Consider the following 142780-nt stretch of genomic DNA (forward strand, 5'->3'; position numbering starts at 1 on the left):
ACTCATTTATTTTGAAACAAATCCTAGACACCATGTTATTTTATCCATGAATATTTCTGCATATATTTCTAAAAGATAACAAGAATAACAATACCATATTATACCTAAAAAAACAATTATTCCAAATATATATTTTATATATTCCAAATATGTTATTTTAAATATCCAGTTACTGCTCAGTTTTCCCTGATTACAGTATGTTAGTTTGAACTAGGATCCACATTAGGCCCATTCGTTGCAAATGATTACAAGTCATTTGTCATTCTTTTTTTAAACAGCTCTATTGAGATATAATTCATACATCACACAGTTAACCCAAAGTATACAATTAAAAAATACAATTAAACTTCTTCTATTATCTTCACAGGGTTGTACAACCATCGCTCTAGTTTTAGAACATTTTGTTTCTCCGACAAGGAACCCCGTCCCCATAAGCTGTCACTCCCCATTCCCCTCCAACCATCCCTTCACCCCCAGCCCCTCGCAACCACTAATGTACTTTTGGTCCATAGACCTATTGTGGGTATTTCATATGAATGGAATCATACAACATGTGGTGTTTTTGTGACTGCCTTCTTTTATTTAGCAGTACACTTTCAAAGTTTACCCCTGTTGTCAGTACTCCATTTCTTTTTGGTGCTGAATAATGTATGTGTATGCCACATTTATCACTTTATGAAATTTGGGTGGTTTCTACTTTGGAGCTATTATGAATAGTGCCGCCATAAATACTTGTGTATACATCCTAAGTCTCTAGTAACCTATAGGATTCCCTGTTTTTAATCTTTTCTCTGAAATATATTCAATTATTCAATTAGGACACTGGTTTATTTGTCTTGTAGAGTTTCCACAGTCTGATCTTGTTCCTGCTGTGTCACTTAATATTTTCCTATGCCTTTATATTTCCTTTGCATTAACATCTAGATCTAAAGGTTCGGTCAGATACAGGTTTAAATCTTGTTGGCAGGAATGCTTGTGTTCTTTTACCAGGAGGCTGATAACGTGTGTCTTTTTTTGATGTTAGCAGACATTAATATCATTGCCTAGCTTTATTAATTCACTAGAGATTTCAAACCTGGTGGCTATTTTTCAGTAAATATGAAATCTTTCTTGCATTATAATTTCAAGTTCATTTTTTGCTAGTATGTAGGGAAGTGATTTCTGTGTGCAGAGTTTATTTCCTCCACAGACATGCACTAGCATCTGGAGATCACTCTAGGTGATGGAGATAACCAGGCTCTGTCCTGGAAGAAGTGGGGCTGGCCTGGGAAAGTTGGTATAAACATTTTAAGGATGTCATTTTTAAAGATGAGGAAGAGGGCTTCCCCCCTCCCTCTCTAAAGCAGAACAGCAGGGCAGTTCCGAGGACAAAAACAAGCCCTCCACAGAGAGATCATGTGGGTTGGCAGCAGGACTGAGAAAGGATAAGGTGGCTTTCTCCCTGGGCTGTGTTTCCTCAGCTCTGAGCTGCCGCTCTTTGCCCCATAAAGGGACCAGGAGAGATCCTCAATTCAGAACAATGAAATCCAAAACCGCTGAGGAAAGTTCAAGGAGACTAACAAAAGCCCTTCCAAAGGTACTTAGCTACAGTCACTGGTGGGCACAAGCTGCCCCTCCCATTGGAGACAGTGTCATTTTTCCTGTTTGCTAAATGCCACACTGTGGCTAGACCAACAGGTCAGCCCACCCAGCCTGCAGGTTTTTTGTTTTTTTGTTTTTTGTTTTTTTAACGTTTATTTATTTTTGAGACAGAGAGAGACAAAGCATGCACGGGGGAGGGTCAGAGAGAGGGAGACACAGAATCTGAAACAGGCTCCAGGCTCTGAGCTGTCAGCACAGAGCCCGACGCGGGGCTCGAACTCATGGACCGCGAGATCATGACCTGAGCCAAAGTTGGCTGCTTAACCGACTGAGCCACCCAGGCGCCCCTGCAGGTTTTTAACAGGAGCAGTGGGAGAATTTTTTCAACGTTTTCTGCCCTTTTTTTGCCTATCAAAAGGGAGCCAGAGAAGAACTGTAAAGTAGTATTATCAATAGTCTCAGTGCATCTGCCACCAAACTGCCAGGGTTAAGGCGATATCCACTATGTTTCTCCATTGTGAAGTTACCATTTTCCCCCTTGCAACATCAGCTCAGCCTGGGTTCCTCACAGCGTCAGGAAAACTTCTGCAGGCACCCTCCAGCAACCAGTCCACTTAGCTCTGTTGAGTGGCCAGTCAGTGAGCACTCTGAGCTGGCAAACCGGCAGACCCGCATGTGGCATGTGGGCGTCGCAACACTCGGGACCTTCAGAGGCACTGCCATCTGCTCCCACTGCATGGGACTGTGACCAGTAGCGTGAACAAAAGGGCCACTAGCAGCAGTAAATCCCACTGTAAGAACAGCGTGTGCAATGCTCTGGGGGAAGAGAGAGGTGAGGCAGGGCTACCAGAGGAGCTCTCAGGGGTCTTCCCACCCTCCACACCCAGCCTGAGCTGAGCAGCTGGCAAGCCAGGAGCATTTGGATGTTTGGAGAGACAGGAAGAGACGGTCGGGAGGCCAGGCAAGTTCAACAGTGACAGGGGGGCATGGAGTGGGGGTGAAAAGTGCAGCCAAAAAGACCGACAGCCAACCCAGCTGGAAGCACGTCAGGTGGGCCAGTCTCAGCCACTTCTATTCAGAAGCCATAAGATTTCAAGCCACATAGAAAGATCCCCAAATGGACAAACATACAGACCCTTGGATAGACAGACAGACTTCTAGATGGACAAAATCCCAGGGAGACAAACAGACTCCAGAGGGACAGACAGCCAGACAAATGGACATATTCTTGAACAAACGGGAAGACACCCAGCCAGACATCCAGAAAGACCTGTGGTCAGACACATGGACACCCCCAGCTCCAGCCATTTGGAAGATGACCACAGCCAACCGAAAGAAAATATCCCTCAAGGACAGACACCTTCCCCACAAACGGACAAACAGACACTACCCCAGCAGAGAGATACCCACCTACCCAATCAACTAGCCAGCCAAACCTCAGCTTTAGCTTCTACAGTCTTAAGTTCTGCCGGTAAAGACAGACTCCAGCCTATGAAAAAGCCAGGCCCTCAGCAGGATAAAAGATACATCCCCACCAAGCCAGCTGGATGGACAGACAACTGTCAAGTCAGGTAGACAGACAGATACACCCCCGCACACATGCTGGACAAACAGACCCTCAGTCACTAGTCAGACAGAAGATCTCCAGCTAGCCAGACCCCAGCTTCTGGGTCAGCCTCCCTGCCTCCCAGTCACCATCATAGATGATATGGATGGCCCAATGACCCCTCAGTGTTGCACCTACTCCTCAGGTACCACCAGTTTCCAGTGACCTTTGACCTCCAATGATATCCACTAACACCACGGTCCACAAAAGACCCTTCATGATCCCACAGTGACTCTTCCTCGTTTACTCTGGTATACACTAGTCCCTAATAACTACCATTAGCATCCATGAGTACTCGGGGATTCAAGAGTGTCCATGAGTCCTCCATTGAACATCCATATATTCTCAAAGTTCCTGATACTTCTGTGTCCCACTTCCCTGAGTCTCCAAAAACCAATAACTGTCCAGGAAATCTCAGTGATTTCGTTGGCATTCACTGTTGTGCCCTGAGTAGGAGCCCTCAGTGACCTTCCCTCTTTTGACCTCTCAGTTACTTAAACTACCACTCCCAATCCCAACAGCCCCTCAGCTACTTTCACTGTGTCTCACTGACCTCCAACGACTGCTAGTAACATCCACTGACAATGCCCCATGAACACCCAAGGAACTCTCAACTGACTTCCAATTAATTCACTATCAATGCCCATCCTCAGTGATCACTACTGACCATCTTTGAAGTCTTAGAGATGAAACTGATAAATACTGAGTCCACAGTAATCCCTCAATAAATGAAACATCCCCACTGATCATCCACTTTGACTTCTGTCACTTAAACCTGGGTTAGCAAACCACAGCCCGAGGCTACACACACACACACACACACACACACACACACACAAGAATGTTTTGTGACATATGAAAACTACATGAAATTAAAAGTTCAGTGTCCGCAAATAGTTTTATTGACACATAGACACACTCATTCCTTTACATGTTGCCTATGGCTTTCACACTGCCATGGTGGAGTTGGTAGCTAGAACAAGACCAGAGCCAGCAAAACCAAAGACCAAAAAGACTTTTAAAAAAGTATGCCCATCCCTAACATAAACAACACTCTAATAATCCCCTAATGAATTAAATCCACAACTTGAACCAATGACCCTGTCAACCCCTCAATGACTTAAAGACCTCACCCTATCCGTTACCCTTTGAGAGCTTGATGACCTCAGTCTGGACTCCTGAGATACCCCCTCCAGTGACACCCCCAGAAATTCCTTCCATGACCTTGGTGAAGGGTGGGCTAACTCATCTACCCAGGCGGGACCCCTAGGCCCCTCTCTGCTTTCTCCAGCCTCCCCTTGGTGACCCGGGGAACTGGGTCACCAAGTTGTCCTTTGGCCTTTTCCTGCCTATTTTCTGAAGGTGAGGCAAAACGGAGAAGCTCTTTGAAAGCGTTGAGAACATCTCCCCTCCCTCCCCCTCCAACCCACTTCTATGTGGTCAGTTCTGTTTCCCGGCAGGTTTATGCGGGTTGAGATCCTTGAATTAAGACTGGTTGTTTGCTTCCCCAGCTCCTCTTAGCCTGACCCAGAAAACGGAACCTCAGGAAATACGGAGATACAGAAGCATCCACTTCCATTAGGTCTTTCTCACAGCACGGGTGCACAGGTGTCACCCATCCCCCCCACCCCCACCCCCGCAACCTCCTGCGACCTCTCTCGGGCCCCGCCAGAGCGCACGGGCGAAGAACACCCCCAACCCAGGGTCCTCGAGGCAAGAGTGGCAGCTCGATCTCGGCGACCGTGTCCACTCACAACTGCAGCACCACTCCGGCTCGGAGCCCAGTCTATGTCTCAGGGAGACCCGACGGGGGAGGCCAGGCGAGAACGAATGGCCGTCTACCGAACGCGGGCACCCGGAAGGTTGGCCCCGGGCTTCCAAGCAAGAGGAAGCGTCCGCGGGATTGTGCGGTGTCACCCGACGTGCCCCGCGCGCAGACCAAGCGAGGCGCGGGCGCCGGACTCGGTCCCGCCGCACAGCCGCAGGCGACCCGCCGCGCTGGCTGCTACGGGTCCCGGGGCCTGCGGGCGCTACCAGGGCGAGCTCCGGGACGCCTTGGCCGAGGGGCGCGCCCTGCTGGCTGTCGCGCGATTCCATTGGGTCGCAAGGCCGGAGGCGGGGCCTCCGCCGCCAGCCGCGCCTCCAGCATGCTGGCTACTGGCTACTGGCTCGGGGCTCAGTCCTCGGACACGACGTAGCTAGCCCGCGGCTTCTGAGCCGCGGGTGGGACGTGGCGCGGAGCGAAGCGTCCGGGAGCAGCTGGAGGCGGGCTGCCGGGAGGGGGTGGCCCTTGCCGGCGAGCTCAGCGTGAGCGGGCGAGAGCGGACCGCCAGACGGTGCGCTTCGGCTCCTAGTCCTGGACTGTCTGGAGGTCTGCCCTCCTTCCGTCTCTCCCTCTGTCGGCGTCCGGGGCTGTCTCCCGGCCTCGAGGTAAGTTGTTCTCTCCCCAGCACGGCTCTGTCACTCTCTCCCCTGTCTCTGTCTTCGCCCTCCGCCTGCAGGGCCCCAGAAGGCGAATCCACTAACTGCCTGGCTGGACCGCGCCCATCCCAGCCCTGGCTCTCCTGACCGCGTCTCGCTCCGGAACCGCGCACAGCCGTGGCTTCCGTGACCTCGTCCCGCTCCAGAACCGCGTACGGCCCTGGCTCTCATGACCAGGTCCCGCTCCGGAACCGCGCACACCCCTTCCTCCCGTGACGGCGTCCGACTCTGGAACCGCGCACACGCCTGGCTCTCATGACCTCGTCCGGCTCCGGAACCGCGCACACCGCTGGCTCCCGAGACCTCGTCCCACTCCGGAACCGCGCACACCCCTGCCTCCCATGACCGCATCCCGCTCCGGAACCGCCCACACTCCTGGCTCTCGTCACAGCGTCCCGCTTCTGAACCGCGCACGCCCCTGGCTCTCGTGACAGCGTCCCGCTCCGGAACCGCGCACACTCCGGGCTCCCGTGACCTCGTCCCACTGCCGGGCTGGGCAGCAGCAGAAGACGGCGCAGCAAGGGCAGGCAGGCGCAGGCTCAAGCTGGAAGCTGATCACCAGGGCCTCTCTGGGAAGGAAACGGCTGGGGGAAGAGCGCAGAGGCCCCGCTGAGGCGGGTGTGGTCGCTGCGCTCGGATAGACGCTGTGGCCTCGGGTGCTTCACGTGGCCCCTCTGGCGTTGGTTTCTCCTCGGGTGAAATGCGGCCCTTGCCGACTAAAGGGGCGTGAGGAACTGGTGTAGGTTAAAAGAGCGCCTAGCACATCTTGAGCGCTCACTTTGTAGGCGTCTTTGTCACTGGTTATAAACACTCTCAACGTTACAGGGGGGAGGTGCAAGCCGTGCGTAGGGAACGGTAATGCAGCATCGTAGGCATTTGGTAGGTGTTACTTATCATCTTCTGATTATGAGTAGCTGAGGAGGATAGTAATACAGTCGCCACTAATAACAATCTAACAGTAACAAGGTATCTGTAATATTTTGTTACATAAGTAATGTTATACGTTATAATTCGTATACAGTGTATATTGTTATATGTATCATATATCATGCTTGTTAAATACATACTACGTTACAGTTATTGTTTGCAATACAATACAATTGGGTGTATAGGGTAGATGCAGAGAGGTCTGAATGCCGCCCTCACTGTGCCGCTTCCGGGGGTGGGGGGGGGGGGGGGGTAGGGGACTTTTGCCAAGTCACTCAACCATGTGGTGGTGCCTCAGCTTTCTTACCTACGCGGTGGATACCTACGTATCCACTTGGGGAAGACCTGGCGATGACTCAATGCCGTTGGCACAGAGAAGGCGCGTGGCCACTACCATTAGCCCTGTACCGTGCTTTCCGGAAAAGTCTGCATTCGCCTCTCACAGGCCACGTGCTTTGTGTCCCTACAAGCCACTCTGTGCCCTAGGACTTTGATCTGGTTCCTCTTTTCCTTCTCCCTCCCCTGGTCTGCTTGGTGTGCCTCCCAACCAGGACATCCAGGCCTGCTTAGCCACATGGAAGACTGAGCCTGTGCACTCCACCCAGGCTGGCAGTCGGCCAGGGAATGTGAGGAAAAACCACCACAAAGATGTGCTTCCATGTAAGTCGGGGCTTTCAGGAGTAGATGGGGCTCTGCACCCACCCCTCACCGCAGCACAGTCCAGTCCACCCCAGTTTGCTCCCAGAGCACTCCCTCCCAGGTCCTTGCCAATCCTTGCAGTGGCTGCCTTTCTTTCTTTTGTTCTTTTAAGTTTATTTTTATTTATTTTGAGAGAGACAGTGTGAGCAGGGGAGAGGCAGAGAGAGAGAGAGAGGGAGAGAGAGAAAATCCCAAGCAGGCTCCATGCTGCCACCTGTGGGAGCCCCACTCCAGGCTCCACTGGAATTCACCAACTCTGAGACCATGACCTGAGCTGAAACCAAGAGCGGGAGGCATAATGAACTGAATCACCCAGGCACTCCCGTGGCTGCCTTTCTCCTGAGCAGCTCATGAGTGTACCTAGGTGGACCCCTGCTGCGTGTGCAACATTCCTGCTGGCTTTCATCCAGGAGGCTGTCAGGGGCTTGGTGCCTTTTCTCATCTCTCCCACTGGCGGATGATCAGGCACCAGTGGTCCTGTCCCTGCTCCAGGAGGAGGGACACGGCCACTACATCAATGGCAACTTCATCCAAGTCAGGCTGGGAGTCAGGGACAGGGTGGACATGGTGGGGGTGACAACAGGATCTGGGTGGTGAACTTAGCCTTTATCAGGGAGCAGACGGAAGCCGGGCCTATATTACCACACAGGGACCCCTGCCTCACCCCTTGCTAGACTTCTGGCGCCTGGTCTGGGAGTTTGGGTTCAAGGTTAGCTTTGGGGGGGCGGGGGGAGCTAACATTCTGAGTCCTCCCTTGGCCTTGTTTTTCCTGTCCCCAATCATTCCTCTCTCCCCTTATCTTTCGTGTCTCCGTGATCCTAAAGGCATGTCGAGAAATGGAGAATGGGCAGGTAGGTGTTCTCAGCTCTCTAGGATGCATTTCCTTGTGCAGGGAGAAGGTGAGAGAAATCTTGCTAGCACCTCCCTAATGCTAGTACTGAAAGGCCCAGTTCTTGGAGTGACTCCACTATTGCTCTTTAATTTTTTTGTTGCTGTCTTTCGTCTTATTCATGGTGCTTATCCCTGCAGTGTTCACAACCCCTCTACTGCTGGGCTTCCCACCCCAAATCTGCACCATAGACCATCAGGTCCTATACTCTGGCTTCCCTGGTACAGCTCTGATGTCTTTTTGCCTCTCCTTCCTTCACTCTGCTCTAGCCAGTTTGGCCTTTGCTGTTCCTCAGATGTGTCAGGGATGGCTCTGCCTCAGAGCCTGTGCCTTGGCTGTTCCCTCTGCCTGGAACATTCAAGGCTACTTCCTCCATGAGACCTTCCTGGATCTTACATCATTTAAAACTCCCAGAACTCCCACTCTCCTTCCCTGTCCTATTTTCCTTTTTGCCTCACAGTTCTTCCCACTTCTAGCATACAAGGTCATCTACACAATGTTTATTCTCCATCTTCCTGATAAGAAGGAAAGTCCAGGAGGGCAGGGATCTTTATTTTGCCTGTTAGCATAAATTAGTTCCTCAGTAAACATATATCAGCATCGAAGGCACATGATTCTGCATTCTGGCCTGCATGGACAGGGTTGTGGGGTGGGTAAGTACTGCCCCGGGCGAATGGCTGATCATGGAGTATGCACAATCTGTAGTGACGTCCATTTTTCATTCCTGACTTTGGTAATTTGTGGTCGGTGTCTGCCACTCCTTAAGTCAGTCTGGCTAGAGTGAAGATGAGCAAACTTTAGCTGTTGTAGTAGGTCTGTCTTGCAGCCTTTTTCTTTTTTTTTCTTGTAAATAAAATGTGTTAGAATATAGCCATACTCATATGTTTATATATCATGTGTACCTGCTTTCATACTACAATGGCAGATTTCAGTAGTTTCAAGATGGGTAGATTGAATGGCTCACAAAGTGTAAAGTAGTTATGTATTATCTGGGCCTTTATAGGAAATGTTAGCCATCTCTGGGCCAGAGGTTTATCAGCTGTTTTAATTTTTTTTCAAAGAAGCAGCTTTGGGTTTTACTCATTTTCTTTATTTTTTTCATTTCCTATTTCATTAATATCTTCTCTTCTTCATTTTTCCTTCCTAAAGGTTATTTAGGTTTAACTTGCTCTTATTTTCCTAATTTCTTAAATTTGCATCATTGATTTGAAATTTTTCTTTTTTTTATGTATAAGCATTTAGTGTTATTCACTTTTCTTTAAGCTTTAGCTACATCTCCCAAACGTGATAAGTTGTGTCTTCTCCAATTAGTTCAAAATATTTTCTAATTTCCCTTGTGATTTCTTCTTTGACTTGTGGTATTTTACCACAGTTGTTCTTAGTTTCCAAATATTTGAGGATTTTCCCATATATCTTCCTGTTATTTTTAGTTAATTCCACTGTGGTCAAGGAACAACTTTATATGATTTCAATCTTTCTAAATGTACTGAAACTTGTTTTATGGCTATGAATATGGTCTATATTGGTAAATACTCTGGCACTCAGAAAGAATGTGTGTTCTGCTTTTGTTGGGCGGAATGATCTATAAATATCAAGTCAGTCAAATTTACTGTGTCTTTGTTGAAAGACATTTTAATATTTGTGTATCTTCATTGTGTTTTATAAATCTTAACTGATTACTTTTCTCTAAATGTTCTATCAATCGCTGAGAGAGGAGTGAAGTCTCCAGCTGTTCTATAATTGACAATTAGTATAATGTTATTTAAGTCTTATGTTTTGTGTGGCCTTTTCGGAGGGGGTCTACTTGCCTTATTTGCTGAAATAATATTGAAATTTTCTAATTTTAAAATTATCTGGTTTGTCTTTTCAGTTCTGTCAGTTTCTGCTTCAGTTATTTTAAAAATCTGTAATTGAGTACATATACAGTTAGGATTATGTCTTCCTGATGAATCAATCCCTTTTCCAATATGTAAGGTATCTTTTTATCTCTGGTAATATTCCTTTTTCTGAAGTGTACTTTGATATTAATACAGCCATTTAAGTTATTCAGGTGTGCATATCTTTTTCCATTCTTTTACTTTTTAAAAAAATCTATGTTCATCCTCATTTTTATTTTTTTGAGTTTATTTATTTATTTTGAGAGAGAGAGAGAGAGTGTGTGTGTGCGTGCATGGGGGAGGGGCAGAAAGAGAGAGAAAGAGAATCCCAAGCAGGCCCTGAGTTCTCAGCGCAGAGCCCCACTGTGGACTTGATCTCACTAAACGTGAGATCATGACCTGAGCCAATATCAAGAGTCAGATGCTTAATAGACTGAGCCACCCAGGCACCCCCATCATTATTTTTAAAGTGTCATGTAGGTGGCATATTGTAGGGACTTACTTTAGTATTCAGTCTGACAATTTCTGCCTTTAATTGGAGTATTTAGTTGTTAATATAATTATCAGTAATGTTGAATTTAAACCTACCATCTTTCTGTTTTCTATTTGTTCCATCTGTTCTTTGTCCCTTCATTCTTCTTCTCTGTCTTCTTTCAGACTGAGAATTTTTATGAATTCATTTCATAGTCATTATTGACTTATTAGCTATACCTCTTTGTATTATGTACTTAGTGGTGGCTTTGGAGTTTACAAGTTAGGTCTAATTTATCACAGTAAATAATATTATACCATTTCATTTAAAATATAAGAACTGTAGCATATTTCAATTTTCCCATTCCATGCTTCACGTTATTGTTGCCATAGGGTTTAATTCTAAATATGAAATACTCTACCATACACTGCTATTATTTTTGCTTTAGGTTATCTTTTACTTAATTTTTTAATTTTTTATTTTAACTCCAGTGTAGTTAGCATACAGTGTTAGTTACAGTGTACAACATAGTGATTCAAAAATTCTATACATTACTCAGTGGTCATCAAGATAAGCATACTCTTAATCCCTTTTACCCATTTTACCCATTCCCCCTTCCCCACCTCCCCTCTGGTAATCATCAGTTTGTTCTCTATATTTGAGTCTGTTTTATGGTTTCTCTCTTTTTTTTTTCTTCGTTCATTTGTTTTGTTTCTTAAGTTCCACGTGTGACTGAAATCATGTGGTATTTGTCTTTCTCTGACTGACTTACTTCGCTTAGCACTGTACCCTCTAGATCCATCCATGTTGTTGCAAATAGCAAAATTTCATTCTTTTCTGTGGCTGAATATCTTCCTTATCTATTCATCTATTGATGGACACTTGGGCTGCTTCCATAACTTGGCTATTGTAAATAATGCTGTAATAAACACAGGGGTGCATATATCATTTTGAATTAATGTTTTCATATTCTTTCATATTCTCAAATACCAAGTACTGTGATTACTGGATCATAGGGTATCATGTCATCTGCTAATAGTGAAAGTTTGACTTCTTTCTTACCAATTTGGGTGCCTTTTATTTCCTTTTCTTTCTGATTGCTGTGGCAAAATTAAAACCTTCTGTACAGCAAAGGAAACAACAACAAAACTAAAGGGCAACCTACACTGAATGGGAGAAGATATTTGCAAATGGCATATCCAATAAAGAGTTAGTATCCAAAATATATAGAGAACTGATGCAAGTCAACAGCCAAAAAACAAATAATCCAATTAAAAAATGGACAGAAGGCATAAACAGACATTTCTTTTTCTTTTCTTTGAATTTTAATTTAAATTCTAGTTAGTTAACATATAGTGTAATATTGGTTTCAGGAGTTAATTTAGTGATTCGTCACTTACATATAACACACAGTGCTCATCATAACAAGTACCCTCCTTAATACCCATCACCCGTTTAGCCCATCTCCCCACCCACCTCCCTCCATCAATCCTGAGTTTGTTTTCTATAGGTAAGAATCTCTTATGGTTTGCTTCCCTCTCTCTTTTCCCCCCTTCCCCTATGTTCATCTGTTTTGTTTCTTAAATTCCACACATGAGTGAAATCATATGATATTTGTCTTTGTCTGACTTATTTCACTTAGCATAATACACTGTAGCTCCATCCATATCATTGCAAATGGCAAGATTTCATTCTTTTTGATGGCCAAATAATATTCCATTTTATGCATATACCCCATCTTCTTTATCCATTCATCAGTTGATGGACATTTGGGCTCTCTCCATAGTTTGGTTACTGTTGACAATGCTGCTATAAATATCGGGGTGCATGTACCCCCTTGAATATGTATTTTTGTATCCTTTGGGTAAATACCTACTGGTGTAATTGCTGGGTCATAGGGTAGTTCTATTTTTAACTTTTTGAGGAACCTCCATCCTGTTCTCCAGAGTGGCTGCACCAGTTTGTGTCCCTACCAACAGTACAAGAGGGTTCCTCTTTCTCCACATCCTCACCAACATCTGTTGTTTCCCATGCTGTTAGTTTTAGCCATTCTGACAGGTGTGAGGTGGCATCTCATCGTGGTTTTGATTTGTATTTCCCTGATGATGAGTGGTGTTGAGCATCTTTTCATGTGTCTGTTAGCCATCTGGATGTCTTCTTTGGAAAAATGTCTATTCATTCCTTCTGCCCATTTTTTAGCTGGATTATTTGTTTTTTGGGTGCTGAGTTTGATAAGTTCTTTGTAGATTTTGGATACTAACCCTTTATCAGATATGTCATTTGCAAATAACTTCTCCCGTTCCGTAGGCTGCCTTTTAGTTTTGTTGAGTGTTTCCTTTGCTGTGCAGAAGCTTTTTATCTTGATGAAACACTAATACTCCGTTTTTGCTTTAGTTTCCCTTACTTCCAGTGATTTGTCTGGTAAGAAGTTGCTCCCGCTGAGGTCAAAGAAATTGCTGCCTGTATTCTCCTCTATGGTTTTGATGGTTTCACGTCTCACATTTAGGTCTTTCGTCCACTTTGAATTTATTTTTGTGGATCCAGTTTCATTCTTCTGCATGTTGCCGTCCCATTTTCCCAACACCATTTGTTGAAGAGACTGTCATTTTTCCATTGGATATTCTTTCCTGCTTTGTTGAAGATTAGTTGACCATATAGTTATGGGCCCATTTTTGGGTTTTCTATTCTGTTCCATTGATCTCTGTGTCTGTTTTGTGCCAGTACCATACTGCCTTGATTACTATAGTTTTGTAATATAGCTTGAAGTCCAGAATCATGGTGCCTCCAGCTTTGCATTTCTGTTTCAGTATTGCTTTGGCTATTTGGGATCTTGTGTGGCTCCATACAAATTTTAGGATTGTTTGTTCTAGCTCTGTGAAAAAATGCTGTTGGTATTTTGATAGGGATTGCATTAAATATGTAGATTTCCTTGGGTATAGACATTTTAACAATGTTTGTTGTTTCAATCTGTGAGCATGGAGTGTTTTTCCAGTTTTTTGTGTCCTCTTTCATTTCTTTCATAAGCCTTGTATAGTTTTCAGAGTACAGATCTTTTACCTCTTTGGTTAGGCTTATTTCTAGGTATCTTATGGGTCTTGGCACAATTATAAATGGAATCAATTCTTTGATTTCTTTTTCTGCTGCTTCATTATTGGTGTATAGAAATGCAATAGTTTTCTGTACATTGATTTTATATCCTGTGATTTTGCTGAAATAAGTTCTGGCAATATTTTTGGTGGAGGCTTTCAGGCTTTCTACATGGAGTATCATGTCATCTGCAAATAGTGAAGGTTTGACTTCTTCCTTGCCAGTTTGGCTGACTTTTGTTTCTTTTTGTTATCTGATGTTCCTTTTATCCCCAGTCTTTTTTTCTTTTTTCCACTTTAAATAGTTTCTATTGCTATGTCGTCATGGTCTTTTTTTAACCGTTTCTTCTATGTCTAATCTACTATTAGACAGTGAATTTTTTATTTTATGTATTTTATTTTTCCTCTCTAGAAGTTCCATTTAGGTCTTCTTTATACCTTTTGTTTCACTTTCATCATGTTCATGTTTGCCTTTTCATCTTCAAGTATAATTAAAATGTTTTTAAAAACTGTTTAAAGGTCTATTCTTTCCTCATCCCTACCGGATCTTGTCTTCACTGATTTTTCTCCTGGTTAAGGATTTTGTTGTTTGTTAGTGTGTCTAGTAAATTTTTATCGGACGCTTGACATTTTTAATTTTACACAGGTCACTGTTGGATTTTATTGTCTTCCTTTAAAGAGTGTTGGACTTTTTCTGGAGGGTAGTTACTTTTTGATGTTTGATCATTTTAAGGTTTGTTTTTAAGCTTTTGTAGGGCAGGTCTAGAGTGGCCTTTATTCTGGAACTAATTTCACTCTACTCCTAAAGTGTGGTCTTTTTTTGGTTCCCTACTGAATGCCCTTATAGTCAGTCAGGTCTCTCCACTCAGGCTGGAAGGAATGTAAATTATTTCTGTCCCATTATGAACATTGCAGGGAATGTTCATCTTATAGGTTCCTAGTTATTCTCCTTTCTTGGGAAGTTATTCTTGCCTAGTTTCATGACATATTTGCTCAGATTATTACTCAGCTAAAAATAGTCAAGGGGACCATATGCAGACTTCTGGAGGTTTGTTTGTTTACTTTTGTTTGCATATCTCTGTTCTTTCCAGGACTCTGCCCTTCAAATTCTAGCTGCCTTCTCCTCCCTTAGCCATAATCTCTGGCTCCTCAACTCGGTGGGATCTCTGGACTCCCCATGTCCTGCAGCCTGGTGACTGCCTCTAGGGAGTAAGCTGGAGTAGTCATAAGATTTAACCCATGTGTTTCCCTTTGTTCAGTGATCACAATCCTGCAATGCCTGTGGTCCAATGTCTGAAAACAGCGGCTCATAAAAAACATATCCAGTTTTTTAGTTGCTTACAGTATGAGAATATTCTGGCCTGTCTTCCTCCTGCATAGTCAGAAGCTCAAGTCACCACTATGTCTGTGTGTGTTTAATCTGACAAGGCTCTGCCAGCTGGCCTGCACTATAGCTGCAGCTGTCTGTGCTTCCAGCAGCAATGCCTGAGGTGTCCTGTGGGAGTGTGGACGTAATGAGCTAGAACTCTAAAGCAGACTGCCCCTCTTCATTCCTTGCCCTTTCTCCCTTACCTTTTTGAAGAAAAAGTGTGAGCGTTACTGGGACCAAGAACAGGAACCACTACAGATTGGACTATTCTGCATCGTGCTGGTAAGCTGGAGCAGAGGTGGGAACAGTGTTTTATGGAGTCTTGAATGTTAGGGAGGTTTCACAGAAGATTCTCAGGATGGAAGGCTTTTGGGCTGAGCCTGAAAGGATGAACAGTTTTCCCACAGCCCCCTCACACTTATTAGTATGCAAATAGTCAGAACTCAATACATGCATTCATTTTGCATTTTAACTATGAGCATGATTATCTCTGTTATACAAATGTGCCTTGTTAAGTTCTTAAAATCCTTATTTCCCTTAACATTTCAAAAGTCAGGAAAATCTGTCACCTCAAGTCATACATACAGTTGGTACATGAGAAGTGCAATAAAACTCTTGTAGAACAAAAGAAATCTCTTTTTTTCACTATAAAGGAGCTTTCTGGGGTGTTTAATCATATTTCTTCTTTCCCTCCTCCATCAAATGTTTCCTTCAGGAAAGCCATGGGGGATGTTTGAGCTGAATGCCTTTTAAAAATAATGTTGTTTGACTTTGACTTTTAATCAGAAATGTTTTGTTTTCTGTAAATGTCTTTTGGCACCTGTAGTCTTTGTTCTCCCTTCTCTTCCCACCTGCCCCACATCCTCAGACAAGGGAGACATGGCTGAACACAGACATCATACTCAGGGCACTTTAGGTCAGCTTTCAGAAGGTACTGAAAAGGGAGGAGGAGGCTCCCATATGGGGAGAGCTGTTTTCTGTCTCCATTTTCTCATCTGTCAAATGGGCATTAGCAATAGTACTTATCTTCTCAGTTATTATCTGTTGGATTTAAATGAAAGATGTTTAGAATTGAGCCTGACATGTAGTAGGTACTCATAAATTTTTTTTTTTTTAAATTATTTGTCCCTCTTTTCCTGTGTTTCAAGAATGCTGATCTGTGTACCAGCTGCAATATATGTCCTGGCCAGACAGAGGAGTCACTAGCAATCCTGAACATGTGCTCACCATGGCGAAGGAAGCCCATCACCTCCAGGGATATGGCCCCAGGCCCCTCTGTGTCCACTGCAGGTTCAAGAAATGGGTTTTATGGGAGTCTGGTGAGACAGAGGTGATTGGGAGCGGGGGAGGGAGGCAGGGAGGCCAGTGCAGAACTTGGAGCCCGTCTTGCAGTTTGAGTGCCTCTTTTTTTTTTTTTTAATACGACATTTATTGTCAAATTGGTTTCCATACAATACCCAGTGCTCATCCCAACAGGTGCCCCCCCCAATGCCCATCACCCACTTTCCCCTCCCTCCCACCAGCCATCAACCCTCAGTTTATTCTCAGTTTTTAAGAGTCTCTTATGGTTTGGCTCCCTCCCTCTCCAACTCCCCCCCCTTCCCCTCCCCCATGGTCTTCTGTTAAGTTTCTCAGGATCCACATAAGAGTGAAAACATATGGTATCTGTCTTTCTCTGTATGACTTATTTCACAGAGACCATAACACTCTCCAGTTCCATCCATGTTGCTACCAAAGGCCATATTTCATTCTTTCTCATTACCAAGTTGGATCCCATTGTATATATAAACCACAACTTCTTTATCCATTCGTCAGGTGATGGACATTTAAGTTCTTTCCATAATTTGGTTATTGTTGAAAGTGCTGCTATAAACATTGGGGTACAAGTGCCCCTATGCATCAGCACTGAGTGCCTCTTGAGAAACCTGAGGCTACACTGCTCACACCACATCAACTGAAATTTAGCATTTATTGGGCACCGACTGCCTGCTGGGGAGTAAGCACACAGTTGATGCTCAACAAATGTAAACAATTAAAAAGCGTTTTCTTTTAAATTGTAATTGGGGGATTCTGAGAATCAAAATGTGCTGCAGGAGATCCCCAGTTAGGACCCTCACTGAAAACCCCAAATGCCTCATACAAGAGGGGTTGTGGGCAGGTCCTGACCCAGCTTACTCTTATTCTTGCTTGTCAGTGCAGGTTGTGGGTGAACAGGTGTCCCGTGCACTGTGGATTAAACAGGTGCTCTTGACCCAGGTATGAATAGGGCATGTGTGCTTGGGTGCAGTGCAGGCCCCATGGCCACCAGGTCCTGCTCATGTGTCCTCCTTCTCCGCCCCACATGATCCCACCTAACTGCAGCCTCTTTGGTGTGGTCTTGGAGATGAGAAAGCAGCGGCCTGTAGCTGTGCAGACAAAGGTGAGAGCCTTAGTCTCCTCAATTCAAGGACACATGCCTCTTCCTCTTGTCTTCCCTTTTTGATGATTCTTCTTCCCCCACGAGGAGGAGTACAGGAACAGGAACCTGGTGGTTCAGAAGTTCTTCTCAGCACTCCAAACCTCCAGCCCCCTTTACCAGAACTTCAAGGAGGTACCAAGGCCTCCTGCCTACTGTCTTCCTGTCCACCATCAAACACCCTCAGAGACTAGGACCAGAGCAGAGGTCTGTGGACACCATCACTGCAGCATCTAGCCCCTGGACTCCCTCTGGGAGCAGGGACTGACTATGATAACTACCTTTGTTCTCCTCCTTGTGACCTTATCAGACTCCGCCTCAGCTTACCCCCCAGAGTCCATGGTGACTTCCATCAGGGGTCTGGCAACTTTCCTCCACGCCTCACAGCCTTCCCCTCCTGTCCTTCCCCAGAATTGTACCCCACTCTATGACGACGCCCTTTCCTTCCGGATCCTTCCCACCACACGCCATTAGCCTGGTGAGGTCCTCAGGCACCCAGCCCTATCTCCTCATTCTTCCCTTTCCAATTTCTCATGCCCAAGGTAACCCTTTCCTCACCCTTTCAACACCGGCCCCTTCCCTGCTGTTCAATTTACCAAACATTCACTGGCTCGCTCTTTGCCTGCACTCTGGGAACCTGCCCCAAGACGACACTTTGATCCCAGAGATCTCATTGCCTCTGCTTCTAAGGCTCGCCTCAATGTTAGCCGTTTCCTTGCTTCCCCGGTCATTAACTTAGCAAATATTTCTTGATGCAGCCCACTTGTCAGGCGTCGTGTCAGGTGCTGGGGGCACAGACCCAACCTTCCTTTGCAGCAGAGATGTCACCCCTCCTCTTTAAGACTAGCTCTCCATCTTGAGGCCGTCCCTCCCTCCCCTCTACAAGCCACTTCCTCATTCCTTTATTCAAACGTCTGCACGACAGGACCACCCCGCAATACCAATACGCTGCGCCCTCCACCCGCCAGGCTGGCCCCTTCCCTCCATCCACCTAACTAGCCGGGCCCTCCGGACGCACAGCGAGACGCCCCTCACCCAGAGGCCCCTCCCTCTCGCCTCGGAAACCCGCCCGCTCCCCCGCTCCCGACCCGCCAGCAGCCTCGGGCGGGAAGGAAGCGGGCGGTTTGCGCGCCGCGAGCGCTCCCCACCCCCTCCTTCCTCGAGCTCGGCGTCTTCACTTCCTCCCCGCCCGCCTGCCCGCCCCGCCCGCAGGAGCATCTCGGCGCCCGGGTCCCCGGCTCCCGCTATGGCCGACACGGACACGTACGCGGTGGTGCAGAAGCGCAGGGCGCCCCCGGGGCCCGAGGCGGGGGCGCGGGGGCGCGGCGCGGAGGAGGCGCCGCTCTACAGCCAGGTGCTGCCGCGCGCCCGGCGGCCGCAGGGGCGCGCAGAGGAGGCGCAGGGGGCGCCGCCCGGGCGCGGTGAGTCCGGGCCGCCGGGGTGTGGGCTGGGAGGGCCGGCGCCCGCCTGCTCCTGCGCCAGACGGCGTGTGGCCGGTGTGGAGGGCCCCGCGGCCTCGAGGACCCCCGCCCCTAAGGCCGGCCTGGTCACGGCCAAGGCTGACGTCGGTGCCTCTCCGGCCGCGCCTCTGGGACTGTTGCCCGCCCCGGCTCGGCCGGAAGTGCCCCAGGCCTAGCCGTGGCCCTAAGTCTGGGTCCGTTTCTCTGGCGACACCAGCTCGTCCGGACGGAGGTGGCCTTTGGCCCCGCCCCTACCGCGCCGGCCCCCAGGCCCCCACCCCCAACCCCTGGGAGCTTGGAGGATGAGGCTCTGCCCCGGGTGGGTTCCAGAGCTCCACGGGGCTGCCTGAATCGATCCGTGGGGGTGGGGGGTGGTTTTCTGCCCACAGTTCTGGCTGACCAAAGCCCCGCTGGGCCTGACGCCTACGAGGACGTGGTGGATGGAGCTCAGACCGGTGGGCTAGGTAAGTCAAAGCCTGGGTTGCTGGGATACCGCAGCTTGGACTGAAAACCAGGTGTTGGGGGTTTAGCGATAGTGGCATGGGGCTCCCACTCTCCGAGTCCTGTGGATGTGGCTGCAGTAAATCACAAGGGCCTGAAGGCTTGAGGATGACCTTCCACACATGTCCACACCTCAGCTTCTCCACGAAACCCACGGTGCCCTTCTTCCAGGCTTCAACCTGCGCATTGGAAGGCCTAAAGGGCCCCGGGACCCCCCTGCTGAGTGGACCCAGGTGTGAGTGCTGCACCCCTGCCTGCCTGTTGCCCCACATGGGCACCTGGACTGCTGACGGCCATTCTCTGCTGTGCGAAGTGTTGGGAATGGGAATGATGGTCCTGGATCAAAATAAAAGTTTCTCAGGGTGGAAATATGGGGCTTTGCCCCAGTGATTATAGCATTCAGGGCCTGAGGCTGGGGGAGGTAGCTGGGAGATAATGGCTAGTGAGACCACACTGAACAGATTCAATAATAAACATCAGGATGGGCCCAACCCCAGGGTACTAGGCAAGTTCCCCCAGGTGTGAAAGAGAAGATGGACAGATGGGCTTCTGGAAACTGCCCCCATCACCACATAATGGACTAGTCATCTCAGTATCTGAGTTTCCCTCGCTCAGACATTCAGCTGGACACAGAGAAATGGGTGGGCCCTAAAAAGGACTGCTGGCTGCTCCTCCCTGCCCCCCACCATTTGGACAGATCCACGCCAGGCATAATAACCAAGCAGACTGATTTCAGACAGGTAAAAAATCCCCAGATGGGTTACACAGTCAGATGGGCCCCCAATCAGGACAAATACATAACCATGCACCTAGACAGCCAGATTTCAGAGGACAGTCCACAGCCGGATGGATGGACCTCCAGTCAGATTAATCAACCAACACCTTGACAGATCACACCCAGCAAGAGAAACCATCAAAAAGACCCCTCTCCCAGATAGGCAGCTAGCCAGATACCAGTCAGATGGACCCCTAGGTGGACAGACTCCCAGACAGACATAAGCAAATCCTTAGCTGAACAGACACACAGACATCCTCTTAGCTAGACAGACCCACCCCCAAGTGGGCAGACTGACAGACCTAGTCAAACAGACTCCCAAGTAGCCAGATGGACTCTTAGCCAGCCAGATAGACCCTTGATTGCACAGACACCCCAACCAGCCAGACAGCCTTCCAACCAGGCAGATAGGTGGACTTCTAGACAAGTGGTTAGTCCCCACCAACTCATCAATTCCACGAAGCCCACAATTTAGCGGACAGATTGATGCACCACCATCTGGGAAGACTTCCAGGTAGATCCCCAAGCAGTCAGCAGGCCAGAAAAGTAGATGGACCCTCAGGTAGATAAGCATCCTAAGCTAGACCGATGGCCCACTGTCCAGACCATCTACCAGCCGGGTGTACGTTGCAAATCAGCAGGTCCTTTGAATAGGCTAGATCCCTGCTAGCCGATAGGGCCCCATTGGATGGATGAACTTCTAATCAGACACATGACAGATGGCCCCAGCCAGACAGTGAGACACTATGCCCAGTCAGAGATAAACGGACCCCCAAGCCAAGCTGGACAGATAGAACCCAAACCAGAGGAACAGGTGGACCCCCATCTGGAGAGATGAATGCACCCCCAACAAGTCAGACCCTATTTAGACAGACCCTAGTCAGACAGAAAGACCCCAAACCAGGCTGATTCTGAGCTGCTCACAGAGACCCCTAGCCAGACAGACCCCCAGCCATTGAACTGGATGCCAGATGCACCAGTTTGGCACAAATCTATGGCTAGTGAGACAGACATCTAGCCTCACAGACAGATGGACTGACCCCAGACTGACAGATCAGTCTGTAGCCAGATCGGCTGATAAACCTCCAAGTAGATAGCTGGATAAATGAACTCCAGACAGACTGAATCTCAACTTCACAAGATCCTCAGGAAGACCCCTGGCTAGACACAACCACAGACCCTCGGCCAGAAGGATTGCAGCCAGACAGATCTCCAACTAGGCAGGTAGACACTCTGTGAGCCAGAGAGATCTCCAGCTGGACAGACAAAAATGAGCCACCCAGACAAAACAAACAGTCCTTCATCAAGATAGATTTTAAACCAGACAACCCCAGGTGGACAGAAAGACAAGAGTAAATTTATACTTGATGCTCCTAAACCCTGATCTTGCTCTGTGAACCTCTCTCTCCATCTTATCTTCCTAACAATGTCTAGTTCATTCAGGTGGATTCCCAGCCACTCTTCCCCAGCACAGTGCCCTTCCAAGGCTATTGGAAAGTATCCTGTGTCTGTGATGAGCATGGGCCACTGAGGCCTTCACCTGCCGCCTGCCACCTGCCCAGCCACACCCACACCGCTCACAGTTACTGTGAGAATTCAGTAAAAGAATATAAAGATTTAGTTCAGGAGCTTATGCTTGATAAATGTTAGACCATAATCATGTCTGGGCCCCTGTATTCAATATTGGTTCTGAGACAAGTCATTTGCCCTTTGAGTGTTGGTAAAAGGAAGTGAAACTTGCCTTGGTGCTTGCTGGCATTGGACTTAATTTGTCAAGTGCTGTAAGGTCTCTGCACAAGATGCAGTGAACCAGCAGAAGCCAGGAATTTGCAGAGAAACCTAGGGATTCCCCAGTTTAATGGGGAACGGGAGGCCAGCATCACCTGGAGTCCAAACTGTCAGGCAGAAATTGGAGCTGACCTTTATGGAAAGAGGCAGGAAGGGAGACCCAAGGCTGCTGGTAAAAGAGGAAACTTGAGGTGTCATTTAGAGTATAAACTGGCCTCACCAGCCAGTTCATTTGGCTCCAGAGACCAGAAGGGGAAAAACAGCAGTATCTTGGAAGACAAGCAGCCCATGGCAGAAGGAAGAGGCATATTTCCCTCCTCAGGGGAGGGAAATCCATGCCAATTAGAGTATTGGTCTCTGGGGTCTGTTTTGAGGCCAGTACCTACTCAGCCCAGTTTCCTGCCAGACACTATGACTATGGGGTACAGTAGACATTTGTAGGTAAGATTTTCTTATTGACTAAGTCTAAGGTTGAACTGTTTTTAATTCTTAGCTGCCCATTCAAGACTGAATGAAGGGTTTTCCTGCTTTGATTATCTGAGGAAGGTGATCAGCAACATAGAAAGTCTGTAGGCTTGCAAGGCAGAACATGCAGGAGAGTGTTGGGTGGGGCCATTTCCATATTTTATCTCATTTAATCTGTAAAATAATATTTATGAGTAAGTATTGCCACCGATCCCATTTTGCAGATGCAGAGGAGACTCAGAGAAGATGGCTGTTAGTTTGAGATTCACACCTAGATTTAGGTCTCACTGTTTGGTGGTATAGAAATATATGGCTCTTAGCTACAGAAGCCCTAAATCATTAAATGAATATAAATAGCTAGCACTGAGTGCTTGGTATGAACATGGCCTGAATGATTAATCTCCAGAGCAATTCATGCACACAGGTAAGTTTGTTATCCCCACTTTACAGAAGCCATGAATAACTGCACTGAACACAACATCATTTGATATGTCTTTAAGTTGGCCTGTATCATAGTGATTAATAGCTTGGATTCAGTCACTTACCAGTGCTATGATTTTGAGCAAGTTTTCAGTTTCTCTCTGGTTCAGTGAGTTTCCTACTCTGTAAATGGAGGAAAATGTTACTTTTATCACAGGGCTACCACACGAATGCTTCATTAGAGCAAGAGTGAATCTAGATTTTTTGTAACACACATAGAAAAGGAGATTTCTTATTTTTTCATGGATTATTCCCAAAATAAAACAATTCTAGATAGTCCTAGTCTTGGTTAGGAGTTGTATTTTAAGTCAGTGGGCAGAAAAATGGTTTACTCATCATAGGTTATTGAGATAAGTAGTCGTTTAGGAAAAAAGTTTGAGCCATACATCATACCTTAGAGCAGTACAGATCCTAAATGTATCAGATTTAAATATAAAATATTAGGGACGCCTGGGTGACTCAGCCAGTTAAGTGTCCAACTCTTGATTTCAGCTCACAGTTCGTGAGATCAAGCCCCAGATTGATTAGCGCAGAGCCTACTTGGGATTCTCTCTCTTCCTCTCTCTCTGCCCCTCCCCGAATCATGCTTTCTCTCTCTCAAAATAAATAAACATTAAAGTATATATATAATATATTTATATATATATAAAATATTAAACCATAAGTATTAGAAGAAATTATGGGAAATTTTCCTTATAATCTTGGACTGCAGCAGTCCTTGCTAAGTATGGAAAGACAAATCAGAAGCCCAAAAGAAATGTAAATAAATTTTAATACTTAAAAATATTTCAACCTCACAAAAATTACCGTCAGCACAGTCAGAAAATGAATGACAAATGTGAAAAAAATTTACAACTGAGATCAAACAAAAGGCTAATTTTCTGACATATAAAAAGCTCCTAAGAACTAAGGCCCAAAGCTCAAAACAAACATAAGGTCAATATATGAATTATCTAGTAAGTGATAATTGTTTTATTTATTTTATCGCACATTTCTCTTATAATATACAACTTGGTCCAGGGGACATAAATACTTAGGAAAATATGAGAAAGATAAGTGTTTGTTAAGCCATACCAGCATTCAAATCAATTTCAGATGTTTTAATAACTGCAGACTGTCCAAACATAAACACAAAGTGCATTTGAAAAGTGATTTCAGTGGGATGCCATAGATTTCAAACATACCTACAGCCGTGTAACCTTGCTTTAAGGAAGACTTCTCCAAGAGATCTGTCCTGGGGCGCCTGGGTGGCTCAGTTGGTTAAGTGTCTGACTTTGGATCAGGTCATGATTTCATGGCTCATGAGTTCAAGCCCTGTGTTGGGCTCTGTGCTGACAGCCTGGATCCTGCTTCAGATTCTGTGTCTTCCTCTCTCTCAGCCCCTCCCCTGCTTCTGCATGTTCTCTGTCTCTCTCTCTCTCTGTCTCTCTCTCTCAAAAATAAACATTAAGAATTAAAAAGAGAGGTCTGTCTGTCTTTCTGTTCTGGGATTGACAACTGACAAGGTTAACAGGCTGACTGCCATGACCTCTTCAGCCCCAAGCCCTACTTCAAATACCAGAAATAAGAATTTGCATATTATTTCGCTTAACTTACACTAGAGAACAAGACCCCAGTTTTAAAAATTTCTGTGTTCCCCCATGGGTTTAGCAGAGTTTTGGGTCAGTGAATATTTATTGAAATTAATAAGAAAGGAAGACTGTTGGTGAGAAAGAGCTCTAAAGTATAACTGTGCCTGCATTTGAACAGAGCCTCAATTGGGGTTAGACAGGGCAAATGCTCTTATATTGAATACTTAAACAGAAAGAACTCAAAATGCTTTCCGTGGGGCTTTGGCAAAGACCAAGGCTCTTGCTGTATATTTTCCATTATTCTGAATTGGAATGCATTACAATGTAAGTATTTTCTCCTCTGAGTTCATAAATACAGTTAGTAACTCCTGCAAAAGGGAGCAGCCACTTTTAAAGGTGTCACTGAGGGGCGCCTGGGTGGCGCAGTCGGTTAAGCGTCCGACTTCAGCCAGGTCACGATCTCGCGGTCCGTGAGTTCGAGCCCCGCGTCAGGCTCTGGGCTGATGGCTCGGAGCCTGGAGCCTGTTTCCGATTCTGTGTCTCCCTCTCTCTCTGCCCCTCCCCCGTTCATGCTCTGTCTCTCTCTGTCCCAAAAATAAATAAAAAACGTTGAAAAAAAAAATTTTAAAGGTGTCACTGAATGTAATGAAATTTAGTCAGAAGCAAATTAACTGGATGCCTTCCAAAAGTACATAAAAAGATATCAAGACTTTCACCTGCAAAAAGTAACTGGGGGCGGGGGCCTGGGTGGCTCAGTCGGTTGAGCATCTGACTTCGGCTCAGGTCATGATCTCCCGGTCAGTGAGTTGAAGCCCCACCTCAGGCTCTGTGCTGACAGCCTCTAAGTAACTAAGTTTGGAAGCTGGTTGCCAGGGAAACCAACCATATGATTAAAGGGTTGGAACATTCAGCCCCACCCCTGACCTGCTGTGAGGTGAGGTGAGGTGGTACCTGGAGATTATTAAATCCAGTCACCAATGGCCAGTAATTTAATCAGCCATGCCTACGCAATGAACCTTCAAAAACATCCCTGAACTGCCAGTTTGGATAGCTTACAGGCTCGTAGACCAGCATGCATCCACATTCTGGGATGGTGACACGCCCTAAACGCCATAGGGACAGAAAGTCCTACATTTGGGACTATTCTGGACCTCACTGTATGTATCTCTTCATTTGGTTGCTCATTCGTATACTTTGTAATAAATCCTTAAACTAGTAAGTAAATTGTTATTCCTGAGTTATGTGAGCTACTCTACCAAATTAATGAAACCTAAGGAGGGGGTTGTGGGAACCTCCAATTTATAGCCAGTCAGCACAGGTAACAATGTAGACTTGAAATTGGCATCTCGAGGGGGCTCTCGAGAAGATGGTGGCATAGGAGGACGCTGGGTTCACCCTGTCCTGCTGATCACTTAGATCCCACCCACCTCTGCCTAAATAACCCAGAAAACCACCAGAAGACTAGCAGAACGGACTCTCTGGAGCCAAGCGTAGAGGCCCACGGAAGAGGGTAGGAAGGGTGGAGAGGCAGTGTGAGCTACACGGACTGGTGGGAGGGAGCTGGGGTGGTGGAGGGGCAGCCCGCCCGGCAAGGCAGAGCCCCTGAGTCTGACTTGCAAAAGCGGAGGGGCCGGACTGCGTGAGTTCTGACAGCCAGCGGGACTTAACATCTGGAATGTTAAAAGTCAACAGCTCTGCTCGGAGAGCGAGCGGGAGGGCGAGAGGACACTGGGAGGGAGAGGTGTTGAGCCCTGGAGGAGCTCAGCTCGGTGGGGGAACAAAGGCTCTGGCCAGCGCCATCTCCCTCTCCCATCCCCCAGCCGAAATCCCAAAGGGAACCAGTTCCCCTCACGAACTTGCTTGCACCACGCAAACACCCAACGCTGTGCTTCTGTGGATCCATCCCTCCAACAGGTCTACCTGCCTCCCTCCCAGGGCTGCAGGGCCCCTCCCGCTGGGGACCACCAAGGGCAAAGCAAGCTAAGCCTGCCCCTCCCACCCCTGTGCACTTTGCGGATCCACCCTGGCTGATATGCCAGATCCCATCAAAGCAGCACCACAAGCCTGGCAGTGTGCAAGTAGCCCAGACAGGGGCCACACCACTCCACAGTGAATCCTGCCCCTGGGACAGGGGAAGATAAGGTACACACCAGTCTGACTGTGGCCCCAGCGGTGGGCTGGAGACAGACATTGGGTCTGACTGCGGCCCCGCCTGCAAACACAAGTTACTCCAGACAGCACAGGGGAAGAGCCCTGCAGGTCTGCACCATTCCAGGGACTATCCAAAATGACGAAACAGAAGAATTCTCCTCAAAAGAAACTCCAGGAAGTAGCGACAGCTAATGAATTGATCAAAAAACGATTTAAGCAATATAACGGAACAAGAATTTAGAATAATAGTCGTAAAATTAATCGCTGGGCTTCAAAAAAGTATAGAGGACTTTTGGAATTCACTAAGAACATGTATGAATCATATAAGAAAGCCCAAATGAGCTCATCCTAGCCTGGGATGCTTCAGGCCATGACATTACAGAGGACTCTGTGCTGATCCATGAGTACTACACGGGGAAGCCCCCAACCCCATTCACCTCATTGTGGACATGAGCCTTGAGATTGGCCATGTGAGCATCAAGGCCTATTTCAGCACTTTAATGGTGTCCCTGGGAAGACCAAGGGGGTGATGTTCATACCTCTATTAGTGAAATATGCACATTATGACTAAACACATTGAGTTGAGCTGATCATGGAGTCCTGTTTTAGCCCCAACCAGGTGATCAGACTCTCAAGCGACTTTCAGCAAGTATGAGGGACATCGGCTTGCATATAGGATGCCCTGAGCACAGTGTTGCAGTATGCAGAGGATGTGCTGTCTGGAAAGGTATCAGGTGACAATACTGTGGGCCACTTCTTGATGAGTCTGGTTAACTAAGTGCCCAGGATAATTCCCGATAACTTTGAGACCATGCTCAATAGCAACATCAATGACCTGTTGATGGTGATCTACCTGACCACTCTCACACGGTCACAGATTGTCCTCAGTGAGAAACTTGTAAACCTTCAAATGGGCCCTAAGCAGTACTCCTGCCAGGCTTGGCCACCCTAGGACCAGAATGGAGTGAAACAGGATGGTTTCCTCGTGGTTTGAGTCAGACTGAGTCAACTACTTGTGACTCTAAATAAACATAGCCTACCTTTGTAGATGAAGAGAGAGAGAGAAAGAGAGAGAGAGAGAGAGAATCTAGAATATAAAGGATTCAGCCCTAGAACTCTGCCAAATGGCAGGGGAGCAGCTGAAACTCACTCTGGATCAGAGGGACTAAGGAGTTCCATGATTACCATTTTCCCTCCACCATGACAGCATGGACAGGAGTAGGGTTTGGGCATCCTAGCTGGTCTACTGCCTCAGTGGGCCCCAGGCTCCTAGCCCATACCAACCACAGCCATCCTACCAAGGCAGTCCCAGCATGGCACATACTAGAAAAATCCCTGGCATGGTGCATACTGGAACGCATACTGAAACAGCTCCAGCCATCTTGCCTAGGTAACACAGGTGCAAACCTCAGTATACCTTCAGCACAGAGAGCTTAGGACTGTCCCAGCCATGTCCACATCAGCTTCAGCTGTTCTACCAAGATGCCCTCTGAAGAGGGCAAGGGTTTTATTTATTATTTTTTTTTACGTTTATTTATTTTTGAGACAGCGAGAGACAGAGCATGAACGGCAGAGGGGCAGAGAGAGAGGGAGACACAGAATTGGAAGCAGGCTCCAGGCTCCGAGCCATCAGCCCAGAGCCCGACGCGGGGCTCGAACTCACGGACCGTGAGATCGTGGCCTGAGCTGAAGTCGGACGCTCAACCAACTGAGCCACCCAGGCGCCCCTGGCAAGGGTTTTAAAAAACAAGGATAGGTTAAGGGATCTCTTGGATAATATCACACAAATATTCACATTATAGGGATTCCAGAAAAAAGAAGAGAGAAAGGAGCAAAAAAATATTTGAAGAAATAATACTTGAAAACTTCCTTAGCCCGGGGAAGTAAACAGACATCAAGGTTCAGGAAGCACAGAGAGTTTCAAGTAAGATGAACCCAAGGATTTCCACACCATGACACATAACAATGAAAATGTTAAAGATTAAAGATAAGGAGAGAATTTTAGAAGAAACAAGAGAGAAGCAACTACTTATTTATGAGGGAAACCTTATAAGGCTAAAGCTGATTTTTCAGCTGAAATTTTGCAGGCATTATATATTCAAAGTGCTGAAAGAAAAAAACCTACAACCAAGAAGACTCTACCTTGCAAGGTAGAATTAAGAATCAAAAGAGAGAAGAAGAGTTTCCCAGACAAACAAAAGTTAAAGGAATTACCACTAAACCAACCTTACAAGAAATGTTAAATGGAATTCTCTAAGTGGAAAGAACAGGCCATAATTAGAAGAAAATTATGAAAGGAAATAATTTCATGAGTAAAAGCTAACATACAGAAAAGGTAGTAAAGCAATCACTTATGAAGCTAGTATTAAGGTTACAAGATGAAAGTAGTAAAATCATTTATATCTAAAAAATTAGTTAAGGGGACCCAGAAAATAAAATGATGTAAAATATGATAACATATACATAAGATGTGGAGGAGAGCAAAAAAGACTTCTTTCAGAATGAGTTTGGGGTGTGTCTGGGTGGCTCATTCGATTGGGTGTTTCACTCTTTATCTCAGTTCAGGTCTTGATCTCAGGTTTGTGAGTTCAAGCCCCTCATAGGGCTCCATGGTGTGAAGCCCATTTTTATTTATTTATTTATTTATTTATTTATTTATTTATTTATTATTTTTTTATTTTATCTTTGAAGCCTACTTAAAAAAAAAAAGGTAGAATGAGTTTGAACTTAAGTGACCATCAACTTAATATAGACTGCTATATACTAAGGACATTACATATAGACCATATGGTCACCACAAAACAAAATCATACAATAGATAGCAAAAAATAAATAGAAAGCCAAGCATTACATTTAAAAAGTCATCAATCACAAGGAAAGAGAGCAAGAGAAGAAGGAAAAAACAAATAAGAACTACAAAAACAACCAGAAAACAATTCAATAAATAGCAATAAGTACATACTATCAATAATTAATTTAAATTTACATGGTCTAAATGCTCTAATCAAAAGACATAAGGTAATAGACTAGATTAAAATAAAAACACAAAACCCATCCATATGCTGCCTACAAGAGACTCATTTCAGACATAAAGACAAGTATAGACAGAAAATGAAAGGATGGAAAAAGATATTCCTTGCAAATGGAAGTGAAAAAAAAAAAAAAAGAAAACATTGGTAGCAATATTTGATCAGACAAAATCGACTTTAAAACAAAGACTGTAACAAGAGAAAGGGCACTACATAATGACAAAGAGGTGAAACTAGCAAAAGGATATAACAATTGTAAATACCTATGCAATCAAAATGGGAGCACCCCTAAATAATATAAAGCAAATATTAACAGATATAAAAGGAGAAATTGACAGTTATACAATAATACCAGGGAAATTTAACACCCCACTTAAATCAATGGATAGATCATCCAGACAGAAAATGAATAAGGAAACAGTTCCTCTCAACAAAACATTAGACCAGATGGACCTAATAAGTAATACAGAACATTCCATCCCCAAACAGCAAAATATAATTTTTTCAAGTGCACATGGAACATTTTGCAGAATAGATTACATGTTAGGCCACAAAACAAGTCTCAATAAATTTAAGAAAGTTGAAATTATATTAAGCATTTTTTCCAACCACAATGCTTTTTTGTGTGACTCTATATCCTTGTTTATTATTTTAATTTTTAAATATAATTTATTGTCAAATTAGCTAATATAAGTGTATACAGTGTGCTCTTGGCTTCAGGAGTAGATTCATGTGATACATCACTTACACGCAACACCCAGGGCTCATCCCAACCAACCACAATGTTTTGAAACTAGAAATCAATTACAAGATTAACACTGGAAAAAAACACAAACATGTGGAGGCTAAACAACATGCTATGAAACAACCAATGAGTAAACAAAGAAATTAAAGAGGAAATTTTAAAAAATACATGGAGACAAATGAAAATGAAAACATAACAGTCCAAAATCTTTGGGACACAGTGAAAGTAGTGCTAAGAGTGAAATTTATAATGACAAAATCCTACCTGAAGAAACAAGAAAATCTCAAGTAAATAATCTAACCATATACCTAACAAAACTAGAAAAGAAGAACAAAACAAAGCTCAAAGTTAGTAAAGGAAGAAAATAATTAAATAACGAAGACCAGAACAGAAATAAATGGAAAAAAAAAAAAAAAAAACTAAAAGAAAAAAAAAAAGGGAAAGAAAGGGAAAGAAAAAAAAAAAGAATGAAACAAAGAGCTGGCTCTGTGAAAAGATAAACAAAATGATGAACCTTTAGCCGTACTCATAAAGAAAAAAGAAAAGACCCAAATAAATGAAATCAGAAATGAAAGAGGAGAGGGAGAGGAGTTAAGGTTGTGGAGAAGTATGAAGACCCTGGGCTTTTCTTGTCCCTCAAGCAAAGTAGTATTGAGGTCAGATCACCTAGAATACCCAGGGAATCCAACTACAGACTGGCAGAAGGATCTCCACAGTTGGAGGGAGACAGCATGGCAGGTAGAGGTACACGGATGTGAATGGGAGAGAGAAAAACAGCTGTACTGTGGAGGGGAGAGAACCCCTTCCATAGAGAGGCAAAAGGAAGAGAAAGAGACAGGGGCTGAGAGAGTGCAGCGTTGGGTTCACCCAAGAGGAAAACCTCTCCAGACCACGGACTAGGGAGCAAGAGGTACTGAGTGTCACGTTGCAAACAACGTTTGGAGTTCAAATTCTGAGCTTTTGGAAGTGTGAGACTTTGGAGTGAAGCTGTGGCATGCACTCCAGGGGAGAAGGAGGACACTGGCCCCAGAGTGCATAGCACTCCCTTCCCGGAGTACCTTTGGAAGTGGGTATACTGCCTCTCCAAGGCCAAAAGACCCTGCAGGCACCAGCCAAAGGCCTTTCATCAGCAGGGGACAGAGGGGCATGCAGAGGGCAGATAACCTGGTTGCTGCTTTTTGCTGTGCTACACCATAGATTCTGTGCACTGCACAGGCATGGGATCATTTTTCTTGGACAAAGGACATCAGACGCATTGTGGGGAGGCTCTACTCTGGAGGAGGGGGGTGGGCCCAAGTGGTGCCAGGTAAAGATTTCAAGTTTTGAATCCCAGCCCCATGCCGAATATGTGGATCAGGACACACTGACTGCCCTTGCTATTCTGTGAGGGCTTACTGAACAGAATGGGTGTGAGATCCTCTGTCCAAGGAGGAGAGAGTAGGTGGAGCCATTTCCCCCCTTACTACCAACATGATGGGACTTTAGAGAGCAACAGAGCAGCCCTCAGTGGAGGTGGGACCTGCTGACACCAAATCCCAAACCCCTGTGCCTGGCAACTGCGTATTTACTGGGGCAGGTCTGACTCTTAGCCAGTGCAGCAGACTTCTCCAGAAGATCAGCACAGGCAGCACCCTGCATGCACCAAGTCTACTACCACAGAGTGCTTCAAAGCATCACCTGCAGTTCTGGTGGAAATAGGACAAGGCTTAATTTTTTTTCTTTTCTTCCACTTCTTTTTTTTCCCCTTTGAAACCAGGCTTACAGTTTTTTGTTTGTTCATTTCCTTTTCTCTTTTTTTTTCCTTTTTTCTCTTTTTTTCCCCTTTTCTCTATTTTCTTTCTGTTCTGTTTTCTTTTCTTTTTCTTTCCCTTACTTTTTCTTATGAATCGGGTTTATACTTGTTTTTTTTTTTTAATAGTCTGTTTAGTTTTTTTTTCATTCCTTTCCTTATTTTTTTTCTTTTTTTTTAGTGGGGAAATCAGGCCTTTTTTTCTAGGCTTATTTTAACAAACAAATTAAAACATACCTAATTAAAGTTCCAAATACTCCCCACTGCAAGCTAGGAGGAGCTCTGCAGAGGACTGACCAGTGGGAAAGAGCAGCCAAAACACAACAGCGAAGTGCACACAACATACACCAGAAACACTTTCCTGAAGTACCAGGCCCTGGGCAGTGTATGGCCCCTTTTAATATAGCAGTACTCTCAGATTCAGGAAACATAACAAGCTTTTAAAACACACAAAAGACAGAAACTTAGCCAAAATGATAAGATAGAGGAATTCTCCCCAAAAGAAAGGTCAAGAAGAAATCACAGCCAAGGATTTGCTCAAGACATATATAAGCAATATATCTGAACAAAAATTTACAAAAGCAGTCATAAGAATACTAGCTGGGCTTGAGAAAGGCATAGAAGACACTAGAGAAACCTTTGCTGTAGAGATAAAAGACCTAAAAACTAGTCAGGCCTAAATAAAAAAAAAAAAAGCTATCACTGAAATGCAAAGCTTACTGGATATATAATCACAACAAGGATTGAAGAAGCAGAGAAGAGAATGGGTGATAGAACATAAAATTATGGAAAATAATGAAGCTGAAAAGAAGGCGGAACAAAAACTATTAGATCATGAAGGTAGAACCCAGCTATTACATAAAGCACAATAATATCTACAGCATAAGAGTCCCAGAGGAAGAGCTGGGAAAAGAAGCAGGTTTATTTGAACCTCCTTAATCTGTGGAAGGAAAAAAAGCATTGAAGTCCAAGAATTACAGGGAAATCCCCTCAAAAGCAACAAAAGCAGGTCAACACCAAAACATATCACAGGAAACCTTACAAAATACAAAGATAAAGAGAATTCTGAAAGCAGCTAGGGACAAAATGTCCTTAACCAACAAGAGTAGACTAGACATATGGTCAGCAGTAGACCTGTCCACTGAAACTTGGCAGGCCAGAAGGGATTGCCAGGAAATATTCAATATTCTGAAAAGGAAAAATATGCAGACAAGAATTCTTTATCCAACAAGGCTGCCATTCAGAATAGAAGGAGAGGTAAAGAGTTTCCCAGACAAACAAAAACTAAGGGAATTTGTGAACACTAAACCAGGCCTGAAAGAAATTTTCAGGGGGACTCTTTGAGTGAAGAAAAAAAAAAAAAAAGACCAAAGCAACAAAGACTATAAAGGGCCAGAGAGCATCACCAGAAACACCAACTCTATAGGTTAACACAATGGCACCAAATTCATATCTTTCACTAATCACTCTGAATGTAAATGGAATAAAAGCTCTAATTAAAAGACATAGGGTATCACAATGGATAAAAAAAAGCAATACCCATCTATATTATACCTAAAAAAGACTCACTTTAGACCTAAAGAGACCTGCAGATATAAAGTGAAGGGATTGAGAACCATCTATCATGCTGATAGACATCAAAAGAAAGCCAGAGTAGCCATACTTACATTAGAAAATTAGATTTTGAAACAAAGATTGTAACAAGAAGGGCATTACATCATAATTATGGGCTTTACAAATTCGCATAAAGAAATAACAGAAGTGCAGGATTATGGGTTTTCTAGAGTTTCACACATAGCTGGGGTTCAAAATTACATGGTTTAAGCTTCTGTATCAGGAATAAAAACAAAGCCCGTGTCCTGGTCAAGTTTAGTAATATCTTGACAGAAGGCCATTCATGTCCTTAGGCATCATTTCCCATCTATAACCTGAGTCTCCCCCACAGCCATGGTTCCAAGGGCCCCCACTATGCCACCACCAGGGCTCCATGAACCCCAGTGCTTGGGGGAGAGTCACAGTGCCCCAGTCCTGCACAAAGCAGGACACCTGCTCTTCAGAAGGACAGAAGAAAGGAAAAGAGCACCCTCTGCACAGTGCAATCTCTAGAGGCCTGACACAGTAACACTATAACTATGGCTCTCATTCCACTTCCTCACCACTCTTTTAATATCACTTTCTCAACAAGTAGAAAAAAAAGCTATAAGTAGGCTGATGTGGCAACAAAAATACTCAAAGCAGACACTAAAAACATAGGGTCATCTCTGAATAAAGCACATCTACCTCCACATACTTGAAACTGTTTTGCCTTCTTCAAGTTTTAAAGGATAAAACTTTGAGGCTCAAGCCAATTCCTAATGTGGGATATTTTCCAAGGATCACTACCAAAAAAACAAAGAATAAAATGAAGAAGCATCATTCTAAGAGGAGGCAGGGCGGGGGGTGCGGGGAGGGGAGCTGACCCTCCCCCATCATCCTGAGCAGTCAGCCTTGCTGGCCCCAGAGGTCCTGGGGATACCACCCCACTGCCTCAGGGAAGTTCCTGGTTGCTTACCAGCCCACAACTCCTGAAGTTACATGCAGCCAGCTCTGATCCGAGATTTCAAAGTTCAATGTTCAACAGAAAGAAGCTGTAGTCCTCCTTGCCATACCACTCACTCATGTGTCACCATATATTAACAGAACACTAAATTATCCCTTAAGCACTATACCTAACTCTGAAAAGAAAATGCCATTCTAAACAGGTGTAGCCAAAATAAGGTATTCCAAGAGTTCTAGAAAGAAACTCCTGGAACGAGCCAGTGCCCCAGAGAGTCCATGTTTTAGCTAAACACAAGTCAGAAGCCTTCTCTACAGTACGTGTATGGATTAGTTAGAACTATGATGTCATCATTTTCAAAAGAACAATTAAACTATTATTAAAAACATTTATCACCAACAGAAATGCCCTGCAAATTATATTATTGCACACACGGTCTCAGAAGCTATGCACATCCAGATCTGAAGGACTCTAGAAGACCCAGACCAGAGAGCCTAAGGCCATGCTAGTGGCAGCTCTGGCCACCATGTCCAGTGCCAGATCACTGTCGCTGTCTCGATACCACTCCCAAATGATGACTTGGTTGGCAGGCTGTTGTCCATAAAGTCCTTCATGTGGGTACTGGCAGGATAAAGAACAATAGATAGCTTGAGTTCCTGGAGGCTATGCACCACTGTATGGATCATAGCCATATGCCTCAGAGGTTAGTGTCCCATAGGCTGTGTGAGGAGGTGGGGAAGAAGTCACGGCTGTCTTATCATACAGGACTTCTGAGCCAACATAAGCTGTGTTTGTCCTGGAATCCTGGAGTGTAAATTTCCAGGCCAAACAATACTCTGTGCTTTCTGCACAAAGCCACATGGTTTTCCCATCTCAGCAAACAATCTTCAGCGTACAGTCTTTTGGTTTCCCATCTGGAGGCTGAGTATCCTGACACTCATGCCCCATGCAGATGTTGATAAAGTCCACTGGCATGTGGACCTTGTCTTCAACACTTTGCCAAGTTTAGTTATCATAATAGATCAGGTAACCATCTGACCACAGGTCAAACCAATTCTTCTCCCAATGCTTCAAAATAGTACTCTGTCGCAGCAACCATCCGCTCTTTACAAACACCATCTTTCTACCTGCAAACTATCCGGCTGCAGCCGCGGAGCATTGAAGCAGGGCTGGGCCATTGAGCTGTATTTCTAAGTTTTCTTATAGCCTGTTGAGTTTCTTCAATACACTATTTTGAATTCTTTATTAGCTAGATCTTTATTAAAGTGTCTTTGGGCTCGATTGTTAGAGAATTATTGGTATCTTTTGGCAATGGCTTGCTTTCTAGATTTTTAAAGTTCCTTGTATTTCTGCATTGCTGCTTTCACATTTGAAGTATCTTTACTGGTTATATTCACATGGGGTACTGTTCCTTGGTGTTGCTTTTCTGGGGTTTCCTAGGCTTATTATGGATAAACGTGTTCCACTTCTTTTGATCTCTTTTGTGGCCAAATCCTTAAACTTTGTTTTTTTTTTCTTCTTCCTATAATTCATCAGGCTGGCTGCAGGAAACCTCTCTCTCTTGTTTTCCAAGAGGTGGCACTATAACTCTAGTTTGTGGTTTTTACTTTGCCCACAGGTAGTGGTCCATTTTTCCTAAGAACAATCCAATTACCCAACGTGTTTTCACTGCCACACTCAGGAGTGCATACAGAGAGAGCTGGCCAAACAATGGGGGGAGACGTGGATTTAGCACTCAGGGCATTGGGTATGCCTGTGGACCTGATGGAGAGATCCTTAAGTGCAGTTTTCCTGTGGAGGACTTCCTGCTGAAGTTCTGAAGCAGACAGCAGGAACCAACTTCCTTTAATATCTTTTGGTATTTAAGATGTTTCCTTCCTTTTCTCCCTCTCCCAATCATAAGGGCCCTACCTCAGAAATCAGGGTACTTCTGAAGATAAAAATGGGTTTTCTCCAGCTGCAACCCCCACAACTGGGATACCCAGGCATTCATTCCCTGCTTTCCACCTCCTCCACAGAAGGACAGCTTAGCCCTGTGCAGTGTCATCCTGGGGAGGAGAGTGGCTCTGGAGTTCTTGCCTCTCCTCGGCATCCAAACTCATCTCTATCTTGCTTGAATCTCCCCCTCAGACAGGCTGTACCTCCACAAATTCTGTCTCACCAGTGAGTATCTGCCCACGTCAGCACCTTCCAGTTTCTCCACGCCCCACCCCTGCCCCACTTTGGTGAGTGAGGGTGGGGAAGTTTCCCTGACTCCCTTGGATCTGCAACCCTTACTGAGGTCTTCTTTGTTTATTTTTCAATGCATAGGTGGGCAGGAGTCCTCCCAGGTCCTTTGGCATAGATGTTGAGGGTTTTGAGTTCATAGTGATTATCTACTTAGTTGCTTAAAAGGGGGAAAGAAAAGAAAAATGACCTACACTGCCATAATGCTGACATCATTCCAGATGTCCCTCTTTCTATAGATGACTTTCATGACCAGGGTTCAAAGCAGCAAGGTCAGAACTTACTCTTACACAGCACTCTGTCTGGGTAAGATTGCTGTGCGTTGTCCTTCTTGATTCCAGCCCTATGCCCCTATTCTGCCCTGGAGTTTCAGCACCTCCGCACATGCCTACAGTTGCGCGTATTAGGCAGTGTGCAACTGTAGGACATGTATTGCCATTGGGTGTATGAGAATGGCACCCCCTAGGTTGGGCACCAAAAACCTGCACTCAAGAGTACACGAACCCTGGAGCTCTACCATCATCTCACAGGCTTGGTTTGGGAATGCCACACAATGTCAGCTTTCAAGAATGTGAGCATATGTGTGTAACACAAATTCTCAGGAAAATGTTTCCTTTTTATATAGGAAAAAATTCTCCTTAAAAAGTAATTTCAAGTCTTACCTAGTTATTATGTGGAAAGTGGTATACAAAACCTGAGGAACAATAAAAATTTTTCTTACAATCTTGAACTGTTAACAATGAGTCCTCTTTGCATGGTAAAAACAGTATGCATTCACCTGCAATGTTGTCTTGGTCATGCAAACCTCCTGGGAGTCCATATAGAACCCCAGAGAAGAGTAAGGTGAAGCTCCTGACAGCTTGGTATGAGGAGCCTTAATTACAACTTCCCCAAGACCTTTTTGAAGAGACTTTTAACTTAAAGTTTGTCAGAGATGAAACTCCAGCATCTTTTTCTGTTCTTCCCATTAGACTTCTCAGCTTTCTTCATTCCTTTCATCTCCTTTGGTTGTCATCTACATAAGTGGAAACTGGCTTCTACCCAGTGAATTTCAAGCCAAAAGACACAGATATCTTCACCACCTAGCCCTAACCCCCACATGTGCCCCAGGCTGGAACACAGAGGGAGTGAAATGACTTCTTCATAATAGCCCTTTACAGTCAGAAGGGTTTTCTTCCTCCAAATACAAGATCTTCCCTTATCCATCAGTTATATAGAATCACCATGAAACTAGATGGGTTTTTTGATAAAATTAAAAAAAAATTTTTTAACATTTATTCATTTTTGAGAGCCAGAGAGAGACAGAGCATGAATGGGGAAGGGGCAGAGAGAGGGAGACACAGAATCCAAAGCAGGCTCCAGAGTCTGAGCTGTCTGCATAGAGCCCAGCATGGGACTTGAACTCAAGAGCTGTGAGATCATGATCTGAGCCAAAGTCAGACACCCAACCGACTGAGCCACCCAGGTGCCCCTGATAAAATTTATAGAATCAAGTTTAGAATCAAGTCTTGCTTTGAAAGAGTGCATGCCTTTCCCCCCAAAACAGTATTTAAAGTCAGTTCAAAAATGCAGTACACAATTCTAAAACAACTGAGTTCAAGGGTTACAATGTTGGCATTGCAGAATGAAGGATTTGAAAGGCATATGTGGTCCTCAACTTGAGCCATGTTTCAGGGTGACCTGTGGAGCTTTAGGAATATATTGATACTTGAGCCCAGATTCTAGAAGATTCTGACTCAAGAGGTCTGGGGATGCCATGCAAATATCTATTTATCCACCTATTGATCTATTGTCTATCTATCTATCATCTATTTGCTTAAGTGATTCTGTTGCATCACCAAGACTGAAAATCACTGGACTAGAACTTTGGAATAATTTATTGACCTAAAGATGTGAATCAATGAAACTGGGTGACCATAAGTTTCCTTTGAAAAGAAAGCAAAGTAAATTTGAATACAATGAGTTAAAATAAGCCTTGCAAACAACTAAATCATTTGTTTCTCATTAAGCATCTTCCTCTGCTTCAGGAATCCTTGGCTGAAATGTGGCCAGTGGGTAGTCATTTATCTTTTTCTACTTCCAAGGAAATTGCTTTCTCCCTTTTACAGACACACAAGAAAAGCTCCACAAGCTCCTGGATCAGCTCTCTTATGGTTCACACCTTTATTGACAATGCTGTATTATAATTGTTTATCCCACATACTCCCTCCTGTAATTTTAATCTGTTTCCTCCAGTTCTATCCTCAGTGGAGTCTAAAAGCAGGCATTGAGCATCTTCCTACATACAAGACCCCATGTGTCAACTGAAATGTGCTGAAACTTGCCCAGCCACTGTCAGCCTCTTCCTGCCAGATTCAGTATGCCAGTTTCAGGAAAGTTTTCTTTTGTTCAGGCAGTCCAAAAGAGGCTTTAAAATGTTGGGTTTCAGGAGCCTGGGACTTGAAAAGTAGTGACAATATTTTAGAATACTTTAGCCCTTTAAAGTATCTAAGCACATATACATTAATTCTATTTGATCCTGTCAAGAAACCTGTTGAAGAAGGCTGGTATTACTATTTTAATTTTATTGTTGGGAAATCTAGGACTCAGAGAGGCTAAGCAATTTGCCTGGTGTTACACAGCCGGTGCCCAACAATGCCAAGGCATCAACCCAGGCATTCTAACTCTAAAGTCAGTCTGCTTTCTCCACCCTTTAAAATCTGTTCCAGGCCATGGATTTATGACTCTGAGCTTGTCATCAGCTGTCACAACTCTGGAACTCTGAAGACCTTGGCCATTTATTCACGCCCTTTAGTCTCACACACTGTGGAACCCAAAGGGGATGCCTGTTCTCTGCTTCCAGAACTGAAGCCCTAGATGGAAGGCATGAAGGAAATCAAAAAGAAATTCCCTTGTAATTCTATGGCCAAATAAGCTAATCTCAGGTCTCAACTTCAAGGTACTGCAAGGCTGTATACCGTCTGGCCTGGGTTGCCCCTCTGACTTCAGTCTGTTTCTGCTCCTCCTTCCCTCTCTCTATGCTGGGTAAATTTAAATGAAATGTATTTATTTTGGAGAGCTTTATTTATTTATTTATTTAGTCCTTAAGCAGACCTAGGATGGAGGATATGGCCCCAGGAAATCTGTTAAGAATGTTGGGGCATTCTGCTGTCCTAAACCTGAATGTCCTTCCATTGCTCAATGTGCACCATGCTCAGAGCGCAGGGCCCTCCAAAAAGGCAGTGAGGTGTAGTGTGTATCAAACCCCATCCTCTACCTGTTCTGGAACAGGCAGCTCCATAGTGAAGAGGACAGCTCCAACCTCTAACAGACATTGCTGATCCTGAGGGAGATATCTCAGTGATGCAAATCCAGAATGAGCCTGGGTGGCTTAGTTGGTTAAGCAACCAACTTCGGCCCAGGTCACAATCTCGCAGTTTGTGAGTTCAAGCCCCGCGTCGGACTCTGTGCTGACAGCTCAGAGCCTGGAGCCTACTTTGGATTCTATGTTTCCCCCTCTCTCTACCCCTCCCCTGCTCACAATCTGTGTCTCTCTATCAATAATAAATAAACGTTAAAAATTTTTTTTTAAAAGAATGCACATAAGGCATAAATGACAGTAGCCTGCAAGAGATCCAAGATGATGTCAACAGTTGAAACATCAGCAATCTCTTCTCATCTGTCACCAATGCCTGTTAAGTTCTTGCATGAAGAACTTGGAGGTCAAAGATCGCCTTCATCTTGTCACCAGGTCCCAACGTTCATCCCACCTGGCTGATGTCCTGGGGATAGAGCAGTGGAGGGCTGCCACTTCACACCCCACAACTCCTCCTCTGACTCTAGACGGAGTGGGTGGCTGATTGGTGTTCATCTTATAGGAAATAGCCTTGCCAACTGTAACATAAGCTCCTTTCCCAGGCAGGTGGGCTGTGAATCTGGGTCACTGAGGAGTAAAGTTTTTCCATGAGAGGCCTGCTTTTACTAGACAAGTTTTCACATGATAAGTGGCAGTTCTGAGAAGCTCTGGTGGCTCTAGACTCTAGAGCAATTCATAAATTTTAATAACCTTGCCTTACTTCAGCTGAAAATTAGATATAAAGAAAGTGGTCTGGGATCAAACTGTAAGCCCCAGCATGGACACAGAACTCATATATAGGTCAGGCATCCTCTTCTCTTTCCCTAGAGCTGCCCTAGCCAGGAAGCCCTTTGGCAGTCTCTGTGGGAACACCAAGGCTTAAAGGACTATACCACAGAAAAGAGCTTCATGTATTCACAGTTGTTGGATAGTGCTGTGTTTCTTTCATTATGCAAAGTGCTGAAATGCAAAATGCTGGTCCTCCAGGTGCTCAGCATCCAGCACAGGATGTGTCTCATCCCATACATCTCCTCTCTCCCCAATTCCTGAAGTACCCACATCAGGTTTTGAAGCCTCTATCCCTCCTAATCCCCACAGAGTCCAAGGTAAGGATGAACTTTAAGCCATGGAGTGGCCTGTGTTCTGAGAAATGCAAGAAACATGGCTTCCGACATCAAACTGATGCTGGGTCAACTTGGCAGACCCAGCAACTCTGGCAGCCATTGTGTTTAATATAAAACAAGACCCTGTTTCCAGAAGCCTTCTCTGTCTCAGAAGCAAAACAACAGGAAACCTGCTCCTATAAGCTGAAATGAAATAAATATGCTTATAGGAGGGCAGAGTATTTTAATAAAATCATGTCTACCTGGTAACATTCTATAACCCAGATGTTAGAAGCACTGCAAGGCAGCTTTCAGCCAACAGTATACAGACGTCCTAGTGTCCTCACTCACTTCCAGGAAGGCAGGATGTAAGGAGGGGAGGCAAAACACAGGGATGTGGCCTGTGACTGCCTGCCCCAAATCCTCTGCCAATGGCCTTCCTTTCCTGGATCCTACCTAGCATTGTCAGGATAGGGAAAACCCCTGAGGGATATGGCCCATCCTCAACAGGGCACTTCAAAGGGGTGCCCCAATCAGAGCATGGTGCCCCTCTGCATGAGAAGCATTCTCCAAATTGTGTCCAATCAATACACCTATCTGCATGAGCCCCACCCCCAGCTGTCTGGTTGTGGCTTTTGTAGGCAGATTTGCCTCTTGGCACATTCAAGACAAGTTTGTGCTTATGGGGTAGGTGAACACATTTGATTTTGCCTCTTTGATGCTGGAAGTAACAAGATGGATGGGAACTGTGAGCATGCCTATGATCAGGAATATAAACTGGAGATGTGACTGCTGCCTACATTGTCCCCCAAATTGGATATACAGCGTTGGCTTCATGTGTATGTTTTTTTTTATTATTGTTGCTGCTGTTTTCAGGAAAAATGGGTCTACGTTTCATTAAAGCTTAAACATAGCAAGTAACTCCAAAATGATTTCAAGCCACTGCATGAAAACAATGGAAAGAGACCCTGGACACACACTCTTGCACAGTCCACCTCCCAGGTGGTTTCTGAGACAAAGACAAGGCAGAGATGTGGGATAGATCAAATTACATAGAAAGAAGTGGAAGAAGCACAGAGAAATGGAAAAACATTCCATGCTTATGGATCAGAAGAACAAATATTGTTAAAATGTCGATACTACTTAAAGCAATCTACACATTCAATGCAATCCCTAAAATATAATACCAGCATTCTTCACCAAGCAATAACAAACAATTCTAAAATTTGTATGGAACTGCAAAACACCTGAATAGCCAAAGCAATCCTGAAAAAGAAAACCAAAGCTGGACGCATCACAGTTCCAGACTCCAATCTGTATTATAAAACCGTAATCAGGGGTGTCTGGGTGGCTCAGTAGGTTAAATGTCTGACTTCAGTTCGGGTCATGATCTCATTGTTCATGAGTTTGAGCCCCGCATAGGGGTCTGTGCTGACAGCTTGGAGCATGGAGCCTGCTTTGGATTCTGTGGTCTGCCCTCCCCCCCCCCCAAAAAAAACAAATAAACATTAAACAAATTTTAAGCTGTAATCATCAAGACACTATGGTACTGGCACAAAAACATACACATAGATCAATGGAACAGATAGAGAACCCAGAAATGGACCCACAAACGTATGGCCAGCTAATCTTCAACAAAGCAGGAAAGAATATCCAATGGAAAAAAGACAGTCTCTTTAGCAAATGGTGTTGAAAAAACTGGACAGCAACATGCAAAAGAATGAACCTACACCACTTTCTTACACCACACACAAAAATAAACTCAAAATTAATGAAAGACCTAAATGTAAGACAGGAAGCCATCAAAATCCTATGAGAGAGAATAGGCATCAATCTTTTTGACCTAGGCTGCGGCACCTTCTTACCAGACATGTCTCTGGAGAAAAGGGAAACAAAAGCAAAAATGAACTGTTGGGACTTCATCAAGACAAAAAGCATCTACACAGCAAATGAAACAATCAACAAAACTAAAAGGAAACCAATGGAATGGGAGAAGATTTTTGCTAATTACATATCTGATAAAGGTTTAGTATTCAAAATCTATTAAGAATTTATCAAACTCAACACCCCAAAAAACAAATAATCCGGTGAAGAAATGGGCAAAAGACATGGACACTTTTATTTTTTTAATTTATATATATAATTTATTGTCAAATTGGTTTCCATACAACACCCAGTGTTTATCCCAACAGGTGTCCTCCTCCATGCCCATCAACCACTTTCCCCTCTCCCCCACCTCCCATCAACCCTCAGTGTGTTCTCAGTGTTTAAGAGTCTCTTATGGTTTGCCTCCTTCCCTCTCTGTAACTTTTCCCCCCTTCCTCCCCCACCCCACCCCAGTCTTCTGTTAAGTTTCTCAGGATCCACATATAAGTGAAAACATATGATATCTGTCTTTCTCTGTATGGCTTATTTCACTTAGCATAATACTCTCCAGTTCCATCCACATTGCCGCAAATGGCAAGATTTCATTCTTTCTCATTGCCAAGTAGTATTCCATAGTATATATAAACCACATCTTCTTTATCCATTCGTCAGTTGATGGACATTTAGGTTCTTTCCCTAATTTGGCTATTGTTGAAAGTGCTGCTATAAACATTGGGGTAAAAGTGCCCCTATGCATCAGTACTCCTGTATTCCTTGGGTAAATTCCTAGCAGAGCTATTGCTGGGTCATAAGGTAGATCTATTTTTAATTTTTTGAGGAACCTCCACACTGTTTTCCAGAGTGGCTGCACCAGTTTGCATTCCCACCAAGAGTGCAAGAGGATTCCCATTTCTCCACATCCTCTCCAGCATCTATAGTCTCCTGATTTGTTCATTTTAGCCTCTCTGACTGGCATGACGTGGTATCTCAATGTGGTTTTGATTTGTATTTCCCTGATGAGGAGTGACATTGAGTATCTTTTCATGTGCCTGTTGGCCATCTGGATGTCTTCTTTAGAAAAGTGTCTATTCATGTCTTCTGCCCATTTCTTCACTGGATTATTTGTTTTTTGGGTGTGGAGTTTGGTGAGTTCTTTATAGATTTTGGATACTAGCCCTTTATCCAATATGTCATTTGCAAATATCTTTTCCCATCCCATCAGCTGCCTTTTAGTTTTGTTGATTGTTTCCTTTTCTGTGCAGAAGTTTTTTATCTTCATGAGGTCCCAATAGTTCATTTTTGCTTTTAATTCCCTTGCTTTTGGAGATGTGTCAAGTAAGAAATTGCTGCAGCTGAGGTCAGAGAGGTTTTTTTCCTGTTTCTCCTCTAGGGTTTTGATGGTTTCCTGTCTCCCATTCTGGTTCTTCATCCATTTTGAGTTTATTTTTGTGTGTGGTGTCAGAAAGTGGTGTAGGTTCATCCTTCTGCATGTTGCTGTCCAGTTGTCCCAGCATCATTTGTTAAAGAGACTGTCTTTTTTCCATCGGATATTCCATCCTGCTTTGTCAAAGATTAGCTTGCCATACTTTTGTGGGTCCAATTCTGGAGTCTCTATTCTATTGCATTAGTCTATGTGTCTGTTTTTGTGCTGATACCATACTCTCTTGATGATTACAGCTTTGTAGTAGAGACTGAAGACTGGAATTGTGATGCCTCCAGCTTTGGTCTTCTTCAATATTCCTTTGGTTATTCGGGGTCTTTTGTGGTTCCATACAAATTTTAGGATTGCTTGTTCTAGCCTGAAGAAGAATGCTGTGCAATTTTGATTGGGATTGCATTGAATGTGTATATAGCTTTGGATAGTATTGACATTTTAACAATATTTATTCTTCCAATCAATGAGCACAGAATGTTTTTCCATTTCTTTAAATCTTCTTCAATTTCCTTCATAAGCTTTCTATAGTTTTCAGCATACAGATCCTTTATATCTTTGGTTAGGTTTATTCCTAGGTATTTTATGCTTCTTGATGCAATTGTGAATGGGATCAGTTTCTTTATTTGCCTTTGTGTTGCTTCATTATTGGTGTATAAAAATTCAACTGATTTCTGTACATTAATTTTGTATCCTGTGAAGACATGGACACTTTTAAAAAGAAGACATCCAGATGACTAACAGACACATGAAAAGATGCTCAACATCACTTATCATCAGGGAAATACAGATCAAAACCATAATGAGGTACCACTTCACACCTTTCAGAATGGCTAAAAGGAACAACTCAGGAAACAACAGATATTGGCAAGGAGGCAGAGGAAGGGAAATACTTTTGCCCTGTTGGTGGGAATGCAAATTGGTACAGCCACTATGGAAAACAGTATGGATATTCTTCTAAAAATTAAAAATAGAGCTACTCTATGACCTAGCAGTTGCACTACTAGGAATTTATCCAAAGGATACAAAAATGCTGATTCGAAGGGGCACATGCACCCCAGTTTATAGTAGCACTATCAATAATAGCCAAATTATGGAAAGAGCCCAAATGTCCATTGACTGCTGAATGGATAAAGAAGATGTGGCATATACATTCAATGGAATATTACTTGGTGATCAAAAAGAATGAATTTTTGCCATTTGCAACAAAGTGGATGGAACTAGAATCTATTATGCCAAGCAAAATAAGTCAGTCAGAGAAAGACAAATATCATATGATTTCACTCAAATGTGGAATTTTAGAAACAAAACAGATGAACATAAGGGAAGAGAAGGAAAAATAAGATAAAAACAGAGAGAGAGGTATATCATTAGAGACTTCTAAATACAGGGAACACAGTGAGGGTTGCTGGAGGGGTCTTGGTTGGGGGGATGGGCTAAGTGGGGGATGGGCATTAAGGAGGGTGCTCGTTGGGATGAGTGCTGAGTGTTATATGTAAATGATGAATTACTACATTCTACTCCTGAAACCATTATTACACTATATGTTAACTAACTTGGATTTAAAGAAAATTTAAGAAAAAGAAAGAAAGAAAGAAAGAAAGAAAGAAAGAAAGAAAGAAAAGAAAGAAAGAAAAAGGAAGAAAGGAAGGAAGGAAGTCACAGCCTTTAGATGGGCCTGAATTTAAATCACATCTCGGTCTCTTAATAGAATAACTTTGGGAAATTAGGTCTGTTATAGCTTCAATCTCCCTATCTATTGAGTTAATAATAACAGATACTTCACAGAATTATTGATGGGTCAGATGAAATAATGTTCATACAATGTCTAGAAAAAATCAAGTCCCCAAGAAATGGTCAGCAGCAGCATCACCACTATCATCATCACTATCATAATCACCATTACCGTTACCACCATCATTATCATCATTACCATCATGATCACCATGACCATCACTACCAGCACCACCATGATAATCACTTTCATTATCATCACCATCACCATCATTACTATCATATAATTATCACCATCATCATCATGGCACTGTGACTTGAAATGATCAAGGTCCTTCTCTTATTTTCACTGTCACTCTCTGGCATCAGGGCCCAGCCATCAGGAACACCGAAAGAAGCTGGACTGACGCTTACTAGGTCCACCAAGTTCAGAGGCTCATGATTCAATAGATCAGTTATCATAACAAAAAGGCATCCATCCTAGAACCTCTGCCAAAAGTTCACCACTTCTCTCCCTGTGTGTGGAGTGGGAGCCAGATCTCATTGCTGCTAACAATGAAGCCAGCAACTGAGAGAGACTAAAAGGGAAATTGAAGATGCACTTAGCTGGCTGCCTACAGCCTCAGCTGCTCTCCTCTGGAATCTGGGAGAGGACTGAGTGATAGACCAGGTCTGAGTTTCAGAAATAAAAGCCTGAAAATCTCCCTAGCTTTGAGGTTCTTATGGGAAAGCTGGTTGGTTTTTTTTGTTTTTGTTTTTGTTGTTTTTGTTTTTGTTTTGTTTTGTTTTGTTTTGTTTTTTCTATCTTGAGGCCTTGCTCTTTGGTGAAACCCCATAACCTTCATGTGTTCACACCTTGGTAGATGTGACTGACAAACTTGGTGTTAAGCCCCTTTTGCACTAATGCTGATTGAATTTAAATTGGCAATTGTTACCTGTAATAAGAGATTACACAAGTTCCTGGAAATTTTTTGTGAATAGAAGGAAATGGATGCACTGAGGTTCTTTTGGGAACAGTCAGCTTGGCTCAGTATAGTAGACAGGGCCACACTGATCATCTGGGCAGAAATAAAGCCTTCTGTAGGGCTCACAGTGCAAACAGTATTTCTCCTGAATCATTATTCTTCACCAAGGATGCATTTTGGAGCATATTTCCACAGAAGGCTGGGTTGGGGCTTATCTCAGGCTTCTGTCTGAGAACTGGAGACTGGGACAGGTGTGGGTATAGCTGACACAAAGGTGGCCCCAGACCAGATGGCTTGTCTAAGATGAAGGTGGGCAACATCAATCTGGGTTTGTGATTGAGGAGAACAGAAAGTGTCTCCGGTCAAGGTCAGGGAACTCAGCTTTCTTACAGGCCTGCATCTCACTGTGTGGACTTGGGCACATCTCCTCACCTCTCTGTGCCTTTATCCTCCAGGAAATAAGGAAGTTGGACCAGATTAGTAGTTCTTAAACTGCTCTTTGAGGTAAGCAGTTTGTACAGGGAGCCTCAGGGGCTGCCTATGGGACAAGCTGGAGAGAAAAGGGGCCTCTGGATTCCCCCTGCCCCACCATCACCTCCCTTTAAACCAACCAGAGCTTTTATCTGCTCTGTTTGCTGGGCACCTGTATAAGGTTGGAAAATAAACTTCTGCAGTTAACAGAGACACTGTTGGGGCACCTCTCACTTCTTTACCCTTTCTCAAGGACTTACGAGGTACCCACTACATGCCAGGTACTATGCTAAGCACCAGGGCCACAGAGGAGGAGAGCTCAACCAGGTCATTGCTCTCATGGCCTTAGAGTACACTGAAGAGAGACCAACAATCTGTGAACAAACAAGATAAACATCAATGGTACTTAGTGCAAGCAAGAGAATTAAAACAAGGCAGTGTGGGGAATCAGACAATAAAGAGGAAACACTTAAGCAGAAATCTGAAACAGTCCTTAAGTGTGTGAGGAACAGAAAGATGGCCTTGTGACTGGGACAGGGATGAGGGAAAGTCATACAACTGAGGCGGGATGGGTGGGCATGTCCAGTGCATGGATGGCTCTGAGTCCCTCTAAAATACGATAGCTTTTACAAATCAGCAATTATAGGCAACATCACATCCACCAAGATTACTGACCTCACAACACTTTAAACCTGAGGTGCGTCCTCCAAGGCCAAACCCGAGCTTCAGACACCTAGTCACTTGTGTCCCTGTCCCTTGGAGGAGCCAGCTCTGGGTAAATAACGGTGTATCATCATCCGTGTCTGGATGGTTCCCCAGGGCCATGAGAACCACAGACATTACCATGGGAAGAGAGCTGAGTCAGCATGGACTCTGGCTAACACAGACTGGCTTCTCCCACTTATATAGTGGGCCACCTCAAGCAAGTCACTCTTCCTACTGCACCCATAAAATTCCACCCCTTACAGAGCTCCTGAAAAAGTGAATGAAAGCTGGCCCCACAGTAAGGCCACATAGCGCTAACTGGTTTATGATGGTGGTGTTTGGCATTGCTACCTGAGGGCTAGTCTCATAACCTTTAAGCTAAGCTCTAAGGACATGTGCCAGGACTTTTACTCTTCTGCCCATTGTATGCTGCCACACAAACTGTGAGTGCTCAATAAATTAAAACACAAATTAGTAATGCTGCTAAGCATGTGTGTGCAGACACTGCTCTGAAGATGCCTGAAACTCCGTTAGCTCTCCCACAATCCCAGGAAATATGTAGTCTTGTCACCTCAGTTTTAAAGATGAGGAAATTGAGACAGAAAAATAGTAAGTTATATGCAGGATCCTGCAGCTAGTAAGTCTCATGAGTGCATCAGAACCTGGCAATTTGGATCTTCTCAGAGGCCATCTGGAAGGACAGGAGAGCTGGACAAAGAACACATCCCTCCTGTCTTCCTCTGATGCACTCAGGGATGGCATGTTTCCCAGGGAACCTTGGTGGGGGGTGTACTGGGTCTGGTCCTAGGCAGCTACAGAGGCCAGGTTACAGCATTGTAGGTCACATGTTCCAGCCTAGAGAGGCTAGGATCTGGCACATTATCTGCACTCAGCCTTTCCCTGTCACTGCTCCAGCATGCTGCAGCCTGGACTCTGGATGGCCCTGGCCCCTCTGCTAGGTGCCCTCAGTGCAGGTGAGCCAATAGCAAGGTCAGTGAAATAACAGCCATGACATCTGGGTTCATGCTGTGTTTTGGGACCTGGGCCTCTACCTGCATTCTCTGTTAGACCTCTTGTCAACTCTGCATACGTACAACTAACCTCACTTTTCAAATGAGGACACTGGGGTTCAGAGAATAAATCACTTGGCCAAGGGCATGCTGTCTGTATCAGGTCCAGGTATGAACCCAGCGCCTGGCCTTCATCACTGCTGGGTCACTGCCCTAAAGGAAGCATCTGGGGCACACACCGCTGGCCTTCCTCTTCTGGGCTTCTCTAACCTACACTCCTCTGTGTGTGTGTGTGTGTCCCCTCCCTCCACCTGCATGTTTTCACTCTCTCCCTTACCCAAGTGAGGCTGCCTTTTGTACACAGCCTTTCCCCCCCAAGTTCTCAGTGATCACTCCCTTTCTTGTCCCCTCATCCTTATACTCTGCCCCTTGTCTTGGCCCTGGAATCACATGCAGTCTGAGTGGTTTTGTATGTCCTAGTGGGTATTGTTTCTCTCTGAATTGTCTGCCTCTCTGGGCCTCATGTAAAGCAAGTACTTATAGTTGGCTTTATCAAGTGAAAATTATATAAATCTTATATAATCTTATAGCATACCTATAGCATACATAAATATATGCATTTATATATTTGTTTAATATAGATTTAATATATAAATTCATTTATTGTTCACAACTTTTCATTTATTGTTTCATTTATTGTTTTCATTATTGTTTTTCATTTATTGTTCACAATTCTCCAAGGTAGGTTTCATGCCCCAATAAAACATGATCAAACTGAGGTGGACAGAAGTTACCAACTGGTAGTGGGTGGAAGACCTGGGATCTGACCCAGGTCTGTCTGTCCCCAAGCCTGTGGATTTCCCTTGAGAACCCGGACTCTCTTGGGGTCACCCACAAGGATTTGCTGAGCAGTTCTGAGGTAAAGCTCATGCAGCTCTTCCTTGGGTCTACAGTGCATCAGTTTTCAGGGACAGAGGGTTGGCGTCCCAGCACTAAGGAGGGGCTGCATATCAGGCCTCATGAACTGCAAGGGGACCCCAGACAGGAGCCCTGCCATACCTTGACCCCTGCCTGTGCCAGCCCTTTCACCAGGGCCTCAGGGTGACTCTGGCCAGTCCTGTGATCTCTCTGAATCCCCACTTCCCCACGTGTAAATTGAGAGGGTTGACCAGATGAAATGTCAGCTCTATTATCTTATGATAATAGAGCCTCAGGGCACTTCAAGTGCCTGAAATTCTAGAAGGTAAGGGTGACAAAAAAGTCACTAGGTTTCATCAAAGCATCAGATTTCTGAGGCCTTGGGTGGGGGGCTCTCAGCCAACCTGGTGTCCCTGTTACATCTGTGCTTTTCTCTCCCTATGTCTCAGGTTGGCCATGTGTCCAAAAGAACTATCATCCTCAGCACCAGCCATGGCACCCCATGTCCTCAGGGAAGACCCATTTGTTATGACAGTTTCTCAGTAATTGCAGACTTTTGTTCAAGTAACATCATCACAGGAGAAGGCCCAGAGCAGAAGGACTCTCTAGAGGCAAAAGGGGAGCAATGCCCTCACACCAAGCCTGTCGCTCCTCTCTTTTGCTTTTCACAGGGACAGCTGCCCTCTGTTACCGCAGTGGGGCCCTCTGCTACCTTCTGTGCCTCATTGCCTGCCTGCCAGGCCAGGACTCCATGGCTGGGAGCAGCCTGCAGTGCTCCAAGGACTTTCAGTAAGGAGTGGACACCCTCGTGCCCCAGGAAGAGAGGGAAAGGGCAGGAAGGACAAAGCAGCAGGGCGAGTGGTTGGGAGAGACCAGGGCTTCCTGCTCCCTGGAAGAAAGTGGTCCTGTACAGGTCCCTTCTATGGTGGCCCTGAGTGTGATGAGCTCCCAGGGGCATGAGTCCAGTAGCCTGGTGGTTGATCCCCTGGAGCCTACCCAGCACACAGTCCCTGGATTTCTAACCTCAATCACAGCCAAGGTGCAGGATAGGTACCAGAAGACGTGGGCTCTAGACAGGCACTGTTTCTCTCCTGCCCTATGACCTGGTGAATCCTCACTTGGGAAGTGGGGCTGGCCATCACATGATCTATCTTCCCACATTCACTGTTAGCAGCTCTGGCTGCTTGCAGCTTCTCCTCAGACCAGATGGCAGCAGACCCAAATGTACCCAGGCCAGGTGTGAAGGGCCTCGATGCCATCTGCACTGCCATTGAGGCCCAACTGCTCCCCGGCTTCCAAACCTGCAGGGCCTCTCCTCAGTTGCTCAGATTCCTTTGGCTTTTGCAGCTACCCTGGTGGCAGGACAGCTCAGCGGCCGTGCCTCACCAGAATCTGCAGCCGGCTCCCAAGACTCAGAGAAAGCAAAGACTACCAGGTGACCCCGGGGGAAGGGCAGCTCCTTGTCTCAACCATTCCTGTGGGAGGGGGCATGGTGGTTATCAAGAAGTCCCCAGAAGAGGCTAAATTTCTCAGGATCAAAACAAACGTGTTAAAAGTAAGATGGTGATGCTCTCCTTGGGGAGACACCCAACACTCCTTTCTCACTTCTGACCCAGTGCCCGGGGACCTGCCCAGCCAGTTCAATACAAAAACAAATATAACACACCTCTACTGTGGGGATTAAATGAGATGATACCTGTGAAGTGCTGGGAGGTTCAGAGTCACTGCTTCCATGTGACATGCAGTTAACATAGAAACTTTGGAGCTGTGGCACAAATGCCCACAGCAGCCACATTGCACCTCACTCAGTGGGTGTCAACCAGGCACCTACTGTGTGCACCACTGGGTAGAGGACAAGAGTCAAGGCAGACCTCTGTCCCCTGAGAACTGAATCATAGCAACAGCTACAGCTCAAGAAGTTTAGCCCTGGAGCTGCAGCATCCACCAAAAGTTAGACAAGGAGTACTTGAAAACCTCCCTTCAACCATGGATCACAATAATTAATTCCGCCTCACCATGACATATGGAGGTAATGTTGGTGGTAATTTTCTTTTACAGAGAAAATTGGAGGGGCAGAAAAGTTAGGGGATCTGTAAAGACCCTTGGCAAAGTAAGCACCTGAACTGAGATCCCAACTCTCAGCAGCCTCCAGGTACAGGTGTTAGTCATGACCTACCTGCCTTCTCAACTTGTGTTTCCTTGTGTTCCCTCAGTGTTACCTGCCCAGGCAGGAGCCAAAAGCAAAGCATACTGCCCATGTCTTCTGCCCTCTGGGCTACTTCTTCATAGACAGAGTCCTTAGCTGCCAGCCTCGCCCCACAGGTAGGTGAGAATGGGCTGGGGCCCCGATGCCACTGGGGAAGGACTGGCACAGGATGGGATCAGAGGGTTTTCTGCTTGAACTACATCCCCTGGAAGCCCAGGTGGTCTCTGAGGGACAAAGTCTGGCTACTCCTGGGCACCGAACATGCACTCATATGGATTGGGGAGAGTGAAATGAGACAACACAGAAGGAAGGAAGTTTGCAGAGTGGTGAGGAGCATGGACTTTGGAAGACAGTTCAAGTACTAACTCTGTTCCTTACTAGATGTATGATCTTGGCAGAGTTTTACAGTTCTTAGTGTACAGCACCTGCACAGTTTGTTAAACTTATCCCTAAGTATTTCATGTTTTGGGATGCTATTATAAAAGGAATCGTATCTTTTATTTCAATTTTCAAGTGTTGGTAGCTAGTTTTTTTTTTTTTCAATTTGCTTTTTATTTGTGACAAAATACATGTAACATAAAATTTAGCATCTTAACTAGTTTTTAATGTTCAGCTTAGTGGTATTAAATACATTCATAATGTTGTCCAACTATCACCACCATCCATCTACATAGCTCTTTTCATTTTGTAAAATTGAAGCTCTATACTGATTAAACAATAATCCCCATTCCCCTGTACCCCTAGCCCTTGGCAACCACCATTCTACTTTCTGTCTCTATGATTTTGACTACTGTAAGTATCTCATGTAAGTGGAATCATACAGTATTTGCTTTTTGTGTGACTGGCTTATTTTACTTAGCATAGCATTTCCAGGGTTCATCCATGGTATACCATTAGGTCAGAATTTCCTTCTTTTAAAAGACTATATATATATATATATACTATATATATATATAGTATATATATATATACCACATTTTGATTTTTCATTCTATTGATGGACACTTGAGTTGCTCTAGCATTTTCGCTACTGTGAATAATGCTATGAACATGGGTGTGCAGATATGTCTTTGGGACCCCAGCTAGTATTGACTTTTTTTATATTGACCTTGCATCCTTCAATCTTACCTGCTTCATTTATTTGTTAGAGTAACTATTTTGTGTGTAGATTTCATAATATTTTCTCTTCATGCAATATTTTATCTTTGAATAAAGACTTTTTAACTTCTATCTTTTCAAGCCACATGCCTTTTTATTACCTTTCCTTGTCTTATCATGCGGTCTATGAATTCTAGTACTAGTTTGAATAGAATTGGACATCTTTGCTCTGTGCTAAATCTTAATTGGGTTGAGGAAATCCTCTTCTATTTCTAGTTTGCTGAGAGTTGTTATCATGGATGGGTATTTAATCTTGTCCTGTCTTTTTCTGCACTGATTGGGATGAGCATATGGTTTTTCTCCTTTGTTCTGATAAGATGATGAGTATCATTGTTTTTTGAACGTTAAATTAACCCTGCATTCCCGAGATAAACTCCACATAGTTCTGATATTTTATCCTTTCTACCTATGATTGAATTTGATTTGCTGATATTTTGTAAGAATTTTTGCATCTATGTTCATGACAGATATTAGTCTGTATTTTTCTTTTCTGATTTTTGTCTGGATTTGATATCAAAGTAATACTAGCCTTATAAAATTAACTTCCAATTAGTACCTACTCCTCTATTTTATGAACCAGTTTATGTAGATTTGGTATGAGTTATTTCTTAAGTGTTGTATAGAACTCAGTAAAGCCACAGGGCCTAGAGTTTTCTTAATGGAAAGGTCTTTAATTACAAATTCAAAATTTTAATAAATTTAAGGCTATTCAGATTTTCTGTTTCTCATTGTGACAATTTGGTAATTTAAATCTTTCATGGAATTTATCTGTTTATGTTGTAGACTTATTGTCATAGAGTTTTTCATACTATCCCCTTACTAACCTTTTAACATATCATCTGCAGTGATTCTGTTTCATTCCTAATATTGGTACTTTGTGTTCTTTCTTTTTCTTTTTTTATTGATTGGTCTAGTTAGAGCTTTATCAATTTTATTTATCTTTTCAAATAACTAGGTTTTGGTTTTATTGATTTTCTTTATTTTTCTATTTCATTGATTATCATATCCTTCCTTTTACTTGCTTTGATTTTAATGATATCCTTTTTCCAGCTTCCTAAGGTAAAAACAGATAATTGATTTTCCACCTTTATTGTTTTCTAATATAAGCATTTAGTTTACAGGCATTTAAACCTAAAATTTGTATCTATGCACTGCTTTAGCTATATCTCACGAATTTTATGATGTGGGGTTTTTATTATCATTAAAGTTAAAAAGTTTTCTAATTTCCTTCTGATATTTTCTGACCAGAAGATTATTTAGAAGTGTGTTGTTCAATTTACAAATATTTGGGGCTTTTTTAGATGTCTTACAAATTTCTATTTTAATTCCATAGTAGTCAGAAAACATACTCTCTGATATTTCAATCTTTTGAAATCTATTGAGACCTTTCTTATGGTCATATGTATGAGTCTGGGAAGGTTATTTAAGTTTTCCTTAAACCTCTCTTTCCTTATTTCTAAAAATGGAGTTGATAATAATGCTGACTAAATACACCTGCTAAGTAAAGTCATATGTAGAAAGTTCTAAGTAAAGGCTCAGTAAATGGTAGCCACCATACTCAGAAACAAGTTGTTCCTCACATGAGCGGTGGGCACTCTGGCACCTCATCTCAGAGACAAGAGCTCTGTCACTGCCCAACTGGCTCTGCTGCCCATCAGTAAGGAGGCTCCTCTGGTTGGCCACATACACATGCAGTCCCCTGTTCTCCCTCCCTGTCCAGCTTCTGAATGTTCTACAAGCCCCATAATTGCCTGAGTTCTTAGTGGGAGCAAGAAAGGCAGACAGAGCAAGCAGGGGAGAGGCCTGTGTGGGGCCATACTTCATTCCAGAACCCATAAATGTCAAGTGGAAAGAGATAGAGAGGTCTTCTTGCCCAGCTACCTACCCATCCCACCGCTAACTCCTGCAATCCTTTTGTCTCCCATCCACAAAGACATTTAGGATTGAAATGAGCATGAGAGAGAGAGAGAGAGAGAGAGAGAGAGAGAATGCTCAGAGGACCCTATCCCACTCAGCTGTGCACAGATGATGCTATCACTGTGCAAGGGTGGTTTGGAGTGACAAAGAACATGAGACATAGAGGGGGCCTGAGGGAAAAGAAGATAGGGAGAAATAGCGTACACAAGAGAGTGCCAAGGCCCTAACAACCAGGCCTCCCAGAGTGGGGAGGCCAGAACGAGGGAACCAGGAGCTGGATCCAAGGTGGATCCCTACTCCCATCAGCAGCATGCACAGGGCCACAAGACAAGTGGGGTTCTAAAGATCAAGAAGGGAGTATCTCAAAGCATACATCATTTTTACTTTTGTTAACTTTAAGACTGTATATGGTTTTGTTTTCAGCAGTATTTCCCTCCTTAATTTTCTTCAGGTTGAAAATGAAGTGTATTTGTATTTCCAGGGCACTGGCCAAAGGACAGCAGTGGAAGAGGAATGGAGGGAGAGCCCCTGCACCTGCGGGCAGAAGGTAAACAAGGCTGACACTGAGGGTGCTGACACCTGCGTGAGCAGGAGTGGTTTCTCATCTTTATCCCTTCCCCTCTGTAAGGATACTGCCCCTACCTTGAGGTCACCCAGCCTCTTATCCACCTGCTCTTTGATGTATATTGTGGGGCAGGGCCAGGGCTGTGGGGGAGCCCACTGAATGCATGGAACACTTAGGAGACAGAGCCACTCCCAGGGGAACTAAGAGGGCTTGCCCATCCATCAGTGTGAAGCAGCCTAGGGAAACACATGGCTGGACTAGAGGCAGGCAAGGACCTCAGTGAAGTGTCTGGCTGCCTGGAGAGGGACCATAGATTGCACTGCAGTGACAGGAGGACTAGAAAGGCACAGTGGGAAAAGGAACACAGCTGACATGGACCTCTTGCCAGCCCTCCGCCCACCCATGTTCTGCCTCACACACTCTTCTTGAGCACCTGCACGTACCAGCCACTGGGCCAGTGTTAGGGTCCCTGGAGCTCACTGTTAGAAGACAGACAGACACAGGAACCCCCTAAACTACAGTGTGGAGAGTATTGAATCAAAGTAAGGACAAAGCCATCGAAGCTCAGACAAAGGTACTGGCAGTCTTCTTGGCAAGGGATCCAGAAGGCTTCTTGGAGGAATAGACATGGGAGTCAGGCCCAGAAAATGCACAGGCTCAGTCAGTCAGTCATGGAGGGCAGGGAGAACCCTTCAAGCAGAGGAAGTAGCTTTTTGGAGAAGCAGAGAGCAGAGACTTTGCTGCTCTGATCTTCTCCCTGGCAGTGATGTCACACCAGGGCTCTGGGCTATAGATTGCCACAAAGGCCAGCCTGGTCTTGGGCCCCCAACTCACCACCCTAGGGCCTGCAGACTCCTCCCATGATGAGGCCCTGAGTCCTGGTGGGACCCACCCATATGGCTTCCCTTCACAGGCCACTTCTGCCCAGATGGTGCCATCACCATGCCATGCCTGGCCAGGACCTTTGAAAGCAGGAGGGAGACACCCCACCCCAACACCAGCTTCTGCTCAGCAGGTCAGTTCTGAATTTTGTCTGCTGTTTGTACAATGGGAAGAGTGAGTTGCTGACTTTGCTGATTAGGTGCTCATCCAAAGTCTACCATACATACTTCATGATGCTGACTATAGCCAGCAGCATCTCCAGGCCCCTGGTAGAGGTGAACACCAGGAAAGCCCCACTCAGGATGCAGCAGGCCCCATCAGGCTACCAGGTCTGGGAGCCCCATGTTGTCTTTGCTCAGCTGGGAAAATCAGGACATGTGCAGGAAGTTCAAGGCAGCCCAAATTGTTCTACATAGAGTTTAAAGACAGAGGGGTCATGTGGCTGGGAACCACTAGCACTGAGCCCATGGAGAAAAGAAACGAACAGTTTAAAAGTGAAGAATGAAAGTGCTGGTAGGCACAAGGGAGGAGTGGTCAGGAGCCCAGACAGAGAACACCATGTGGGAATTGGGACACATCCAGATCTGCTATTGATGGGCTATCAGTAGGTTCCTTGACCTCTGTAAGCCTCAGTAGTAATATTTGCCTTATAAGGCTTCTGTGGGCATCAGACAAGACATCTATATAAAGGACCTTGCACTGAACCTAGCACATATTGAGTGCTCAGGAAAGAGTTGCTTCTGACCTCATAATCACCGCCATCAACAACGTCCCCTATTACCTTGGAAGAATGAGTCTGGGGCAGAAAAGGGGTATTTATCAGGTCAGACCACTCAGTGTCCTGAGGGAATATTCCCCCTCTCCTGCCCCAGCACTACCAGATGCACCACCACAGATCACAACGCACTGTCATGTAAGTGCTTGTGACAGCCAGTAGTGGTTGAGGAGAGCTTGTGACCACCCTGAGGATGTAACGATTTGGGGGCTCAGGAAGCTCACTCGCTCCCCAGGATCATCTAATTTTGGCAGCGAAACCAGGACCAGAACCCAGGTGTCAAGACAACACAGGGCTGATGCCCTCCCCTGCAAGCCTGGGCAGGGTTGAGGCTCCTGAACTTCAGCCCCACACACAGTGCTGTATGGGATAGGAGGGCACCCGCCAATCCAGCTGCTGGCCTTCGGACAGGGCCACTGCCATCAGCGATAATGGTGTGTGGTGTTGGGGGGCCCTGAATACCCAAGAGACCCACCACATCATGGGCCCTAGGCCACTGCTCCCTGCACACAATAGGTCTCACTGCCCGCTTGCCTGTCCCTTAGCCCAAACAGTTCTCTCCCCTTGCCTGCAAGCTCTCCACTGCTTATTCTTTTAGTGCTATCTCCAAAAGCCAATACAGGATTTCTCCAGAAAAATATAAATGGCCACAAACATCTTCCTGCTTCCCATTTGTCACGACTCTGCAACAGTTCTGAGCACCAGTTTACTTGCCATGGGCTGGGTGACACTTGAGGCCCCTCCAAGCTCTGACATCCTGAGTCTGTGACTCATGGAACACAGTACAGGTTTGACCTGGCAGGTGAGGAAAGGCCCAAGCATGGTGGGGTGGGGCTGGAGCACCTCTTGGGTGTCAGACTCTGCACTAAGTGTTCTCACATGTGTTAGCTCACATAACACCATCGAACACCACCGATTATGATCTGGGGCTCATAATCCCCTCTGAACTTCAGAGGTCAATTAAGTGGCTTGGGTCACATAGAGTGAGGTCACAGTGCAAACCCACATCTGTCTCATTACTTTGTAACACCCCAAGAATGCCCTGAAGTCCACAGGGATGGATGTTGGATGGTTTTGAAAGGAAGAGAAAGAGGCAGGGACAAATTCCTCACAGCCTCCATTTTGCCCAATTCTGAGGCTGTTAACTGGAGACAGGGCTGGATCCCTGGTAAGTGGTTCAAGGAAACAGATGTCTGTGACGGAGCCTCTCAGCTACTTTTCTGTGAAGTTCTGAAGCCACCAACTCCCTGGGCCATTCCTCGGAGCCTTGGAGGAAAGTGTGATGCTTCCTCTGCAGCCCAGGGCCAAGACCAGCCCCCACCAGAACCAGCCCCTGGAGGATAGGGCCAAAGTGGGCACTCAGGTGAGATAGCTGAGTAGGAAGGAGTCATTTCCTCTGCAGGTCCCAGGAGTTGGAGAACGAGGAGCAAGGGTCCAGCAGCATCACCCGTGGTCACACATTAACTCCCCTACTAGGAGCCCCAGTTCCCATGTGAGGACAGAGCGAGGGCAGAGGCTGTCCCACACTGAGAGCAACAGAAACAGCAGAACTAGGGAAGTGACCCAGCCTCCAAGAAAGTGAAGATAGGTCTGGTGTGAGCCACAGCAGCCGGAAAGCTTCCTTTCTCCCCAGGGTGTTGAAACTGTGATGCTGTGATGTTGAAACTAGGACTCACGAAGACTTGCCGGGTGCCCAGTACTGCACAGGGGCTCTGTCACATTGCACAGTGTTGTCACAGCAAGCCTGGGAAGCTGTGTTGTTGTAATCCCATTTTATAGAAAGGAAGATGGGAGTTTGAGAAGCTAGGAGACTCCCTGTCATAGTCGTCTGTGGGCGGTGCTGCTGAGGCAGTGGGAGCCCCCTGAAACCTGCAGCACTGAGAGAGCAAGGAAGCCACTGGTCTCTGCATGGAGAGGAAAGGACTCCCCCCCACCCAAGTCTGCACCTTGGTAAATGCCGATGGCAACCCTCCTCCCTGCACTCCCAGGCCCACAGGAGGATCAGACCCACCAGGGCCTGGGAAGCATTCATTGTTTTCCTTTTGAGGCCAGCAACGCAGGTGCTTCGGAGAGAACTGCAGTGATGTGGGCTGTTCTCTCCCCAGTTCTCAGCCAGTGTCTGCAGTGCCCAGCGGGATACTTCTGCCCCAACCAAGCCGCCCAACCCATCCCATGCCAGCCAGGCACATTTAGCCCGAATCCAGGCCAGGATGAAACCACAGACTGCGTTCCATGCCCAGCAGGCAAGGCCTGTACCCAGGCTGGGCTGACTCAGCCAGATGCAGAGTGCACACCGGGGTAAGGAACTTTGATTTCTCAATGATATAGAGGTGACTGGATGGGGGCTCAGAGTCCTCCCCTTACCATCGTTCAGGAGTCAGACCCTCAGATTCAGGTGGGGATTCAGCAAACATCCACCCACCTCCGTGTCCTGGGAGGGCCCCTGCCTCCCAATCAGGGCTCAGTGTCACTCCAGCCCCAGGCTCCAGGACCCTCCCCAGGAGCACCGGGGCCTGAGCATGAGCTGGAGGCAGCTAGGTAACTCCTGTCTTTCCCACGGGGAGAAAGGGGCACAGGGAGGTTACTGCAACAAAGCCACAGAGGCCAGCAGGCACAATGGGATTTCCCCGCGATTACCCAGGCTGATGGGTGCTCCTTGGTTGTCATAGGTATGTGTGCCCTGTGGGCTCTTCCAGCCCCAATGCTCCCACCCATGCCTGCCCACCCGGGACATTCAGCAGCCGCAACAACCTCTCCGACCTGTCACAGTGTGAGGTCTGCCCCTCGGGAGTAGCCTGTCCTAGGGGTGAGTGAAAAGGGGGAAAGGCAGCCTTGCTGCCTATTGGACCCTGCCTTTTTGGGTGAATAACCATCTCCACTCCTAGGCAAGGAAGGCCAGGAAAATAGACCCTGACCCATAACTCTTTGTTTTCGCACAAAGATCATGGTTCACCTCACTTAGGGTGTCCGAGGATGGGACCATGAAGATCACTGCGTTCCCACCATGCTGCCTCAGGTAGCCTTGGGCCGCTGCTGACCTAGATGCCCCTTTCACCAATGCCAGGCCCCAGCCCATGTCCCTGCCACTTACCAGAGGGATGTAGCTGGAGGGGGTGCTGCTCCTCCGGGTCTAATTCAAGATTGTGTTTTCAGGAACTGGAAGTCCAAACTGGCCCCCTATCCCCTGTCCAGCTGGCCATTATTGCCCTCTGGGCACCAAACGGCCGACCCAGTTCCAGTGTCCCCCAGGCACCTGGAGTAACCAGACTGGACTAACAGCAGTCGAGGAGTGTGTACCTTGTCCCAGGGGCTGGTTCTGTGTCACTGGAGCCCAGCTTCCCTCAGGGACATGCAAAGCTGGGCATTACTGCCCACAAGGTGAGTGGGGCCAGGGTCTGCTCTGCAAGGTCACAGGTGAGTGCCAGAAGAGAAAGCCATGAGCCAGCCTGCCATACTAAGGTTAGATTTCAAGAGAACCTTCCTGAGAGTAGGGCCAAGACTGCTCAGCTGCTGAGCATCCTGACTGGGGATTCCCAGGGTATGAGTCCAGACAAGGCTGGTCCCAGGTGAGTGGCACCCCCTGCTCCCTGCCCCTTCCCCAGTGGCGTCTGTTGAGGAACTGTCCCCAGGCAGTAGGGTGAGAAGCTACTGTGCTTGCATAATGCAGCCCTGGCCCCCCTCTTCCCTCCTGAGACCCCTCCTTCTTTCTGAAACAGGTACAATGTGGAGCACCCAGTTCCCTTGCCCAGCAGGCACCTACAGCTCTCAAGCAGGCAACAGCCAGATGGAAGACTGTCTGCCATGTCCCCCAGGAGCCTTCTGCCCCAGTGGTGCCCCCAAGCCCGTGCTCTGCCCACGGTAAGGGAGGCTGAAGGGTATGGCCATCCTCAAAGTTACCACATGTTTATTAAGTACAGGCCGAAGCCTAGCACTATGCCAGGCATCGAGGGATTTATAAAGAGAGATGAGGGTCTGGGCTGCCTTAGGATCTGATAGTTTTGTTAAGATAGACATAGGAACTGAAAAGGCAAGGGCCAGGGCTGAGATGCAGGGTGGCAAATTGGAGTGGGACCCACCCCCACCCTCATGGCCCTAGATGTTGAAAGGGAGAGAACTCACTCTGGGCTGGAGTCAATGGGTAAGGTGCCCACACCCCAGTAGAGAAGCTGCTTCAAGAACAACACACCCCAAGGCCAAGCACTCTGGAAGCTAATTCTGGCTGACGTCTTAGCAACGATCATTTGGCGCTCTGGAATTCTCTCTGTTGATTTGACTGGTTTATGAAGATGTGCCCCTTATTCCTCTGGTCACGGAGTAAACTTTAAGAATTTTTCTTATTTTGAAAAAGTGATACGTATTCTTCACGTAAAAAGTGAAAACAGTAACCAAAATAAATTTCAGACCAAATATAGATTTCCATGTAAAAAACAAAACTGTAGGGGAGCCTGGGTGGCTTAGTTTGTAAAGCATCCAACTTCAGCCCCGTCATGATCTCGCAGTTCCTGAGTTTGAGCCCCACATCGGGCTCTGTGCTGACAGCTCAGAACCATGTAGTCTGCCTCAGATACTGTCTCTCTCTCTCTCTCTCTCTGACCCTCCCCTGTTCGTGCTCTTTCTCTCTCTCTTAGAAATAAATATTTTTAAAACTTTTTTAAATAAATATTTACAACCAGAGAGAATGTGGAAAAGAAGCATGACATGAAAGGCAGAAATAATTGAGGAAAGACCACAGGATCTGAAGGTAGTTATTTCAAGCTTCTGTTCAACAGCATCATGAGCAAAGTTAAAAGGCAAACAACCAAGCAGGGAGATGTTTTCAATATGAACATCAGGCCAAGCATCCATCTACTTACTGCCTTATTATATAAGGGCCATTACAAATCACTTACAATAAGACAGAGAGAGACAGACAGACAGACCAACGATAGACCACACCAACATAAAAACATAAACAAAGTAGAGGAACAGACAACTTTTTGTTTGGTTGTGTTTTAATTTATTTAAATTCCAAGTAGTTAACATTCGGTGTAATATTAGTTTCAGGTGCACCATACAGTGGTTCAGCAATTCCATACATCCCTCCGTGCTCATCATGACAAATGCTCTCCTTAATTCCCAGCACCTGTTACCCCATTCCCCCCCACCCCCACCCACCTCCTCTCTGGTAACCATTAGTTTGTTCCCTATAGTTAAGAGTCTGTTTCTTGGTTTGCCTCTCTTTTTTCTCCTTTGCTCATTTGTTTTGTTTCTTAAATTCCATATATGAGTAAAATAATATGTTATTTGTCTTTCTCTGACTGACTTATTTTGCTTAACATAATACTCTCTAGCTCCATCCATGTTGTAGCAAATGGCAAGATTTCATTATATTTTATGAAGTAAATATTGAGTAATATTTTTGTGAGGTAAATATTGAATAAATATGGAGTAATATTCGTATATATATACATATTTACAAGTGTTAATGGACACTTGGGCTATTTCTATAATTTGGCTATGTAGATAATATTTATAACATCAGAGTATATGTATTCCTTCAAAGTAGTATTTTTGTATTCTTTGGATAAATACCTAGTAGTGCAATTGCTAGATCATAGGGTAGTTCTACTTTTAACTTTTCGAAGAAACTCCATGCTGTTTTCCAGAGTAGTTGCCCCAATTTGCATTCCCACTAACAGTGCAAGGGGGTTCCTTTTTCTCCACATCCTCACCAACAACTGTCATTTCTTGTGTTGTTGATTTTAGTCATTCTAACAGCTGTGAGGTGGTATCTCATTACGGTTTTGATTTGTATTTCCCTGATGATCAGTGATGTTGAGCATCTTTTCATGTATCTGTTGGCCATCTGTATGTCTTCTTTGGAAAAGAGTCTATTCATGTCTTCTGCCCATTTCTTAGTTGGATTATTTGTTGTTTCAGGTGTTGAGTTTTATAAGTTCTTTATTTATTTTGGATACTAACACTTTATCAGATATGTCATGTGCAAACTTTTCTTCAACTTTTTTTTTTTTTTTTTTTATTTTTGGGACAGAGAGAGACAGAGCATGAACGGGGGAGGGGCAGAGAGAGAGGGAGACACAGAATCGGAAACAGGCTCCAGGCTCCGAGCCATCAGCCCAGAGCCTGACGCGGGGCTCGAACTCACGGACCGCGAGATCGTGACCTGGCTGAAGTCGGACGCTTAACCGACTGCGCCACCCAGGCGCCCCTGTGCAAACTTTTAATAGAAGGATGATCAGCCTGGTTTTAAAACCTCTCTTGATACACTGTCCCATCTAGGCCACATTTAGGGCCACACCTACCACATCCTCAGCATAACCCAGGGGTTTACAGCCAGGGTGGGACTTGGCCTTTAAATCCGGAGGGTGAGGCTGGAGACAGCAGAGGTCTCCTGCCCTCCATAAATGATGACCCCATGTGGCTGTCACGGCTCCACCCCAAGAAGGCTGTGGGCACCCACACTCCTTGCTCTCTGCTTCTTTTCCAGGGGAACCTCCCACCAGAGTCTGGGTGCAAGGCTAGCTGTGGCCTGTGTGCTTTGCCCTGCAGGTCACCACTGCCCTGAGCCAGGCACTGCTACTCCACAGCCCTGTGGTGCTGGAAGCTTCTCTGTAAGTGTTCCCAGAACAGACTCCATCCCTTAGAGGGCTCAGAAGGGGGAGGATCCTAAAGTCAGGCAAGTGGGGAGGTGGCTAGGTGCAGCCTCCATCCTGAGCCCCTTTCCTCCAGGCATTGGAAACCTGTGGACCAGGGCAGGTGCTCAGAGAGTACCTCAGTTTTACTGGCATCTGCCTTGCTCTGAGCCCCTCCCATGCCCTGCCCTCCTCAGAAGGAGATGTACACAATAGCCTGGGGTCCCAGCCAGCAGCATTCTCAGTTCAATTTCACATGTATTCTGAACGCCTACAATGTGCCAGACTTGGCCCAAATGTTAGAGGAGTGGAAAGAAACCAACCTTATTGCCAATCCTCCTTCCAGGGTCCAGGCCATCTCTGGTGCCAAAAGTGCTCAGGAGGAAAGCTCTGCAATCAGACAAAACTGGCCCGCCCCATAGCATGTCCACCTGGGCACTACTGCCCAGCCCCAGGCCTGCTGACCATCCCTTGTCCCATGGTGAGAAGATCCCCTCAGCCCTCCTGGCATCTCTTCACCTGTGCCTGCAAAGGCTCTGGAGCCATCGGCCCTGTACCGGTGGTTGGGGTGGAGGACACTCCTTCACTGTGACAAGGCCACACGCCAGCCCTCTGCCTCCTGCCCCACTCTGATGAGGAGCACTGGACCACTCCCTTTCTCAAAGCTGATTTCTGATAGTGGTGTTAGACCAGAGGTCACAAGGGGCACAGCAACCCAGGCTTGTGGAAGGGGGAGGGATGCAGGGAGAGGGAGGGAGAGGCTCGGGAGCTGAGAGATAGAGACTCAGGTGGAGCTGCCAGCAGGGGGGGGGGGGTGCTGGGGGGCAGCCTTTGTTCTCCAGGCTCCAGAACCCTCCAGCCTCCCCCCCCCCCCCCCGTAGCCATGGCTTCTTCTCCCCAAGACATATGCACCTCTTCAAATGACCTGACGCCCTCTATTCTCTCTTCCTGCCTGCTTTTGAAACTGCTGTGAAGTGATCACATTCCTCACTGGGTGGGTGTTTTGCCATCAAACACTGTTGGTCTATCAAAAAGTAAGTCCCTCTCATTCGTGTGCGTGTTCTGGAGGCTCATTCTTCAAGAGGCCATTTTCTCCTCCCCAGCCCTATGGCGTCCATGGTGAGGGTGGAGGGGCCCTGCTCTGCTCCCTTCCTAGCAGAGCAGCCAGGCTACCCAGGCCTGGAGCCCCATTCTGGCCTCCAGGTCCTTGACGTCAGTTCAACGTTCTCTGTTCAGGGCACTTTCCGAGAGGCCCCTGGGGCAGCACGTGTGGAAGACTGCCAGCTGTGCCGCCCTGGGGCCTTCTGTGGCAGAACAGGCCTGACTGAGCCCCAGGGGCTATGCAGTCCTGGGCACCACTGTGGGCCTGGTTCCAACACCTCCTCTCCGGTGAGTGCAGGCCCTCCTGGGCCTAAGGGAGGCAAGGCTGGCCTGAGCTCAGAGGCCTGGGCTGGAGTCAGGGGACACCAGTACCTACCTTTAGGGCTCATGGCCTCTGGGGGTAACAGAGCAAAAATGGTGGGACGTTGCAGAGACAGAGCCAGTAAAACTGCAACCATTAAACATGGCCAATAAAAATGTGGAAGGGCCAAAGTATTTAATATCAGTTTCCAGCTTTTACCTAAAAAGCCACCAAATACAAATAAGTCATCAGTTAGGTACAAGCACAACAGAGCTGACAATTAAGACACAAGAACCAAAGCTATTTCTATACAATATGCATCTACTAATCATCAAAAGTAAACACAGTTGCTGAGGCCCTAAGAAGACACTGCTGAGGGATAGAGTCCATTTCCAGTGGGCTGCACCTGGGCCCAGGCTGCTGGACAACAATCGTGAAACATGTTGACAAGAGCCTCAAGGCAGTTTGTACCCTTTGATGCAATACTCATGTGGGAAAGAACGTAAAAGGGAAAAAAATGTCATTCATTTAAATACTTTTAAAGATGTTCAAAACACCACACATTTTAACAGCAAAAACACAACACAAAACAACACAAAGGCCCAGTAATAGGAAAATATCTAAGCACAGATATGGAATACCATCCAGCTGGATAATAGGTGACAGTTAATAATGACAGGTAGATATACTGTCGATACATAGATGACTGAAAGATGATACATAGGTAAGAGTGAGAGAGATAAGACCGACAGACAGATGTGCCTTACCACAAGTGTAGCAGCACTTTCAGCAAATAGGCAGAGAAGTGGGATTGTTTAGGCTACTCAACATTAAAATTTATTTCATTTTTCTGAAAAGTTAAACTCCCAGAGCATTTCCCAGAAGTGGGTGTAAGTCAGGTTGATGCGTGTAAATGAGCAGGAGTGCACTACTGGCTGACTGAGGCAGGCCTCCTCACAGAGGGGTTCAGAAGGACTATGAGGGAGCCCAGTGGAGAGAACCCCCTTGTTCTCAACTTTTAAAACTCAACCGGACCCTCTTCCTCTAGGAGGGACTCCCCTTTGGTGACCTCTGCCCTGCTGGCCATTTCTGCCCTGCTGGCACCAAGGATGCCAGGCAGAGGCCCTGCCCAGTTGGCACCTGGAATGCAGAGAGAGGGGCACAGGATGTGAGCTGGTGCCTGCCCTGCCCACCTGGGTTTTTCTGTGCTGCAGCAGGCCAGGCTGCCCCCAGGGGCCCGTGTGCACCAGGTGAGGGCATCCATATCTCCCCCGATGGCCTGGCAGGAAAAGCACCAAGCAGAGGATGGTCAGGTCTGCCACCTGGGCTCTGGCCCTAGGACCCTCAGCTCTTGAGGTAGAGACATGTTAGCGAGAGCTTAGGGGAAGTGTGCCCAGGTCAGTGAGGCTCGGCTTGGCCTTGGAAGGCAGGCTGGAAACTACTAGGTGCCCCTTCTAAATGGATTGTTCCAAGTCCTGAGGCCTAGATGAGGGGGAAGGAGAAGGAAAAGAAGGACCAGGGATGAGGAAGGACAGTGGTGTTCCAAAGGCTAAGGAAGAGTCTTCTGCCTGCTTGGCCCGGGAAGGCCCATCACCTTGTCTGTGATTGGGACAACACTTTGACCTTCCCCCAAGGGCCTCTGGATTGGGGGGGGGGGGGTCCATGTACAACAGAATATCCACGGGTTCACTGGGGAGTGAAATTTAGGTCCAGATGGATGAGACGCAGGCACTCTGCTCCACCATCCTGCCACCCACCTCAGCCTCCCTTTGACTAAACGGTGAACACGTATTTGAAGATGTACATTCAAAAGGACCTAGTTAATAGCTCATCTGGGATATCCACAGAGCATGTTGCCATCAAAGCTGTTATTAGTGTGGCAGGACCCTTATGGATGGGAAGGCAAGTAGCACAGCTCCAGCACCAAAAACTAGACCAGCCTGAATGCCTTCTCTGCTTCTAGGATATTACTGCCCAGGAGGGGCATGGACCCCGACACCTCTCAGTGGCCCATGGGGAGATGGTGGCTCTGTGGGCCACATCTGCCCTGAAAGCTCACAGGTGGCCACATCCCAGACAGATGGGCATCACAGCAATGGCTCAGGTACTTGGGCTGGCTCAGAAGGCAGACCAGAGTTGCTGTGGAAACCATCTACAACACAGGGTGGGCAAGGCCACAAACTGACACAGATGCTTTACTTTCCAGGCCAAGAGAGCCACCAGGAGAGGACCCGCCCTCCCAGTCATTACTGTCCCCAGGGCACTGGCCACATCCCCTTTCCTTGCCCTCAGGACATGTCCAGTCCATGGAAGGGCCAAAGCCCAGCCCAGAGCTGCTGGCTATGTTTTGCAGGTGAGGAGACAGAAGGGAGCAGTTGGGGTTTCTCCTGGAGAGTCAGGTCAAAACTGTGTTTTGGGGCCTGGGGAGCAGCAGGTCACTGGAAACCTCTCTCTGATGGCCTAGGGTACAGGAGGCCCTGGGAACGGTGGTCAAGGACAGGGCCTTTGGACTGGGCAGAAGTCCAATGGCACTACTCCTTGCTGTGGGAAATCACTTAACTCAGTTTCTCATGTGCCCAATAAGAATACAGAATATGGGAATTTGTATTATTGAGGTAAAAATTAGATACTACAGTAAATAAATGCTTACCTTGACTGAGGCAAAGAAGTGGCCATAATACAGAAGAACAGGTTCCATGGAGGAGACAAAGGGCTTGGCATGGTCCTGGGTAAGTGAGGGTGTGTACTCAGTGACACTTATGTCATTGGCCCAGAAGTGACAGCATGGGACTGGACTTCCTGCAGGTCAGGCTGAGCAGTGGCTCCATCCAACACCCTGCTTCAAAGGGTGGGAGTGTTGGGAGCATTGCAGGCCCGACCTCGGCTGTACTTCACTCCCCAGGGCAGCATCAAGAGACCTTCTGACAGAGTGAGTTAAGTGTGGGGCAAATCATGGAACCTCTGGGCTGGGGGAGCCTCAGGGAACAGGACTTCCTTCCCTGTCCTTCCTCCAGTGACAAGATTGGGCCTGGCCGGTGACCCCACTGAGGTCTTGTGTCTCCCAAGACCCTGCCATCGTGACCTCACTGCCACCCGTGCAGGTTCTCTGCGGCCAGGGCCAGCACGGAGCTCATGGGCAGCACTCTAGGACTGTGCTGTGGGATGAGCGCCAGCCCGGCAGCCCCTGCCAGACAGCAGCTCTACCCCCCACCCCCACCGGCTCAGGGGTGCCCCAGGGGTGAGATTATGGACCACCTCCCAACCCCAGACCTCCCTTGTCCAAGGACAGCCCACAAAGAGCGGCCACTGTTTATCCTCCCCCTTGTGACATCAGTGTCCTTAGGGGTGTGGAAACAACTCTCATGCAAACTGTAAGACCACAGATGTTTAAAACTCTGTTACTCTGTCTTCCTCCTTCACCTGCCTGTTGCTGGCACAACATGCACTGCACGTGTTTCCTATGCTCACACATGCACGCAGATGTGTACACATCATGCTTCCACAGGCAAACCTGCCAGCTTGGGGGCAGTGACAAAACCAGGATCACACACTACTTTTTTTTCTCTTCTCCTAACTTCTCCTATCCTTCTTCTTAGAGTTTATTACCCATAGATTATGTGCTCCATGAGCTAATAAAGTGTCATAATGGTGCAAATAGAAATAACAAACTTGGCCAAGATGGGAACAGGCTTCCAAAACAAGTGTCCCAGAGGCCTTCATTCAGTGGCTCAGACTCTGCTTCTCAAGCTGGGTGTGGAGCCCCCAGTCCTCCTGGTCTGTCCTGTGCCCACCTTTCTCCAGAATAGGCCAAATGCTGCCACCCCTGTACTTTCTCCTCACCTTTGCAGTCTGCCCAGATAATTTCTGATTACATCTCTGTGCCCCACCCCCACACCTGGGGTCCCACCCACTGTCCCTGTGATGAGCCAGGACTGGACAGGACCCTGGACTGGAGCTTCCTGGGCAGTCAAGGGTGATGTCACTCCAGTTTTTAATCTCTGCTACTGTATTTCAGGAAATGTCCTCTGCAGAGGGTGGGCAAGACTGGGACTACTGAGTGATTGGTTTGGGTGTGGGATGGGCTATTTTGTGATCCCACCTACTTCTGACTTTGGGCAGGAGCTGAAGTCACCCACCCTGACGGAGGCATCCATGCCATGGCAGGGGGCCCCTGCCCTCCAGGCCACTTCTGTCCAGTGGGCACAGCAGTGCCCCTGCCTTGCCCTGTGGGTACCTTCTCAGATCGGTGAGTGCCACTGTCCCCAGGCCCATGGGGGTAAGCCCAGAGCTGTCTTCCTCCTGGTCTTCTGTCCACACGGACCATCTCACTGGCAGCATCCCTCCACCACAGAAGGACATCAGCCTCAGAGCAGGGCTTCCACTTGACCTGTGACCAGCATTATAGGTAAAGGGAGTTTTCTTATCAGAATAAGGGCAGGCGATATGGGCTGCTGGGAGCTTGAGAACATTCATACCCGAGAAAGAAAGGCCATCAGGTATTCTGTGCATCTGCCTGAGTCTAATTTGAGAGTAGAGTCCCATCTTCCCACGTTTAGGAGCATCCCGGCCCCCAAGAGAAGGTACTCAGGGCAAGGGGACAGCTGTGGAGCCAATGGTTGAAGGGCTGGTGGATGTTCTGCCTATTGCTGCCAGACGAAAAGGTCTGTGGCCCTAGACAACTGAGTTTGAATTAAGATTAAGATGGAAAAGGACAACTATACCCAGACAGCTATCTTGGGGAGCAGCAGGGGGAGAAAGAGAAAGAGAGCCCTGTTGAGCTCTCCTCCAGGCATCTTCCAGAATGAAACCACCTGCCTTGTAAGCAGGAAGAATCCCAGGGAACCTAAAAGAGGAGAAATGAAAAGGCAGCTCCAGAAATGCATGGTCCCTTGCCAGGACGTGGCTACTCCACCTGGTCCCGCTGATGCCCAGGTTTCTCTCTGCCTCTCCAGGCTGTTTCTCACCATGGCATCGGAGTGCCTGTCCTGCCCCTTTGGCCATTTCTGTGGTGCATCTGGCCTCACTGCCCCCTCTGGACCCTGTTCACCTGGCTACTTCTGTGTGGAAGGAGTCTCCTCCCCAACCCCAGCAGGTAAGGGGTCTCTTAGGACTGGTGTGGGCCCTGCACTGGCCCAACGCCCAGAGGTAGATGGGCACTCTGATTATGGGAGGTGACTGGGTACGGGGCAGTTTGAGGACAAAAGGGAAGGGTGTGAACAAGCGGGCCTGGAGAAGATCCTTGGCCGGAGTGTTTAGAAGTCTGACTGCTATTCCTGGACCCACTGGCCTCCTGTCCTGTGCCTGTAGCAGTATTTCTCATGGTTGGCTCACTGCCCTCTGGACTGTGGTCATTGGGCTCTTGTCACATCTGTGGTTCTGAGCCCACCTCAGTCCCACCCAACCTCCTAAATCAGAGCCCCACTGACCCAAAGATGGAAACGCCATATATTTTCAAGAATGTGGGCAGGGAGAACCTGGGGGCTTCCAGAGACCAGCCAGCAGGTTCCAGAATGGTACCCTTTGAGGAACCCAGAGGTGAGCTGAGTGTGGACCTCGTCTCCCATGAGGGCCAGAGACAGCACCCGTGGGGAGGTGGAGCACAAGGTAAGCTCACAGGGAAGACCCTCTGCACCCATGTTCTCAGAGGATACCCTTTATTCCTTGGGAACTTCTGAAGGGGAAGGGGGATGGTACACACAGCACTGAGCTACAGCTTTGGTGAGGGCCATTGAACCTAGGCCAGGGCCTTAAAGTCCCTCTTCTCAAGAACTTCCATTTGTCCAAAAAACATTTGAGGCAAAAACCCAGTTCCAGGATGGAAAGTGAAGTTCTGGGGAGTTGGGTGGGCAGCAAGAGAGCAGGAGTCATGACCCCAGTGTAGGGACTTGGGGGGGGGGGCGGTTATAGGAGGCACAGGGTTCTGCTCACAACCACACATGAAAGCAATGCTTTCTAAATCCATTTTTTAAAAAATAAACACTCACGTTGTGTGTCCTCAGAAGAACACAAGGGGGAATATAAAAAAAACAGGCTTTGAGTCTGGGCGAAGCACGGAGAGACGCTGGTCACAAAAATCAGTTACCATTCCAGGATGCCATCCCCACTAAAAATGGGTCATTATTCCTGCCCACCTACGAAAGGGGGATTTTCTTTTTCTTTTTACTTTTTCTTTCTTTCTTTCTTTCTTTCTTTCTTTCTTCCTTTCCTTTCCTTCTTCTCTTTCTTTCTTTCTTTCTTTTTCTTTATTTTCTTTCCTTCTTTCCTTCTTTCTTCCCCTGACCCTGGGATCATGACCTGAGCCAAAGTCAAGAGTCAGACACTCAACGAACTTAGCTACCCAGGCAACGCGAAAGGGGGATTTTCTGAGGCTCAAATACACATGCATAAATATATAACATATATATAAAGCATATATTCTTTGATCTGGAAGATGCTATATAAATGTTAATTATCAGCATTATTTATTTCTAAAACCCTTGAACCTCTGCCCCAAACCCAAGTCCACATTTGGTCTTGGTGGCACAAGTCACCCCAGGCTCCGTTGTGCTCAACAAGTGACTGGGCCTGCACTCCTCACTTAGCTTCCTTCCTTTCTTCAGGCCACGCAGAGCACGGGGGGCCCTGTCCCCAAGGCCACTTCTGTCCCAGTGGGACCAGCCTTCCCCATCCTTGCCCTGCTGGCTCCTACAGCAACCTGACTGGCCAAGCATCCTGCTTCCCCTGCCCTGCTGGCTATTACTGCCCTGAGAACATCACCACTTACAGCGGGCACCCCTGCCCCACTGGCTTCTACTGCCCCAGAGGTGAGTGCCTGGGCCACAACTCCCAGAGGCAAGGCTGAGCAGCAGGGGCTAGTATAGGTGGCAAGGGTAGGGGTGGGGCTTGGTGCTTGCTGCTCTGTAAACTGCAGCAGCAACCAAGGATCACACAGATGTTCACTGCTGAGACTGTCCCACCACCTGTCCCAAAGGCCCAGGGAAGGACTGGACCTTTCACAGAGGCTGAGCCCAAAGCAAGAGGCCTTGAGCAGCAAATTTCATACAAGTGTTTTGCTTTACCTTTAAAATTCATGAGAGTTTTACTTTCTACTCCATAACATAATCCCATTGGCTAAAAACTAAAGATTTAAGATTACTTTACCAGTATGTTACAAATTTGGGGCCACATGCTTTTCAGCAAAGTTCACCACCAGGAAAATGATTCCTGCAAACTCTATGGCTTTGTGGACCCTGGGCCTGGGACCACACAGCCTGGAAAGCCAAACATAAGCTATTGGTGAGGCAGTGGCTCCTGTGGCTCAGGCCAGGAATTTGCCAGGACAGGTCCTACGAGATGGCACCAGGAGCAGTGAGTGGCATCGTCTCCGTAGCCTTGAGCCCAGCTGGACTCCCTCCTCTGAACTTTGCTTTTCAGGCACCAAATATGCCACCCAGTTCCCCTGCCCTCGGGGCTACTACAACCCAGACCCAATGACCCAGAGCCTGGACAGCTGCCTGCCTTGTCCCCCAGGCCACTACTGTGGGCAGGAGAATCTGACCCAGGCCTCTGGACCATGTGATGCAGGTGCGCTTCCCAAAGCACCCTAAGAAACTCCACCTATCCCCGTGCTTCCTACTGCTGTCCCTGGACCTGGGGTGACCTGAACTATCTCCTGGAACAGCTACTGGGAGGAGTAGGCCTGCAGCCTGGGTGAGCTCAGCCTTTGACCCCTGGGGTCCCCAATAGTCCTCTTGCCCCACTGCCTGCCTTTCTGTGCTGATCTCCACCCCAGGCTGGTTCTGCGTCTCAGCAGCCTGGACCGCCCGCCCCTTTGACCTGGACAACTACACCAGCACCAATTGCCTTTGTCCAGCCACGGCCACAGGGGGGAAGTGTCCAGCTGGATCCTTCTGCCCTGAGGGCAGCTCAGAACCCATGCCCTGCCCACCAGGCTCTTTCTGCGCCACCTCTGGTAAGGACCCAGGAGCCCTCTCTGGCCACTGTGCTATGACCCAGGCTTGGAGATGATTGAGAGAAATGGTAGGAACCCACCTTGCTCTTACCAGCTGTGTGGCTGCAGGCATGAACCAATATTTCCCTCTATAAACTGAGAACTGATGTCTGTACCTGCCTGGTCAGGTGGTGTGCTTGGCAAGCCTACAGGAAGGTCTGTGCTAACATAAACTTGCTGCCATCATGGTTGAGTGAACACAGGTGGGTCATTGCAGAATACCAAGGGAGGGCAAGTCTCTCTGCAGAGGAAGGAGCTCGGTGGCCCCTCACTTATGCCCTCTCATGAATCCCCGTGACTGAGTGACGTCCTGAGCACCTGCTGTGACCAAACACTCCCAGTCACTGAGGACCCAGATATGAACTAGACTCTTCCTGCCCCAGCCTCTGGCCACCCTCAGATGGTAGAGCATAGTGAGGCCAAGACCCCAGCCTCTGCTCAGATCTCAGCTCTGTCTGCTACTACTGACAATGCCTCAGGCCCTCTGTGAGATGAAAGTGGTACCCCTGTCACAGGGTTGGGTAGAGGAGAGAAAGAGACAAAGCGCTGGGCATAGGCTCAGCCACTCATGCAACTCCCAGTCCTCCGGGGCCAGACACTGCACAAGGACCCCTGTCTGTCTGCATAAGGAGGCTACTCAGCCCCAGCCTGGCACCCCCTCTCGCCCCCAGGCCTGTCCACACCCAGTGGGCCCTGCCAGGCTGGCTACTTCTGTGCCAGAGGAGCAGTGTCCCCAGCTCCAGAGGATGGGCTGACAGGGGCCCCCTGTCCCCCAGGAACCTTCTGCCGTGAGTGTCTCCATGGGCCCCACTCTCAGCCCTACTCGGCCTCCTGCCCAGAAGGCTGCTGAGAGATCTTACTTCTCAGTTTGTGTCTGGACCCTGGGGCAATTGGGAAGAAGCCAGAGGGAAAAGGGATGCCGTAGATGGTCCATCCCAAGGCCAAGGAATGTTGCAGTGGGGAGTAGTTAAAGTCACTTGGGATGTTTGCTGTGATTTGAGTTGTTTGATGTGGACAGCTGAGAACCGACAGCAGTGGCCTTGTCACATCAGGAGTCTCATTAGCTGTCAGTGTATGAGCCCACATGATGATCCTCCAGCAGCAGGTGAAGGGCTTGAGTCTCTCCATGTGATATGGAGGGGCCATGGAGCTGGGCTTCAGGGAAGTTGGCAGAGATGGGTCCTACAGGCAAGGTCACCATGGGTCCTGCCCCATCTCTGAGGCTGGGCCCACACCTGTTGCCCTTAAGGAGCCTACCCCCTGGACCTGAGGCCTCCCCTCAGCCAGGCCATGGCTTTGCTGCCTCCCTGTGTCCTCAGCTGCAGCATCACACAGGCCAACACCATGTCCCGCTGGCACCTTCTCCAGCCTCCCAGAGCAGACCATGCCCTCTGCATGCCAGAGCTGCCCACGAAGCTTCTACTGCAAGGAGGCTGGTCTACAGGCCCCCAGTGGGCCTTGCCCAGCAGGTGAGAGGCAGCAAAGATCTTCAGGTGCAGGGAAGGGGGACAAGGTCTGGGGGGGAGAGCGCCCCAAGGGCAGCTGTCTGGGTCCTGGGCTCCACAGCACAGCTCTCAAGGCCCTTGTGGCAAGAGACCCTGTTATGTCTAAATGTCTCAGGGAGAGGATAGTCCTCCTAAGTGTCCCTCCCTCCTGGCCAGGTTATTACTGCGACTCTAGTGCTGGGCCCATCAAGGACTTCAGCCTATATCCTTGTCCTCAAGGCTATTACTGCCCCCTGGGCACAGCCATGGCCACACACCACAGGTGCCCAGTAGGTACATACGGCCCTCGGAGAGGGCTAAGGAGCATCGCTGAATGCCAGCTGTGCCCTGCTGGGAAATTCTGTGCACTGGCAGGGCTCGCGGCACCAACAGGTATGTCCTGGAGGGCAGAAAAGGACTTCGGCACAGGGTGGGCTTGATTGGTGGGTCCCAGAGCAGGCTGAGGAGGAGATGCTTCAGGGGAAAACTATATGGACCTGGATCACTGGTAAAGATGGGGGGCAGAGCAGCAGGGTGTTGGGCAAATATTCCACTGCCTTCCCAAGACCCCTTACATCAGAAACACTGTGTCCGCACATCCCACCCCAGAAAGTCAGGAGGTATGGGGTCAGACCTCAGTGTCTAGTTTTAAAAAGCTTTCCAGGTGATAGGGCACCTGGCTGGCTCAGTGATTGTGTCCGACTTTGGCTTAGGTCATGTCTCACGGTTCCTGAGTTCAAGCCCCATATCGGGCTCTGTGCTGACAGGTCAGAGCCTGGAGCCTGTTTTGGATTCTCTGTCTCCCTCTCTCTCTGCCCCTCCTCCACTTGCTCTCTCTCTCTCTCTCTCTCTCAAAAATAAATAAACGTTTAAAAAAATTAAAAATAAAAATAAAAACATTAAAACTTTCCAGTGATCTACCACCCAGAATTGGGAGTCCCTTCGTCACAGTATACCTGCCTCAAAGTAGAACCACCCCCGGCTGTCTGCTGTCAACACAGGGTTCAGGGGTTCTTCTAGAGGGCCTTTAACATCTCAGCCCCTGCCCCCCACACCCCATTAGCTTGGGTGGCTAATGAAATGGCTGGAAATGTTTTGATCAATAAGGAAAATCTAGTCCTGGCAGTTGACAGTCTCTAAGGAGGGCAAATCTCAAACTGGCCCAGACCCCACAACCACTTTGACCTGGGAACTTGCACTGACTGAACCTGGAAGAGATTCAGGACCCTGCTCATCTGAGGAACAGGGTGGTTTGGGCTGGCTTTGGGTCAGGACACGTATAGTCTATGGCCATAGTGGGGGAGGGTCTGGGGACAGCATGAGCAGCCCTGTGCCTTGTGGTGTGTTCTCCAGCAAGGGGTACTGTGGGAACAGCTGACAAGATGTCCTTTCTTCCAGGAGACTGTGCTGCAGGGCACTGGTGCAAGGGAGGAGCCACTAGCAAGGACCCCACGGATGGGGCACGGGGACTCCTCTGCCCTGCTGGACACTACTGCCTTGAGGGTACCTCACCACCTCTAGGTCTACTTCAATGGTGGCAGGGTGGGAGGAGGTCAAGGCCCTTCCAGCCTCCTGCTGTTGAAGGCAGGTCTCTACAGGTTTTGAGCCTTTCTCCCAGCACATGAGCCATGGCCCTCAGTGGAGGGCAGTGCTAAGCTGTGCAGGGCTGAGTACAGGTCCCTTCTCCCCAACATGCCCTCCTGATTCTGCTCAACAGTCCTCACCTTTCCCCTCCCTGGGAACCCTCCTCTAACCTGGCCCTCAGGAAACCTCACTTGAGCAACTGACCTTCCTCCTTTGCCCTGAGGATGCTTTCAGGGTCCTGGTTATTCCTCCCCCATTCTTTCAGAATGGCAAGAATCTTCCTTTCATTCAGTAAAGTTGACTCAAGGACTCCAAAGCTGAACTGGTCCCTGCCCTCCCCCTAGAAGCTGAGAAGGAGAAGCATTTCCATCCTGGTCTGCCCAGAGGGAGAAATCCAAGGGATAGAAGCCTAACTCAGTCCAATGTTTCCCTCTGGGCCACCGGGGGCCTCTTCCCTCTGTCACTCTGACTTTTGCAGGAGCTCCTGTCCCCACTCAATGCCCACCTGGTACCTGGTCTGAGGAAGGGAACAAAACCCCAGAAGGATGTCAAGATTGCTCTGGAGGGAGACTCTGCTCTAGCGGCCACCTGACAATCTGGCCAGCACCTTGCCACCTAGGGTAGGCAAACACACCCACATAGATTTGAGGGAACAGTGTCCACAAAGTAAGGAGGTAGTTCCATTCCAGGATTGATTCAGCCAGAGAGCAAGGGGGAGGAAATCCCTACAGTCAGGAAGGAGCCACCCCCACTGGCCTGTGAAGCCTGTGGGCCACTTGCAGACATGCAGAGGTTAAGTCATGCCAGAATTCAAGAAGGAACAGCCTAGGAAGGGTCCCAGGCCCATGCTAAATGTCCATGCACTGCCTGTGGCTGCATGCTCCTCAGCAATTGTCCTTGGCTGAGGCCCTTTTGCTTGGCTCACATTTTTCCAGTGTTTCCTGCACTGGAGGAACTGCCCCTGCCACCCCCATGGAGGGCCTCTCTGGGAGATCCTGCCCCCCTGGGCACGTCTGTCCTCTGGGAATGGTTGACCCCACTTCGTGTCCTCCTGGCTCCTACACCCCTGGCACCCACACAACAAAATGTTACATCTGTCCCAGTGGCCACTACTGTGTTCCAGGGCTGAGGCCTCAGCTGTGTCCAAGAGGTAAGTGTCCTGCCAATAGCCCAGCTGACAACCTTTCTCCACTTCCCTCAAAGGCCTGGCCTATACATTCTAATAACAAGATGGTAACTCCGGGATTTACAGAGCATTTCTATTTCCTGGGCAGGAGCCCTGCAGCAGAGATGCCGGGCCTCTATGCTGGACGCCAGCCCAGCACCCAGAGCCTGCCCTCTGTCAGCTTCCTCCCCATCCCCTGCCTCCTCAGTCCCTAATCTTGGCCCATCTCCCTTCCCAGGTTTCTACTGCCCTGAAGGGACAGGGCTTAACTGGCAGCCCTGCCCTCCAGGCACCTATGGCCCTGTGCAGGGACTGAGCAGCCTGCCAGAATGTCAAGCCTGTGATAGGGGCAGGTTCTGCCCAAGTGCCAATGCTACGGAGGCTGGTGGACAGTGCTGGGAAGGCTTCTTCTGCTCCAGAGGGTCCACCCGGCCCAACCCAGAGGCCGACACTGAAGGTACCAGGCCCTCCCTGTTGGACACTGATCCCCTACCCCATTTTCTTTTTTTTTTTTTAATTTTTTTTTTTAACGTTTATTTATTTTTGAGACAGAGAGAGACAGAGCATGAATGGGGGAGGGTCAGAGAGAGGGAGACACAGAATCTGAAACAGGCTCCGGGTTCTGAGCTGTCAGCACAGAGCCCGACGTGGGGCTCGAACTCACGGACCGTGAGATCATGACCTGAGCCGAAGTCGGCACTCAACCGACTGAGCCACCCAGGCGCCCCCCCTACCCCATTTTCTAACCCCCCCGACTGGGAGGTAGGGAACATATTCAGAGCCCTTCATCCATTCCATCAACCCAAAGAGACTGATGAGCCTGTTCTCTCCAAGAGACCTTGGGTGCCTATCATGGGCTACCTGGGCTCTCACTCGTGGTGGAGGGTGGGGGGCAGGGCAGGCAGGACATGGGTGCCCAGCATAAACAGTGAGTTGGTATTTGTCTCCACTACCTACTGTCCCTCCTGAGCAGGACAGCCCAAGAACTCCTGTATCCCACACAGACCAGGCTGAGGGCAAACACCAGGGCAGACCTGAGGAAGCTTACCTTATAGGTCATGGAGAAGTACTCTTCAGCTGAGCCCATGCATTTGAGTCAGCTGGTACATAATGATACTGAGGTTGGGGGAGAGCCAGGTCATCAAATCTGAATATTGGGGGTGGGGCCCATCCCAGGCATGGTCAATATGTTAATCCTCCCAAGTGGTTCTCATTGTATAGCTGAGGGATTGTTCCAGTGGTTTTGATCTTTTGGGGCTCAAGTCCTCTTTGGAATCCAGGGACCATAGGGCAAAATCCCATGATCCAGTCCAATCCCTATCTCTGGCAGAAGGGAAAGTGAGGCTCAGAAAAACGGTCTGCTTTGCCTAAGGGCACACAGTCAGTAGCCAACTTGAGTGCTTAGGCCCACTGACCCCGGTCTAGCTTTCTATCACTCTGCAGCTGCCCTCGGGCCTAAAAGTCACACATTCTTATGGAGGCCTAGACTCTGGTGAGGACATTGATGCACAGCTCATCCCACCAGCTCCTGATCCTCCAGCTACAACACCCCTGTCTGCTCAGCAACAGCCCAGAACTAGCTGGTTTCCATCTTCAGTCAGCAGGCAGCCCTGGTGGCAGGCCTCTTGGAGCAGGGCCCATGTGGGTTGAGGGAAAGGAGAGAAGACACAGCTAAGCACCTCCAGAAACTAGGAAAAAATGTTAAAATACCAATCAGCATGAGAAGGTCTGCAAAAGCCTCTACAGTAAGAGCTGGAATAGGTGATGGAAACCCTGCCTCAGTCTCAAATGCTGTCTGTCCACCCCTAGACCCCAGGGCTTGAACCTTCCAGAGAGGCCCTGCCTCCCTCAGATGCCCTGCTTCCTTCAAGAGCCCCTTCCAGATGCCACCATCCCATGTCAGGACAAGTTTCCCCTGATCTCTTCCCTTCTGTAACAGCAGCATGGGGCTATGGTGGAATAACCAGGTGCAGAGGGTGTGACCAGTGGGGGTGGGGCACCCACAGCCCAATTCCAGGGCCCAGAGCCTATACCAGCAATGCAGAAGGAGTTGTTTGGAGTACCTGCTCCTCACCACTTCCCAGGGGTCAGGCTGACTTGTTTCTTGGTTCCAGAGGAGGCTGGCCCATGTCCTCAGGGACACTACTGCCCCAGGGGTTCAGCCATACCCCAGCCCTGCCCACCTGGCACCTTCAGCACACGCATCAAGCTCAGCTCAGAGGTAGGGAAACTCCAGCCTGGGAGGAGGCTCGGTATGGGAAGAGCACTGTTTGGGTCTAGCCAAACCTTGAGGTCAAGGTTGTCATGGGGACTGGAGAACAGGGCACCTGGTCATCTCCTCCATCCTTCAGGTCTGTACGCGAAAGTCGTTTTCCCAGGGAGATCTTCCCTGGCCCTCCTTACCACATATCTTACTCTACCATAGCATTTTACTTATACTGGCCTTGTTTATTTTCTATATTCCCCACCAAAATATAAGCACCACAAAGCTAGGGAGTTTTGTCTTTTGCTCACTACTCTATAGTTGGAATAGTGCCTGGCCCATAGCTGGCTCCCAGCACGTACTTGTTGGCTGCATGAATGACTGTACAAGCTGACTTAGGAACCTCAGAGGCAGCAGCAACCCCCTTGTGGCAGGTGCATGTTGGGGGTTGCAGGGAGCACAAGGAGGGAGGTCGGAGAGGGAGTGAGGAGCCAGCTATACAGCACCTGGTGCTCACCTTGAGGACTGCTACCTGAGGGAGATAGAGGCCAAAGTAGGGTTTGAGCAGAGGAGTGAAATGAGACATTACTTTATAATACATATTAATATATAACTTATAAAACACCACCATGGGATGCACAAAATTCTATTTTAATTGCTAGGTTCCAAAAGTAATTTTAATATCTGGCTCTCTTCACAAGCCACTCCAAATTGTGGTTTGTAGTTCACCATTCAAAGACCCTCCTGTTGTTAGAGAAATATTCCTGGCTTGTCAAAAGGTCCAGGAATGCCAGCTCTCTAGGGTGCTTGGTCCTCCTTACTCAAATGAGCAGAGAGGTCTTCCCTGAAGGTAGATCAGAAGAACAGGCTTCTCCTGTTGTTATTGGTCAAACTACAAAAGAACATGGAAGTAAAGAGGAAAAAAGGAAAGCAAGCAGAACAACATGCTGATAGAGTAGTTTTGGAGTGTTAAGCCTTGACTATCATAGGGAGTTTGTGCCCCACCTGGAGAATGTGCAAGCAGAATGGAGCAAGGTCCTATCAGGGGTGCTGTAGATGAAGGAAGGTGAACCAAGACAAGATGTTCTCTGACCTGAGGCCCCTTTAAGGCCTTCTGGTGTGGTCTCTGCCTCCCTGCCTTGGCCGGAGCTGGGAGTTGGCATCTTAGTGGGGACATCTCCCACAGGCTGCCTGCTCCCCGTGCCCGCCTGGCCACTACTGCGGCTCTGCAGGCCTCACCAGCCCTTCTGGGCCCTGCAGCACAGGCTTCTTCTGCCGCCATGGAGCCATCGTACCCAATGGCTCCCTGGAAGACGGGACCAGTGGCCCTTGCCCTGCAGGTACCCCCTGGGGACTGGTTTGAAGAGGAGCCTAGGGAGATGGGAAGGGAGCAAGCTCCAAGGCTGCCACTCAGACAGGGGCCAACAGCCCCCTGGGCTCTGCAGGAACTGGGCCTAGGATGGGGTTTCCTGTGGCCCTGACCTGTTGGATCTGTTTCCCTTTCAGGGCACTTTTGCCCCCCAGGCACTGTTACCCCGAGGCCATGCCCAGCAGGCACCTACAACAGCCTGGCCTCGCAGGGCCACTGTGAGTCTTGTCCTGAGGGGTGAGTGCTAAAAGGCCATCCTAGGGGCTCACGTGTCCAGTTGGGCAGAGTTTGCATTCCTGCTACAGAAGGTGGCTGGACAAGATGCTAGCTAAGATCTCTTTCAACCTGAGTTTTCTGTGACTTCAAGAAGTCACTGAAGAACTTCCACACCTTCTAGTCACCTTTCTTTATAACTCTTGATCTCTTTATTGGGTATCACTGAGTCATTCCTAATTTCAAACCTAGGTCTTTTTTGCTGCAATTTAAGCCATTTAAGTCCCACCCTGACCTCCCGCCCAGCCCCCTGTGCCTTAGCTGTAATAGAGCTATGATATCACCAGGTGGGCAATAACTCCTGAGGCCAGTGATGGAAGGCGAGCCCAGGCAGCCATCTCTGCCCCACGTCACGAAGCTGGGGCTTCCCAGCCCTGTGAGCCCCCTCCTCCCCACTTGTCTTTTCTGTAGTTTCTTCTGCCCAGCAAACACCTCCTCGGTGGTGGGAAACAAGTGTCCAGCTGGCCATTACTGCCCTGCTTCCACATCCTTTGCTTCTCAATTCCCCTGCCCCAGGGGCACCTACAAGCCACAGAGAGGGGGTGCCCAGCAGTCAGACTGCACACCCTGTGAACCAGGTAAGGGGACAGGTACATATCCCCAATCCTACCATGTTAGGCCACATCCTCCCTGACCAGTGAGGGCAGGACTCAGGCCTGTCTCAGATGGGGATGTTTTGGCCATAGCCCATGGTGCACACTAGGTCAGCCCACATTCGCTGGCTGGGGTGGAGGTACCCCAATCCCTCTGCTCCCCATGCCTGAGCATCCTGTCTTTCCCTCTCTCCTACAGGTTCCTACTGCCTCCTACCTGGGCTAGTGGCCGTGTCTGGGCCTTGTAGTGCAGGGTTCCACTGTACTCAGGCAGCGGCTGTCCCAAATCCCACTGATGGGATCACAGGAGACCTCTGTCCACCAGGCCACTTTTGTCCCAAGGGTAGCCCCAAGCCCACTCCATGCCCCCCAGGTGAGTTACCGATGGGGTGGGGTTGGTAACCAGCAATGCACAGGTCTGCTCTGGACCCTTGAGAGGGGGAAGGAATGAGGGTCCAGCCTTGGGGAGACATCTTGGGAAGGGCACAGAAGAAACCCCTAAACTATACTCAAAGAGCAATGTCCATCCTGAATGCATGTAGCATGGGACTTGGGGGTAGAATGATGAATGAGGTGGTTAAGAGCTTGGACCTTGGCTTGCTGGGGGAGGCTTGAACATGCAAGGGTGTATGGCAGAGGTACAACAAGAAGTGAGTGATGCCTTGCAGCACAGATGGGGGGATGAGATGAACCTCAGCTGTCAGGGCTCAGACCTCCAGGAGATGAGGCAGCCCAGGAGGCTGGGGAGCCCTTCAGCCACTGGTCTGTGAGGCCTAGCAGGCAGAGCAGGATCACCACTCGGTTTGAGAGGCGCCACCTTGAGTCTCCATGTGGGAGAGAGGCCCCCTGTGGTAGCCATGGAGTATATACCTGCAGGCTCTCTCCTGCCCATCCCTGGGGCCATGTCACGGGAGGACTGCCAGCCGTGCCCAGCTGGCTGGTTCTGCTCCAGAGCCGGCCTGAGCTTCCCAGAGGCCCCATGCGAAGGAGGCTGGTTCTGCCCCAGGGCCTCTGTCTCTGGGCATAGTCCAGGTAAGGGTGCAGCCTCCTCACCATTTGGGTAAGGGGGGAGGATGTTATGGGACCGTCAGTGGGCTGGCTTAGAAGGAGACATGCCTGTGGTCTCAGGCTCCTGTGGCCCAAATGCAGTGAGACAGGCCCTTGTGACCTGGAACCTGCCATGGAAGGAGCTGATGACACCAGGTGTTAGCAAGGCTCCTCATGCACCCAGAGCACATAAAGGGAGAAGGGAGACACTTGGGATGAGTGATAAGAAAAGGAAGAAACAAGACTTTTTTAAAAATTAATCAAAGATGGATAATCTTGTGCTTTGGGGGAGGGAATAAAAATACTCTAGAGCTATATAAGGCACTCTAGTGAGAGCAAAGGAAGGGTCTTCACCCCTCATGTACTACCTGGGGTCCAGCAGAGAAGAGGGAGAAGGTCAGACCCCTAGGACAAGGATGCATTAGAGCTCTCTTTAGCAGAGCCTGCACAGTTCTATCTTCTAGGGCCTCTGTTCTCTGGAGGACACTGCATTTGACACAGCATTTCCCAAACTCACATGTCCAAAGAGCCCATGTTTTAAGAAACATCTGACAGGACAAGGACCCCTGGAAACAACTTCAGTGAGAGATGCTCTGACCTGGAAGCCTGGGGCTGCCTCAGGTACCTTGTGAGGTTCCCAGTTCTAACTCCCATCCTGTGGAGAGCACTGTCTTTCCACCCCTCTCAGTCCCGTCACTGTAGACCTGGTTCCTTCCCACCAAGGGACCACCAGGAGGTTCCTACAGGCCTTCCACACAGGGCTGGTTTTCAGCTGGAGCCTCCCCTTTAGGCATATATAGGACCAAGGTATAAGAATCCAGGCCTGGGAGTGTCGTACATCATAAGTACCATGAATCACATGCCCCATCCACTCAGCCACACTCACATGGAGGGAGTAAGAATCATTCTGGGCTCTGGCTGGAAGGAGATGCAGAGTCTCCCAAGAGGGAATGATTGTCTCCCATGGCTTTTCTAGGTACTCTCTGCCCCACTGGGCACTCATGCCCCCCAGGAAGCCTGGAGCCCCAGCTCTGCCCCCCAGGGCAGTATCAGGATGAACCTGGACAGAGTCTCTGCAAGACATGCCCTGCTGGAAAGTGAGGAGCTGTTGCCGGGACTAGGGTTCCTCCTTTATCTGGGTGACACCTGACCTTTCCTGCCCTCTCTGAGAGTAGAGGGGCTCATACATGTTTCAGGGACCGGTGACCATGGGCACTGCATGCACCCTTACCTTGCAGAACCCAATGTAAATAAAGCCCTAACGCCAATGCAGGGGCTTTGGAGGGCTGCAGACTTTGTGTACAAGACTCATAGGACAGGAGGCCATTGTCCTCCTTGATGCTCATTTCCTCTGACCTCAGATGGTCCTGGGGGGGTTCGCTTCTGCCCAAATCCATCATGCTCCAGGAGCTTTCTTCCTCTGGAGGATCCTCAATGCCTAGAAAACCTAGGGATGTAGAAAGCCCTGACTCCTTCATTCTTGACCACCTACTGGCTGTTTCCGCAGGTTCTGTTCCTTTGGGATTCAGAGGCCAGGCGCCAGGCCTATTTGGCCAATGGACTGTCCTGCTGGCTACTATTGCCCTTTGGGTACCTGGACCCCCACCCAGCACCCATGTCCAAGGGGAACCTTCCGAGAGTGGCCTGGTGCACGCAGTGCTACGGATTGTAGACCTTGTCCTGCAGGACAATTCTGTTCAGATTCAGGTGACAAGAGCCATCTCTCTGGGATTCTGAGGGGTCGTTTTGTGATCCATTTGTCCCAGAGGCACTTAACCTGTCTGAAGGTGACATCCTAGGTCCCCCTCCCATCACATATGACCTGTGGCCCTGTATAGGGGATGCTACCTGAGGCCTGAACATGGGTATGGGATGGGAAGGCAAAGGCGACCTGGTTCTGACCCCTAAGAATTCACAGTGGGGAAGGGGATGGAAAGAGACAAGAACATGAATGTTACAGCCCAAGCATGCTGATTTCTGGCAGACAAGATGTTCTGGATGTCCTGGGCAGGAGAGGGACATCGATCCCACAGGGGTGGAGGCTTCATGGAGTGCTTGCTATGGGCTTTGAAGGTAATGGCCCTGTTCAGGAGTCAGGGGTTTCTGTCCAGAGCAGCAGGGGGCAGGACTTCAGGGAGACCCTGCCAGGACTGAGCCTGAGGATGAGAGAGTAGACATAGCAGTAACCATGTTGCAAAGAGGAGGAAGACAGTATGGTGTGCATTTGTCAGTTTTAGCTGACTACTCCATTTATGTATAGATCATCTAGAACTAGATACAGTAGGGCAGTAAACAGAATAGTGCACGGTACTAGGAAGCAGAAGAAGGGAGGTGTGGATTCCCACAGATGGTCCCCTGGGGATCCCCATAGGAGCATGGGTGTGTCACACCAGAGTAAGACTAGGGGTGTGAGGCATTGGCCTATCACCTGCAGCCAGGGTGGCAAAGCCCTGCACATCTCCAACTACCACAGCAGGGCCTGTATTTCTAGGTTCCTAAGTGAGCACTCATTCATTTTGGCTCTATATGATCCTATGGCATGTGACCAGACAGGCCTTTTAAGCTCATTTATCGTCACAATAGAGCTGCCATTTTACAGATGACAAACCTGAGTTGAAAGTGGCCTCCTGCACAGGGAGTGAGCAGCAGAGCTGGGAGGGGATGCAGAGTCTGGCTGCAAAGCCTGGTGCCTTGAGCTTCAGGACACACCACACTTCCCAGCTTAGGCACAGTTCCAGGCGCTCTTCCAGGTCCCTTTTTTCCCTTTCCTTCTCATTTGAAGCCAGGTTCACTGTCATAGACTCAGCCTACCTCCACCCCCTCTCCATAGGATCCGGGAAACCCTTCCCAGATGGGCCATGCTCAGCAGGTTATTACTGTCCTCCTGGCCAGACCTCAGCCACCCCTACATCTTTCCGGTGTCCCCGTGGCTTCTACTGTCCAGAGGGATCTCCCCAGCCAAGGGCCTGTGAGAATGGAACATTCCAGCCCCAGGAGGCCAAGGGGTCTTGTGAGCCCTGCCCTGCAGGATTCTACTGTGAAGCATCAGGCACAGGTGAGCTGATGAACACAAGGTCCCCATATGGTGCTGCGTCCCAGGGCAAGGTTCCAGTAGTTTGAGCCCCTGTAGGAGTGATGCCTGATGAGCAGGAGGTCCCCTCCCTTGTTCAAGAGAGAGGAGAGGGACTAACCTGAGGTGGCACAGTAAATCGGCTCAGTACAAGAGACCCCTGGTATCCTCCCTTATGCATTCATTTAGGTTTGGCTTTAGAATGTATCTCAGGAGTTCTTATGCCAGAATCTTGGTTGTCATAGTCATAGTGTTATGATCCACATGCAGTCTATGACAACTGGCAGCAAAGCGGAGAGAAGGGGACCCTGAAACAGTCCAGGTACAAGGTAAAGACAAGTTAGGGACTTAAGCTGGGAGGAGGGATTGCATGGTGACTCACCAGAATGTCCAGTGCCCAGCTCAGGATGGTAGGCACTACATGCAGGACAGAAAAATCTGAGGTCTAGGACCCTAGGATCTAGTTGACTGTGGCCCGACTCGGTGTCCACACTCAAGATCATGATATGGTCTTGTTCCTATTTAGAGATACACAGGTGGCTACTGACCCAGCAGAGCCCAGGAGCAAAGAAGTGGAGTCTTCAGACCACTGCATGGGTGGTGGACCTAGTGTGCCCAGCATGGGCAAGTTCCACCTTATAGAGAAACGGAGTTTTATGCTCAAGAGTCAGCCTCAAGGCTAGAGATCTCATAAGGCTACAGAGGTTTCTTGGGCAATACACCTTCTGCCACGATGACAGATGGACAGCCATTGAGGGTCCCTCTCCCACCCAATATGCCTGGGAATTAGACAAAGAATGAAGCACCTTGACTGAGGGGCTGGGCCAGGGCAGCCTCGGAGCTGGGGGGAGGGGGGTCCCAAGTCTCTGACCAGGATGCTCAGAAGGTAGGGCTCTTACTGCAAGCTCAGGCTGACCCTGCCATTGCACCCTAGGTCTCACAGCCGGTGGCCCCAGCCTGTGCCTCCAGGGCTACTTCTGTCCCCCTGGCTCCCACTCAGCCACTGCCCACCCATGCCCTCGGGGGACATTCGGGCCCAGGCGAGGGGCCAGTGCAGAACTGGACTGTGAGCTGTGCCCAGCAGGTTTGTGGACTCTGGACAATGAGCCATTAGAAAGCCTAGACTAAAGGGCTGAGGAGAGAATAAGGAAAAGTAGAAGGAGGGCAGGCAAACAAATCCATTAGGGAATGTGCCTTGGCCCCCTGTGCCCATATTGCCATAGCAGCCCCTCATATGCCTAACAGCTGGGTCAAGGTAAGCAAAGTCAAGTCCAAGCATGGGTCAGAGCCCCATTGATCTCCTGTAGGCCCACAGTCCCCACCATCCTTTGGATTCTCCAGGCCTCTTCATAGCCTGTGCTCCAGCCTACCCCCACATGTACCTCTAGGGCTCAGGGTGAGACCAACCCCCATGTTTTCTTCAGAGACCAGGTATGGCTGGAAAAAAGCACTGCCCTGGGCAAGGCAGCTCCATGTGTCTCTAGCTCATTCTGCCCCTCACTCGTGACTCTGCCTGGCCATCATGCCAACACCCTGTGCTAGTCTGAGAGCCTGGGGAGGGGAGGAGCATGTGGGGCATAGCCTAAGAGAGGCAGGGCTGGTGCCAGAGCCAGAGGGAGGTGGGAGGGGTCCTTCTGTCACCTGCCCCTTGGGTCTGCTTCTTATAGGGATGTTCTGTTCATCAGAAGGGCTGTCCCAGCCATCAGGGCTCTGCCAGTCAGCGCACTACTGCACAGGAGGTGCGGTGTCTCCCACCCCCCTCAAACACAAGGTATGTAACACTAGGCACGTGCCCCCAGACATGTGTCTTGAGTCCACCCTGAACAGTGACTTTTTTTCTTTTAAAGCATTTGCCTTCTTGTATGACATCTTGGGTTTGATGGCATGTGACAATAATAGCAGTAACATAGAGCCTTTAGTTGGTACTGGGCAATGTTCATGTGTCATATACACATTGACTCAGCAGACCTCGCAATGGCCCTGTGGGAGGCCCCAGGGTTACCCCACTTTAGACATGAAGAAACGGAGAAGCATGTGGAGTAATGGATGTTCTCAAAGCCACATGGTGAGAAGGTGACCATCAGTATATTAGATCATTATACTGTAGAGCAGGGTAGTGGAGAATCAGTTGTGTGGATGGACTCATGGACTCATGTTGGACAGACAGATGGACAGATGTGTATTGGTGTGTTAGTTGATTGTCTCTGATTCTCATTTTGTTACTGACTTGTGTTGTGACCTTGGACATACCTGCCCCTTGCACTAACTTCCATTTTAGAACATAGACTGCCCCAATCCTACATTGATGCCACAGAGAAGAGACAAGGTCAGGGAATGAGGAAGAGAGGGGGAGGAGGTCAATACTATATTTAGGAAGTAAGAGATCCTTCCCAGACCTTCTAGTTCATCCTCCATAGGCCTTTGACTGAAAGAGTTGGAAGCACATAGTAATGGGATGATTTTGCACGTAATGCTCTTATTTGAGGTCTCCCCACCCCCAGGTGCCAGCAGAGGTGTTTGCAACCTGAGACCACAGCTCTAATGTAAAGGCCTTTCTTCCTTCTCTCTGACTGACAGGTGGAGGCCCCAGGACTTTCTGGGAATGATATCTGCCCTCCAGGCTTCTTCTGCCCCAGGGGAACAGGCTCCCCAATGCCATGCCTGCCTGGGTCTTACTCCTCTGCCCCAGGCCTGGCCAGCGAGGACCAGTGCCAGCCGTGTCCTCCAGGGCACTACTGCAGCAACCCTGGGCTCTCCCATGTCCCAGAGGCAGAACTCTGCGATGCAGGGTGAGGGGGCCCTGACCCTGAACTCCTCAGGTGCAAAGAAGGAGGAGGGTCCCTAGGTCAGGCCTGATAGGGCCCCAAGTTACAGATCCCATGGTCTCTCCCCAGTCCCTGTAAGGAGCCTGAGCCAGGGTAACTGTCCCCTAGGATGTAGGCCTCTGATGTGTTGTCCCTTTGATATAGGACTGAACTGATCCCACCCTCCCAGCACTGACCTTCCAAGAGCCAAGGAATGCCAGTGTGCCAGGACAGCCCTATGGTCCCACTAAGTCTCAGGGCAGCCTCCACACCCTCCACTACCAGGCCTTGGTCTTTTCCTCGTTGGCCAATGGCCAACCTGTGTCTGAGATTCCTGACAAGTACATTTTCTCCTCACTGTTGAAAGGGACTGGAGACTGGCCACCAGTAAGAAGGAAGTCCTGTTCCATCTGTTCACAGGACAGAAAAATCTTGGAGAGGGAAGCCATGCTTATCCTGGAAAATGTCTGACCCTTCCCAGAACTGGGCCTGAGCCCCTACTGTATAGTTTCCTATCACAGGGGCAGAGACATGTTTTAGAGTTGAGGACCAGAGGACCTCCTTCCATCCCAGGGATGACCCTTGGCTGTGGCCATACTGAGCTTGTCCTCAGCACAACTCTGATAGCCTGGGGCTCCAAAGGCTACCCCTTTCTCTCACCTTTTGCTTGGCCAGGACCCCATCATCATGCTAGAAGTGGTTCAGCCACAATTCTTCATTTCCTCAGGTATATCTGCCTGGGAGGCAGTGCTGTGCCCTCACCTTCTGATGGAACCCACGGATACAGATGTCCTCCTGGCTTCCACTGTCCCTCAGGGGCTCACAGCGAGCAGCCCTGTGAACCTGGCACCTTCAGCCCATTGCCTGGGGCTGACACCTGCCTGCCTTGCCCAGGAGGCACCTACTGCCAAAATGTTGCTACCGTGGAGCCCACCACCTGCCCCAAAGGTAACGAATGCCCTCAGATCAGCCTCTTCCATCACTCTCAGGGGTAGAGGGACATTGGACATGGCCACAATGGACAGCGCACCTCAGGGTTCACTGTAGTTGGCGCCCCCGGCTCCCAAAGCTCGACTCTGTCCTGGCACTGAATGCTCGATGGCAAAACCTCAGCCCTCCCTGGCAGTCAGAGACCCACTTATAAAATGGGGCTAATTATGCTGCAGAAGGAGGACACAGGGTGAAGGTTGCTGAGGACTGCCAGGGCCTCCCTCACACAGTCTGTGACCAGCCTCATATATTCATACCTCCCTATCACCGCAGGTTTCCAGGGTGCCCAGAAGGTAAGTGTGCATATTCTATGGAGGGAGGAACACAGATCTGAGAGGCTGGAAATTCTGGTCAGTCCCATCCTGATCCTAAGGTGCTGCTGTCCTTGGACAGCCACCACCTGTCTGCAGAGTGAAACCAGAGGATTTTGAGAACCCCACCCTGAGAGAGTTGAGTAAATGCCCCCAGAGAAGACTACAGCATGTCTCTTGTGAGACTCTTAACCAGGTTGCCTGTTGGAATGCTTCTAGGGCAGCTATTTCTTGAGTGGGAATACTGGGGGGTTGTTTGAGGTGCACATGACCCCACTTTCTCTAGCACAAGAAACTCTCTCTCCCAGGCCTATCAAGCCAGACCAGACCTATTACTCATTCTTACTATGTAATGACTCCAGAAACCTCAGTGCTGACGTCCCCACACATGCATGCACATGCATGTCCACACACAAGCACACAGGCACACCTCTGCTGCCTGCACAGACCCCTTAAAACCCCCACCCTCCTAGCCTGGATTCTAACCCTCCCCGCCTTCTCCCACCACCTAGGCCAGCATCCTCTTCCCTGTCCTTCAGCTGTGCTCTCTGCGTCCCTCTCAGGGCTTCCCTCACTTCTCTGCCATAAATGATGAGGTTGTAAGGCCCAGGGAGTAGCTATGGGGTTGGGACACTTGGTGTCCACTTACTCATATCTTCCCCACAGGTCACTATTGCCCAGGAGGGACACCCTCTGCTCTTCCCTGCCCGGAGGGAACCCTGAACCTACGGGAAGGTGCTCTCTCCCCCAGGGCCTGTCAGCCCTGTCCTGCAGGGAGATACTGCCCTGGTGAGGGCAACGGGCAGACTGAGGGTAAGTACCAGCGACCCAGAAGAGCTATGTCCCAGCCCCACTGCAGAGCTGCCCGCAGTGCACTTCTTGGCAGGGCCACAGCATACGTCTGGGTCTGGCTGCCTACCTCGCTGTGACCTCCTGACACTTCCTCCCTTGGGCCCTGCTCCTCCCTCTCTCCCCCAAAGGTCCTCAGCCTTGTGGCCAAGAGCAGGTTCTCATTCTAGCTCTGAACTTAGTGCAGGTGTGACCTTGGACAAGTCACTTAACCCCTCTGACCTCTGTCTCCTCCCCTGTAAAATGGGGTGATAACAGTACCCACCTTCCACAGTTGCTATGGGGAGTGTGGTCCCTACAAACAGGAGCTCAGAACAGTGCCTGGTGCACAATAAGTGCCCACAGCTGTCATCTCTTATAGCTACACCTCACCCTAGATTCCAAGTGGAAGCCACCAGCTCAGGGCCATGGACACCATAGGTGCTCAGTAATCCCTTGTTTCCCTGACTTTTCCTTCCTCTTGCTTTAATTTCCATGATTCTCTGGGGTTTGGGATAGCAGGCAGGGACCAGGGAGGAGGCAAGAAAAGGGCCTTCCACAGCACAGGCAGCTGGTAAGGCTTCTGATGCTGCCCTAAAATTCTAGTCTTTCTGTATCCAAGGACCCTGCTCAGCTGGTTACTACTGTGAGGGGGGAGCTTCCAGCCCCACTCCCCAGAGAAACTCTGCCTTCCCCCTCAATGGACCCTGTCCCCGAGGCCACTACTGCCCCCAGGGGACTCTGTACCCTGTGCCCTGCCCGATGGGGACAACAAGGAGCAGCCCAGGTGAGCATCTGACTTGTACTTTCCCACCCCCTCCCAGCTGTGGGCCCCTCCTTCTTCAAAATCCCAGTGTTAGCACCGTAGACACAAACAGCACAATAGAAGCATCTGTTTGTCAGGGTTTCTGGGGCTCCCACTAGGGTGGACATGAGGCTGGGAGACAGGCCTGTGCCTAAGTGTGGATGTTAGGGCTTCCCACCCAGGACAAGGTCCACTCCTCCACCCTTTAGACGATGTCCAATGCAGGACTTTGTCTGCAAAATGCAGGGCTGTTCTTTTGGCCAACCAAGGCAGAGATGCCCTAAGCGAGGCTTTGATCAGTGGCTACTTCATCCAACACATATTGTGCTAGGCACTGGGATGTGGCAGCAAGCCAAGCAGGGAAAATGTCCTGTCTTCAGAACTTGATATTCCAGCATGGGGACAGAGCCCATGAAGTTCAACCTCCTTATCCAGGTGGCACCTCCGAGGGGAGCTGCGGGCCCTGCCCAGCTGGCTCCTTCTGCCCTGGCCTGGGCCTTAGCTCTCCTATCAGCTCCTGTGTGGCTGGCTCTGAATGCCCCTGGGACCTCAGGACCTCCAGCCCCATGGCCATCCTCTGTCCTCAGGTACTTCCCCGGGAGCTGCAGAAGGGAGCCCAGTCCCCAAGGCTTGGGAAACCAGGGGTCCCCACCCAGGATTCAGGCTGGAGCCCTCCAACTGTGGGCCTTAGGCCAGCTCTTGGTGCCTTGTAGGAGGGACCTCAACACTCCCATCTCCCAGGCCCCAGTTCTTTCTCCAACTGGCCCACCCAGCCTCCTGGCTTCCTGCACTCCAGTCACCATGACCTGAACCACCTAGAATGAAGGATAACTCCATGACCTTCCTGAGCCCCTGAGCACTCAGCCATACCCAACCTGGCTCTCAGAGGTGCCATTTTGTGTCCAATGCCCAGGGTCACTTCTGCCAACCAGGGTCTGCTTGGCCTGTCCTGTGCCACCAAGGGGAGTACCAGCCGTCCCTAGGTTCAGACTCCTGCCTCCTGTGCCCACCTGGCTTTCACTGCCCGCATCCCGGCACCAGAATGCCCAGGCTCTGCCCAGCACATGCCTACTGCCCAGCCGGTATGCCCAGGAACCCTCAAGTCCCCATGCATCCCAGACCTTTATCTTTCTCCCCGAAATGCTCATCTTCCTTCTTTCTTTCCTTCCTTCCTTCCTTCCTTCCTTCCTTCCATTCATTCAAACTCCGTGGAGTGCCTACTGCATGCCATTGCACTAGGAGTGCCAATGGGGAAGAGCACCTGCACAACTTCCATCCTCCCCTCACTCCTACCCCATGCCCATCCTGACCGCCCCCCCCCCATTTCTTTTCTTCTCTTCAGCATGACGTACCCATGCTCAATGTCCTGCCTCTTTCTTACACTCAGCCTGGGGGCCCAGGGTGAGCACCTGGATCAGGATGATGGCAAACAGATGTCATAACCTGTGCCAGGTCTGGGCCAACAATCTGGGAGCAGCTTCCTGAGCACCACATGGAGAAGGGCTCTGTGGTGGTGTTGGGGCACAGGAAGTGGAATCTGAAGATCAGAAGTCAATGTCCCAGTGACCATGAGTTCACTCTCCTCAAGTCTGAGTCCAGTCACCCTGAACACACTGTGAATTAGCCCATGCTCACCCAAACGTTTGCATGCACACGTGAATACATACACCCATGCACAAGTGTACATACACAGGCTCATAGTGCACACATACAAACTCACATGTGTGCACACATGTACAGATGCACACACAGTGTATGCAGACACATGGAAATTCACACACACAAATGCATACAAACATACATGTGTTGTCCCCAGGCAGCCTGGCAGACAAGCACGTATCCACAAAAGTTCATAATCTTTGCCATGTCTTACATAAATTTGGGGAAAATATTCCTGAAAATTTTAGGAGTTGTATGTTACCTTTGCAAGTATTTGATCCACAGGTAATGCATACATTTGTTCTTCCTTTCACGTATATATTTAATGTTTATTTATTTTGAGAGAGAGAAAGAGAATGAGCACAAGCAGGGGAGGGGCATAGAGAATGGGAGAGAGGATCCCAAGCAGGCTCCACACTGTCAGTGCAGAGCCCAATGCAGGGCTCAATCTCATGAACCATGAGATCATGACCTGAGCTGAAATCAAGAGTCAGATGCTTAACCAACTGAACCACCCAGACACCCCTACCTTTGTTCTTCTTGTGACTATGTTGTGAAAGGTATATGTACCCCTTTCAAATGAGTGACCTTTACCCCAGAATATTTACAACATTTCAAGTTCAAAGAACTTGGCCTGTTGTCCCCACAATTACAGGTTGTATTAGTCACACACACACACAGAGGAAGTACAGGTGCCCTCTGGGAAGCACTGTTCACCTGGCTACCCAGACCCTCAGCCCACTCTTGCTGAAGTCCTGACTCTCTTTAACCTTCCCTAAGTAAACTCACACCTTTCAGCTTCTTACTTCTGTTGGTCAGGAATTTTTTTTCAGTATATCCAGCTGCTCTCTTCAAACTTTTTCCCTGCTGGGGGACTTCTCTTATTTCCCATCCCAGGTGTATACTGGGGTGCGCCTGACACAAAGCACCACAGCCCACATACACAAGAAAATGCTGAGGTCAGCAAAGCCAGAGGATGGCCTCCAGGCCACTACAAGGGTCACTGATGTAGTGCGGTTGGGGGGTGACCCAGGTTAGAGAGAAGAGAACCACAACCAAGCAGGCCAGGCAGTAAGGCACTGTGGAGGTGGTGACTTGGAGGGAAAGGCAGCTCCCAAGAGAGATATACTTAGTATGGACTGACTGGTTCCAGCTCAGTCCCAGAGAGCCCAGTGTCTGATACAGAGAAGGCAACTCCCTGAGCCCATTGGCTAGATTAATAGCCCCTCACCCTCAAATAAGCTTCACCGCTATCTGGAAATTCTTCCCTAGGGAGTTACTCTTTTTAAGAGGACAATAATCCTAGGGGGAGAGACTAAAGTCACAGCCATTTCAGCACTTTGAAGACTCTGAGAAAGCAGGGAGAAAAACTCAACACCATGGGGACTGTGGGATACTGACAGGTGGGGGACCCAGTCACTAATTACTCCAGGTGTGGAGGAGGTGGGTCCACAGGCCCTCATGTAACCTGAGCCCTCAGCTGCCCATCTTCACCAGCTACCCTACCCTCTCCAGGAACGTGGTCCCCTCTTCCATGTCCTCCAGGGACCTTCACTCCCCAAGATGCATCAGGCCTCCGGGAAGAGGGTGACTGCTCCGTCTGTCCCCCCGGTAACTACTGCAGGTCAGTGATAGTCCACGGTTATTCACCTCCTGTGCTGCTATCAAATTCTATCCTCTGGGTGAAAAGACCCACCGGGCCCCCTGGCCTTCCTCAAGGCCCCCACGCTATTTGTGGGGCAGTTAAAGTGTGAGGGGCCAGGGCCAGCTGTTAGACTATAGCCCCACCTGGCCACACAGGTCTGAACAGGGAGTCAAACCCGACAATTAGGTGAAGAGAGCCAGGACAATGGGCACAGACCTAGATTTTCTTTAAAAAATAATAAATACATTCAAATTGAGCGAGGGTCAGTATGAAATGAACATAGATCTGCTCAGTCCTGCCTAAAAACATGGGGAATTTCCTTATAGGCAAAATTCTATGTGCCTGTAGGTAATACACATACACTGAGGGAAAAGATGAACAATCCTTCCTTTTACCTCTATCTCTGAATTTTCCACAATGCGAATAGCTTTTATAATCATTAGGGCTAGAAAGACAATAAATGGTACCCATAAACAGAATAATCAGAAAGCAGGCCTCAGGATGCCCAAATTCTGCCTGAATGTCTTATACTTACTTGTTATGTATGTAATTTGTGCAATGGGGACATTCTCCCTGTAGCAGAAGAAGCCACTGGAAGAACTCTGTACTTGGGATTCAGAGATTCACAACCTGTAGGGCTGGATAGGGGTTCCCCAGTCTCCCCTGAGGCCTTGGAGACAGGCCTAGCCTCTCAAAGTGGCCCTCGGCCCAACTCTCCCAGAGTAGCCAGACTAAAGGAAAGCACACTGGGGATATCTGATCCAGAGGAAGCTCCCAACTTTCGCTGAAAACATGTAACTCCCAATTTCCTGAGACTGGAAAGAGGGGTTTTCAAAAGAAGAGCTGCTCCATTTCATGCAGAGGTGAACCTGCTTCAGAGCAGATTGTTTTCTCCTGAAAAGTGAAAGTGGAGAGTTCCTCAGATGCTCTTTCTGGAGGATCATCTCCCTATACTCAGGAAGTTCGTACTTTGATCTAGCCTGCACTCTGCTGAAGAGTTGGAGATCAGACTGGTGCCTGTCAAAGCTCAGGCCTCGGGACCTGGCAGGCCCCAGGCACTCACTGGGGGCAATGCAGGAAGCAGCTAGAACACCTGCCAGTCTTCTCCCTCCTCACTCCACAGTGAGTGTGACAAGGCCACAAAGATCCTCCAGGGGGAACTTGTCCTGCTGTCGCAGCCCTGGGTCCTCGTCTTTATCCACTGGGCTCCACAAACTCAGTGGAGAAGAGACACCCAGGAATCCATCTTTTCCTGAAGGACGTGCAGAGGTTCTTCGAACCCTGCACTGGGCCCAGCACCCCTGGGTCTGACCCTCGTGCCCTGTTTTGTTGCTGAATGAAGTATCACATCCTGTTTCTATCATGTACGTGGGTATAGCCATGTGTTGTCCTGGGGCAGAGGTCAGAAGCATTTCACACGCTGGGTCAGCATGAAACTGTCTGAAACAAGGGCCTGGGTCTCCTCTGGTTCTGGGGCACTGGGCTCGGATCACCCCTTCTACCCTGATCTCACTCTTCTCCCCCTCTCTGTACTGTTAGAGGTGGACAGGTGTGGGGGAAATGTCCTGCTGGTTATTACTGCCCCCCTGGGGCCTCCGAACTGATAACACAAGGTCCCAGGGAGTCTCAGACCTCGTGTCCCCAAGGACAGCTGTGTGCCAAGCAGTGCCCACCAGGTAACAACCCATTTCTTTTCCTTGGGGTGTGAAAGAGGCAGAGAGCAAGGTTGCTTAGCTGTCACCACCAGACCCACTCAGGGAAAGGATTTTTTTTTTAGTCAAAAACAAATTCTAAAAATAGTTGACACCCACACCTGCCTATCTCAGTCAGCAGAGCATGCATGCAACTCTTGATTTCAGGGTCATGAGTTCAAGCCCCATGTTGGTCATAGAGGTTACTTTAAAAAATCATAAAAAGTAGTGGACCCCAGTGTTATACATCTAATATGTATCTGCATATGCATGTGTATGTAATTACATACATCATATGTATGTCATATGATAGGCACCTAATGTAATTCAGATGGTTAGTGATTTGACAAACATCTTATGTGGAGCCAGGACTGGCATCCAGGCCTCTCAACTCCTGGGCCAGTAGAATCCCCCATGCCCCCCCTGGATACATGCTGTTGCCAACCTGCCATGGTGGAGCAGCCTCCCTGCCTTCCACAAGATCTGGTGTGACCCCATGTGCTCCAGGTTTTTACTGCCCAGAGGGCAGTGGAGAACCCACCTTGTGTCCACCTCACACCATGGCGGCTGCCCCCGGAGCCAAGCAGCAAGAGGAATGTGGGCCTTGCCCTGCTGGGCGCTGGTGCAAAGCTGGTGAGATACCTGCACCAGGAGTGCACGGGTCCTGAGAAGGGCAGAGGGAGGCCCGCTGGGCAGGAAGAGAGGACAGAAAGTGATCACAACCTTTGCTCTCCAGGGGACCTGGCCACCCACCCCTGTCCTGCCGGCCACTACTGCCCTGGAGGGAGTGAGACCAGCCCAGGAACCCCTCAGGCCTGCCCTGAGCACACCTATCTGCCTGCAGAAGGAGGCCGGAGTCTGGCAGAGTGCCTCCCCTGCCCTCCTGGATACCTCTGTGTGTCCCCAGGTGAGAGGCTACCTCTAGGCCAGAGGCTGAGACCTCTGTGGAGGAGAGATAAGAGGCCATCAGGGGTCCCATGGCCATGCCTGCTGTTTTTGCCCCCAGGTCTCTCCTCCCTTGAAAGCCACCTTTGTCCTCCAGGCTACTGGTGTCCAGGTGATCAGGGTGCCTTTCTCTGCCCACCTGGCACCTTTCGGACAAAACCAGGGGCATCATCAAAAGAAGACTGTGAGCTCTGTCCCCCTGGCCACTACTGCCCCCAGGCCGAGCTGAAGGATCATGCAAATGTGTTTGTGATCCCCTGCAGAGCTGGATTTGAATGCCCTGCAGGTGAGACTGCTGGCCTATCCCTCCCTCCCCAGCCACTGCTCCCATCCCTTGTACTCTCACCCCCGAGGCTTAGGCCAGGTGCTCAGGCAAGTCTTATCAGCACTGGGCGCATCATGCAGGCAAGGCATGGCCACCCGCTTGTCTTAGCAAGCCGTTTGCCCAGCCCCCCATGGCCCACTCAGTCTTGGTTGGATCTGTGCCACCTGGATACCCTCAAGACCAAGGTGCACTGGTCTGTTCCTGTCTCCCTCAGGTGCTGTGGCTGAGGTCACTTGTAGGGCTGGCTCCTACTGCGAGACCCAGACAGGGATCCCCCCACTTTGTCCTGGGGGCTATGCCTGCCCTGCTGGCTCCTCCACCTACACTGGCCCAGGGCAGCTGTGAGTACCCTCCCCTGCCTGTGTGTCTCAGCCTCAGGGATCTCCAGAGAGGAGTCAAACCCCTGAGTCCCAAAGGATTCAGGACCCTGAGACAAGTACTGGGTAACCCTTTGCTTGGACTTCCCAGCTACAGTGTTTACATGCCTCAGTCCCTGCCTCTGTCCTTAAAAAGGAAGGGAGGGTGAGGAAGCAAATCCCACTGAGATGCCCTTCATTAGTTTCCAGGGCCATTTTGTGTGGGGCGGCCAGATTTAGCAAATAAAAATACAGGAAAACCCAGTTAAGTATGAATTTTAAGTAAACAACAAATTTCTAGTATAAGTATGGCCCATGCAATATGTGAGAGTACTTATACTCATTGTTTATTCATTGTTAATTACCACTGTTTATCTGAAATTCAAATATGACTGGATGCACTGTATTTCATTTGGCAACCCCAATCCTGTGTCCAGGACTGACACTCCCAGCACTCCCACTGTGTCCCCCCATCCAGAGCCAGTCAGATTTGTTCCACTCATTCCTTTGCCCAGGGTGAAGTGGGCAGGGAGCACAGGTCTGGCCACTGCCCAATGACCTGGCCAATGGATGTGGCTCCCTCCTCCAGGATGACACCTGGACCTACTTAGTCCTCACTGGACACAAAGCCCAGCCCATGACCCCCTGTCTGGGATAATATCAGAGCTGCCCCTCCCCCAGGCAGCTTAAGGGTCAAGCATGGGGAATGTTGATGGGGGAGTTGAGGGGAACCCTGCTAGTGAGATGAGAGCCAATAGCACACACAGCCCCTTATCAACATGAAACTAGAGTCTTGGGCTCTGTGTCTCTGTGCAGCTGTTTGTTTCCCTATTACTGTCCCCTGGGCAGTGCCCATCCACATGAGTGCCCTGGGGGCTCCGAGGCACTGAACAGGAGTGGCCTCAGGGTCTCAGAGGAGACTTGCTGCCACCTCTGTGAAGCAGGCACCTACCGCAGCCTGGCTCTGGATTCCCAAGCCTGCCAGCCCTGCCCCCCTGGATTCAGCTGCCACCAGGGTGAGTTTGGGAAGCCTGGATGTGAGCAAGAGAGGGGGGCTGGGGCCTCAAGTCAGAACTGGGCAGAGCCCGGTGAGGAAGATGCAGGAGGCAGGTAGGGAGGACCCACAGAACCCCTGGGAGCAGGCAGAGGAACAGGGGCTAGTTTTTCTCAGCTAGACCAGCCACCTGATGAGAAAGACCCAAGAACATAGGGAGGACACAGGTGAAGGAAGATTCAGAGAAAGTTGGTACCACACCTGTCTTGATGTTAGTTTTTAAAAGACCTAAAAATTACAGACTGTACATCACATCGTACAAATTAGCATACTGGACCGAGTGGTCCAAGTGCTCTGAAAAACAGGACAACCACTGCCCAGTGTGTCAGCAATGCTGGGTATTCTGCTCTGTTTGCTAGAGGGATGGAAGTGCGTTCTGTGGTGCCCCAAAAGTCAAGGAGGACTGTTTTGGGCGGGGGGGGGGGGGGTAGATACAATAAAGCACAGAGCCTCCACTGTCCTCCCTACAATCTAGATCTGCCCTCAACAGTATTTGCTTTGCTATCTCCCTCCCACTTTCCACCCCACCCATACCCCAAGTTCCCTCTTCCCCTGGACTCTGCCATTTCTTAGTCCCCACCTGAGCTGGAGTCCATGGCTCAGAATTTCCCCTCCATTTCCCTCCAGGAACAGAGAGTTACCACAGCCAGCCCTGCCCAGTGGGGCATTACTGTCCAGCCAAGACTCACAGCCCCAGGCCCTGCCCCTCAGGAACCTTTGGAAACAGCAGCCAGGCAGGGGCAGTTGGAGAGTGCCTGCCATGCCCCGCAGGCACCTTCAGTGCCCATCCTGGCCAGGCCGGCTGCCTCCCCTGTGGGAGCTCTTCTTTCTCTCCACCTGGTAAGTCTCCACCCATGCCCACTCTCTAACTGGCTAATTGCCCTGGTCTCAAATACACCATTTGTCCCCTTAGCCTTATGAGACATCCTAAAGCTATGCTCATCTCAGCCTCTTAATGGTACCTTTGAAGTGGTAAATGCCTTTCAGGAAAACGGGGTGCCAAATGTGGGGCTCACCCCTCTGGATTTTCATTCTTTCCAAAATTGTTTTCCCCTTAAGTTCCCAGTTAAGTTCTTCATTCCTTCAAACAGATGTTTTCCATATTTTTTCTGACCTTTCTAGTTATATGTCATAGGAAGATACTCTGCCATTGTCAAAGGTAGAAAAAATCTTGTAAGTATATGCACTTTTGTAAACTGCCATTTTCCCTTTGGGGATGAAGTAGGGGCTTTTTAGTTAACTTATTTTAGAGGTTAGCTCACAAATGCCAAGTTCCAATTATTGTTGTTAGTGCCACAAAGACACTATGGAAGATATGAAGACAAATAAAATAGGAAGAAAGAAAATATATAAGAAATTGGCAGAAGCATCAAGTGCCACAAGAAAGAAAAAAACAAGGAAGGCTGGATAGTTCAAAATGGGAAGAACTGAAGGATCAGGGAAACTTATGGGAAAGATTGTATTTAAACAGGAACTTGAGAATGAGTAAAATCTTGTTGAGTTGAGATTGTTGGGGAAAGATATTAAACAATGATTCTTTTAATATAGATCCATGATTATTTCTATAGTCATAGATGCCAGGCCAAGAGTTTTTCAAAATAATGTTTATTTAGGAAATTAATGTGAAGCACTGCAAAAGTAGAGTAGCCCATATTCAACAAAGGACAAGCTCTCACAGCTGCTCCCATGGAGTCACTCCTTCACCCAAGAAGTCCCAAGGCTCTTCTGTGGAACTACAGGTCCCACAAAACCAAGTGGAAGCCCAGTTGGACAATGAGACACGAAAGACTCCTGGATCCGATCTGAGAGTGCCCAGGGTGTCAGCAGGGACCTGGTCCAAATGAGCCAAAGAACATACTGAAGTTCAGGATATTAGAGAGGGCTTGACCATCTATAACCTCACTGGTGAGAGTTCTCTGTGTCACTTCAGAATTAATTCCCTTCCTTCTCTACAGTATAAATAATTATTTCTCTTGTCAGTGGTCCCTAAATTAATTTGGGGAAAGAATATGACAAAGTCCGCACAAAAAAAAAAAAAAAGTCAACTTTCAATCCATTCAACAATTTCTGCTGAGGGCCTTTGGGCTACTATGCACAGTGTATGAGTGATTATCTTCAGGAAGTTGACATGTGCGAAACTTTAAATGAGTTTTTAATTCTTCCTGAGCAGATGACAGTCCCAACAGGGGCAAACAAGCTGGAATTGCAAAGAACCCTAGTCAGCTACAAGGTCCCAATCTCTACCTCTCTCCCAAATTGTTCTCCCAGAAGAACATTCACCTAGACTCCTTTGGTCTCCCATATAAAATATGAACTTCCCCACTCATCACTTTATCCTCTGCTGAGAATCCCTGTTCTCTTGGCTCTGTCTATCCAATCTAGACCATCCTTCAAAATCCTTCAGAGACCTTCAGTCTCTCCAGCTCCCTCTCTTTCTGTTGTCTAGAGACAGAGGCCCGTGCTAGTCCTTCAGAACAGGCCTACAAGGCTTTGTGTAGTGGATAGGAACAACACTTTCCATGAGGTGTCAAGTGCTTTCAATTATATCAGTAATTTGCAGCCCCAGCTACACATTAAAGCACTCAAGGGCCTTTTTAAAAAAGTAGATGTTCTGGCTTCACTTCAGAGGTTTTTATTAAATTTGCCTAAACGGAACTTGGACATCCATGTTTTTTTAAAGCTTCTCAGATGAATCTAATTAAAAGTCAGGGCTGAGAATCATTGACTCAGAAGATTTCATTCAATCCCCACAAAGACTCCTAAGGTCAGACTCTGGCAAATGTGGTTATCTGATCTCCCTAACCCTAACCCTAACTCTAACTCTAACCCTAATCAGGTACCTGACTGTGGACAGGGAAAGAGAGCTTTCTCATATCATGGTTCACTGTTAGGCACCTGTGATGGGCCATAGGGCTTCTCTATCTCCAGGTGCCTCCCACTGCACATGTCGGGGCCTTAACAGGGTCTTCCAGAAGTCAGATGGTTCCTGCATCTGCCAGGCAGGACATGAGTCCTACAGCAGGAGGGGCCTGGAAAGTGAGGAGAGCGACAGTGATGAGGACTGTCAGCCCCAGGTAACACCTCACTCAGCCTTAGGAAAGGAAGGCTTGGAGAGAGTGAGGAGAGGTAGCATTTATGGGTCCCTCTGCATGCCAGCCGCTTTTCATTGTCTGTTGGGTTAATGTGTAGTCCTTTGTGCTGGATGGATTACCTCCTATACAAATGAGAACACTTTAGAAAGCTCACATGATAAGACATATTTCTCCTTATCATAGACCCACAAATTTCAGCATTCATTATAAAGGATCTTAGGAGAGTAATTTGATCACTCCACCCAGTCTCCCTAGAGTTGGACCTCCCAGTTACCTCTTCCAAGCAGCAAACTTGTCTTCTATTACTATTGTAGGTTCCCTCTACCCTCAAGCCTAACCTTAGTCTTAGGGTGCTGACTAAATGACCTCTCAGGGAGCCTGGTTCCCCAGAGGCCCCACCATGTCCCTGGAATGTTCTCTGATGCTGAGAGTGCCCTCATCCTGGGCCTGCAGGGGGTTCCAGAGCCAGGACTCTTCTCCCACATCCTCCTTCAGGTCGCTGAGCGCTGCTCAGCTGGAGAAGTACGTCTGGCTGCCACCCGCAAGTGTGTGTCCCCCCAGCTGCACAACTGCTCCTCTTTCTGCCACCCAGTGGATGGGAAGCTCAGCGCTGAACTGGGCATGTGAGTGACAAAAACCTGCTGAGAACAGAATGAATTCATCGTCTCCAGACAGGTCCTGACTGTCCCCAGAGAGTCCCTCTGGAAAGGTTGGGCAGGACCCAGCTCTGATGGGAGACTGAGCCAAATACAATCTCCTTCCAGAAGCTGCCATGTCAGCATTTCCCAAGAAGGGGAATCAGGCCAACACCAGCCAAGGCAAGCAGCCCAGAGCTGAGGAGGTACTGGCAGCAAGGCAGAGCGAGCGCCATACCCCAGGTCCCTGAGCCAACTGTTAGGAGTGACCCTGGCTAGATGCCAAGCCGAGAAGGGCTCTGATTTTGTCTGGCTCTCCAGTCCTCCCCCTGGCCTGTGGACTGAATGGTATCCCCCAGCAGGCAGGGCCAGGGAACCATTGTGCTAGAAGGTCCGCTGGTTCCAGGCTGAACAACTCTCTCTCCTCACTCTTGCCTCAGCAGGATGCCCAAAACAAAAATGCTGAGCTTGTCAACTAGGATTTGTCCCAGGCACTGCTCCTGTTCTGGAAGCTAGTGCAGAAGCAGGGGCCAGAGAGAGCACATTTTAATGAGTCATCATGGACCTCCATTGAAAGTGCAGTCACTGCTTTGGAAGAATAGACAGTTCAGATCCTTCTGGAGGTGTCTGTACTAGTGGAGGGGTGTCAGGAATGGGCAGCTGCGCCATACCCACCAGGACAGACCTCCCAACCTCTCCTCTCCTGCAGCTGCCAGTGCCAGGAATATGTTTCAGCAGAAGAGCTCTGTGATGCCCAGTGTCTGGCTAAGGCCCCCCAACTTTCCCTGGCCTGGGGTTCCAGCAGGGAGCTGATCCTCAGCGTGAAGGGCGAGGCTGGAGACCATGACCAGAGGGTGAGCCCACCTTGGGGAAGGGCTGGGATAGAAGGGCAGCCTCTGCCTGCTGGGGACAAGGGGGAAAAAATCTCCCAGGCACCCTAGCTGCAGAAACCAGGCAGCAGAAGAGGGAGCACCACCTCAGTGGCTCAGTCGGTTAAGCATCTGACTGTTGATTTCAGCTCAGGTCATGATCTCATAGCTCATGAGATTGACCCCCGCATCAGGCTCTGTATTGACAGTGCAGAGCCTGCTGGGGAGTGTCTCTCTTCCTCTCTCTCTCTCTCTCTTTCTTAAAATAAATAAAGTTAAAAAAAAGGGAAAATCCATTTGATAACCAGTCTTTCCTAGTCTGTTGCTATCTGCATGAATTTCTGTTCCATAGGCCGGAGGGAAAGGCAGAAAGGAAGTAAGTGGTATTTCTTATGTTGATAATGTCAACCATCCAATTTGAAAGCCATTAAGAGAGCCGAGAAAGCAGCAGCTTGACTTTATAGAGTGTTAAGTGAAGCCCAGGGGCATGAAACCACTCACTGTGGTCACAGAAATGGTGTGAGCCCTGCTGGAACTGAGCCTGAGCCTCTTATCAAGGGCTGGACCTCTGGCCACAGGCGGGGCCTTCTCTTGGCTACAATGGTGTTGGCTGAGGCTTTCTTCAGGGTCTCGATGCTTCATCAGGGTGGGAGGGGCAGAAGACCAGGGCCCAGATGCAGTGCAGGTCCCGCTCACCCTTATGTTGGCCTACCAGAAGGTTCTAGATGGCTGTGTCTACTTGCCACTGAAAGGGTGGGGAGATCATTGGTGTGACACTGGACAGCAGATTTGGGGTGATAGTAAGATGATTGTTCTGAAGAAGTTGTTCTGTTCATAGGACTTTGCAAATAGAAAAGGAGCAATTGATGACCCAGGACAGGGACAAGAGTCAGGGGTGTTTGCTGAAGACAAAGAGGAGCCCTGGGCATAGGAATCCCGCTGGGCAAGTTTCAGTAAGGAAGGAGACAAATCCTGAGGGATGTGGACAGTGGATATCCCTGAACTCAGCATCACCAGGGGCTGTGCCAAAGGGCTCAGTCTGGGTTTCTGGCCATCCATCTCTGCAAACCTCGCTTCCCCTCTGGCCCTCCCCAGGTATATAATGCTGTGCTGTATGTTCTCAGGAAGTATCAAGCACTCTGGGCCCAGACCAGTTCTTCCAAGAGAATGCCAGGGTCCATCTGGTCCAATGTGGTCCCCGTGGCATCTTTGGCTTTGTCATCTCCAGAGTGGACATGCTTGACTCTTTCCTCCTTGGTAAGCAGAGGAGGAATACCAAGCCCAGGCTTTCCCAGAGCGAGTGCAAGGGGGTAAAGGCTATGGCTGCATTCTTTCAGCAAGGGATGGCCCCTCGGAAACTTCTCAGCCCTGTCTTGGTGTTCAAAAGGTGAGAGTCAGACAGGGACCACAGAAGGCCATATAGGAAGACAGTCTTTGGGGAGGTGAGGGCTCCAGAAGTGCTGAAACTGCTCCTAAAAGGGAATCGAGACAGGACAGGGCTAGTAGGTGGGTGTGTGTACCCCCCCAGACAAGCCCAGATCCTTCAGCTTTCCTTCCCCAAACTCTCCCAGAACCACCTGTATCCAGCCCCTGGCTACAAAGGTATCACCGGACTGCAGGCCTGGAGCACTCTGTCCCTCAGGACCCTGGCATTCATCTCCATATTCCAAACCCAGTGGTCTGCCTGAAAGAAGGGGACGTGATTCTTTTCCAGCTTCACATTCTTCCTCACAGTGAGTTCCCTAATTCAGTACCTGAGACCCTCCCTCGGGCTCGGGCTCTCTCATCCCTCCTCTGCCTGGCTGTTCTGTGACATCACATATAGACCACAACTTTGAAGTAGCAAGTAACAAGCCTGTGCTGTCCCCCTGCTCTCAACCTGATTGGTCACTTGCTGTGGGCCTCCCTTCACTTGTTGGAGCAGATGCTCTAGCTCCAACATTCCGCAACTGCTCCCTGCAGCCCATGGGTGTCAGATTTTGTGCTTTGGGTGGAGGCAGGGACTCACCAAAGTGACCTCTGCTCTCAGCCAGCCCTCCCGCATGTCTGCTCTGTGCCACACAGTCATCCTTTCAGGGCCTGAAGCCCCCAGAGGCAGACTTCTCAACCCCTCCTGGTAGCCCCCTCCATCTTGAGACACCTTGGTTTACAATGATTGTCATCCTTGTAATGAGCAGAAGCCTGCCTCCCTGTGACTCCCGCCCCTGGGAACCTTACAGAACAAGACTTTTTCCTCCATGAGACAGCCTTCCCTTAGAGAAGAAGTCTCATCCCTCCAGCCTCAGCATCCACCTTGCATGCATTGTGCACAGTCCGGGCCCTCAGTAGACCTTAATTCCCTCCCTTTCTCCTGCCTGGCACTTCCCCGGGGTGCTGCTGTGGAGTGGATGGGCATTCCCTGCACACCCAGCCCACCTGCTCACATGCAGATGGCAGATGTCACAGTGCTGCCCCACTCACATGTCCCAGGACACCAGCTGGCTTGGCAGAAACAGGCACAGGTCTGCAGCTCTAAAGACATGAGAGAAGATGAGCACCTGGGTGGCTCAGTCGGTTAAGCGTCCGACTTCAGCTCAGGTCACGATCTCGCGGTCCGTGAGTTCGAGCCCCGCGTCGGGCTCTGGGCTGATGGCTCGGAGCCTGGAGCCTGCTTCCGATTCTGTGTCTCCCTCTCTCTCTGCCCCTCCCCCGTTCATGCTCTGTCTCTCTCTGTCTCAAAAATAAATAAACCTTAAAAAATAAAAATAAAAAAAAAAAGACATCAGAGAAGCAAGAGAGCAGCCAGCTCCAGGCCAGTGTGGGTTGGGCTTTTTTCCCCCTCCAACAGATACATTTTTTAAGGAATAGATTTTGAGGATAAAAACATGGAGCAGAGAGGTATGGAATAGAAAATAAATGCAAAAGCAGCCTGATTTGCTAATTGTTTTAGAACCACAATAAATTAGTACAGAGAATGCCCTGTACAAACAGCACAATAATGGTTCAAAGATTAAGGTGCTCCCTCAGGCAAAGCTGAAGATATCAGTATCTGGTGTTGGAATTTATGCTGCAGTCTTTGTTCTTAGATGGATCACTGGGTATGTGGCACAAGCCACACTTTTAGCCTGATTTAAACAGGAGGATGGCCACTTGGCCCAAGAAGTAGATGAAGTGCTTTGTTTCATGTGTCACATAACTACTGAAGTTCCTCCCCACAAAGCAGTGCCAAGGCGAAACAAAAGGGGAAACAAATCCCAGAAGGTGAACTCCAAATATTCGTGCCCCAGTTTCCAGGCCAGGTCTCCCATAAAGCCCCCAGGACCTGGGGCAACCTGCATCCTCTCTCAGCCTTGCTATTTACATCTGTGAAGTGAATGCAGTTGTGTTCCCCCTTCTCCACGTGCTGGGGGAGGTGAGTTCAGAGCCCCATCTTTCAGGGGGGTTAGGGGTGCTTGGGAAGAAGAAGTGATACCTGTCATAGGAAAAGACCCCCTGTGCAGAGGGAATTGCCTGGCTGGGCCCACCTGTATTTCTGCCAGGCGCCCCATCCACCCCCTTAGCTGCTCATTCTCCCAGCCACCCCACAGCATGTACTGACTGCCTGCTGCATGCACACTGCCTGTCAGGGGTACAAAGCTGAACAGGTCCCACCTCTGAGAGTACCAGGGCATCTGGCTGTGCTCACCCACAAAGGGCATCAGGGACTGGGGGCCTCTGCAATGGGCTGGTGTGCTCACTTTGCAGGCTGCCTTGGCACCAAGAGTGTTAAGTGTGTTATCATATACATGAAAGGATGAAACGTCATTTCATTGAAAACATGTCTTCTCAGTTTCCTCACGGTCTTGAGGACAGACCCTGAGCTGCCTGGATGTGGGCTGCCCAGAGCTGGCGCTGAGGAGCCCCCTAGAACCCAGCACCACCTGACTTCCTTCCCCAGATCGCTCAGCCAGTCACTACCCTGTGTACCAGATGCAGCATTTGTTCAACAGCAACCCCAACTGGGACTTTGGGGCCTTCAGGAGACTCAGCCACCTCGTGCGAGAGACTCACCTCAACTTTTCAAGGTAATCTCTGCTGAGCTGCCTGGGAACTTGGAGGAACCATGCTTCCTCACATGTAGGTCACAGCTAGGGAGGCACTAGGAAGACACAGAGGAGGATGTGAGTCTGTCAACCATGTGGGAGGTGAGGCCAGAAAAGACCAAGGACAGGTGAGGCCTCCTGAATGCATGGAGGGCAGCGATTTGGGAGTCATGGGCAGCTTCCCTAGACCACATTATTCCCGTGCATGGGGAGGAGCTCACACACTCGGTCTGGGTTAAGCAGCCCAGCAAAGCTAACTTTCCCTATATTCTGGCCCTTCGTTCCCCAGGTTTGCCCACCAGTTCCTAGATCCAGGCACATATGTGTTTCGAGACAACAGACTGCCTGAGAGCATCATCGTGGTGCTGGTGAAGAAGAAAGGAGTGGCCTGCGATCCTGGCCTATCCCCTGTGCAGCCCTCCTCCCCATATCAGCTTGCCAGGCATGGGGTCCTCAGGCACAGGCTGCTAAACCTGGGCCCAGACTGGACAGTGATCACAGGTACTGACCCCAGGCCAGAGTAGCCATGACCTGGAGGGGGCATGGGAGAAACCTTGCACAGCAGGACCCTTCAGTGCATGTCCAGCCCTACCTGTAACTCTAGGCATGGCCCCAAAGACTTCAGATGGGCACTAGGACAACCTTGTCCCTGAACTAGGACTTCATTTGCCAGGTAGAGAATATTTAATTTCCTTCTTGGGGTCCTTCCCTTTCTTCCTACCTCCCAAGCCCCTCAGTTTTGGGACCTGTTCTTGTGAACAGGGTCTCGTGGTCAACAGCACCCCTGAGTGGAGTCATAGGCTCACCAAGATGTTCATTTTAACCTCTTCTGTGTGTGTTTCCATCCATTTTCTTTCCTTCCTGTCTTCATGAGTCAGCAATCTCACTGAGCTTTCCAGGCTGAGCCTCAGACGGTGGGTCTGTCATGGCCCCTTGCCCAGATGGGCAGGAAGAAAGCAGCCCTGCAGTGGCTGAGGCATAAAGCCTGCAGAGGCTCTGAGTGGTCATCATGTGGCCTCTGCCTCTCTGTCCTAACCTTGCAGGAGTGCTGCTGGCTGTTGGCTTGGCAACTGTGCTGCTGACAGGCCTCGGCCTTGTGTTGAGGCCCTCCCTGGCTCAGGCCTGCCCTGTAAGGGCTTGGAGGCCCCAGTGGAGGGGCCTTGGGGAGTCTCATGTGCCTGCTGAGTATGTGCCCTTCAGGGACAGGTGAGTCCCCTTCCACCCTTCACTCCTTTCCCAGCCTAGGGGCCACAGCATGTGTGGCCACTCCCCACCCTGGCCCTGCCCACATTCATGATCCCGGTGCTGGCTCTGGAGACTCAGGAAAGAACGCCCTCTTTTTTTTTTAATGTTTATTTATTTTTGAGAGTGAGACAGAGACAGAGCATGAGCAGGGGAGGAGCAGAGAGAAAGGGAAACACAGAATCCGAAGCAGGTTCCAGGCTCTGAGTTGTCAGCACAGAGCCCAAGGCAGGGCTCGAAAGCACAAGCCATGAGATCATAACCTGAGCCAAAGTTGGATGCTTAACCAACTGAACCACACAGGTTCCCCAAGAACACGTTCTTAAGCTGACCTGTGATATTCATCACTGGCACTCCTGGTCCATGTGAGCCCTGTGCCACCTGAGTATGGGTTCTTCTTTCCAGCCTTCTGTCCTATGAAGAACTCAGTCCGTGGGGCTCTAGGGAAGGAGCTGATTCCAAGGAGAAAGTCATTACCTGGAGCACAGGTACCACACCTATACACAGCAACTCCCCTTCTCTTCTTCACCTGCCCTCCACCCCCACCTGCACCCCAGGTACACTCTGGGGAACATCTCACATTTCTATAGCACTGACAGCTTAGAAGACACTTCATGCTTTCCATCTGATCCTCACAATGGCACCAAGAAGTGGGTGTTTTCAGGTGTTGTACAATCCCTATTTAATGACAAAGAGATTGAGACTCAAGGAAATCCCCTGAGATCCCCAAGTGACAAGGGCTAGAGAGTAGGTGCTTCTGGGCTTGAATCAAGGGCTCTCTAATCTTTGCTGTGCTGGTCAAGAGTTCTTGGGAACCCAAGGGCAATTCTCCAATCTCACGGCCAGCTTGCTCTAGCTCACCACAAGGGCAAAAATGAAGTTTGTTCTACAGAATCCCTTTACAGGATCACTCATCTGCCCCTGTCAGTTCCTCTTCTCGCCTGAAGAACAGGATATTGCCTTGGTTCTCAGGAGGACCTAGAGGGGCCACACTTTCTTCCCAACCTCACTTGGCCCCCAGTACCTACTGTGAGGAGGAAGTGTGTGCAGAGGGGCATGGAGAGGAGGCTCTGCCAACACCCTTCACCTGCTTGGGAATAACAACTGGACTGCCTCACTTCAGACATCAAAGGGACAAAGGAAAAGCCCTGTAAGCTCTCCTTGATGTGGGTTCACACAGTTTAGAGTCTACCTCCATTTGTCCCTAACTACAGTGTTGCAGAGACCCCAGGAAGTACATTGAGTGCACAAGGACCTGGAGGAGGCAGTGAAGTGAGTGGTTATAAAGCACAGTCATGGGACCAGACCAGCACTGGAGTCTTGCTAGCTTTGAACCTGAACACAGGTCCACACCACACACCCCTCCTCACACCACACGTCCACACATCCACAAGCATCCACACATATACACATTGCACACACACACACACACACACACACACACACACTGTCCAAGGCAGGCCTAGCTCTGTGCAGTCCTGACTATGACTCTGCCTAGGGCTCAGACGCTGGTTATCTCTTTCATAGTGATAGATCTGGACAGTGAGGACAGTACCTCCCTGATGCAGGCAGAGGGAACTGACTGAGTGCAGGACAAATCTACCTTCCCCACCTTGGATCACCCCTCAGGGGTGATCAGCAGGGTGGGCTGTGAAAAGTGTGTATAATGTGGACACAGGGAAGGGTACACAGAGTCAGGGATAAAAACCAGGATTTTAACCCTCAAAGGAAGTCTCAATTCAGGCTCAGGGCTGAGGGTGGGGGGCTCATCGCTGAGATCTCCCACAGGAGGAGGTGTTGGCACAAGGCTCTTTTGGTAAGAGGACTGGCCTCTAGGGGAGGGTGAAGTGCCCCTACATAGTGGGGGGTGTGATGGGTGCACAGAAAGAAGAAGCTTGATGGTGTAAGAGGTCTGGAAAGCTGCCTTCCCACTGCCTTCCAACCTGAGTGGCTGGTAACTCAAGGGACAGACCTACCCAGGCTGCAGAGAGGAAAGGAAGGCAAAGTTGGCCATGTAGAGGCTGGGCTTACATTTGTTGCCCAGAACAAGAACTCCCACATCACTTTGCCAGCATGAATGGGGCTACCTTTCTCCCCTCACGCACCCACCAGGCCTGGGAAAGAGCAGTGTATGGCCTGGCAGTGGATACTCACTCAGCTTCACATTCCACTCCTGCAGGCCACTCTCTGAGCAAGCCCCAGGCCAGCATGGCCACCTCCGTTCCTTCTTCCTTCTTCTTTCTTCTTCCTTCTTCCTTCTTCTTTCAAAACCCAACTCCATGGGGGAAAGACTGTCAGAAAGGGGCCTGCTTCGCTCACATGTGCCTTAGCAGAGCAGAGTGGGCTTGAGGGAGAAGGAGGTCAAGGGGCTTAAGACCCTTGGCAAGGGGACATCCCTGCAGGGTGTGAGAGAACCACGATGGGGCCCAGCAACCTCAGTGGAGCTGTCTGGTTTACTCCCCTGGGCTCAGCTCGGGTCACACTCCATCCAGAAGCCTACACCACACTCCACACCTCAGCTAGATGAGTACTTAGTGACCCTCTGCTGTCTGCCGGGTACTGTGGGACACCTGGGGCTAAACAGGAGTCCATAGAGCAGTGGGGACAGGTGGGGCAAGAGCTGTCAAAGGGGAGCACAAGGTTGTTAAGGAGACATAGGGACAGTGAGATGAGTTCAAGCGGAGGGAAGGGACAAAGGTTACTTAGCCAGATGTGGCCTGGGCGACCCAGAAAACAGCCTCCTCAAGGACCTGCTGGCTTGTCAAGGCCAGTGAGACCCACCGTCAACAAAACAGGGAGGCAGTGCCCACCACCCAACTCTGGTGTGACGCCAAGCCTGACGGACAGAGGCTGCAGGACCCCCTCTCTGTCACACTCACACTCAAGTTCTCTCCACAGCCACTGCCACCTCCTGCATGGGAAGGTCTCCCGCCTCCTTGCTTGCCTTTCCTCCCAGCGCTAACCCTCCCCCCGTGCAGGCTTCCTCTGTTCTCACTTGTCGGTGCTGGAAGGAAGGAGGGAAGCTGTACAGCCACTCCGGACGCTCCCACCTCCGGCTCCATTGCACAGCCTCACTCTAAGCCTCCTTCCTGCAGGAGAACCACTCCCCTTGAAGACCCTGGAGGACTTCAGTGTCCGCACTCTCTATGACAAGCTCGAGGACCAGAGCCTACACGTGGCAGCCCAGCTGAGCAAGCACAGGAGCGAGGCACTGGCCTTCTATAGGGGTGCCAGCCAGCAGCTCCAGGGGCTCAAGGTCCGCCACAACTCCCCAACAGCCAAGCTACCCTCATCCCTACCACCCCAGAGAACAGGGGCCCCACTCACCCACTTCTGGAAATTGCTAAAGACTGACACAGCCCTGGTTCTTCCAGGACTTTCTCCAACACCTCAGCACAACTGAGTGGCAAGCTCTGGACAAGGGTGGAGACCCAGAGATGGAGGCCACAGCTGCCACCAGGACAGACACTGAGCAGAGTGTGGAATCATGGGGCTGCCACACTGCAAGTCTACCTAGGGAGCCCTGGCAGCATCCTCTAGGTGAGAGGCAGGTGCCCAGGGATGGGACAATGATGGCAGATGGAAAGTCATAATATTAACTCTGACTTTGTATAGCACCTAAGTGTGCATTTCACATTTGTCATCTCACTTGACGTTCAGCACCCCTGTGCCATAACTGGACAGCATCTTCTGACCACAGAAGATGGTCCTGGGCCCAGGGAGCGGTGTGATTTGCCAGAAGAGAAGGAGACTCATATAACACATGGCAGAGTGATGTCTGCCCAGCTTTCCTGTCGGCCACATCCACCACTGTGTTTTAGGGCTGGCCTTGTGTAGGATATCAGGGTAACAAGGGCCCTAAGGCTTTTGAGAGTCTCCCTAGTTTATACCTTTAGTTCTATTTTTCTAAAGGGCATAAGTAACACATGCTCCCCACAAAAGTTCCATCAGTACAAAAAAGTAAGCAATGGGAAGCTAAAGTCCACTTGAACCCAAATCTCAGCAGCCTCACAGGTCTGTGAGTGAGTATTCATTTGCTCTTCTGTGGACCCTGTGGAAGCCCCTTCCATGACAACCCATACTCTGAAATACTCCTGCCACTCGCAAGAGTCTAAACTCTTGTAAAGCCTTCTTCCTTTAGGACCTGGGTGTTGAGCTTCACTGCAAAGAAGCATGTGTTCAGTTCCCACCTGGACTCTGAGTCCCCAGGCAGGGCTTGTGACAGGACAGGAACGGGGTGTGGAGGGACATCCATGGGCCTCACTACCTGCTCTGACTTAGAACCACACCCAGAAATCTGAGAGCCCAAAACTGAGCATCATCCTGGGTGGGTCTAGCAGATGGCAGCTCTGGGCGTGTGGTCTCTAAGCTACCCCTGAATGGCCCTGATGTCTCTATGTTTGGGCTACTGACTAAAACAGAGCTCTGGCTGCCACAGTGGGTGACCCTGGCTCCATGTTAGAAGTGGTCAGTGCTGTTGCCCCTTTGCTCCTGGCTCCTCTCCCTCCCTGTGAGTGCCCAGTGGATGCCAGTCTAGGTAAGAAGGGGGCTACCAGGCTGCTTTCTGCAAGGCTGTATCACTTGTTTACTTTTTCCATGATGGCAGCCCTAGAATAAGAGGGCCATCTGCCCTCAATGGCCCTAGGGGAGAGGAGTTGGGGAGCAGGTCAAACAGACACTAGCACCCCTCCCTGGTGTGCTTGCTGCATGTGTGGTCTATGAGACCCTGGGGATGGAGAACGTTATTAAGAGCTTTCCTTGACCTTCTCTGAAACCATTCCCTCTTCTTAAACTTCTGGGCTGGGATATCTGGCCAACTGATCATGAGAAGGAGAAAGACAAAATCTGAAATTTGCCTGGGACTAAGCTGTAAAAACTCCATGTCCCAAAGATACTCTCCACAGGCACTGATAGGAGCTGAATGCAGGAGTTAGCTATTTCTAACTGGAGGCAGAGGCTTCCATTATTTCTTGATTTCTTGAGGAACACTTTTTTCTAAAAAATTATGTGATGTAAGTTTAGCAAATTAGAAAGAAGAAAGCAATTAAATAACACTTTTGCAAAACTACCCTGTAGCCCATCAGGCTCCCTGTGGGTGGCTATTTCAGCAAGTCAGAGTGAAGTTCTTGGAGACTGCTGGCTGTGAGCCCCAACACAGCATGGGGCTTGGCAGTGGGTGTCCTGAGTGCCCAGGGGATGCACAAGCAAAACACAGTACTTAGAAGTGTTCAAGCAGTCAGAAGTAACAGAGTAGATATGGTGATAAAAGATAGGTATACCTTTGAACATTTCTGAATATAAAATCAACACATGGTACATCTTAAACTTACACAGTGTTATGTTTATGATATCTCAATAAAGCTAGAAAACCAAAAAAAAAAAAGAAAAAAAGATGTATAAGAAGGGAAGAGATTATGTATAAAAATTTAACTACTCACACATAAAAAACCACAATGTGTCTTTCAAGGTTCAATCTGCATATAGTTAGCACATTGGAGAGATTGCCTGAAGGAAGGAGAGAGATGCAGGCAGGCTCTGGGATGAGAGGTAGAAGGAATAAAAAGGCAAGAGGCTCCCATAAAAGGCTTCAGAACTGAGAAAAATCAAGGAAGTGTGAGGTGGGGAGTCTGTGGTTAGACGAGGTGATTGTGTCTCAGGCTACTCTCTGTGTTCTCCTTCCCCAGGCCGCACCCCCAGTGTCACACCCCTGGGCTTTCAGCTGGAACTTGACAGAGTGATTGTGGCACTGGCATCAGCACTTTCTCACGCACACGGGCAACCAGCTGGGGCCAACAGAAAGGTGAAAGCTCCCCAGGGCACTAGAGTGCACCTGCATATTCAGACAGCTTCAGTGTCACCCTGACCTCGTGGAGACTCATTTGGCATACACGCGTGCACACAAACACACACACACGTGCACACTCACACACACACAAAACACCGTTCACATACACAAACATGCATGCACACATCACACATGCGCACATTCATACTTGCACACTCGCGCACACACACACATGCGCAGACACCACACGCACATATGCGCTTAGGCCTCACACTCTTCAGGTGGCTCTGCACTCTGCTAGAAAAGCAAAGTGTGCTGCCTGTGCTCCTAGGTTAACCCCTGTCTTCAGCTATTTATCTCCACCAAGATATGTGTCAGAGACAATCTCCCCAGTCCCTTGTTGATCTGGCCTCTTACACAGAGCTCAAAAGGGAAGCACGATTCATGCATCCTACACAGAGAGCAGTATGTCAAATGGAAGAAAGACTCAAAGGGCCTCTGTTCAGGAGTCTCTGGCTGGCACACCCCAGTGCAATAGGGCAGAATCCATCACAGCGACATGTGTTCCCAAGGCACCTGTAGGGATGTAGAAAAGAGAGACCATGATACATATCAGGTCTTATTTGCCACTGAGCAGACACTTGGGGCCCCCAAGAGCACTAGGCAGTCAGTGGCCTGGCCACACCAAGAAACAGAATCCCAAGTTCAGATCAGTGCAGGTGCCCATATTGGTTCAGCAATGATGCCCTTGTCCATTACTGTTCTTTACTGAGCCCAGAACTGAAGGAAAGTTACAGGATTATCTGTTCTTCCAAGGCCTCTGTTCAGGTTGGTGAACAGCCTCTTCGCACCTACCAACAAAACCCTCAACTGGCAAGTAACATGTCCCTGCAGCCACAGCCTCCACCACCGGATGAGGAGAACCAAAGTACAAGGTGGGGACAGGCATCAGCACCAAAGCTTACACACAGCAGCTATATTCTTTGGGTGTGGCCCTTAGCTCCTAGTACTGAGAATCTTGTCTTCCGTAACCAACACCTGATTTAAAGCTTAACCCACTCAAATCCAGCTGAAGGCTTCAGGATGCTCTGCCCATAGTAATTTCCCCTATTGTCCCAGCTACTTTGGTTTACCAAGAGGTCACTGATTTAACTCATCAGAACTCATGTCATTTACTGGGTTTGTTCCCACCCATGGGGATGAGGTCACATTCACTCTGGCTGACCCTAGACTTTATAACCCCATCTCACCTCCTTCCAATGCTCCTTCTTCTGATATATCGTCTCTTCTGGGGTGTAGCCATGTGGGCTTGTGTTCTTCCTCCAAGTTGACCAAGAGGCTAAGATGGATTTATTTGCTTGTGTAGACTTGATTTCTCTCCGTGCATTTAGATTTATGGTCTGTTCCTCCCTTCATCCCCTTTTAATTATCATAAGTGGTAGTAGTCATATTGAATGCTTTGAATATCCTGGTGCTAAGGTAAGCACTTTATCTGCTAAGTTAATCCTCACAATAACCCTGTGAAGTAGATACTATTGCTAGCTCCATTTTACCTTTATTTTTTTAGGTTTATTTTGAGAGAGAGAGAGAGAGAGAGAGAGAGAGAGAGAGAAAGGAGAGAGAGAGAGGTGGGGGAGGGGCAGAGAGAGAAGGAGAGAGGATCCCAAGCATGCTCCACACTGCCAGTGCAGAACCCAATACCAGGCTCAAACTCACCAACTATGAAATCAAGACCTGAGCCAAAATCAAGAGTCAGTCACTTAATCCAGGCACCCCTAGCTCCATTTTAAAGATGAGAGAACCAGGTTTCAGAAAGGCTAAGCTTTATGATAGAGCTGGGATATCAGTGCAAGGGATCTGAGTCTCAGAGCCCACCCTGCACTAACCTCCCCGTTAATCCTTCCACCAAAGCTATGACAGTCTTTCCTCCCAGAAACTTCTCTTCCATTGATTTCCTTATTTAGGTTGCCTAGAAAACTTACATAAATGAAGTATCTTGCAGGCAAGGGGAGAGGAATCTTGACTCTCCGGCTAAAGTCATGGGGCCTGGGTTCCTAGAGGATCAGGGACTACAGAAAGAAGGATCACACAAAGGCAAGTTAGTGTAGGGACCAAGGGCTGCCCCTGGCCCAAGATAGGCCACTCTGGCATGAAAATCATTTTGAGTTAGAGCAATCAAAATCCAGCAGACTCAGGAAAAACTCTTTTTCTCCCCCTCTACTGCCTAAAAGAATTTAGGTAGAGGACCTGCTCCAGGAAAATAGCTGTCACCATAGATAACTACATGTAATATGTACATGTAGTACATAGTATTGTAATATGAATGAGGTATGGTGGACAGGGAAGAACCTAGCAAGGCCTGTTTGATCAAAACCTTCTATGTCTCATTGTTTCTGTGGGCCCAGCAACCATCTGTTTACCAAACATTTATTCTCATTCTCCCTGTGAATTTCTTTCTTTCCCTTTGAAGTCCCAGACCCCTACCCTTTCTCCTTAGTTTAGGATGACACATACACCTCATTTTCCCTGTGTTTGGAATCTCATGTCTGTGTGGATTCCCTGTACATGTGAAACTAAATTTGATTTTCTCCTGTTAATCTGTCTCATGTCAATTTGATTTAGTCCAGCTAGAAGGACCTTGAAGGGCAGAGGAAATTCTTCCTCCCCAACATTTATAATCCAGAGACCTAGATTCTAGACTGGGCTCTTCCCTGAAAGTAGTGCCTATTTATTTATTTATTTGTCTTCACACTCAGGGCAGAACCCAACATGGAGCCTGAACTCACAACCCTGAGATTAAGACCTGAGCTGAGATCAAGAGTTGGATGCTTAACTGACTGAGCCACCCAGGCTTTCCAGCCAGTGTCATGATCTACAACCTGAGGATAATTTCACTCAACAGATATTTATTGCTGTCTTTGATACAGAGCTGAAGGAGTCAGGAAGAACAAGTGATTGTAATAAAAGGCTAAAGAGGTTTAAAGACATCTGCAAGGATCAGGAAAGGTTTTTGTGATGGTAGTATTCTTTGAAATAGGCTTTAAAATAAGGGTAGGGTCCTAACTGGCAGAGGCATTGAGGAAGGGTGTTCCTAGAGGAGAACAGTGTTGACAAAAACATGGAGGTGAGAAAGCTCAGATATGGCTCATGAACTGCAACCAGTCCCAGAGGCCTAAAGGCTCACTGAAGATAGTCCACCCCTCTCATATCAAGGGACAGAAACTGAGATTGAAAATTGAGCTTCCCAAAGGGAGTCTGAAGAGTATAGCAGTGTACTGACCAGGATCCCAACAGGAAACAAGCACCTTCTAGATGGAAAATTTGAGAAAAATGTAATAAAGGAGGACATATAAAGGTGTGGGCAGATACATGTTACCACAAAGGCTAACACAGTTCCCTGGAGCAAGCAGAACTGGGCCAACATCTCCTTGTCCCAGGCCTGAAGGGTGAGGGCACAAAGCAGTTACTGGGCCACAGAAGGAACACCAGTTAGGGAGGCCCTAACAGACACAGCTCTCACAGGGCACAACCAGCCTGATATAGGGAAAGAAAAAAATTCCTTTCTTCTACCCATCTTAGGTTCTTGGCTAGGTCCCAGTAAATTAGACTAACAAAAGATGAGCATTAACATGCACATGGCACATACACATGAAAGCACTCAGTGAAGAGTAAAGGAAGGAAAGGTGTTGAGAACTTGGGCTTACACAGCATCTTAATAAAATAACAGTAAATTTTTAGAGAGGCTACAAGACAAAATAAATGGTCTTTGAGTTTCTTGGGTGTCAAATTGTCAGAAGGTAAATATATGGAAGAACCAGTGGTGGATAAGGGCTAGTTTTAGCAAGGTTTTTGTGTAAATTCCTGTGGTGCCAATTCCAGGCTGATAAACATCTAGAGTTACCTTGGTGATTAACTCCTGCCCTTCCTAGAGAAGGGAGCAGGAGAGCATCTTTAAAATGTATGTCCTGCTTTTAGTAAAATAGGGTAAGGGCAGAGATCTTTCCTTATATCTGTTTCTTCTCAATTGCCTTCAGCTCAAAATAATCAATATGCCAAGTTGGCATATTTCTGGGTGACATATTCTGTACCTGTCACTGAGAAGTCACTCACCTGCTGAGGCAGGGACAGCTGTGTGGGTGCAGCTTCAGGGAATCTATGCATCTGTCAGTTTCTCTGTCACGTCAATAATCTCATTCTTCTCTAATCCCAGACTCCTCAGGGAGGAGTTAAGAGTGGCCAATGTCTTCTTTTTTTCTGGTTGGGAAGATGTACTATTGGGCAGCAGAGTCCTAAAGGGGTGTCTCTCATTCCCTTTTCCCAGCTCTCAGCAGGACCTGGGACCTGGACAGCTTCCCCAGTGTGCTGCCAAAGGAGGAGGCACCGAGAGCCCAGGCTCTAGGTTGTGGATCATCGGGGCTGGACACAGGCATGGAGCCTTTCCTGAGATGCAGGTAGGATCCTGGCTCTGTGACCAAGGTCCTCTTCACCTCGGGGAGTGCTATGGGCCACCATCTCCTCCAACCTCTCATTGTCACCTCCAAGGATTCTGAGCTGTCCAATTGTCCCATCTTTCAACCCTGCTTGTTACCTACACACTGTATATGATTCTGGGGCCCAGAAATCAAATACAGGGGTGGAGAAAATATGAGTAGAAGTGATACTTTGTAGAAAAAGAAATTAGGATTAAAGAATACTGGCCAAGAAAATCACTCACTAAGTGTTCACTGATTGTCCATGTAGGGGAGGAAATCATTTTTCTCTGTCTTTCAAGACTCTTCTAGCTGGACTAAAAATTAAATTGACATGAGACAGATTAACAGGAAAAAATCAAATTTGATTTCGTATGTATGGGGAATCTACACAGATCTCAGATTCTAAAGTCAGTCAGACAAAATGAGGTATGTCCTGAACTAAGAAGAAGGTAAGAAATTCAATTCACAGGAAGATGAAAAAGAGTAAATGTTCAGTCAATAAATGTTTACTGGGTCATCCAGAAACAATAGAACATAGAGAGGACTTTGATTAAACAGGCCTTGCACCATTCCTCCTTGTCTACCACACCTGGCTCATATTACAATGTAGTTTTCTATGGTGACATCACTCTTCCTGGAGCAGGTCCTCTATCTAAATTATTTTAGGTGGTTGTGGAAGAAGGTCAAGTCCTTTGAGCCTTGACTATTTTAAACTTGGCATAATCTGCATGCCAACATGGCCTGTCTTGGCAGGGGAGGGGTGCTGTCCCAGGCCCCTGAATCTATAATATTCACAAGGGCAAGAGGTAGGATACTGTGAAGGTTTAAAAGAATCTTCAAAACAATGGTAAAAAATCCCAAATGAAAGTAATAATAGTTATGATCACATAATAATATAAAACAGGAGTCTAGGTAAAAATTTACCATCAACAGATACTTTTTCTCTATGAGGAAAAAATGTGTAAATGACCCTAAGAGAAAGGAAATACAGACATATAAAATTATATGAAAAATGTTCAAAGAATCAGAGAAATAGCAGTTAAACTAGATGCCCTTTTTTATCTACCTAAAACATTTAACTAAAGTATTAATTATTTGTGAGAATGAAGGAGATAGTCACTCCCACATCCAGCTGGTTGAGGATAAAAAGTTAAAACCTTCCTGGAAAACAATCCATCAATTTGTGTCAAAAGTCTCTAAAATATTCATTCCATTTGACTCAATATCTCCAATCCTAAGAATCTCTCTAAGGGGAAAAATTTTTAGATACAGGCAAATATGAGGAAACAAGGACATTGAAATTTTTTATATGAGGGTTATAGAGCTCTGGTAGAGCTCTGTCATAAAATATTAATGTCTTTATAAAAAATAAGGTTATAGAGAATTTTCAATGTTATTAAGGTAAAAGATGAAGATAGAGAATTGCACATGTAACATGATTTCATATGTGGGTATATATGTTGTTAAAAAGACACATGGGAAACAGAGAGCCATAAAAGCAGGAGTAAAACTATCTTGGGGGGAGAGAGAGAGAGAGAGAGAGAGAGAGAGAGAGAAACTGAAATGTGAAGGCCTGAAATGTAAGAATGATTACTGAGTATCAGTCAGCTCTTGCTGCAGGACCAACAACACAAATTCCCAGCAGTGGATGTCTGGGGGCTCAGTTGATCTGGTCTGGGCCAACCCTGCAGTTCTGGGTCTTGGCAAGGTGTCTGCATTTCACCTGAGTTCCAGCTCCAGACTGGGCTTGCTTGAGACTCTGGGAGCAACTGTGCATCCAAAGTCTCTCCTCTTCCTCCCAGAGCCAGCAGGCTAGTCTGGACATGTCCTTCTTAAGGTGTTGGCAGAATCACAAAAGGCCTCTTGAGTCCCAGGCTCAAAACTAGCATCAGGTGACTTCTGCCTATCTTAATGGCCAAAGGAAGTCAGATGGTGGAGCTCAGCTTCAAGCTGTGAGAAAAAAGCCCACCCACTGTGGGAGGGCACTGCAGAAGAGCATGGCAATGGGCCCAGGCCCAAAGGGTGCGAAGAAGTAGAGCCTTCGATGCGGTCCACCTCAGTGGGTTATCATGATATTAATGTACATGTTTATATATTTAAATTCTTTTAATGTTTGTTTATTTCTGAGAGAGAGAGAGAGACAGAACACAAGTTGGGGAGGGGCACAGAGAGAGGGGGAGACACAGAATCCAAAGCAGGCTCCCGGCTCCAAGCTGTCAGCACAGAGCCCTACACGGGGCATGAACCCATGAACCATGAGATCATGACCTGAGCCGAAGTTGGACTCTGAACAGAATGAGCCACCCAGGTGCCCCTGTTTATATATTTAAATGTTATATTTACTAATATTCTACACTGAACCAGGGATACCTTTTACAATGAGAAAAACAAAAGTTGGGAGATTTTTTTGTTCTGGCATATTTTTGTCTTTTATTTCCTTTTTTACTATTTAAATTCAAGTTAGTTAACATATAGTGTATTAATATTAGTTTTAGGAGAACTCAGTGATTCATCACTTACATATAACACCCAGTGCTTGTCCCAAAAAATGCCCTCCTTAATGCCCATCACTCATTTAGCCCAACCCCCTACAAAACTCCCCTCCAGCAACCTTTGGTTTGTTCTCTGTATTTAAGAGTCTCTTTTGGTTTGCTTCCCTCTCTGCTTTTATCTTATTTTTCCTTCCCTTCCCCTATGTTCATCTGTTGTGTTTTGTAATTCCACATTTGAGTGAAATCATATGATATTTGTCTTTCTCTGATGGACTTATTTCACTTGGCATAACATACTCTAGTTCCATCCACATTGTTGTAAATGGCAAGATTTCATTCTTTTTGATTGCTGAGTAATATTCCATTGTATAGATATAGATATAGATGATATAGATAGATAGATAGATATAGATATAGATAGATATGCCACATCTTCTTTATCCATTCATCAGTAAATGGACATTCAAGATCTTTCCATAATTTGGCTATTGTTGATAGTGCTACTATAAACACTGGGGTACATGTGCCCCTTCGAATCTGTATTTTTGTATCCTTTGGGCAAATACCTACTAGTGCAATTGCTGGGTTATAGGGTAGGTATATTTTTAACCTTTTGAGGAAACTCCATACTGTTTTCCAGAGTGGCTTCACCAGTTTTCATTCCTACCAATGGTGCAAAAGTGTTCCCCTTTTTCCACATCCTTGCCAACATCGGTTGTTTCCTGAATTGTTAATTTTAGCCATTCTGGCAGGTGTGAGGTGGTATCTCAGTGTGGTTTTGATTTGTATTTCCCTGATGATGAGTTATGTTGAGCATCTTTTCATGTGTCTGTTTGCCATCTGGATGTCCTCTTTGGAAAAGTGTCTATTCATGTCTTCTGCCCATTTCTTCACTGAATTATTTGTTTTTGGGGTGTTGAGTTTAATAAATTCTTATAGATTTTGGATACTAACACTTTATCCAATATGTCATTTGCAAATATATTTTTCATTTCTTTTTAACCAAAAGGTACTAGGGCTGATCTGGTAGTAATGGGAATGGAAGTGGGAAAGAAACCTATGAAACATAGTGTTTTGTACATAGAGTATTCTCAGAAACTCCAGTTTCTGCTCAGTCACTTAAAACAAGGGACACCAGTATAGAGGCATAGCAAATCCTATAAATTTCACTGGAACTCTTTCCTCATACAACCCAGCATGGGGACAGACTGGGAAATTCTTTCTACTGAAGGACATTTTTTTCCTTTCCTTATTCATAAAGTGAAATAGCAGATATTGTGACAGTCCATGACACAATGGAACTATATGACATGGGAAACCATTGGTATCCAAAATGGATAGTAATGATTTTACCCTTCATCCCCATGCACTAAGCCATGATTAATTTTCTCTCTGCCAAATACACAAGGAGTCACATCAGTGCCCAAGAGGGGCAGACAGAAAGCATGTTATTTGTTGCGGTCTTCCTGTGAGCCAGGCCTGTGCTAGTCACTTTCACACACCAATGTGAACCTCACAGCAGCCTTCTGAGACAGACCTACTGATTCTTCAGCTGTGGAAACTGAACCTCAGAGAGGAAGGTAACTTTGTTCAAGAGAGTTTCAAATCCCATTCTGTCCACATCAGAAACTTGTGCTTTTTCTTCTGTATCATCCTGCCTGACCTGATTCAGAAACATAAATGAGGCAAGGGAAGGAGATCCCCATCTTTTTCAACCAGCATTTATGGGAGACAGGCTGAGTGTGAGGGAGCTGGGGATCCACAGACATGACAAACCCAAACCTCTGCTCAAGGAACTGACAGTTCAGGAAGGCATTTTGGTGTCCAATAAGATGGCAAAATGAACACACAATACAGACACTTGCAAAGATGTATAGGCAAAAAGCACCATCTATTAATGGATTTTGCTAGGCAACATTTGAAATTTCTACCTCTGTATTTCTTCATTTCTCCTTTATGTTTGCTATCTATTTTCCCTATCATTTACGTATCCCAATCTGACTTCCAGGTGATTTCCTCACAAGTTTCTACAAACTGACTACAACTGGGTCTACATGTAAGCTATCAATCACATTGTCATTCTCTTCATATGTTTTCATTTCTAGATTTACTTTTCTCTAAAATGTTCCTGGGCTTGCTTTATGGATTCTATTCTTTATTTTGTCTTCCTTCACATGCTTATATGGCAGTCATGCTCAGATCTCACTGTTATGTCCAGTTTCTTGGGGGTATTTTTATCAGGTCAGCTGTTTCTTGTGCCATTGGATTACCTACCTTTTCACCGACAAGTCATCTTCAGGGGAATTTTCCTCTGTGCAGGCCTCCCTGTGGGGCAACTGTGATTATCTCTACTTACATACTATGGGGTTTGTTTCTTCCAGTTCTCTTGGGAGGTTAGCTTCCTAATCTCTCTCTCTCTCTCTCTCTCTCTCGCTCTCGCTCTCACTCTCGCTCTCTTTCTCTCTCATCTGGCATCCTAATAGTGTGCTTAGCCTTATGGTTCCAATTTCTTCACATCAAACCTGTTCCAACCTCAACTTTGAGCAACAAGCCTGTTCAGCAATGGGCCATGTGCTCAGGTAAGATGCAGGTTTTTAATTTAAATTCAGAGAATAGAGAGCCACTTCCTGAGTCCAGACTTTACTCAGGCAACCAGAGACCAGTTCCCACCACAAATTGCCTCATGACCTCAACACCTCCCCAAAGTAGTAGTTAACACCTTAGTATTTAAGGAAAAATACCCACATGCTACATGCAGGAAGGTAAAGGGGGAAGATAACAGGCTGACCAAGTCAGATCTCCTTTTGTTTTTATTATTTTGTTTTTTTAAGTTTATTAATTTATTTATTTGGGGGATGGGGAGGGAGAGCATGAGCAGGGGAGGGGCAGAGACAGAGGGAGAGAGAGAATCCCAAGAAGGCTCTGTGCTGACAGAGGCCCAATGTGGGCCTTGATCCCACGAATCATGAGATTATGACAGAGCTGAAATCAAGAGTCCGATGCTTACTGACTGAACCACCAAGGCACCCTAAAGTCAATTCTCCTTTTGAAGACATTTTCCACAATTCATTCTTTCAACAATTTTCTTTAACATCTCATTGGCCAAAATGTGGTCATATGGTAATCTCAATCTACAGGAGAGTCTGAAATAAACTGTTTTTCAGCAGGGCTGACACTTCCAACAAATTGAATTCTATTAATAAGAAAGTCTCTGCCATCATAGCTGAGAATAGCACACAGGGCCCATTGTGTACTACTGTCTCTAGCTCCCACATTACCTCCATCTCTCCAGCATCATCTCCTTCCACTTTTCCAAACAAATTCCATGCTACCACCAAACTTAACTTTTACTACTTCCCATAGCAACCTTCCCACAGCAACCCACAGGTAATACTCATCACTCATAATACTTTTTTTTAGGTCCACCATTCTTGATAGACTGTAAACCCCATGGAAGTTCACTAATGGAATTATAGGACTAATCATTGGCTTGACACATACTGAATGATCAATAAAGTTTTCTTTACTTATGAGTGGATGGTCAGATGGACGGACTGACTGATGGATGAATGTTCCCTGTTCTCTCTCATATCTCTGTTTTCATACATGCTATTCCCTTTGCCTAGCATGCCCTTCTTCCATTGTCTACCCAGCTAATTCCTGTTAATTGATAACAATTAGCTGAAATGTGCCCTCTTTAACAAAGTTCTCCCTGGTCATACCTACCTGGATTAGGCATCCTGCTTTTTGCTCCTGTGCCCCCCCCCCCCACCATAGCCTTTATTATACTGGATTGTACACCTGAGTTTACTTGCCTTTACCTCTGAGCTCTTTGAGAGCAGACCTGACTTCAACTCTGTATGTCTGGTGCTAATCCCATTGCCTGTCATGGAACAGGAGCTCAATTGATTTGCAATGAAATTAGAATAAAAGTGAAAGTAATGAAGACCATGTGTCTCTTGTTTCTAGAGGAAGATATGCCAGGTGGAAAACACTTTGGATGAGCTGAATGAGGAGTTCTTCCAGCTCACTGCTCAAGCCCTAGAACTTCAGAAGGAAAAGGACAAACCAGGTCAACTTCCCCCAAGTGAAGGCAATACATTTGTGGTAAGCCCAGCAAACTACCACCTCAGCTCCTGAGATGTCCACAGATAGCTGGGTCTCACGTGTGGGGCCCACAGAGTCACAGGACCCCATAGAAGGGGTTGGGACCAGAAAGTCCACCAACCAAAGTTTGGTTTTGCCTGTTTGGTTTGGCACATACTTCCTAGAGACAGGGAGGACCTCTCAATCAGCTTGGGCTTGCAGGTCTCTAAGTAAATTGATGGCCCGGAAAGACTGAGGAAGAGTATGAAAAGGGAGCAATAGAAATAGCTGTTTAGATGTAGCTAACTAGTAGTACATGGTTCTGGAACAAGGACTTTTCCATGATATTCATCTGTCATCTAGATTGCTCCCCCATCCTAATCTGAGTCTCTGGAGGTATCAACATAGGAAAGGTTGGAGGGGACAAAGACAAGAGACAAAAGGGAATAATTCAGTTGTATCTGCACTGAGCTCAATACAACTCTATTCACCAAAGCAGACAGCCAGTTTGTGGGCCCTAGTTTGTTACTTGGAGATTCTTAATACTGTATTAAAATATCATTTCATTTGACCTGAGTTTTTTGGCATACTCTTAACTTTTGCACCAAGCCAATGCCTCCATCATCTCACCCTAATCCCCGCCTTGCTGAATTGTTAAACACAGGCAATGCCCTGGGTGGTGGAGAATCAGGCAGAGATACCTCCTCTCACCAGGTTTCCCAGAGTGGGCATCTGTGCCAGAATACCTGTGTCTCTGGGGAATCCCCTCTTCACAACCAGAAAGGTCTCTGGGAGTGAGGGCCCAGGAGGGCCTTCTCTGAGATTTTCCAAAAAAAAAAAGTCACACTAACCTGTGGGGTCTCTAAGCAGCCACCCTCTACTTCAGATAGGAAGCTGTGACATCAGTTCCACTGTGGAAGGACCATGCATAGGGACCTATCACTGACTGCACTGAGGGGCTCAAATGATTCGGTGAGGATAAAGTAACATGGTAACTTCAAGCTTGAAAAGACATTATATAAATATCTCTAGTATTAAGGAAGGAAAAAACAGGATGAGCTGAGGGGCTATAAAATACAGCAATATTTAATTATTCAATAATTATTCCAAATTATTAACCATGATGATTGTGTAATGATACAATTAGTTGTTGTGCCTTAATGTAGCAACATAAACTCAGGGAACACTATGTCTTTGTTAGTTAATTGTGAAGTCAGTCCCTGGAGGTAAGTTGTTGGCATCTTCCCAAGTATTTGGATGGGTGCTAATGCCTAGAGACTGTCAGAGGGACGAGAGTCATGCCAAGATCATGTGGTGGATACAGGAAAGAGTGAACTTAGAACTCTCAGGGGCCACATTTCCTTTTCCTGTTTGTGTCCTTTTCAGGAGGTTCCCAGCATCTTCCCTTATGTGTGGCAAGAAGACAGACCCTACCCACCAGAGGTAGGTGACCCAGATGGAGAGAATCTGGGGACCTGGGCCCTGAAGAGAGAGGAGGCCCTGATGCTGGGAGTGAGAAGAGCCCACCTGGCTCAGAGGATTGAAGACCTGGAGTGGGAGCTGTCCCTGCTCCTCCAGGTGGCAGATGGCAGTGTGTATACAGGAGGGAGCTGGCCCAGCCTGGGGAGATGCTGAGTCACACAGGATGCTGCAGTGGCCATCTGTAGGAGTGCCTTCTCCACGGAGAACACAACTGGGTTAATCCATTCACTCCTGGTAGGAAGGAGTGGGTGTCTCAGGGGCCAACGGGGCCTGGAACATGTGCTCAGTTTTATGACATGCTTCTTTTGGGCAACACCCAAATTTCTTTCAGAGCCTGGACCTTGGCTTGTGCTGATTTCTGTCTGCTATCCTTTGGAGTGAGGGAAAATAAAGTCATACAAGTCAAGAAAATTGACATGTGTTCCCATCACTGAGTCTGTCTTCACTCTCTTTTCAGGGCACCGGCCACTGGGTGCTGTGATCCAGGCTGAATGCCCCCAACAGCTTCACTGGGGCGCCTGGATTCAAGGGTGAGAAGCACTTGGGGTGGGGACCATGAGACCCTACGTGCAGCCACAGCACAGACCTTCCACGCTGATCCTCCATCACTGCCAACTCCTCATGGGGATCCCCAGTGGGCCACATTCCCTGCCTGGTTCTGGTGACCTCCTGGAGCACGTAGAGACAGGCGAGGATGTGCTGGCAATCCCCAGCCTCCTGTGCCACATGGAGGGCCTCAGGTCCAGAGAGAACTGTGCTTCCCCAGGACAGCCTATGCTTTCTGCCCTCTGTGCCTTTGCACAAGCAGTTCTCTTTCCAGAAGGTCCCTCCTACTTCCATCTGCTCACTCTAGGTGAAGCTCTCTGCACCCTCCAAGACCTGCCCCAGAGGTGTCTGGCTCAATGCAGCTCTTCCCAAACCCCCTTCCCAATCTTTCTCTCCTTTGAATCCTCATGTTGTCTTGTCTCTACCATTTGTCATATTCCCACTTGAGTCATTTGTGCCATGATTTATCCTCCCTCCTAGATTTTAAGTTCCTTAAAGGCAAAGTATGACACACACACACACACACACACACACACGTACATGTACAAACACCACTCACACACTGCTTTGCACGTACTGGGTACCAGGTGAGCCAGGAATGCTTCATGAGTGTAACTGACTATACAGACAGAGCCACTGACACTGAAGTCACATGGTCATGTCAGGGCCACACGAGCATAAGGGAAACTGAACACCACTAGGACAGAGGGAGGCACTCAGAGGCAAAGAAGTGGAGGTCCAGGACTGGAGCCCCTGGGATAAGTTCAAGGAGGGGCTAGGACTTGAACCAAGCATTCAGTGGTGTTAAACATGGATGGTGGGTAAGGGACCTGGAAAAGGGAGAGCATTTCTGCCTGGCTAGGTGGCTGGTAAAGAGAGACATGAGAGAGAAGAACATGCCAGGAATTGACCAAATGGAATCAGGACAGAATCCATTTAGGAAGAGGAAATCACAGGGGGAAGTAGAAGTGGAAAGAATGTCCTAAGCCCCAGGAATTCCTGACTCCTGGGGTTCCCCTCCCTATCCTCAGCTAGTGCTCTTTGGCCCATAGCCATGCTGTGGCTGAGGCTGCCAGGCCAGACCGTAGAACTGTGTCTAGCCATTTCTGACAGCCAGTGTTGCGTTGAGTTCCTTAGCCCTCACAGCAGCTATGTGGAGACATACCTGGACTCCAATATCTTGTAAACTTGATCAAATGTGTTCAGGGTCTGCCTCTCCATGGACCTGTGTTCCAGGCAGGGAACCCAGGTGTCCCAAGCAGATGTTCACACAGGACCTGGAGAAGCAGACCTTCCTCTACTGTTCACTGGGTCTGTCAAGGTGGCCATGCACTATTGTGCCTCAAACTCTTCAGAAGGGAGCTTTTTCAGGTGACTATCCCCTCACCAAGAGCTGCCATTGTCATAAAGGATGTAAGTCTCCAAGTCTCTTTTGTCTGTAAGATCCTACTGTTCAGAGCTCCAGGCCACCGGGGAGAGACAAGCTGCCCCAAGAGCCAAAGTCCCCTAATAAGTCCTCACTAGAGCATGGGATGAGAGGAGGTGCTTTGCTGACTGCCAGCTGGTTTCTGCTTTTCTGGCTGGTTCCAAAATATTCATCCCATTCTCTACAGAGGTGAGTGACTGCTGTCCCTTTTAGTAGCAGTAAGTCCCTGGGCTAGAAGGAAGGTCACTCTCCACTTCAGATTAAAAAAGTAAAAACATCAATGATACTGTATTTCCACTGCCTCCTGGGCCTCCAGGCAGCTATCCATGTATTCAAACTGCTTCCCAATGTGGCTTCTGGGATTGACATTGCTGACCCCGAGGCATCTAAAAATCCCTTTTCTGCCACCATCAAACACCAAAACACAGCCCAAATGTATGTCTGTCTGACAGTATTCATTGATGGATACATGGTTCAGGGTGGACCAAGGCTCAAAACTGAGATGTGAGCCATGTGTCTATGGGAGGGTTCCTGCTCATGGGTCTGTATGATCAGCCTGGAAAAAGTCAACATGAGGGCTCATTCACTGGAGTGGGAAGCCTATCTACCCAGATCTGAGCCCAGAGCCACCTCTTGTGGATGCCAAATCAACCATCTGAATAGCCAAACATTTAGTTACCCTTTATTCACAGAAGGGGATCCAGCTGGAGAGAGACTGGGGTCCAGGCTTTCATAGTGCTGCCAGGAGAGAAGCACAACCCTTGAGGAAGTCAGCATGAGGTGGGTTCAGTGCATCTCAAACTGCGCATGCAGGAAAATTGCCAGGAATCTTGTTAAAAAGCAGCTTCTGATTCTAGGGGGCAGAGTGTCTACATTTCTAACAAGCTCCAGGAGAAACACCTGGTCCGTGGACCTCATTTTGAGTCCAAGGTCATAGGCCCTGGTAAGGAAAGTTGATACTATTTTAAGGTCATTAACCAGGAGAGTAATATGATCTGGGGGCACACAGCGTTAGGAGGGACAAGTTCCTAAATTCTGTTTGTTCCTGAGTTTGAGCTGCTACTAGACACACAAATCCACTATAAGCTGTACATATGAGCCTGGAGCTCGGGTGACATGGGGAGCTGCGTACAGGAGAGCCTCCAAAGGACACCGATGTCCTGGAGTCCACACAGCACTCAGCAGCCTGCACAGCGCTCAGCCCTTGGCAGCCGCACCCAAAGTAGTCGTTCCCACGTCCCTTCAAAAGTACTTTCTAAATGCCAGCGCCTGGGTGAAGAGCATAATCTCATTTCGTCCTCACAGGAATCATATTGCTTAGGTGACACCACTTCCGTTCTACAGATGAGGAAATGGGGGGCAGAGAAACAGTGACCTATACGAACTACTAAGTGGCAGTGTTCATAGACCAGACCCTGGTCTATCTGACACCGAAACCCATGTTCTAACCACCAGGTTACAGTGCTGCCTAACCATGGGGTCACCAGTGAAGGTTCCGAAATCTACAGGCGGTTAGGAATGAACAACCAAGCACATACCCACAGAGTCCAAAATGAAGGACATCTTTGACTTGCCTGGGTCAGTGACATCTAATGCAAGCTCCTCAGAATCATATGGGTCTTTTAGTCTAAGTGTAATTTAACTATTCTAAAACAAAAAATTAAGAAAATACATTCAAAGATACAACCATCAACATACAAATCATTGGAAACCACCAAAGTCTCAACTGCCAGGTTAGTGTGTTTTCATGTGGACTACAAAAATAAATCTGTCCTCTTAATTTTAAAATATCTTGAAATTGCAAACCAAGACATTTTTTAATTTTTGGAATTTGTAACAGCTGATCTGTATGAATCCAGATTTTTCTCAATAATATGTCATAGAATAACATATATAAGTGAGACACTGGCTTGCATATATGTCAGCAAAAGCCATACATGTCTCCCATTATAATGCCTGCATTTGTCAGAAAAGACTCATTGTTGGCAAACCATAAGAGACTCTTAAATACAGAGAATAAACTGAGGGCTGCTGGAGGGATTTGGGGTGTGGGGTGGGCTAAATGGGTGATGGGCATTAGGGAGGGCACTTAGGAGGAGCACTGGGTGTTCTATGTAAGTGATGAATCACTAAATTCTACTACTGAAACCATTATTACACTATATGTTAGCTAACTTGGATTTAAATGTAAAAAGAAAAAGAAAGAAATTTCACTAAATAACAAAAAAATAAAATACATAGAAAATTTAAAAAAACAGACTTTAGAAACAAAAAATAAATAAAGGAGAGGAATACTCACACCCCCCCAAAAAACAAAGAGCCTCGTTTATTTCATTGACCAATTTACAATTAGTTAATTTATTCAATTTGGATCTATAAAATAACTTCTACTACTAAAAGGTGGCCCTTCTTTTTTTTCCTACCTCATATACTGCCTCATAAGATTTTTTTGGCAGTAAGATTCCCCTACTGAAAGAGAGCCTCTGTGCGCCCGTGGGTCACTTCCGAGCCCCGAGGCTCTAGGGCCCAGCTCCGGCAGAGTAACCCACCCTGCCCCTTGGCGGGGAAGCCCTGGGCCTCAGCCATCTTTATTAAACAAGGCCTGTCATTTCCCTGGCGTGGGCAGCATCTGGGGAAAACACCTCAGCATTTCCGTGTTGGACGGTACTACCAGCCTGGTCTGTCCCTACCACAGGAGAGGGACGGCCCCCACAACTCAGTAGAGCCTCAGGTCATTGCCCTGCCCCATCCCGCCCTGCATTCCTTCCTTCCAATGTTGTTGACAGCAATAATGCTTAGCATTGACACGCCAAGGACAGTCCAGCCTCCCAGGCTGCCCCCACTTTCCCAAGCACTGCTAGTGCATCAGTAAGGGCAGAGAACGGATGCAAGAACATGCTCTCCACCACCTTCTTAATCACTGCAAAGCACTCTCAGCTCAGGAGGAGGGGTCGTCCACTCTGGCAGCTCCCGCAGGTGACTTTATCCTAAGGGAGAAGACATGCTACAGTAGACAGAAGCTCGAAGGGCCTGTGTTGCACAAGACAATTGTACTCCAACATGGGCCATGCACAAGTGAGCAAGGCACCTGCATGTCAGGACAGCTAAAGCTGGGACCAAATGAAAACTCCCCACAGAGACTGAGAACTGTAGATCCCTCTTCTTCAGCCAAGTGCTGCAGCCTGGGATGGTGCCCTGCTCATGGCCAGTTCTGCCACCTCCTGGTAAAGCAACAATGAGCAAGCTACTTAAACTCAGTACTTCAGGTTCCCTGGCAGAAAAACAAGGGTGATGGCAGCACTTGCTACGCAGGTTGCTGCAGGAATTAGAAATACTATGCATTAAGCTTTTGATGTGTGGCTGGCATTCTATAGATGGCGAGCTTGTTAGTTTATCTTTTTCACTCCGAGGAGGTTTTGAGATTGTGGTGTAGGGGCCAAGGCTGAGTCACACCAGAATTTGCCACTTTCGCTGCAGATTATTTCAAGCTGAAAACAGTCAAGTCCCAAAAGACTCAGGAAGAAACTTTCACCTTCCCCCTAACCATCTGAAAGAATTTAGATGGAGGACCTGCTCCAGGTAGAGAACTTGTCACCATAGCAAACTGGATTATACTATGAGCCAGGCGTGGTAGACAGGGGGAGCCTAGAAAGGCCTGTGGCATCAAAGTCTTCTCCAGGTCCTATTGTTTCTGGATGGCCCACCAAACATTTGTTTACCAAATGGTTACTCTTTTTCATCTTTCTGTGAGTTGCTTTCCTTCCCTTTGAAGTCTCAGGGCCCCTACACTTTTCCTTAGTTCAGGATGACATATATACCTGATTTTGCCTGACTGTCTTTGGAATCGCATGTCTATGTGAATTCCCTGGACATACGTTATTAAATCTGATTTTCTCCTGTTTATCTGTCTCCTGTCAATTTAATTCTTAGACCAGTGGACAAGCAGAGGAAAATTTTTCCTTGCCAACTGTAGAAACTAAAGGATCCTTCCCCTAATATGAAACTTGGGGCCACATAGCCAGGGAGAGAGTCAGGAGGAGCTGGGTTTAGGTGACATTCAACTCCTCCCAGGATTTGCATAGAGGCTTGCGAGTGTCTGCCACCCATTCATGATTAAGCGTCCGGGTTTGGAGAACCCTCAGCAAGACACAGGCCTCACCTCGAACCTCCAACTCCACATACACGAGCTGTTCTCTTTGGATGTTGTCAAGGAGGAAGAATTTCTTCTGCCCTTAAAGATCTTTCTAGCTGGAGTAAGAACCAAATTCACACGATACAGATTTACAGAAGAAAATCAAATTTAATTTCATGCATACAGGGAATCTACACAGAAATGGAAATTCCAAAGACGGTCAGACAAAATGAGATGTGTGTGTCATCCTCAACTAAGAAGAAGGAGATAGGGAATTCAAAGGAAGAAATGCAATTCACAGGAAGATGATAAAGAGTCAACAAGAGTCTGGCCCATCCAGAAACAATAGGACATAGAGAGGACTTTGATCAAACAGGCCTTGTTCCATTTCTCCCTGTCTATCACACCTAGGTCGTATAACGATGTTGTTTTCTATGGTGACAGCTCTCTTACTGGAGCAAGTCCTCTATCTTAACTCTTTTTAATTTTTTTTTCTTAATGTTTATTTATTTTTGAGACAGAGGGAGACAGAGCATGAACTGGGGAGGCTCAGAGAGAGAGGGAGACACAGAATCTGAAACAGGCCCCAGGCTCCGAGCTGTCAGCACAGAGCCCGAGGCGGGGCTCGAACTCACGGACCGCGAGATCATGACCTGAGCCGAAGTCAGACGCTTAACCAACTGAGCCACCCAGGCACCCGAAAATTCTTTTAGGCAGTAGAGGGGGAGCTAAAGAGCCTTTCCTGAAACTGCTGGCTTTTGACTGCTTTTAACTCAAAATAATCTTCATGCTGGAGTGGCCTGTCTTGGGGACACCTGCCATTGGCTCTTACAGTTTGTAAGAGCCTTACAGAGGCTTACAGACCTCTCCAAGTTTCAGTTTCCCCATCTATAAAGGGATAATAACACATAAATCACTAGGTCACATCAGGATTACATGAAATATTTCAAATTATTTTCTTAGCGCTCGAAGATCCACACGTAGTAAACATTCAGTACGAAGTAGCTTCTGTCATCCCATTTCTTGTTCTCTCAATTAAGGATAATAACTACCTTGCTGTTGTTTTGAGGGTTAAATGAATCATAAAGGGGAAGAAGAAATTTTCCTTGGGCCAAGCTTCTTCTAGCTAGACTAAGAATTACATTTGCATAAGACAGATCAATAGGAGAAAAAAAGTTTTATAACAAGAGCACAGAGACCCAATAATGGAACTGAGAGCTAAAAAAATAACCAAGGCAGGCAGTTTTGATACTTTTCAGACAAAGAGACAATATATCTATGAGGAATTGACAGGACAAAGAAAGCAACTTCGGGAGCCTCAAGTAGGAAGGAGTTCTAAACAGAATTTAGGCTGGAGAAATAAATTAGTAAAAAGTAAGGAGAGTTGTTTATATAGCCTTCTTGGTTCTAAATTTCCTATCTATGGTGATAAGGATGTCTCCTTATCTCCTGGTACACAGAGGGCAACTTTCACATGGAGATTTAGTTCCAGCTTTAAGGGGGGCAGAGGAGGGTCTGAGTGTACTTCCTGCACAGGCTGTCTCTTAAGAAATTTTATTTAAAATAATCAATATGCCGAAGTGGCACATTTTGGTGGACTGTCCTTGTCCCCTACAGTAAACATACACAAAGTCTTTAGAAGAGCTTTGACACATAGCAAGTACTCAGAAGTGTTCACTATTAAAATAGTATTTCATTATTATTGTCATGTACTTCAGGCCAAGATAACATTGGTAACACAGAATCCAAGTTTCCTTCTCCTCTTTTTTTTTTTTATACTTTATCTTGGACCATGTTTTTCCAAAATTTGATTTCATTACCAGTGTATGAAAGGTAGAAGATTTCATATTAAATATAGGTATGTAGCTTTCATGAGAAACTTCAAATGTATGGCATCACTGGGCCTATACTGTTGCATGGTGACATTTACCAGGAACTGAGCGGCATCTACCCAATTAGGCATTCTTATTTATTCATTTCTATTCTTTGGTTGCAACGGACAGGATCCATCGGGGGCTAGTTTAAGTGCAACAGAAATGTCACTGGATCTTGGGAGTGAACTGGGTTTTGCAAATGGGGAGTCGTTGGAAACACAGGCTGGTTTTCTTTATGTGTCTCGTATTTGCTTCCTTGTTCATACCTGCTTGTTTCTTCTCTCTTAGCAGATTAAAGTACACAGTGGGCAATAGCTAGCTCCTTTGTCTCCTGAGTTCCTATGTTACAGTTCCGTCACATGGAAAGGTAATGTCTGGTTCTCTTAGTTCCAATCTCCAAGTCACAGAAAGCTGAGCACTGATAGACCCGGCTTGAATCAGTTGCCTATACCTAAAGAAACTAGCTCTTGCCAGGAGGCTAGGGTCATGTCATGCAGTATAAGCTAGGGTTATATCTTTTTAAATCAGAGAAGAGTTAGAAGGGGATCATTATGGAGCAGATGCTTCCAAATATGTCCCCTGTGCCAAACATTATTTTGGCCCTGCTCACTTTGTGGTAGCTTTCTGCATTCTCTTGGAGGTCTCTCAACCGACTGCGGGCCTGACCTATCTGATCTGTTTGCCATTTAAATCTTATTATTTTGGGAGTATGCAGGGTTCAGTGCACCCCCAGTGGCCTGATCCTTTCCTGTGATAAATTTGTTCCCATTACCGTACAAGGCAATTTGAGACCAAAATGGCCAGAACACCCTTCCTTAGCTTTTTTTGTTGTTGTTGGTTTTTTGGCACTTTGAATCCCACAGGACTTTCTTCTTCCAGTAGCTTAAAATCACCTAATCAAATATCATAATGGCCTAAAGGCCAGTGAATGGGGCCTAGTGAGTATATTCTTAAAGAGTTAACAGTCCTGTATGAAAAAGGGAGAAGTCTAAAGTGAAGCAGCTGATAGTGGTATCCCTAGTACTAGAGAAGTAGCAAAAGTTTCATTCATAAATGTAATGCCTGGGCTTTAGAATTAGACAAGATGACAGAGATTTACTGTGTTCCCCTTTCTTGGATTCCTTTGAATCACAGGAACTTTCCAAGTTTTGTGGTTCCCAGTTGAGGCTTGGGACACTTCATGTTTCAATAATTTTTTTCAGTGACTTTAAAGTTCTCTTCTTGATACTCCTTACCAAAGTGGCAGTTGATATTGAGGGATTTCACTTTCAGGCCTGAGCTTTGGAGTGCAGGGATTGCTAGCTCTAGAGGATGTTGAGAGGGATGCCTCTCTCACTCTCAAAAGTACCAAAGTAAGCTGTCCCGGATGAAACTGTCTTTTCTCAAGATCCTGGGATGGATTACTCCCCAAGGAATCCAATCTCTCTGTCCAAGTCCTACTGCCTCTTCTCAGGATTTACTTTGCCTTTTACATACATATATATATTTTTTAATGTTATTATTTTTTTTAATTTACATCCAAATTGGTTAACACATAGTGCAACAATGATTTCAGGAGTAGATTCCTTAGTGCCCCTTACCCATTTAGCCCATCCCCCCTCCCACAACCCCTCCAGTAACCCTGTTTGTTCTCCATATTTATTAGTCTCTTATATTTTGCCCCCTCCCTGTTTTTATATTATTTTTGTTTCCCTTCCCTTATGTTCATCTGTTTTGTCTCTTAAAGTCCTCATATGAGTGAAGTCATATGATATTTGTCTTTCTCTGACTGACTAATTTCACTTAGCATAATACTCTCCAGTTCCATCCACATAGTTGCAAATGGCAAGATTTAATTCTTTTTGATTGCCGAGTAATACTCCATTGTGTATATATATATATATACCACATCTTCTTTATCCATTCATCCATCGATAGACATTTGGGCTCTTTCCATACTTTGACTATTGTTGATAGTGCTGCTATAAACATTGGGGTGCATGTGTCTCTTCGAAATAGCACATCTGTATCCCTTGGATAAATACCTAGTAGTGCAATTGCTGGGTCGTAGTGTAGTCCTACTCCTCTCTTTAGGACACCTTACAACGTTCACCACAGCCCACGTGAGACAGAAGAGGTCCTACCTGGAGACTCTACCTCACCATTCCCATTGCACCCAAAAGAACAACACAAAAAGTGATGTTTGATTTTTATTAAATGTGACAAGCGTACTGTTCCTGACATCTATAAGTCATGCTATAAGTTCCTGACATCTTCAAAAGCATTAAGTGTTTCAGAAAATCAGGCTTTCCAGATTCCCTGTGTAGGAGGCATGAGGACAGGAAAGGGGATGGAGGGGACTCGGCCTCTTGTTTAAGACCCAGTGCTCTAAGCTGCTCCCTGGCTTCCCACAGGGGTCTTCACAGAGGGACTTTTATTGACAGAAGCTACATTTCTAGAAGCAGACTCTGAGACAGAGTTTAAGGTGCAAGATGTTTCCTAGGGAACCACCCTTATGAAGGGGAGGAGCAGGAACCAGGATTAGGCAGAGGAAAAAATGGAACACCAGGGAGCTGATGGAAAAAATGGAACACCTGACACCAGGGAGCTCTGAGCAGAGTCACACAGCAGAGTTCCCTTCTTCCCCTTCTTCACTCAGGCATAGAGGTGCTGCCTAGGGAGTTGGCTGGAGCCAATACTGGGGTTGCACTTGCCCCAGTCTTATAGTCTTATAGTCTTATAGTCAGTGCACATCCCTCCTGAAGGGTGTCTCATGCACATCCCAGGCTCCAGCACAGACACACATACCTCAAGGCTCACAGGCAGAGAGAGTTGTAGGGGAGCCATTTGGGGGGTACTTAAGCTTCACAAGTAGTGTGTTCTGAATCCCATCTGCCTTAGAGCAAGGCCTGGGGACGTCCTGTTGTCTTCCTGCACCCTGACCCCAGGTGCCAACCAAGGCACTTCCACAATAGGTTAATGTTGTTTCAATCAAATATGTCCTAAATGCTTCTAATGATACATCAATCTAAAAGAAATGTTTTATCATTTAGAATCTTATGGTCACAGGAAAAAATAATTTCAATCTATATATGTACAAATTGTACACACACTTGCACACACATTCCTCAAAGATAGGATGATTGATATATTGCAAGTATTTAGGTCTAAAAATGAAAATGTTTACGTATCAACTTAAACATCCAGGAGGGCACAGCAATTTTGCAAAATTCTGTTAGGGAATATGTGAAGACAAAAGCCTAGGAAACATCACCAAGAGTAAGCATCCAGGTATGCATATTCCTTTCCCCAGAGAGGCCTCTCATTCAATGTATGATCCTCATACCAGGAGCTAGAACAAACCAGAAGAGTCAGTGCCATGAGCCGAAGCCCACACCAGACTAAAGGGAACCAGAAAGTCATTTTCCCAAAGTAAACTGTTATATTGCTTATACCAAAAGTGCACTATGCAGGGCGCCTGGGTGGCTTGGTTGGTTGAGCGGCCGACTTCAGCTCAGGTCATGATCTCACGGTCGTGAATTCGAGCCCTGCGTAGGGCTCTGTGCTGACAGCTCAGAGCCTGGAGCCTGTTTCCGATTCTGTGTCTCCCTCTCTCTCTGCCCCTCCCCTGTTCATGCTCTGTCTCTCTCTGTCTCAAAAATAAATAAACGTTAAAAAAAAATTTTTTTTTAAAAAGTGCACTATGCTAGGGGATTAAGAGTACACTCATCTTGATGAGCACTGAGTAATATATAGAATTGTTGAATCACTGTATTGTATACCCGAAACTAATAAAGCATTGTATGTTAACTATAGTGGAAGTTAAAATTTTTTAAAAGTGCATTATGCTTGCTACACTACAATGGGAATGTATTCTTCATGTCAAACCTGGAGTTGGCCAATATTTCAATCATCCTGAGTCTATTTTTCAACAACAAGTTGAAGAAAGCCACTCTTGACTTCTAAATTATATTGTAAATAAGTTTTCATCAGCCTGGAAATATCCACTCCTCTGCTTACCTAGGGAGGATAATAAGAATGCTGATTTTGTTGCCTGAGCTCTGAACCCTCATGGCAAAGAGCAGGTGGTTAAGGATATTTATACTTACTTTTTCTATAACAATCGTTCCCTGTGTCTGTACAGGAGAATGTTACTTCTTAATTTGATTTTTTGCCTATATAGTATTAGAGCAACATATTGTAATTTGATGAACCATTCTCCTTTTATTCTTTATTTGATTTTTCTAGTTTCACTTTTGTGAATAGTGCTATGATGAATATCTTTACAAAGAATAAATATTTTTTCTTCTCAATTATTTTATTGTAATATGTTTTTCTAAGATGGCATTACTAGGGTCAAAAGGTTTGTGTGGCTTTTTGGCTTTGGTTATAGTATCAGGTTACTTTCCAAATTATTGTCCCTAATTATGCCTTCCACTTGAACCTATATTGGGCCCCCCACCTGAGGTAGAACACAGCCAAGATGCTGCTCCAAAGAGACCATGGTGTGCAAACAAACCTCACCAGCTGGACCCTCTCTACACCAGTGATCAGGCACTCAATATGAGCTTTGTTTATTCTATTTTTATGTGTGTATCTTCTCAACCTAGCTCCTTGGTGAAAGGAGGAAAATAAAATTTATTGTGTCTATAATATGAAAGTCACTGTTTCGTATTTACAAAAAAGGAGGTCATTCTCATCCCCATTTCTGAAGATGACAACACTGAAATTCATGGATATTTAATAACTTGCCACAGGCCCCAGAGGCAGCAAAGGACTGGGTGGAAATCTGTTAGTCAAGCTTATCTGAATCCAGCTGGCTCTCTATCCCTCCACAAAGGTCTGAAAACAATGATGCTAACACTGAAGATGATGACAAGGGGAAGAGAAGCAGTGGTGGTGGTGGTATTGGGCATCCTTAGCTTCTGGGACAGAGTGAGAGGTGTCTCTTAATTAGAAATCACTGGCTATAGCATTGATTTCCAGACCCCTCATCTTTTATCTTGACATTTGCCTCATTCTATGGCTGCACTAAACAGAGAAAAGGTATAAAAGATGGAACATTCTGGACTGCCTTTTGGTAATGTTTTTAAGATTTTATTTTTAAGCAATCTCTACGCCAAGCATGGGGCTCAAACTAACAACCCCAAGATCAAGAGTCGCATGTTCCTCCAGCTGAGTCAACCAGGAGCCCCCTGAACTGCCCTTTGGAACTTTTCTGGAGGCAGGGATTTGCTGAAATTGCTGGTGAACTTCTAAAACCCTTTTTATTTTTTCAAACCAGCTAAAAGCATCAGTAGATCAGTTTCCTGTGAAAGATTGTGAATCTTGACACATCTACGTCTACATAAATAAGTTTTAAGACTGGAGCTGCAATGTTGATCTAAGACATAAAGGCCAATTAACAAAGTGTAAACAACTCATGCCAAAATCATGCTGTGTTCTCTCCCAGCCTCAACTTACCAAATGCCATAGTTTCCCTGCTTGGTTGTTATTCAAGCTATTCTTGAAAAGCTTAGTGTGTACAGAGAATCTGTGGGGGAAATGAAGAAATGAAGAAGTAATAGAAAAGTAAGCAGCTTGAAGGAGTTGCCAAGGGATAAAAATTCCCAGACAGACAGTATGGCACTGACATAAAAATACACACATAGATCAACAGAACAGAATTGAGAGAACAGAAATAAAGCCACCCTTATATGGTCAATTAATCTATGACAAAGGAGGCAAGAATATGCAATGGGAAAATGACAATCTCTTCAATAAATGGTGTTAGGAAAACAGGATAGCTATATGCAAAAGAATGAAACTGGATTGCTTTCTTACACCATACATAAAAATAAACTCAAAAGTAAGACCTGAAACCACAAAACTCCTAGAGGAAAACAACACAGTAATTTCTGCTATCGGCCATAGCAATATTTTTTCTAGGTGTTTGCTGAGGCAAGGGAAACAAAAGCAAAAATAAACTATTGGGACTATACCAAAATTTAAAAAATCCTGTACAACAAAAGGAACAACCAATAAAACAAAAAGACAACCTACTAAATTGGAGAGGATAGCAAATGACATATCTGATAAGGGGCAAGTATCCAAAATACATAAAGAATTTATAGACCAAAAGTAACAGAGACTAGAAAGGATCAGAGAACATCACCAGAAACACTAACTTTACAGGTAGCACAATGACACTAAATTCATATCTTTCAATAATTACTCCAAATGTAAATGTATTAAATGCTTCAATCAAAAGACATCAGGTATCAGAATGGATTAAAAAACAAGACCATCTATATGCTGCCTACAAGAGACTTATTTTAGACCTAAAGACACATGCAGATTGAAAGTTAGGGAATGGAGAACCATCTATCATGCTAATGGAAGTC

General features: G+C 47.6%; 4 protein-coding genes, 1 long non-coding RNA gene and 2 pseudogenes across 5 annotated transcripts; 5 read left to right on the top strand and 2 right to left on the bottom strand.

The window, feature by feature from the left end:
* The first annotated feature begins 5177 nt into the window (after positions 1-5177).
* Positions 5178-23387, top strand: PTPN18 (protein tyrosine phosphatase non-receptor type 18). The gene is given in 16 exon segments (XM_042952951.1): positions 5178-6547; positions 7147-7255; positions 7752-7828; positions 7908-7995; positions 8099-8145; positions 15201-15269; positions 15856-15925; positions 16142-16277; positions 17182-17222; positions 17285-17406; positions 17491-17649; positions 17854-17915; positions 18201-18207; positions 18290-18863; positions 19292-19366; positions 19575-23387. Coding segments are annotated over 16 exon segments (1725 nt in total). The 5' UTR covers positions 5178-6526; the 3' UTR covers positions 19643-23387.
* Positions 19839-27585, top strand: LOC122228147 (annotated as a pseudogene).
* Positions 27586-35203: 7618 nt separating this feature from the next.
* Positions 35204-35748, bottom strand: LOC122198733 (annotated as a pseudogene).
* A 30441-nt stretch (positions 35749-66189) lies between these two features.
* LOC122198738 lies at positions 66190-69295 on the bottom strand. Its single transcript, XR_006193128.1, has 2 exons — positions 68684-69295; positions 66190-66252 (listed from the first exon to the last, which is right to left on the bottom strand). It is a non-coding gene; the product is annotated as an uncharacterized LOC122198738 (long non-coding RNA).
* Positions 69296-71543: 2248 nt separating this feature from the next.
* Positions 71544-73936, top strand: LOC122228293 (signal peptide, CUB and EGF-like domain-containing protein 3). The gene is made up of 3 exons (XM_042953292.1): positions 71544-71637; positions 72633-72836; positions 73447-73936. The coding sequence occupies exons 1-3, from the start codon at positions 71544-71546 to the stop codon at positions 73617-73619; spliced, it is 471 nt and encodes a 156-aa protein (XP_042809226.1). The 3' UTR covers positions 73620-73936.
* An 11-nt stretch (positions 73937-73947) lies between these two features.
* On the top strand, positions 73948-92668 carry LOC122228349 (neurogenic locus notch homolog protein 4-like). The gene is made up of 14 exons (XM_042953350.1): positions 73948-73984; positions 74695-74811; positions 75273-75492; positions 81720-81799; positions 81966-82065; positions 82618-82679; positions 82894-83067; positions 86572-86796; positions 87746-87895; positions 88479-88582; positions 89389-89600; positions 90343-90563; positions 91583-91729; positions 92367-92668. The coding sequence occupies exons 1-14, from the start codon at positions 73948-73950 to the stop codon at positions 92666-92668; spliced, it is 2151 nt and encodes a 716-aa protein (XP_042809284.1).
* A 172-nt stretch (positions 92669-92840) lies between these two features.
* LOC122228417 (multiple epidermal growth factor-like domains protein 11) lies at positions 92841-113526 on the top strand. Its single transcript, XM_042953461.1, has 17 exons — positions 92841-93136; positions 93463-93631; positions 95754-95832; positions 97393-97529; positions 98052-98177; positions 98281-98451; positions 98551-98775; positions 99029-99155; positions 99987-100186; positions 100852-101064; positions 103153-103298; positions 103812-103939; positions 104661-104826; positions 105945-106077; positions 108737-108863; positions 109171-109382; positions 113219-113526. Exons 1-17 carry the CDS (start codon positions 92915-92917, stop codon positions 113524-113526), a joined length of 2889 nt encoding a protein of 962 aa, XP_042809395.1. The 5' UTR covers positions 92841-92914.
* Positions 113527-142780: the final 29254 nt, after the last annotated feature.

Source organism: Panthera leo, chromosome A1 (genome assembly GCF_018350215.1).
Source record: "Panthera leo isolate Ple1 chromosome A1, P.leo_Ple1_pat1.1, whole genome shotgun sequence".
In the NCBI taxonomy this organism is placed as follows: domain Eukaryota; kingdom Metazoa; phylum Chordata; class Mammalia; order Carnivora; family Felidae; genus Panthera; species Panthera leo.

Excerpts from the sequence above, each read along its gene's own strand:
- LOC122228293 (XM_042953292.1), top strand. The coding sequence starts at position 71,544 with ATGGTACCCTTTGAGGAACCCAGAGGTGAGCTGAGTGTGGACCTCGTC. Across the intron at positions 71,638-72,632 it reads GTGGGGAGGTGGAGCACAAG|GCCACGCAGAGCACGGGGGG; the intron begins GTAAGCTCACAG and ends TCCTTTCTTCAG. Across the intron at positions 72,837-73,446 it reads TGGCTTCTACTGCCCCAGAG|GCACCAAATATGCCACCCAG; the intron begins GTGAGTGCCTGG and ends TTTGCTTTTCAG.
- LOC122228349 (XM_042953350.1), top strand. The coding sequence starts at position 73,948 with ATGCCCTGCCCACCAGGCTCTTTCTGCGCCACCTCTG. Across the intron at positions 73,985-74,694 it reads CTCTTTCTGCGCCACCTCTG|GCCTGTCCACACCCAGTGGG; the intron begins GTAAGGACCCAG and ends TCTCGCCCCCAG. Across the intron at positions 89,601-90,342 it reads GCAGAACTCTGCGATGCAGG|GTATATCTGCCTGGGAGGCA; the intron begins GTGAGGGGGCCC and ends TCATTTCCTCAG.
- LOC122228417 (XM_042953461.1), top strand. The coding sequence starts at position 92,915 with ATGTCCTGTCTTCAGAACTTGATATTCCAGCATGGGGACAGAGCCCAT. Across the intron at positions 98,776-99,028 it reads TGGATTTGAATGCCCTGCAG|GTGCTGTGGCTGAGGTCACT; the intron begins GTGAGACTGCTG and ends TGTCTCCCTCAG. Across the intron at positions 103,940-104,660 it reads CTCAGCGCTGAACTGGGCAT|CTGCCAGTGCCAGGAATATG; the intron begins GTGAGTGACAAA and ends CCTCTCCTGCAG.